Source organism: Suncus etruscus, chromosome 4 (genome assembly GCF_024139225.1).
Source record: "Suncus etruscus isolate mSunEtr1 chromosome 4, mSunEtr1.pri.cur, whole genome shotgun sequence".
Taxonomy (NCBI): Eukaryota; Metazoa; Chordata; class Mammalia; order Eulipotyphla; family Soricidae; genus Suncus; species Suncus etruscus.
Genome location: NC_064851.1, coordinates 19275622 through 19418662, shown reverse-complemented (window position 1 = coordinate 19418662; position 143041 = coordinate 19275622). Strand labels below are relative to the sequence as shown.

At 48.9% G+C, this 143041-nt stretch overlaps 1 protein-coding gene across 2 annotated transcripts; it reads left to right on the top strand.

Moving 5' to 3' along the window:
- The first annotated feature begins 21583 nt into the window (after window positions 1-21583).
- PAX7 (paired box 7) lies at window positions 21584-135959 on the top strand. 2 transcript variants are annotated; one of them, XM_049772043.1, is made up of 9 exons: window positions 21584-21668; window positions 24299-24534; window positions 25075-25204; window positions 26080-26208; window positions 86120-86319; window positions 95556-95721; window positions 97129-97331; window positions 126186-126432; window positions 135844-135959. In XM_049772043.1, the coding sequence occupies exons 1-9, from the start codon at window positions 21584-21586 to the stop codon at window positions 135957-135959; spliced, it is 1512 nt and encodes a 503-aa protein (XP_049628000.1). The 2 variants fall into 2 exon arrangements, with proteins under 2 accessions (XP_049628000.1, XP_049627999.1); XM_049772042.1 differs by having other exon boundaries at window positions 26074-26208.
- The last annotated feature ends 7082 nt before the right edge of the window (window positions 135960-143041 follow it).

Here is a 143041-nt window from a genome sequence, read left to right as displayed (position 1 = left end):
CCCATCCCCAACGAAGGCTTCCTCTACTCCTGTAGGACCCCCTGATGGAGAGGCACTCAACTAGCTTTCAGAAACTGTGATCACCTATAGGGTGGAACTTGCCCAGGGGTAGGTGGGACCAGCCTGAGCTCTACCTGATGTTCATCAGCATCCCAGCCCTGCCAACTAAAAGCCAATTTTCTTTCCCCAACAGGTTGTGGCCATAAAAAATAACTCAGGTGGAACCGGACCGGAGCTATAGCACAGAGGCCTTGCATGCGGCCAACACTGGATGGACCCCGGTTCGATTCCGGGTATCCCATATGCCCCCCTCCTCAAGTCTGCCAGGAGCGATTTCTGAGCGCAGAGTCAAGAGCAACACCTGAGCACCACCAGGTGTGACCCAAAACAAACAAACAAACAAAGTATCTTAAGGTATTGCTGACTGCTTTCTCAGGAACAACTTCGTAGCCCAGTTGAGAATAGGGCCTAGTTGAGATAGAAGTAGAAGGTGCAAAGGTCCCACTACCACTCTGAGGATGACTTTTGGCAAGGAGTTTTGATGCTCCAGAGCGGAGGCTCCTCATCTGGAAAACAGGAAAGGTTACTCATACTGGCAGGATTCCACAGGAAGTGCGAACCTAGCACCTGGCTGAGGGGCTTAATCAAAAGAATTAGTCACAGGAATGAAGGAACATATAGCGCTAACCAAAGAAGATGCTATGAGCACCTCTCTTGTTGTTAAAGGCCCAGGATACCAGTAACCATTCTAAGGTGTGCAGGACAGCACTCCTGAGAAAAAACCTCATGACAATGAAAGTTGTCTCTGAGATCTTGAGGAACTACCAAGTACATGACAGTGGACTTAGATTGAAAGCCCCCATCCATGGTGAAACTTTAAAGTGCTTTCCCTTTTCAACTTTTGACTACTAGGAGGTTTTTGACTTGAGTTTTATATATAATCCACCATCATTTCTCATCCTAGGCTTCTGATTCAACTCTTTCCTTATTCTTATCTTCAATTTCTCTGTTATTTCAGAACCTAGAGGAACATGTGCTAAACCCAAAACTATTTCCTATTAAAAAGTAATCTTATAAGGCATCACAGTGGTTGCACATTTGCCTTGCACGCTGCTGACCCAGGTTGAACTTGGGTTCGATCCCCAGCATCTCATATGGTCCCTTGAGCCAGAAGCTATTTCTGAGCACAGAGCCAGGAGTAACTCCTCTGAGTGTCACCAGGTGTGGCCCCCCAAAAAAAATATGTGATCTTAAACATTTTTTATGAATTTTCAGATTATTTTAATAATTCATTTCATCATCCTCTATACAGTCAAATAAAACATAACGGTAAAGAATCAAGCTGAATCAGGTAACTAAAGGAATGAATGAATGGGGAAGCTATGGATTTGATAAAGTGTCAGAGCCTAAGTGACTCATATTGATTTGCTTAGAGAAGAAATTGTCATCACTTTGATACATGGTCTGAGTTTGCTAATCGCTCCTCAAACAGCCCTTTTAAAAATGACACCAATTCCTTTTTAAAGGTGTGGAGGGCTAAAGAGACTGTATAGGAGTTATATGTGGCCTATATGTAGCCTATCCTGGTTTACTCCTTATTCTATATATGGTCCCCCAAGTACTGACAGAATCATGTTACCTGAACACAGAGACATAAGTAAGTCCTATGTATTATTCAGTGTGGCCCCCAAGCCTAATTAAGTAAAAGCTGAATGAGAAGGAAGAGGAGGAAGAAGACAAATAAAAATCCAACATTATACAAATATGGGAAGACGCAGCTAAGTATCCTCACCCAAGACCAATATAGTGAAGTTGTTTGGACTGGGGTACCCAGGTTGGTGATCAACCCCTTGGTTCCCCTCTGCCATTTTCCTGCCATAGCCTCCTTGCTGTGGCCTTTTCCACCTGCTCACCAAATGGCAAGGCCAGCCTCCAAACAGGCATCGGTTTCCCAAGAGTATATATGTGGAACCAGGCAGAGCTGTCAGGAAAAACTACTCAATCAGAAACATCTATGGAGGGGCTGGAACTATAGCACATTGCCTTGCACACAGCTAACCCAAAACAAACCCTGGTTCGATTCACAGAATCCCATATGGTACCTGATCCTGCCAGGAGCAATTTCTGAGTGCAGAGCCAGGAGTAACCCCTGAGCATCACCAAGTGTGACCCCCTCCAAAAAAATAAATAAATAAAATTACAAAAAAAGAAAAACCTATAGATCCCTGATTCAATTCTACTCCACAGAAGCCAAGAAAATATGGTGCTGAGCACAGAAGACCACACTAATCACTGGATGCAGTGCTCCCAAAATAGCAAGTATCCTAGTGGCTTTCTAGGATGGGGGTTAAAGGAAGAATGGGAAGGGCTGCTAATGGGATTGCTCTTGCCTTTGGAGTGATGAGAATGTTCTAGAACCAGAGAGTAGGGGTGTTTACACATGTTGTAAAAGCACCGACAGTCATTGCATAGTGCCAGGTGAATCGATTGACAGACAGATGGTCAGTAGTCCAATTTCCTCGCCCCCTCTCTCTCACTAAAGGATGGAAATTGAGAAGTTTTGACTACACCCAGTTATGCTCAGGGCTACTCCTAATTCTTATACTTAGGGATCACACTCCTGGTGGGACTCAAACCAGGGCTGGCCACATGCCAAACCAGCACCATAACCCCTGTACTATCTCTCTCAGTCCCAAATTTATTTTCAATGTCAATGTCAAAGGGAGGCCGGTCAGAACCAGTCTGACTTCTCCTAGAACAGGAGTGGATGAACATCTTTTTCTTTTTTTTTTCCATTCCCTCTAATATCAGAAAAATTGTTTGCACAATAAGCCAAGCCAAAAAAGAAGATGCCAAAGAAGAAGGAAACACATGAAATCCCCCACCCCTAGGACAGCTGACATCCTGCTGACATTGTGGAGAATCAACAGGTCAAAGAGGGGAGCCGATCGCTCTGTCAAAGAGTTATTTTGTCTACACAACACTGTGCAGCTGGTTCTAAGTTTGGGTTTTTGTTTTCTTTTCCCTCGCTTTGACTGGCTGCTTTAACTCGGTGAATAAGCAATTTGAGAATGACTGGGGAAAAATAATATTTTCCCTCAAGCCCAGGTTTCCAAATTGCCCAATTAATAGAAGAGGGAAAGTCCTTTCTTTGAAGGATCTGGCCTCAGGCATTTAGAGCCAAGTGATTTTTGGTCTCACTCCAAGCTATGGCTTCACTCTTCCATGGGGTGAAGAAGGGAGGTTTTTATACAACAGGTGTGCCATGGGCTCCTCGCTGCAGGATTTATCCTGAGGAGGGTGAAAACAACTCAGTGAAGTGGAGATCGGTTGGGAATGGCTGAAGGTTCACACCGTCTCCATACAATAATGGAGCACCATGTCTTGAGACACACACACACACACAACATGAAGCAATATTTCCATAGAGATTTGAATATAATAGCACTTGAACCTCCAGGATGATCACAAATGTAAACCCAGAGAAAATACTGACCACAGATATATAAAAACACAGGGAACAATTCCATGTAGACTCATACTTGTTTGTTTCTCTGTCCCTGGCAAAGATTATGTGCTGTGGGTCCAGAGGTATAGCACAGCAGGTAGGACATTTACCTTGCACGCAGCTGACCTGGGTTCCATACTTGACATTCGAAATGGTCCCCTAAGACCCCTAAGCTCAGAGCCAGGAATAACTCCTAAGCACCAATGTTCCCCCAAAAAAGAAAAAAAAAGAATGTGTTGTGTTTTTATAATGTAAAAACATTTTTCCCTCCATTTTCAGAGAATCCCAAGGATCACTCTTCTGTTTGGAATTACTTCCAACGTGCAAACAGTCTCAGCTCTGCGTCTCTGTGCCCCAGTTTCTGCCGTGGGATTGGGAAATTCAGATCATAGGCAGTTAAACGTTTTTGCTGAAGGTTGTCCCAGCCACTCCCAATGTAAGAAGAACTCAACTTCAGAGAAGCAAGTGATGGGTCTTCAGGGAAACAGCTTCACACACACACACACACACACACACACACACACACACACACACACACACACACACCGCCACCCACTTGCAAGAACACTTTTCTCCTGCCTCCCTTATTCCAGATTTCTGTCTCAGCACTTAAAGCATCCTTTCGATTTCAGCCCAACCAGTTCTGCAGAAATCCTCTCTGTTGTTCTCCACTACTGCCATTAACTGACCCTGTGTCCTTGGACAAGTCACTTGACTCTGTCACCAGGAAGAAAAGACCTTGGAGACATGAAAACATTTGTGTGCAGAATATCCAGTTTTCATTCCCAGCACCACTTGGTCCCCTAGTCTCTATCAGGAGTAACTCCCTAAACTTACAGCCCAGAGCAACCCCAGGGCACCATTAGGTATGACCCTAAACCCAAAATAAAAAGAAAACAAAAGAGACTTTTATGTGCTTAGGAGACTCACAAGAGCAGGTCCTCACTGTCCCCTTCATGCCTGAAGGTGTAACCTGGGTGCTGACTATTTAGAGGACTCATGATTCTGGATCACCTCATGGGGAAACTGAGGCCCACAGTCATATGCCGAGAAGGTTAGATCTAGGTCAAACCTAAATCCCAGGTACAGGGTTCTTTTAAACTGTTGCTCATTGGATGTCCACCCATGCCCCATATACCCAGGAGCTAGAGGAGCCATCCTAGGTCTTCTCTAGTAACTGTTTGCGAGAATGACTCACATCTGGATGCAATACTTAGAGGCAGTTGCTGTGTTTAAATGTTTCTCATTCATGTCTTCGTGTCACCTCTCATCACCTGTCCCAACAGGTGAGCATTGCTGTCCTTACATCAGAGAGGAGAAAAGGAAGGGACAGAAGGGTAAAAGAATTCACACAAGAACACACAGCCGAGGGTGCCAAAGAGACAGTACAGCAGGTAAGGAGCTTGCTTAGCAGTGAGTGAAGTCAGGTTTGATCCCTGTCACGAGTAATCCCTGAGTACAAAGTTATCATCAACCTTATGCACTGCTGGGTGTGGCCCCAAACCAAAAACAAAGAGGAGTACACAGCTGGGAGGTTGGGGGTAATAAAACACACATCTGCCAAGATGAAGATATCAGCTCCATCCTAGGTAACAAGGTTATCTTTTTTTTTTTTTCAGGCCACACCAGAGATGCTCAGAGGTTGGCTCTGCATTCTTGGCTCTACACTCAGGGGTTAATTCTGGCAGTACTCAGGGTACCATATGGGATACTGGGAATCATCCCCAACCCAGCTGCCAAGCAAAAAGCAAGTGCCCTACCTACTGAATTCTTTTTTTTTTTTTTTTGGTTTTTGGGCCACACCCGGCATTGCTCAGGGGTTACTCCTGGCTGTCTGCTCAGAAATAGCTCCTGGCAGGCACAGGGGACCATATGGGACACCGGGATTCGAACCAACCACCTTTGCTCCTGGATCAGCTGCTTGCAAGGCAAACACCGCTGTGCTATCTCTCCAGGCCCTACCTACTGTATTCTTGCTCCAGTCCACAAGGTACTTAACTTTTTAAAGGATTTCATTTATTTCAAAGAACCCACACTTTCATGTCTATCTCACAGCTTCAAGGCAAAAGAGTTGAAGTTTCTGAGGACCCCAAAAGCACTTTTGCTTTTCCAGTGAGTATATGCTAAATATCCACCTGCTGCCATTCACATCAGCCCCATCTCAGTCAACACCTTTATTTACTAACAGAGCTTTTAGGGAACAAGAACATGGACATCTATTCTTTCTCTGTGTCTGTCAGCATGCTCCTTTCTACAGTCTGGGATACACATCAGTCTTGAGTGTTCAAACATACTCTCTGTACAAGTCCGTGTACTTCTTCTTTTAAATGACTCAGGCCTAAGACACATTACCATGAACTTCTTAAGAACACCCCTACTCTGGGGGGCTTGATGTAATAGTATAACAGGTAGTATACTTGCTTGGCATGTAACCAACCTGAGTTCAATCCCTGGGGTCTGTGCCTTGAGCACTGTCAGGACTGATTCTTGAATGCAGAGCCAAAAGTAACCTTGAACATTGCTAGGTGTGGCCCCAAAACAAAACAAACAAAACATCCTGCTCTGGGAGCTGGAGAGATAGTACCGAAGGTAAGGTACTTGCCTTGCACACAGCCTATTCAGGTTCAATTTCCAGAACCCCATGTGGAACTCCAAGCCCCATCAAGAATGATCCTGGAGCCCAGAGCCAGGAATAAGGACTGAGCACTGCCAGGTGTATCCATCCCCTCCCAACATCCTCCCCAACCAAAACAAAAGGAATGCCCTGCTCTAGATAGTAACTGCAAAAACAAAGACAATGTCCAAGCTTAAATCACAGAGGATGTAATGCATATGCCCTCCCTATAATTAAATAGAGCTGCAAGAGCCCCAAAGTGGAAGTGACTTGCCCAAGGTCACACAGAGAATCCATTCTGGATCCCATGTGGAGCCCAGGCCCCCCATTTCACAGCCAGAGAGGTGCAGAAATCCAGGTCATTGTCTGAATGACAAGGATAAGAAGACCCCCTTCTCCATCCCTGAGGAGGACCAATTGGAGGGAATCTTCACAGACACAATTGCCACAAAAAGTTTTCAAAGCCTTTCCTAACCTAATATATGTAAAGAAATCTTTGGAGAGTCGTTCCCCATTAATCAGCTGTCAGCAGCATTCTGAGAGAGGCAAGGGGAGAGCAGAATTGAGGGGACTAACTCATTTCCCAGAGCCTGGCTTCAGGATTTCAAAAATGAGTTTAGCAGAGCCAGTCACTGTGGGGGCAGCTGAGAAAATGAGAAATGCCTCTAACACCCTCAACTACTCTAGACCTGCTCTGTGATCCCTCTGATTTAGAGGCTCTCACACGTGAAAGCAGGCGTCAGGATCACCTGGAAAGCTTGTTAAAACCCAGATGGCCGCCCCTGCCACCCCTTAGCGCCCTGATGAAGCAGGTCTGGCGTGGGGCCCGGAAGTTGCTTTTCCAACAAGCTCCCGGATGCTGTTGCTGCAGCTGGCCCACGGCTCTGAGTTTGACTCTATATAGCCCTAGAAACTCTGGAACCAATGAGAATCCAAATATAATGCTACTGGGTATTGAGGCAGTGTCCCAGAGAAAGGCCTGAAGCACAGACTGCATGTGGGAATCCAGAGTTGAGCCTCAATTCAATGCACATGCTCCCCTGAGCACAGCCTGGAATAGCCTCCAAAAACAACAACAGCAACACTCATTGAGGTACAGAATGACAGGACTATGTAGCTTTGAGTCAAACTCAGTGCCACACCCTAGCCCCAATTCTGTCAGAAACTTGCAGAGATTCTGGCTAGTTAGTTGCTGTTGCCATGAAACTGGCTCTTGACTGGCAAATTTATTGGTGTCCATCGGATAAGTGTGTTTTGGATGCTCCATTGTCAGTAAAGGTGACTTATAGCCCCAGTTCCCCATTCCCCAAGTGGAAAGAAAGGGAGAGATGAACAGAGGAGGACCCAAACAGTGACTGGGAGCAACCCACAAGTCTCATTTTGTTGCCTTGCTACTTGGTCAGGGGTGATAAGGTGTTAATGGGTATGAAGTCTGTTTTATTTAAATTATTATTACTATTATTTTTGGTTTTGGGGCCACAACCGGTGATGCTCAGGGTTACTCCTGAAATTGCTTCTGGCTTTGAGGGACCATATAGGACACGGAGGATCGAACCCAGGTTCGTCCTGGGTCAACCCTGTGCAAGGCAAACGCCCTACTACTGTACTATTGCTCCATTCCCTGCTATTATTATTATTATTATTGCTATTGCTATTGTTATGTTCATGTGGAAGCCTTCTTTCTTTTCAGATTTGGGGACCACATCTGGGGATTTTCAGGGAACCATGTGATTCTGGGAATGGAACCTGGGGCTCTCATAGGCATGGCATGTATTCCAGTCCTTTGAACCATCTCTCTAGTCCATAAATCATTCCTGGCTTGAGGGATGCTGGGGATCAAACCCACTTCTGTCCTGAGTCAACTGCAAATGCCCTGCCACTGTGCTACGACTCCTCAGCCAGGGATGTGACTCAGTGATATAACACATGCAATGAATTCTATCCTCAGCACCACCTATCCTCCTAAAATATTTATAATCCTTACCATAGGGTAATGCCTTAAAGGGATCAGAGAGATAGCACCACATGTATGGCCAACCCAGAAAGGACCCAGTTTGATTCCTGGCATCCCATATGGTCGCCCAACCTGCCAGGGGTGATTTCTGAGTGCAGAAACCAGGAGTGACCCCTGAGCGCTGCTGGGTGTGATCCAAAAACCAACCAACCAATCAATCAATCAATAAATATTTTTAGAAATTAGGAAAAAAGGGGGTCAGAAAGATAGCACAGTTGGTAAGGCTCTTGCCTTGCATGCAGCTGACAGGATTCTATCTTCAGCATTCCAGATGGTCTTCTTCTGAGCACTACCAGGAATTACTCCTGAGTGCAAAGCTTAGAAAAAGATGGGCCGGAGAGATAGCACAGTGGTAGGGCATTTGCCTTGCACACAACCAATTCAGGATGAACGGTGGTTGGAATCCCAGCATCACATATGGTCCCCTGTGCCTACCAGGAGCGATTTCTGAGCACAGAGCCAGAGTAACCCCTGAGCGCTGCCGGGTGTGACCCCCTCCCCAGAAAAAGAAAAAAAAAGAAGTTTAAAAAAGGTAAAAAGATGTGAGGCTGGAGAGATAGCACAGTGGTAGGGCGTTTGCCTTGCACATGGTCAACCCGGGACAGACCCCAGTTCAACTCCTGGCATCCCATATGGTCCCCGAGCCTGCTAGGGGCGATTTCTGAGCACAGAGCCAGGAGTAACACCTGAGTGCTGCCAGGTGTGGTCCCAAAACAAAACAAAACAAAACAGAAAGGTAAAAAAGATGAACATAAATATTTTCTATATTCTCACTCCTTTGGAAAATTATCATCATTTGCATATACTTTCTTCTGGAGTTGTTTTTCTATACACACACACACACACACACACACACACATACACATTGATGTAAGATCACACTGTTTTAGTGCTCTTTTTCTCTCAATGTTTCATGAATATTTTAAGGTCATTAAAAATCCTGAGAGGCCAGGGTAATAGTACAGCAAACAGGGCATTTACCTTGCACATAACTGACCCAAGTTTGATCTTGGCATCCCATATGGTCCCCCAAGCACCACCACCAGGAGAAATTCTAGAGTGCAGAATCATGAGTGACCCCGGAGCATCACCAGGTACGGCCCAAAAACAAACCAAAAAATTCTGAGGATATTGTGGTTTAGTTAGGAACACACAGCCTGGAGCCAGACTAGCTGAGCTCACATGGAAACTGGCCATTTACATGCTCTTCGGCAAGTACATGATGAAAATGCAGCCCATTTGTTTCACCAGTGCAATGGAGATGAAAGCAGAAGAGCCCATGCCAAACAGTTTGTGAGGAATGAGCTAATGCATGCAAGGCATTTAGGGTGAGTGTTAGCACAGAGCGAAAAACATTACCTTAACCAAGCACTCCTGCTATTAAGTCCCCTTGTATGGCTTCAAATCAATCCTTCACTGAGCTTCCATAATGCAATCATCAGCGTCATGTATTAAAGGGTGTCTCCACTCTTCTCAATTGTAAAAATTAAAAAAGTTCTGTGGTGGTAGAATGATAATACTTGCCTTGTATGTGGCCAACTTGGGTTTGATTCCTGGCTCTCCATATGTTCCCCGAATTCCACCCTGAGCACTGAGCCAAGAGTTAGTTCTAGGTACAGCTGAGAGTGACTCCTCCACAAAAGGAAATGTGTGTGTGTGTGTGTGTGTTTGTGTGTGATTGTACCTTCCTCTTTCTTCATAGCAAGGTAATAAGTTGCTAAAAGTACCAAGTGTTAGTCCAAGGAAAGTCCTAAAGTTCTCTCAAGCTCCTGAAATACATTGTCCTTCAGAAAGCAGGCACCAATGAACTTTACCACAAACCTGCCAGCTTCTAGACTATTCCAAGGTTTCTCCCACCTGCTTTCTTGGATGCGTCAGCACCACTCATTTGTTTCCATGTGCTTTCTAAGTTGTTGGATAAGATGGACCTTTTTCCTACCTCTGGCCTTCATGACTGCTTTCATTAGTTGCCTGTCTGGGTCCGGGGCCCAGCAGTTATTCATCATATTTCTTGATTTGCAAGAGCCCTTTAAATAGCAAAGCCTTTGTAACAGGAATGGTCTATGTTTTCTCCACTTTGTTGTTTACCTCTCAATTTCTCTTGCAGCCTTGTGTGTTGCCTTCTTCTCCTCACATTCCTTTGATAACCATCCCTGAATCCAGAGCTTCCTCTTCATCATCCTCGCCCACTTCTGCCAGCAGGGGTCCACTGAAGTATGTTGCAAGAACTGAGAGGAGTTGTCCTCTAACTTACTGCCTCTCCATAATGAAAAGTGGTCTATCAGGTCTTTCTAGAATTCTAAATGACCCTGAATCTGTTGGACTCCTACCCCTGCTGGCTAGAGAGGTCATAGGTCATCATGCTCCAATGACCCCCCAAAAAAGAGAGAACTGTTGGTGTCAGCCAACTGGTTTGGCTGACTGCTTCTCTGAATATCCCTGATAATTTTTATTGGAATGTAAGTTTTAACCCAAAATTATAAGAGAAAACATAATATTCCTTTGGGTCCACAGGGGCTGCCCAGCCTCAACCCTGCCCAGCCTGAGCCCTGCTCAGCGCCAAGCTTGATCTTCTGCACCACAGGGCCCCTAAGCACTGCTAGCAGGGACCCCAAAATACTAAGCCTAGAGTAATCACCCACAGTATATGTACACTGCAAAAACCGTATCTTTTAATGTAAATGCAAAGTAAAATTAAAATTTGTGTACCGGCTTCTGTGATTGCAATAACAAAAGACTATAAGTTTGATGATTGAAAACAGCAGAAATGCTTTGCCCCTTAGTTAGAGAGGTCAGGTAGACCTGCGCAAAATGGCACAGGGGTTCATAGGGAGAGTATAGTCCTTCCCCCAGTTTTCAGGGGCTGCTGAGCTAACAGCCACATCAATCAAATCTCCCTTAGCTTTTCTCTTAAAAGTCTGGGTCTGGAGGGGGTGGAGGGGCTGGATCTACAGCATAGTGGGTGAGACATTTGCAGACCCAGGATCAGTCCTCAGCATCCCATCTGGTTTCCCCGAACTTGCCAGGAATGATTTCGGAGCACAGAACCAGGAGTAGCCCCTGAGGGCTGCTGGGTGTGGCAAAAATAGAGAAAAAAAAGTTACATTGATGGAGTCACACTCCATTTTATATGATGATATGGTTTATTTAAAGAATCGAGAGTAATCTCATTTCAAGATTCTTACCATGGTCCCATCCACAAAGATCCTTTTTATTTTGTTTGGTTATTTGCAGTTTAGGCTTGGAGACCACACTCAGCAGTGCTCAGAGACAATTTCTGGCTCTGTGTTCAAGGATGGATCTTGAAGATGCTTAGAAAATTCTATATGGTGCGAGAACTTTGAAACTTTGAAAACATTTTACCACTGTACTTTCTTTCTGGCCTCAGATCCTTTTACATTTTTTTTCTTCATTGGTTTTTGTTCTGTTTGTTTGGGCACACCCAGTGATGCTCAGGGATTACTCCTGGCAGTATTGGAGGACCATGTGGGATTCCCTGAACTGAACCCAGGTAGGCAGCATGCAAGGCAAGCATCTTATCTACTGTACTATCTCTCCAGCCCCCTCTTTTTCATACTAAAATAACATTTACATATCCCACGAACTAAAACACTTTACCTTTATCATTTGAGATGTGATAACATGTAGAAATGATGTTACATACCAAGCTAGAGACATTGTTCAATGGCTGAGCACATATGCTTTGCATCCAAGAGGCCTAAGTTTAATTCCCAGTGCCTCATGGTCCCCCAAACACCACCTGGAGCACCTCCAAGTCCCTAAGCACCACTATGTATGACTCAAAATAAATAAAAGAAAATAAATGATACCTCCTGGAACTGTAGCAATAGTACAATGGTGCTTGCCTTGCATACAGCTGACCTAGTTTTAATCCCCAGTATCCCATAAGTCCCACTAGAAGTGATTTGAATGCAGAGCCAGTAGTGATCCCTGAGCACTTCTGAGTATGATCCCAAAACAAAACAAGAAAGGAAATGATATATACTGAATTTGTCATTTCTTTTTTTGTTTGTTTGTTTTTGGGTTTTTGGACCACCCCGGTAGCACCCAGGGATTACACCTGTCTCTATGCTCAGAAATTGCTCCTGGCAAGCTCAGGGGACCATATGGGATGCAGGGATCAAACCCACATCAGCCACGTGCAAGACAAATGTCCTACCCACTGTGCTATCACTCCAGTCCCAGAATGTGTCATTTCTTCTGAAAGGAAAGAAAGGGAATGATATGGAGGCAGAAAGAAGACATGTCAGGGTGTCAACTATGTGTGTGCTCACTATGATATAATATTTATGTGAAATATTTATATGTAGCTTCTTTACATTTGGGGGAGTATTTAGGCCATATCTAGGGGTACTCAGGAACTACTCCGGGTTTTATGCTTTTAAGTGACCCCTAGCAGTGCTCAGTGTGTGATGCTAAAGATTTGAACCAGGATCCAGTGATGACATGCCTCTGTACTATCTCTCTGGTCATGTTTTTGTTTTGCTTTTGCTTTTATGCTATTCCCAGTAGCTTTCAGAACTTACTCTGACTCTGTGTTCAGGGATCACTCCTGTCGAGGTTCAGAGAATCACACAGGGTGCTGAAAATTGAACCTAGGTTGCTGAATGCAAAATAAATGCCCTACTCATTATACTATGGCTATAGTTGCATCCAGTCATAAATACTTTACATTTCAAACCCCTGTCACCTACTAGCTGTGTGACTCTGAGAGATTCATTCCACATTTCTAATTTTTTCTCATCTGTAATATAAGATATCGGTACCTACTTCCTGGATATAAATACATATATATTTCATTATCTAATATATATAGAGAGAGATATAATATATATAAGATGGCTAGCCAGAGTCTGGCTCATCTCAAGAAGAATAAAATCACCAGTTTTAACCTATTTTTGTTGCATTTCTGAAAGTGCAAAAAAATGTCCTACAGCACACTCATGCATATACATACACCCACACACACCTAAACTTAATGGGTGAAAGAAATACGTTTTTCTGTTTCAAGCCCTGGTTTCTGAAACTCAACGGTGATGGTGGAGGTTAAGGGGGTGGGTGTGCAGGCCAGCTGAACATGACAATGGTAGAAGCCGGTGGTGGGGAGTCCCTTTTGTGAAGGCGTTTTGGACCTGCTCTAGCTGCTGCTATAGAGAATTAGATGGAATTCATTTTTATGATGAAGGAATTAATGGTTATGGAGAGAATCGGGTTCAGGTGGAAGACTTGAATCCAAAGAAGGGAATAAAACCTTGAAATTCAAATGAAAAATTATTATATAAGCATAAAGGAAACCTATTTTACACCTGTAAGACTAAATGTATAAATATGAACCAACTGCTCCCTCTGGGAAGCAGGGATTGTGCTCTTAATTCACCTAGACAAATACGCAGAGCCTATCCCGTCCACCTATCCATGTCAATGAAGTCCTGGGCCCACAGGGGGCTCCTGACTGCCCCCACTCCAGCTGGCCACCGCCTCTCACCAGCAGGCCCTTAAGGACAGAAAAGAGGTAAGTTCCTAAAGCCCTGACTCCCCAAATAAGATCTAAGACTCCCTCCCAGAACCACTGTTCCTGGTCCACACACTCCCGCACTATGGACAATCCCGGCAGGACATGAAATCCTGCCATCATCAGGTCATTCCAGCTTTATTAATTCGTTTACAGCCTGCCACAGGTTACTCTCTGCTCAGTGCTTACTGCAAAGAGGATGTCACTCATTTGACAAAAGAAACAGACAAAGGAAAGGGGAGCAAGAAGAGAGCTGAGCTTGGAGGCAAACAGGTCTGAGTTAAAATTTCATTCCAACCACCCAAGAGCTCTTTGACCTTGGACCAGCTTTTATTTGTCCTTGTCTCTCCCCCTGAGACTCAGGTGTCCCTTTGTAAAAAACAAAGAGGATGTCAGGCTGGAGCGATAGATAGTACAGGGTTTGTTGGGATTTGTTTTGCACACACTGACTCAGATTTTGTCCTCCACACCCTATATGGTCCCTTGAGCACCACTAGGAATAATTCCTGAGCACCAGGTTATTCCTGAGCCAGGAATAATGCCAGAGCACTACCAGGTGTGGCTCTTACACCACCACCACCCCCCAAAAAACACACCAATGATTGTGAATTCTACTACAGGGTAGCTTAGGGACTGAAGAGGCTATCTCTTAAATGCTGGACTGGGGTGAAGACATAAAAATAATGCAAGTAGTTCATATTGGAGCCCAAGGATAAAAAGAAACATGAGCATTCAACTTAGAGATTTTTGTTTTTTTCTGGTGAGATGGTTATTGTTCAAGGTTGCAATCCACAAACCATTAACCCAGCTGTGCTCAGGGATTATTCCTGGATTTACACTCTATGGGTCACTCCTGGTGATGCTTGAGGAACCATATGGGGTGCCAAGAATTGAACCCAGATTGGCCACTGCAAGGCAAATACCCCGTGATATGCAGCCTTCAGTTTAGCTCTTCATGGAGCTCTTTCTATTATTTTCTGAGCAGTGAGTTCAAGCCCGAGGACTGCAGAATAAATATAAAAGTTCCAGAAGCTAGCCAGAGAAACATGGAAATCAGGGCTCAGGTATGCCAATGTACCAGTATACCAGGTAACAGGCTAGGGGTTTCCCTTCCCTGAAACACCCAACTCCCATCTCTGACACTGTAGACAGTAAAGATGGGCCAGGTTGCAAGTTCTTTTAGGCATCTTCCCCACCCCACCTCTCTTATGAGCTTGTGGCATTAACTTTCCTTAGGAGCCCAGGGATAGAGAAACTCTTAGCAGGTACAGAAAGCACACCAAAGGTTCCATATCTCAAAATCACTGGCTCACAGATTCAAGCTCCAGTTTCCCAATCTTTTCCCAGGCCCAGCTACCCTGACAGTGCTAGAATAGTTCGTTCATTCAATCACTCACTCACTCACTCACTCATTTATTTATGCAAATAGTATTTTTTGAACATTCATGATGGTCATTAGATTACTATAATGGACACACTCTTGTAACTCCACACCCAGGAAGGGAAAGATTCCTCCACATTAAGGAGGTCTCCTATAGAGAAGGGGGTCTTCCCAAGAATAAAAGAAGAAGGAATAGGGAGGTTGGGGTAGAGGGGAAATCACAGGAATTCAATACCACCCCCTCATTTGACAACAAGTCCGTCAAAGGTGGGAACCAGGTAGTGTTTGATCTTTTTTGTCATCATTCCCATCCCACTTCTACCCCGACCCACCTCCCAAAATGGGGCATTTTTTTCCTTCGTGGAAAGGAAAGTATGCCTGTGCTTGTGGGCTTGCCTGGAACTAGTGCACAGTCTTGAGCTCTGGGCCAGGGGAGCCGCCACCCCTTTGATTTGTTTAATGAAAATGCTTTGCGGGTTCCATAGATGCTCACCATAGATAAGGTAATTGTTCAAGGGCGAAGTCCACAACCCATTAAAGCTGGACTCGTTGCAAATTGAACTTGGAGAAGTGATCTAAAGGGGCTGGAGAAAGCAGCCCAGCGCCAACTGACACTTGGTCTTTTGTTCAGACAGCGGGAAGATGGGGGGAGCCTTGCCTCTCAGGATTCTCCAAGGGTTCCAGGAAACAGAAATACTAGCTGCCTACACACCTCCACCTCCTCCTATCCATGGGCACATGCATGCCTATGTACACACAGACACACCCAGGCATACATAGTCTCTCAGCTTCATTGGTTTTTCCTCTACATGGGCCCCTACCCAGTCTCCTTCAACTATCACCCAGCCCCTTCAGTCCTCCAAAACCAGCTTGGAGGGACATTGTTCCTAGTCCCTCCTCTCCCGTTCCTGGGGAGGACATTTTGTCTTTCAAAAAAAGGGAAATCACATGGGCCAGAGAGATAGCACAGAGGTAAGGCATTTGCCTTACACACAGCTGATCCAGAATGGAGGTGGTTCGAATCCCAGCATCCCATACAATCCCCGTGGCTGCCAAGAGCGATTTTTGAGCACAGAGCCAGGAGTAACCCCTGAGCACCACCAGGTATGAGCCAAAACACACACGCGCGCGCGCGCGCACACACACACACACACACACACACACACACACACACACACACACACACACACACACGGGTTACTAGGCAGAGGAGGCTTTCTAGAGATATTCTCATTAAAGAAACAGTCCTCGAAGGCTTAGAAAACCATATGGGTGCCAGGGATTAAACCTAGATCTGCAGCATAGAAGGCAAGTGCCCTGCCCACTGTGATATATCTCTGGCCTCCCTGCTCCTTTTTAATTAGGTTTGGAAGTTAAGTTTGGGAACTTGAAAAAAGATTTCCATAAGCATCAGTGCCCTGGAAGTGGGTAGGCTAAGAGAAAGCTCAAGAGACTGAGAGCAGTACACGGTTACACATTTAGCCAGCACCACAGAGTGACCCCAATGTTTAATAGAAATAAAATAAAATAAGTCAGTGGTATCTCAGCCCTGAGCAAAGAGGTGGAGATGGGCAACAGATGTCAAAGAATCTGAGGGCAGCAGGACAGAAGTGAAGCAGGGGTGGAGAACCTAGAGATACCCCCATAGAGATAACCCCATGTGGCTCCAAAGAGTAGAGGGGTTATCCTGGGATCCACTGCCCAGGTGAGCCTTAGGGGTCCTCCCAGGGTTTTTTTCAGGAGATCAATGGAGGCCGGTATGTACCTCTAGAAACCATGGAAATGGAGGAGGAGGCAGAGGACCAGAGGCAGGGAATAAGAGTAAGAGAGGAACCCCTCAGGGACAGGAGATATCAGAAAAATAAGAGGGAAAGGAGGGAATGCAAACAGAAAGGAGAGAGAGATTGGCTGACAGAGACACAGAGAAAGCATGTATGAGAAAGAAACAGAGAAACAGACAGAATGCCTGGAAGAGAGAGAAAAGAGCAAGACAGAGAGACAGAGAGGGTGGGAGAGAGAAAGGAGGAGAGGAAAGCAGGGAAAGAGGCAGGGAGAGATGGAAAGATTAGAGTGAGGGGTTGGAGGTATTTTTCAGGCCAAGTCCAGCCCAACACACACAATGCTGGAACCAGGCAGCTAAAGCAGTGAATTGGGGGTTTTAGGAATTGATTAATGTCTGCTTGGGGAGTACATTTGGGCAAGCAGGTTAGCAAGAGGAGCTAAAAAGAGGGGAAGAATTTCTCTACACCCCCCACTGCTGCAGAGGCCCCATTTCCCAGGTGAACCCCCCCCCCCTTTCCGCTGCTGGATGTGAAATTGCCATTTCACCCCGCCACACTTCTTAATTGTTACAAAAATCATTTGTGAAATTGGTCTCCAACAGGCAAGAATGGCCATGCTCCTTTCAAGAGACACCCCCTCCTCCCACTCCACTGGCCCAGAAGGAGCCTATGGAATCCCCAAGCCCCAAAAGCCCACCTTGGGGCCTTTGATGCTGGGTTTTGGGGGGTGCCTGACCAGGGATCTCCCCACAACTGGACCAGCAGCTCACTCATTGCCCTCTGCAGGGCAGAATAGGACCATGGAGTTTAAGGGAGGCCCCCTGGAGGAATCCTGGGGCCCCAACCTATTTGCAGCAGCTGCTGGGCTTTGGGACCTTGAACTAAACCACCAGAGAAGTCGGTAAGGCTAGACCTTTCCCTTCTACCACAAGAATAAGTCCTTTTCAGCTGTCCAGGAAAACCCCCACTCAGGAACCTTCTGGAAACCTCTGCTGAAAGTGGATCCAATAGAAGCAGCCACTCAGACCTGGGCTTTTTTTGGGGGGGAGGGGGTCACACCCAGCTACACTCAGGGGTTACTTCTGGCTTTGTGTTCAGAAGATGCTCCTGGTAGGTCCCGGGGACCATATGGGATGCAGGGATTCGAACCACCTTCTGTCCTGTGTTGGCTGTGTGCAAGGCATTTGCCTTATCACTGTGCTCCCCAGACCTGGACTTTTTTTTTTTTTTTTAGCTTTTTGGATCACACCTGGCAATGTTCAGGGGCTACTCCTGGCTCTACGCTCAGAAATCACTCCCGACAGGCTCTGGGGACCATATGGGATGCTGGGATTTGAACCACAGTTCTTCTGCATTCTAAGCAAATGCCCTACCACTCTTCGGCCTCTCTCTAGACCTAAACTTTTATTTATTTATTTATTTATTTATTTTTGGTTTTTGGGCCACACCCGGCGGTGCTCAGGGGTTACTCCTCGCTGTCTGCTCAGAAATAGCTCCTGGCAGGCATGGGGGACCATATGGGACACCGGGATTCGAACCAACCACCTTTGGTCCTGGATCGGCTGCTTGCAAGGCGAACGCCGCTGTGCTATCTCTCCGGGCCCAGACCTAAACTTTTAAGCTCAGATTTGCTCAGAATGGTCCACAGATTCCACAGGCTTATACACTGCCGACCTTCCCTTGAACACCCTAATGGGGGGATGGGGGGGGTTCCCCCTCATGACTACAGAGAAGAGGGTATTCAAGCCTTCCCAGCAGGGGGAGATGAGTATGGAATGGGCACAGGACAGATTCCCTCCCCAGCTCTGTGACTGAATGTCTATTCTCTACCATCTGCATACATATGCATGGCTTTGCGTGCACGGAGGCCACTTCAGAAAGCCTTCCCAGGCCCTCCAGCAAGAAATGGCTAGAGCACCCCAGTCTAATTTCATCTTCCTCAGACACACACACACACACACACACACACAGTATGTATGTGACTTAAAACTTCCTCTCACAACCTCTTTTGATGGCCATAGCCATATGGGGTACACCTTCAAGGAAACCTTACCCCCCATAACTTCTGCAACTTGGCATCAATGATCTGGCCCGGATCCACTGCCAGGAATGCCCCCTTTCCACTGTAGAACAACATGGCCTACCCTCCTCAATTCTGGGGCCATAGGAAGGTTTAATGGCTTGGAGGGGGGGGCAACATTCCCAGAGTGCCTCCTCTTCAAGAACCTGAGGGGGCCTCAATGCTAGGCAATAGTGGAGAGAAAGGGGGCTCTATTTCACACTGAGAGGAGCAAAGGTCACAGGTGAGGAAGAGGGGAGGGGTAGGGGCACACTGAGGCCAGCTTGAGGAGAGCCCCCTAGGCCATGAGCAGGCTGACCCCAGCACTGAGAGGGGGTGGGCGGGGGGGCGGGCTGACAGGGTTGGGGGGAATTGGAGCTGGGGGTTTATTTTATTGTATTTGGCCTCCAGCTCTAGGCTGGAGACACTCTTTCCCCAGGGAGACAAAAGGCCTGCAGTCTTGGCGTCCTGCCCCGCTGGGAGGGCGTTTCGCCTCCAGAACTCAGGGGTCCCCAGGCAGGGTCTGGTGGTCACTCTGTCCTGCAGCAAAGAGCCAGGCTGCAGAATCTGTGATCACCTGCCCCTTCTGATCATGTAGGAGGAAAGCTTCCATCCTTAGGGACTTTGGGACAGGGCTGATGGGATCCCCTTGGGATTAAGATCTGGTATTCTGGGGCCAGAGGGATAGCATGGAGGCAGGGCGTTTGCCTTGCATGCTGAAGGGAGGTGGTTCAAATCCCGGCATCCCATATGGTCTCCCGAGCCTGCCAGGAGCGATTTCTGAGCTTAGAGCCAAGAGGAACCCCTGAGCACTGCTGGGTGTGTGGACTATCCCCTCCCCATCCATCCTGGTACTAAAGGTAGAAGACTTTTGGAAAGAGGGGTCTGGGTTGGGGCTTAGAGACCAACAGATAGGGAAGAGAGGACACAGGAAATAGGAGGGAATGGCAGGTCTCTAACCAGGGGCAGACCCTGCTTTAAAGCTCTGACATCTGTACTGGTGCCCTAGAGAAGCTGGAGGAGGCCAGATGAAGATGACACCAGCTGGGACATGATTTCCCTGAGAAAGTCATAAGCTCCTCACTTGAAGTTCCCATGGGCAGATATGTCAGGGTGAGAGGAGAGGCAGAGAAACAAAGAGAAAAATATGCAGAAAACTATACAAGAGATGTGTCTGACAATAGGTGCAGGGAAAAACTCACACTCTGGCCTAGGAAGCTGGGAAGAGGACGCCAGGGACTTCACAGGCACTGGAGGGCTGCATTCCCATAGAGCCCAATGGGGACTGAGGATGAGACCCATTCTTCAGAGGAAGACACTTGGACAAAGTTGGCCCCCTCTTCTTGTTCTGTTCCCCTTCCCCCCACCCCACCCCTAGCCTCTGCCCCCCTACATCTGCTTAAGCAGACAAGTCAAATTCTTCTCTCTCTCTCTCTCTCTCTCTCTCTCTCTCTCTCTCTCTCTCTCTCTCTCTCTCTCTCTCTCTCTCTCTCTCTCTCTCTCTCACACACACACACACACACACCACACAAACTTACAACGTTGTTGAACTCAGGATTAGAAAGGAGAAAAAAAAATATTTTTGTTGTTGGCGATTTCTTTTCCCTCTTGGTCCCGGGCTCCCTTCCGCCCTGGCCCTGTTCCCTTCTCATGAATAAAAGAAAAAGTCAGGACCTATCAGATCTCATAGGCTGCCTCCACATCTCCTCCTCCTCTTCCTCCTCCTCCTCCTCCTCCTCCTCCTCCCCCTCCTCTCAGCAGTGGAGCACTTTTCCACAACTTACCCAGCGGATCACTCACCCCCTCGCTCTCCCCGCTTCTCTTTCTCAACCCCATCATACCCCCCACCCCGTCGCTTCTCTTTGGCAGCCTCCAAAACGCACTTTCTTCCTCTCCAAATCCGAATCTGGGGTGGTGGTGGTGGTTGTGGTGGTGAAGGGGTGGGTTGTATGTATGTGTGTGTGTTGGGGGGGGGGGTGCCTGCCTGCGTGTCAAGGAGTAGATAGTGTAGTCAGAAGAGAAAACAGCGGGGAACAGCGGGGCACCGAGGGAGAGCGCGCCAGCGAGAGAGAGAGAGAGAGCGAGAGAAAGAGAGAGAGGGAGAGAGAGAGGGGGAGGGAATGAATAAATATATAAATAAATAAGCAAAAGAAATCCACTCGGCAGCTGGACGACTCGGGGCTCAGAAACTTTGGAGCTCGAGAGAGCCCGGCAGGAGGGTGTGCAATTGGAAGGGTAGTGGGGTCGGGGAGGCCCGCCTCTGTGCGCGCCTCTGTCTGCGCCTCGGTGGGACCCCAGCCCCGCACCTCCCTTCCCGGGTTTGCACAACTTGTGGCAGAGCCGGCGGGCGAGCGAGCGAAGCGAACTTGGGTTGAGCGTGTTTGTTTGTTTGTCTGAACTTCCCCGTCGCCACCTTCTCTCCTCCACTCACCAATACCAACCTCCAACCCACTCACCCCCCTGCCCAGCTCCGGGCCGCGTCGGACAGCAGGCGGGGTGGGGGGGGAGGTGGGGTAGGGGACGAAAGTGTGGAGGGGAGGAGGAAGAGGTTAAAAAAAAAAAGAAGAAGAAGAAGCAGAAGAAGCGGTGGGGGGAGGAAAAAAAAAGAAAGAGTTCGCAGCGGGGGTGCAGGGAGCCGACGCGAGCGCTCCGGGCCGAGTGCGGATCGGTCCCCAGGCGCGCGCGGCGCAGGCATGGCGGCGCTTCCAGGCACGGTCCCCAGGATGATGCGGCCGGCTCCGGGGCAGAACTACCCTCGCACAGGCTTCCCCCTGGAAGGTAAGCGTGCCCCGGGGAGTCTGGAACCCCAAGGTTCCCCGGAGCGGGTCTCCAAGGGGTGGCCGCGGCGCGCGTCTTTGGAAAGCTATCCGGGGTCCCCTTTGCGCGCAGGGCCAAGTGCGGACACCGCGACGCACCGCGCCGGGGAAGTTAGGGCGCATCGACCCTTGTCGGGTTGAGGTTTAGTTTTAGTTTTTTTTTTTTATTTTGGGGGGTCTGTTTTGTGCGGGTGCAGCTGTCCAGCTCGGGCATGCGACTTTGGCCCGTTGAGACATCCCGCACCCGAGAAATCGTTCCTTTCGGGTGCCAGTGAATTTCCATCCTTTCCTTGTTTTTGTTTGTTTGTTTGTTTGTTTGTTTTTACATACTTTTCTTTTTCTCCACCCGACCGCCTGCCTTCTTTCTCTAGCCTGTCAACTTTTCGAAGGCTCCTCCGGACTAACTACTCCGGTTCCTTTTTTTACAACCCGGGGCATGGTTCCTGCAAAAACCCCTTTTATTTCGAAGTGCCAAACCGCGGGCGAGGCTGACAAGAGCTAAACCAGGGAAGGCTAATATCGGGGTTCTCCTCCTCCAACGAGACCTCGCTCAGAAACTCACACTCTTCGGGTCTGCAAACGAATTCGAAATAGAAACGGTTTTTTTAATTTTCTCCCTTAAACTTTTTACTTGAGAGTTGGAGGCGCTTCCCAACTCTGGAAATCTCCCTGGAGAAGAACCTTCCAGACCTCGGGGGAGGCCCTAGTTATCCCGAAGAGAAGGGGAACGGTGTTAATTTTGTCATGGATCCTTCCTACCTCTCCAGTCACCCCCACGGCCGACTCCATTCCCGGTTGTGCAGAAAAGGCCGGAAAGCCGCCACCCCAAACTCTTGTCGTGCGTTTGGATTTTGTTTTCTTTGCAAACGTAGGGAAAGATCTTAGAACTGTCACCAGGGCTGTCACCCTGATGCTCTTGGGGATAGAAAGTCCAAGGTGTCATGCCATAGCCCTAGAGGTTTTTTTATTGTTTAAATATATATATATATATATATATATATATATATATATATATATATGATTTTTTAAATTACTCTTCTTGTTATTGTATGAGCCTCTAGTCGTGTGTGAGCAAACGGAAGGAGTCTGGGGATGGATGGACTGGCGGGCGGGCGGGTAGTGGCAGCTCCGGATTGGGGTGGGGGGAGGTGGTCCCTCTGGCAGCAAGACCAGCACGGGTCCCCCCGAATTAGAGGCAAGAAGAGCGGCTCCGTGTTCAAGTGCGCGCGAACAGCCACGCAGGCGGGAGAGCGCAGAAGCCCGGGGATTTGCCGTGGCACCGCGCTGGAGCGAATGCAAGTGAGACAGCGGCCGTGGATTAGAACAATATTTGCCCAACATGAGGGAGAATACTGAGAAGAGCCGAGTGCCGGTCGCTAAAGAGGCTCTTGAATATAAAGTTGGGCGCTCGAGAGCCCTCCAGCGCTAATGGCATATCCCGCCGAGGAGACCGAGTGACTCCGACTTGGCCACGCACGATTTCTGATTAAATCCGACAGTGGCTGCAGACACCCACTTTTACAAAGAGAGGTGGGGGGTGGACAGGGAGAGAGAGGGGAGAGGTGGTAGAAACCGCTCAGCCTCCTGAGCCTTCTCTCGCCTCCTCCCTTGCAATTATACTGTCTGCTCCCTCCACTCCCGGGCTGTGAAATTGTTCTAATCTGCCAGATCTCCGTAGCCGCCCAGTCCCCAAATTGGGGAGATCGAGGATGGATTAGTGCACCGGTGTCCCCCCAAGCTTCTGTGAGGAAATTGTGTAGACTTTGCATTAAGTCTTCCTAGGCTTTCTCCTCCTCCCCAGCACACCCCCAGGGGTGCCTGTCTTCAAGGTTCCCAGTGCCACCCCTGTCCGGGATTCAGCCATCTGCCAGCAACCCTCTCAGCCTCTTGGTAGAAGACCAAGCATCTCATTTCTCTCATTTCTCAGCTAAGCGGGTACTTTATTTAAGAGCGTGCCAACAATGGAGCAGGTCCCCCAAACCATCCCAAAACGAAATAAAAACTTGGGTAGGAGTTGGGAGCAAGGGCAATTGATCTGGGCACAGCTGGGTGCCCCCTCAAGAGACTGCGACCCAGGCATTAGGGTCCCCTGTCCTTCCAGAGCCCTGCCTTAACTGTTGAATTTCCCATGTATCCATGTATTTCCCTACTAAGCCAAGGCTGCACCTACTAGTAATCAAACCAGTGCTTCTAGTCCCATAATATGGAGCCATCTTCACCATTTCTCTCATGGGCCCTGCTGGATAGGCCACATCTTTTCACCCAGCCTGTGCCCCACATAGCATCCTGGGGACCTTTGGTCCCTAAGACCAATACCCTCACCCTTTGCTTTCTCACTTCTAACTTTCTTGCTTGCTTTCTTAGAAGGGTTCTGTCCCCAATACACACAGTGTGGCAAAACAAGGGGTATAAAACCTCTTGTCCTGGTCTCCTCTTTCCATTCCTCCAGCTGTGTCACACTTTCTCTCTGACCTCTCTAAACTTGGGGAACTCCAACCTCTACTTGTCAGCAGTCTCCGGGTTCAAACAAAGCTAGAATCGGGGTTGCCACCATCTCCATGCCCTCTCACCCACAGTTTCTTCCTTCTCTAGTGTCCACCCCACTGGGCCAAGGCAGAGTCAACCAGCTAGGGGGGGTTTTCATCAACGGACGACCCCTGCCTAATCACATCCGCCACAAGATCGTGGAGATGGCCCACCATGGTATCCGGCCCTGCGTCATCTCCCGCCAGCTTCGGGTCTCCCATGGTTGCGTCTCCAAGATTCTCTGCCGATACCAGGAGACGGGGTCTATCCGCCCAGGGGCCATCGGAGGCAGCAAGCCCAGAGTGAGTGTCTTTGCCTGAGAGCCTGCAAATAGCCTCCCCACAGTGGGAGTCCTACCCCCTTACTATGTCATGTCATTCAGTAACTCCATGTATGTATGTGTTCTATGGAAAGACTCCTCATCTCTGGATTCCTAATACAATTTAAATTGCTCAGAGATGGACATAATTGATGATGTCCAAGTTGCCCAGGACTTTGGGCCAGTGAGTTCATTCCTGAGCAATACACTAATATCTCATCACTATCCCAGACCAAGAGAAATCCTCTCTCATCCTTACCTGAAATAATGATGGGGTTTGGGCAGGGTGTCTAAGGAGGGTCTCTCTATGTTATTTATCACTCCCCTTCCCCTTTTGGCTTTCCGGGAAGCCAGGAAGATTTTGAATTTTAAGGATCAAGTCCTTCTTTGAAAGAGTGATGGGAAGGTATAAGGACCCATCCATCACTCCAGCTGGGCCAGCAACTACTACGAGGTTGGTATTAAAAGTATCTCCCTCCCCACCCCGTTTTCTACCCCTGCTCTTCCACCTCCACCTCTGAAGCAGGTGGCCACTCCGGATGTGGAGAAGAAGATCGAGGAGTATAAGAGAGAAAACCCGGGCATGTTCAGCTGGGAGATCCGAGACCGGCTGCTGAAGGACGGGCATTGCGACCGTAGCACCGTGCCCTCAGGTGAGAAGGCAACCACGCAGACCCGGCTGCCTGCCTGCAGCTCCCTGGATCCCCGTAGGGCTGCAGGTGGGAGGCAAAGGCCAGGGACCTTAAGAAAAGTTGACTAGAGAAAAAGCAGAAACTCGTGGGGAGTCAGGGTCCAGGAGAGAATCCAAAGCCGAAAATGGAAAGAAAAAAAGTTAGAGAGTAGGAAGAAAGGGAAGGAAGGAAGGAAGGAAGGAAGGAAGGAAGGAAGGAAGGAAGGAAGGAAGGAAGGAAGGAAGGAAGGAAGGAAGGAAGGAAGGAAGGAAGGAAGGAAGGAAGGAAGGAAGGAAGGAAGGAAGGAAGGAAGGAAGGAAGGAAGGAGCAAAAAGTTATCCTGTAAGGTCCAGTGATAAGGATTAAAGATATAGTGTCTAGAACTTTCTCAGAGATGTGACAGCCCTGTCCTAGTCTGGAGATCCCTGAGCCATGCTGTATGTATGTATCACACATGTATGTTCAGGTGGGTAAGGATCGGACAAACACCTGAGTTTGGGATAGCAACCTCAGCCTGGCTATGGTTACTGGGAGTTGTGTGTGTGAGTGTCTGGGTGTATGTGATAGTGGGAGACAGTGTGTTTTAGACTGGTCGGGGTGCATTCAGTGGGTGCCTGTACGAGTTTGCTGCCTGTCAGGTGTGTGCCAGGTCTACCAAACTGCAATGCTGCAGAATAGGTATAAATATTAAAAGCTGTATAGGTTTTATTGTTGTTTTGCAGCAGGAAGGAGTCCCAGGGCCCTGTGCAAGGGAGAAATGGACTTTTTGACCACCACCACCACCACCACCACCCCCCCCAATCTCCTGCCCCAACAACTTATACTCGCTCTTTTGCCTTTGAATTTCTGAGGTTTAGTGAGTTCGATTAGCCGCGTGCTCAGAATCAAGTTCGGGAAGAAAGAGGAGGACGATGAGGCTGACAAGAAGGAGGACGATGGGGAGAAGAAAGCCAAGCACAGCATTGACGGCATCCTGGGCGACAAAGGTAGGGTCTCTCGAGGCTTGCAGTGCCTGAGAGCATTTTCCCACAAACTGGTGCCTTGGCGGGGTATCGCTGCCCTGCAGTCTATCTAGAAGCTCGATCTGAAGGCTGACAGGAGAGTCGGCTGCTCCCAAACAGCCAAAAGTGGCTCAGACTGGGTCTGCCGAGAGTGCTTCTAGGTTGGCAACAGAGTCGGGGCTTAGGCCATCCCTGTGTACCTGCGGAGCCCCGTTACAGGTTAAGATACCAGGTACCTGACCGGTTCTAGGGAGGACTCCAGCGCACGCACGCGTCCTCCCAGGCTGGTGTTTTGGCTTCTGGTCTTCGTGTCTATCTATTATTTATAGGAAACTTGGGCAGGGGTGGGGGGCGGAGGGCGAAGAAGGAGGAGTCGGCCTGCGGCTCCCTAAATGAATTTGTTAACCAGATCCTCACACGCTCTCTAAACGGTCCCTTGAAACACCCGACTGACAGTTGACTGAACGCGGCAATCAATAAAAATTAGCGAGGCCCCCACTGCCTTGGTGGCTGAGTTCTCCGAGCCCAGCCTAGACTGTGCAGGGGGAGGGAGGGAGAGCAAAAAGGTGCACTATCCAGCTTATTTCCTATTCGGTGTGCCCAAGGGGGTGGGAATGAAGGGCAAGTCCCCCCCACCCCGTGCGTCTAAATGAAGGATCTTCTGGGGGGGGGGAAGATTAGGGTGTTAGGGTCTCCTCTTCACACTGAGGGAGGGACTGCTGCATGCCTGGAGTCTGGGTGCCTCTCTACGCTAAGTTGGGGCATCCCTTGAGCTTTCTCTTAGGGCAGCCCAGTTAGGGAAAGAGCGTGTCCTCGCAAGGCCTGCAAATAGCAGAAGGCAATGACCCTGGAAGGTCTTTTTTTTTTTTTTCCCCCGAGACTTTTAAGAGGAGGTGTTGAGAGGAATAGAAACAGAAGGGCCACCGTGGCCAGAGTTGGAACAGGGCCTCCACATTGACACCATTCAGGAGGGCAACGACAGTGGTCCCAGGATCTAAGCTTTGGGGAAAGTGCAGGCATGCCCCCAACCTGAAAATGTGCATGTCAGGGCAGGGTAGATTCCTGGTTTTTTCCTTCTCACGACTTCTCTTGGGTGCCTCTCTTCCCTGCCGGCCTTTGCAGTTTCTAACTCAAGTCCTTCTCTAGTGTTGAGCAGTCTCTCTCAACCTTGAAGATGAACTTCACAGACAAAGCCCGCTTCCAAAGACAACTCCCAGAAAGGCCCTACGTGCTCCCCGCCCCTCAAAAGTGGGCAGGGACAGCCCCTGACAACAGCAGCCCCAAGCTGGGGAAAGGGATGCCGCTTGACTTTCAGACCCCTGAAGAGGAGACTGCCCAGAACAAAAGGGGGCCGGGAAGAATAGAGGCCACAGTGCTTGGCACCCTGCAGTGCGGGGGCAGCCCCGGGCTGCGGTCTCCCACCCTTAGCAGCCTCGTAGCCTCTGGCTGGGCAGAGGCCCTCGGACCCCTGTAGGGAGACCCAGATCTGTTTCAGTTTGTATTGGCAAGGGACTTTGTGAGGGACTCCCTTTGGGGGCAGGGTACTGCAGGCTTTCGTCATCTTTTTGTCAATCCAGCATTTCAAATGTCTCTCAGCTTCTGAGAAGTAACTGAAAGGAAACTGGAGAGCTAGTTTTTGTTGGAGAGTTGAGGTGAGTGCGTTGTTGTAGGCTTTGTCCAATTCAGTGTAGGAGGGAGCAGCCAAGAAGCATTTCTTCTCAGAAAGAAAATAAAAATAGAAAGATAGATGGTGTGGCTTGGGCTTGTGTGTGTGTGTGTAGAGTGTTACTTTGAATCAGGGTAATTCTGGAGTTTCTGGATGCCAGTAGAAAATAAAAATGGAAAGATAGATGGTGTGGCTTGGGCGTGTGTGTGTGTGTGTGTGTGTGTGTGTGTGTGTGTGTGTGTGTGTGGAGAGTGTTACTTTGAATCAGGGTAATTCTGGAGTTTCTGGATGCCAGTCTGTCAACCTCAGTCAGCTACCAGATAGATTCGCTGGAGAGAGGTTTCCCCCAGAAGAGAACCAGAAAATCTCCAAGTCTCCACTGCTTAAAAGAGGAGCTCAGGGGTTTTTAGAGAAGTTGCAGAACTGAACTGAGATGAAAGCACGGGGACCCTGTAGCCAGGAAGCCCCTCATTTCTGAGTGAACGTGGGGGCACGATGGGCTGTGTGCTTGAAGTCTGCATCACTGCTTGGGTCTCTATGTGCCCACCCATGGATGGGCTTATAAAGTGGACGCCTGACGGGACCATGCTCTGCGTAAGGGCAACGATCTTAGTGCAGTTGTAGGTGGCAGCATAGGGACAGGAGGGCTGTCTTCTGTGCATGGACGGATGGGATCTGCCCTCCAAGTAGTGCCAGTCAGTGGGTACGTGGTCAGTTGATAAGAAGATATTGTGGTGAAACCTCCCAGCTGGGATTTCTCTCCCATGCCCCAGACATCCACTCCAGGGCCAAGTTAAAGGTGAAAAGAGCATTCAATCTCCCTCCCTCACAAGTTGGTCCAGTGGGGGAGAGGCAGAGATAACCTCCTGAGGTGGGAAGAACCTGGAGAGAGGATGTACACTCAAAAACTTGGTTTTGGCTTCTTGCTCTTGACAAATGCTTTCTCTGGGGGTTGCCCCTCTCATGGCAGGGAGCCACCGAAGAAGGGATTTAAGAGTTCTCCTCTTTAAGCGCTAAAGAGAGATCCCTCCCTGAGTCCGTTTTCCCCTATCGTCCGCTTGGCATTTAATAATGTTAAGACTTATTAGAGCTGGTAATGAAAACTGGGGCTGCTGAATGGGAAACTGTGTTGGAGAGGGGTGTAATAGCTTCCAGGCATGGTAAGAAACTATTTATCCGCAATCAGTCCTCACTCTCAGAGTTTGAAGCACAAACGTTAAGTTGAAGGGTTTTAAAGCAGATTAAATTGAGCTTTTATTTCTGTGCACTTTCATCTCTGAACAGCTCACTCCTGCTCCCCTTGGGCTGATATTCATGAGGCTGTTCATATTTTTTTTTTTTTGCTCTTATCCTTGTTAAGACTGAGTTATTAGGATTGTTGGTTGTGAGACTTCTCAGACCACTGCCGGTAGGGGCTGAGGTCATGCTCTGCTCATCTATAGGGAAATGGACAGTTTCCTGTGCTCACCAACTTGGACTCCTGCTCCTCCTGTCAGGATCAGGGGAGAGACAGGCTAGAGATCCAACTGGGAGAGGATTTGAGGGAAGACTCAAAAAGAAAAAGATTTTCCCAGCCTGAGTCCAGGGAGACTTTTGTGGGAAATCTCATAGGGGTTTGCAAAGCATCAAACCATTCCTGAGTGGGGGGAGGGCAGGGGACATGAAATAACATAAATAACATTAGTAATATTTATCAACAATAATTTCCAAGCCTAACTTCTAACAATGCACAAACTTAGGCTGGAACTGTCCAGATCAAACTCGGAGCAATATATCATTTCAGTTCATAGGATTAAAAAGCCCAGCAGGGTTACCATTACTATGAAATAAGGGGGAAAGTTACGCAAATAAAATGAAGGAAGAAAAAAACGTGTGTGTCGTGCATATATAAATATGCGTATGTATACCTGGATAGTGTAAAAAAAAATCCCTCAAAGGATTTACTTTCTCCTGTCTGAAAAACTGATGGGGGCTAATATGTTGTGTATATGATCTTTTCCTTCACATTTTTCCCCTTCGTTTATTTTTTACTGCAGCGAACTTACAGGTGTAGAGTGGGAAGTGACGGAGAAGGATGGGAAAGGAGGGGAGAGCCCGAAGTGTCGGTTTTAGACACTTGTAAAAGGAGGTGGAAAACAATTTAATTTGGCAGAGGCGATAGCTGCTAATGCGGTTTTCGGTCGTTTGCTACACTGGAGGAAGCTGTTTTGATTGTGTATACAAGAACCTGCCAAATTTAATTAGGCTCCGGGGGAGCGAATGAATAGGGGAAGGGGGGGGGCACAGCTCCCCTTAGCCCACACCATTTTTTCGGCTTCACACCTGGAAGGGACATTGTTCACCGGGAGAGGCGAGAAGGGGAAAGAGGGGAGGAGGGGGGCAGCGGGAGAGGAAAGGAGTGAAGAGGAGAGGGGCCGGTGGCAGAGGGAGAGGAAAGAGAGAGGGGACCCAGCTAGTCCATTTATCAAGAAACAATCTGCATTGATTTAAACCAATAAGTTCCCTCCTCTGTAAATGTGTGTTTAGAGAAAGGTAATTGACACTCCACCAAATCAAAGGATTACCCCGGGTTGGCAATCTAATCAAACAGAGTCCAGGCGGGATTTGAGGCTGTTCAGAGTGGGATCAGCTTCGCATAATGGGGGCTCGGAGGAAGCCAGGAGGGTGTCAAGCAATTCCCCAGCTTTAGGCTGCACCGGGTGGAGGATATTCCTAGAGACCAGAGGGAGGGTGGGAAGGGGGGGCGCCCAGGCTCCTCCAGCCTAGAAGTGGGGAGGGGGGGGACCGGCTGAGTAGATAGGGAGTGTAGAAGGCGGAACAGCCCAGCAGCGGAGGGGGCTCCTGGCAAGGGGGTGAGCCCACACCAGGCTGACACAACTTCCCCTTTCTTCCCTCTATCCAACACCCCCCCCCCCAACAGCCGGTGGAGAGAAAGAGGGGAGGAGGGACTGAGACTAACGAAGAACAACAAGGAGATAACTATTACAAAGGCAAACACTGGCGCTCGCACGCGGTAAATAAACAAAGTCGGCAAACTGTTTGCCAGATAAACTCGTGCCTAAATCGAGTGTGACGGGCAAGGAGAGAAGAGACAGAAGGAGATAAGGTTGGAGGGGGAATGAACGAGCATAATCTAATAGAAGACATTTAGAAAACAAACTTTAAACAAGGGAGAACAGGAGAGCGGCGGGTAATTATCCGCCCCAGAGAGCGGGGAAGCCGTCGGAGATGGAGGGGGGGGGGTCTGGGGGATATGGAGCCTCAGAAGAACCGAGTGTTGAGGGAAAGGAGGGCTTTGGGGGGCTTCTAAGGGAACCTGGAGAGGAGTTCCCGCCCGATGGGATGCCAGGGTGATACTGGGCAGCCTCCTTGAGTTTTCCCAGCTCTAGGTCCCCAAACGCCACATTTCTAAGTAGGGTGAGGTTACCCGCTGGGAGGGCTATGGATTTTGCATCTACTTGAGGGCAAGCACCGCTAGGCACAGGCTGTTTAGAAGCATTTGTCCTATTAAAAAAAAAAAAAAAAAAGACACGCATGCATGGCATAGCCAGTAAGGGAATTAGATATTTACCCGTTTGAATAAGCCTGGCTAAGAAGAAGAGAGAAGAGAGAGAGATTGAAAAGGAGAGACTGGGAGAAGACTTCAAACGAATTCATCATTTGGAATGGTGGAGGGGAGATTTACCAGACAGTATTGGGAAGTTATTTAGATATTAATAACATGTTTTCCCGAGGCACGACCAGGCAGCCATCTGCGCTGCTCTCCGAGCTATTTGGCTGGGTGAAATATGGGCATCTCAAATGTTGGAAAGAGATAACGCAATCAGGCTAACCCCGGTCCTAAGACTGCATCGCAGCGTTAAACCCGGATTAACCTACCCCCCATCCCCATCAGCCCCCCTCCCCCCTTCCCAGCTTTCCAAATTTTTCAGTGGAATTTACATGGAAGGATTTAAAAGCACATATAACAGTAGCCTGAAAGCAATAAGGTGATTATTGGGGGCTTTCAAAAATCTTTCCCAAAAATGAGAGTTGTCACACACTATATTCCATATAAATATTATTGTATATAGAACCATATTTTTACTTATATAAAGAGAAGGGTGAGCAAATAAGCTTTCCACTTAAGTGGGGGGTCTTTAGAGGGGCTACTGACCATTATCAGCAAAGTTGATGAGACTTTATTCAGTAATGGGCACATACGGATAGAAACATGAACTACTCAGGACCCCTGGCTCTGAAGGCTCACCGAACTCCATTGAATGCAGAAACTGTGCCTGGTGAGGAAAAGCTTCACTTTCTGCCTTTAAGAACACAGAAGAGAAACCCCCAAAGGGATTTTCCTCTGGGGACTTTGGGGCCTCGAAGGCCATGACTAAGGGGGGCAACATTCCAAGAATTCCAGAAAAATAGCTCTTCTCCCTCTCCCTCTGCCGACTAATGAGGTAATTAGGAAACACAGTTGGGGACGACAGGGATGGGGGACTAGAAAGTCGGGATCCCCTCCCTCACTTTTTGGCTGTGTCCTCCTTTCCCTCCTCTTTCCCCCTTCCCCCAACTCTGGCTGAAAGAGGAAAAGGTGGAAATGGGGTCATCGCTTTCTGACCTGCTCTGGTGCATTTGGCCCCGGCTGGGGTCGGGCAGGCGGAGGGGGGAAACTGGCCTTCCCAAATCGAATCAAGGCAGAACGGTGACCTAAAGGGGGAACTTCGCCATTAGCAGATAGATCTTTCCCAAACTTCAAACAGAATGGGGAAAGGAGGGAGGGTGGGGGTTGAAGCAGGGATGGAGAGTCAGGGGCTAAAGAGAGAGCTGAGATTGGGGAGTGGGGGTAAGAATAGAAGAGAGCAAAGGGAGGCTTGAGGAGGAAGAGAAGGGGTCGAGGGCAAAGGGGAGGCGGGGGCCAAAGGAAGGAGTGCAGCAACGGGGCCGGGGGGGGGGGGCCGGGGGGGTGGTTTGCCAAAGAGAACTGGAATGCACTTGGCGATCTAGTCCCCCGGGAGAGACAAAGCTTGAGGTGAGGCAGCTTGGGGAGATGAGAAGGGAGATATTGCTTGTGCCCGGGCCTGGCCTTCAAGCCCAGGATATTCTCTGGGCATCTTGAGCGCTGGTGCCTGGCCTTCAATGAAGGTGATATGGCGAGGGAGCACCTGGATAGGTTTGTGCCTATAAATTGGCTGCACTTTACCAAGCATGCTGGGCAGTTTTACGCACTTTTTTATCACTTGGTTGCCCACGGTCTTGAGAGTGCCTTGGTTCACCAAATGGATCATGCCCAAGGTATTAGGATGGACGGGGGTGGGGTGGGGAAAAAAAAAAAAAAAGCTCCCTGCCCAAGGAAAGGGGATGGAAGAGAGCAGGGGACAGGTGGGATGAAGAAGTCCACCAGGGAGGCGATGACCAGAGCGCTCGCGCACCAAAGCAGCAAACGCAGAGCTGGCGCGGGCAGAAGAGACTCTGGGAAACAGGACAAGGGGCCCCCGAGGGAGCCGGGGATCCGCAGCAAGAAAGACAAAGAGACGCGGAGTCCCGGAGCGCGGGAGAGGCCTGGGCGAGCATCGGGCGGAGAGCGCGCAAGAGCGGAGAGGGAGAGGAGCGCGCCAAGCCGGGCGGCGGGAGGCGGGCGGGCCACTGTCGCGCTTTTGATCCTCCGGCGGCTTCCCCTTATCAGAAGCGCTTTTCGGTGACACCGGCACAAAGGCAGTTCATCATATTACAGCGCGGCCCGACGACTCCCGGCCATCCCGCCGCTTAATTAGAGGCGAGCGGAGCGCGTCGGCCTGCGGAGGGGGCCCGGGCTCCAGAGCTCTCAGATCGGGGACCCCGGGTGAGGGACCGCCCGGCGCTCCTGGCTAGGCCAGAATAAGGGTGAACGAGTATCAGGGTGATGGAGAGCTATTATTCCGCGCATCGCTAAAGAAATAGGCCCATCGGGTGTTCACGTCGCCTTCTAACCTCCAGGTTCACAGTTTGGGTCCTTAGGCTTCAAACTCAGGCTGGAGGGTGATTTGGATTAAGGGTGCAAAGCCTGGACTATTCTGGGGGTCTGGTTCCCTGCGCGCTTCCCCTACACTCCTGCCCGGACTTCAGTTCCCTTCACCTAGGTTCTTCTTTCTCCCTTGAGAACCCCCAGACTTCCAAGGCTGGAAGGATTCTGGATAAGTTCCTCCTAGGGAACCCCAGAATCAAGGGTTCTGGTCTCCAGCCTGTCCTCCAACTCACTAACAGTGGAATCTTGGTTAAGTCTCTCTCTCAGTCTTTCTGACTCACTTTCTTCCCACAAATAAACAGAATTATTTGGACTGACACAAACATTCTTCTCCTTTGTGGGGGATCCTGGACCCCTCTGAGAATCCTATTAAACCCAGGAAACCCAGCCATGCGCATAAGTTTAAGATGGGGCATAATTTTGCTGGAGGGTTAAAAAAGAATCTCTGCGTTTCAAGAAACCACACTTCATTCAAAACTTCACATTTGCTGGGTGACCTTGTACTATGGAGGGAACTGCAGATCCCCAGATCAGAAATCCAGGATGAGAAGCCGGTCATGAGGCTAGGACTTCTCCCAGGTCTGGCCTGGGCTTCTTTAATTTCCAGACGACAGCACCCACCCACCCATCTCAGGGGTACTGGAAGGGGCCTTTTTCTGTTAGAGGGGAGGAAGGAGGAAGAAATCAAATGTTCCTCTGGGTTGAATTTCTTTATTCGTTCTATTAAAAAATGGTACCGAGCGCCAACTCTGTGTCAGGTGGTGTGTTTGGTCTGTGTCCTGGTCTGTACGGGACACGGTGGAGGCCCCTGTCTTCCTGGTGCTCTGAGCCTAGTAGTTGAGCCAGAAAATCAACGCGTGGGACAGACAGGCTGAGCCATCGCAGTGCCAGCGTGTGTGATTGCAGGAGCTGCAACCTGGATCCCTGTGTCCCCGCCTCCCCTCTCCTGGGCTCTCCCGGGGCGTCTGTGTGGATTCTGTTCGTGTGCAAGAGAACAAGAGGGATGTGTTTGGGGCAGGGGCTGAAGCTGGCGGACAGCCCCCATCCTGACCTCACAAGTCACCGTCAGGGCCTGGAAGTTCAGTGCAGTGGGGTGGAGGGAGAAGGGAGGGAGGAGCGACCCGCCGGTCACAGGGCTCCAAGCCTCTCCCAGCCTACGCAGCTTTCTTTGTCTGAGGACGAAAGCTCCGGAGATCAAAGAGGCCTAGGGACCGGACACAGAAAGAGGAGGGGCGCCTGGCTGAAAAAGTAGCTTGGAAAATTTTTTTTTTGCATTTCAGCCTCAAGTTTTCTGGGGTCCTTTCTGTGGGACCCTAGCATGTCCTGAAATCTTTGCATGAAATCTTCTCCCGTAGTCCTGACTTCCAGAATGGGTGACAGGTGGTGAGGGAATGAACCTAACCAGACAGCTGCAGATTCAAAGCTGTGGTCCTGAGGTGGTGGCAGAAAGAGGAGAGGAGTTCATTCGGGTGGAGAGAAAAGTGTGGGTATACGTGGGGTGTGCCTGGGTGATTGGTGTGGATGCTTTGTGTGGAACTTGTGGATCTGGGGTTCAAGCTTCCATTTCCCTACAACTTATTCTAGACATCTGCATGAGATCCTTCTGGGCTGCAGGGAACACGGTGGCAGATTGAAGTTAGTTTACAAAGCAATCACTGGGGATTGGCAGTGGTGAGGAACAGTCCTGAGAAACCTGCTGGAACTAGGGAGCTTTAATCGAGGACCACAGAAGCGCCTCTATCCCCATTGCCCACATATAAAACTTCCAGATCTAGCCAAGCACCGCCAGTCACCTCTCCGGGGAGTTCCCTTGTTCACAGCCCTTCCCGAACTCCCTTCCCAGCTGTTTTCCTCCCCTTTCGAATGTCTCAGTCTCACACTCATCCTAAAAGCCCCCACCCCAGGGAGTGGGAACCGTAGGTCAGATACCAAATGCCAAGGTGTGTGTGTCCGAGAGAGGAAGCAGATAAAGCAGGTAGACCCAGTCTAAACTCTTCCTCAAGGTTAATATGAGAAGAACCCGAATTATTAATTCTGAGCTGTATTGGGGAGGGGCCCCTAAGAAAGGGGCCTCTGGAACTTTCTTTAATAAATGCTGGAGATGATTTCTCTCTCTTCTCTCTCTCTCTCTCTCTCTCTCTCTCTCTCTCACACACACACACACACACACACACACACACACACACACAGACTCACACACACACACAGGACTCTAACTATATTGGGGGTGGGACTTCTGCTGGCTTGAATGGACCCAGAGGTTAGGGGATACATTGGAAGCTGGGTGCTGGGGATGACTGCTGTTCAACCCCCCTCCCAAAAAAAGAGCCCCATTCTCCCTTCCTGCCAGCATGGTGAGTTTGAAGCCCCAGAGTTCTGGGGTGAACCTAGCCCAGAGATTTGTGGCCAGCGGGAGCCAGGGCGCAGGAACTAGGGGCCTCGAGAAAATGGTATGGTCATCGGGTCCCCGGGCATGTCTCCCCCTCCTAGGCCGTCCCCTCCCGCTGGCCTGGGGGCGCAGTCACCGCTTGCAGTGGCCTCAATGGCCACTTTAGAAATACAAACAACTTTAGAAATAAAGTAACCAAACCCCGAAAAGGGCTTTGAAGGGGCGAATGCCTGGTGGCGCTTTACTATGGTGTGGGCCGAGGCCCCGGCCTAATCCCGCTTTCATTTCCACCGACGACCGCGGGGGGGAAGCGCTCCCGCCCCCGGGGCCCCTCAGGAGGCTGATTAGGCCACAAAGAGCCCCCATTATCCCGAGAAGAAAACCGGGGGACGGCGCGGGGAGAGGATGGGGGGAGCGGGTCCGCCCGCGCCTGGCTATTGACTTAGTGGATGAAGTCAAGAGGAGGCGCGCTGGGAGCCCGGGGGGAGGAGAGGGGAGTCGGAACAAAACGGCACAAAACCCCTCGACAAAACCCGACGACAAAACCCCAGCGCTGGGCTGGACCAGAGGAAGCCGGGTCTGAGGGGCCGAAGGGGCCTACTGCCTGCGCAGCGGCTGGTCAGCTGCCCCGCTGGGCTGGGGGGCCAGAGACCCAGCCAGCCGGGAGTCAGACTTGCTGGGGTGTGGAGGGAATGATGCTGCGGTATGGGCGACAGCATCGCTGTCCTGAAAATGATGGAGACTCCGGACAGACAATCCCTTCCTGCCTCTTGAACCTGAAAGGTTGGGTGCCTGGATGCAGCGGTCTGGTCACAGCAGTGACACACCTGCAGGCCTGGCATCTGAGGTCTCCCCAACCCCAGCCCACCTCGCAGAGACTCTTAAAGAAATATTGCATTGCATGCAGGGGGGGTTTGGCTGGGATGGAGAACACATAGGGGGTCCCGTGGCCTGAAAGATCTTGGGTACCTTTGAATGAGAGCCTTCATCTATTGAATGGACCCATGAAAGGCCCAGCAGAGCTGGTATCTTCACATAAAGCACCAAGCAGAGGCAGTTCTGATGGTCATTTGCTGTCCTATTCCTTCCAGAATTCATTCCTCCCATGTGCCTGGGAAAATAATAGGGACCCTGAAGCAGAAGGGCAGTGACTCTGGAACTGAGCAGACAGGTTGGGTGGAGGGTCATGGGGTGGGGATGGATGCTGAGCCTGGTTTTTGGGAAAAGTGTCCTTCCAGCTCAAAAAGGTTGAGTGGGGCTGTGGGTAGTCAAGAGAAGGAAGTAGAAGCCAACACAACCCTTTGGGGCTACCACAGACACTGGGGGGTGATGGAACCCACTTTCCTGGTATGTTCTGGTTCTTCCCAGTTTTAGGTGTGTTTGGGAGTATTGAGGAACACTGTTTAGTGATTTAAAGGATGGTGTAAAGGAGACAGGAATATTTTGATACCCACCAGATCCATCACTTTTCTAGTGCCTCCACCCCATTCAGGTGAATATAATGTGGAAGCACTTTGAAAGCATCTTGGCTCTAAATGCTCATGTGGTGGCTACTTTCTAGGGGTTGCATTGGGGTGATAACCCAAGATTCCAGATCATGGACCTCCCTCAGGCTGAGATAAGGAGTTGGGACTAATTCCAAGGACAGTGGGGAAGCAAGGAAGAGGTTTCCAAAGGGGAAGAGTGGACTGAGCGAGAAGGTACAGAGACCTTGCAAAGCAGCATAGAGTGAGAGCAGACTGGAGTTTGGGGGAGGAGGAGGCAAGTGCACCTAAAAGTCCTTTCCAGCCCCAGTTGGTGCTGGTGCTGGGAGACTCCTTAGACAACTTCTGGTCATTTTACAGAAGGGAAAGCTGAGACCAGCGGGCATACAAGAGTGACTGGGAAAAGGGAAACCTAATTCATCAGCCGCTATGCAAGAAAGGAAGAGAATAAGTATGGTCTTATTCTCTTGCTTCCTAGAATCTGGGAGGCAGGGTTGAGGACTTGGGGAATGGGACCGTTTGACAGCCAGCCCTCTACTGTTCTTTGCATTTAATGCAACTTGCATTTCACAAAGGGCAAATGGAGCAACAAGAGAAAAAAATAGGGGGAGGGCTCTCTTTCTTCGAGGCCCTTCAGTTGCTCCCCTTGCCCCATCAGGATCTCTCTCTTCATGAACCCTAGATCCTCATACCTGGAAGACTGACTCATGCAAATGCCCTGACTACCTCCTACCCCAGCATCCATTTTTTTTTTTTTTTTTTTTTTTTTTTTTTGGTTTTTGGGCCACACCCGTTTGATGCTCAGGGGTTACTCCTGGCTATGTGCTCAGAAATCGCCCCTGGCTTGGGGGGACCATATGGGACGCCGGGGGATCGAACCGCGGTCCTTCCTTGGCTAGCGCTTGCAAGGCAGACACCTTACCTCCAGCGCCACCTACCCGGCCCCCCCAGCATCCATTTTAAGACTACAGATTGGCCTACTGTGAAGAGTCCTTTTAATAGCCAGGGACAATCAAGCTTAGAGGAAAAGTGAATGCCATGTTGTGTCTTAGACTAGAGCATGAACAGCCCTTCTGGGGGGAATCTTCAGCATGAACTGTTCTGAAGCCCTGGAGGAACCACTTCATTTCTCTTGATACTTGCCCAGTGTACAATGGTGCCATCCTATTCTGGGTTTCTGATCAGATACCTCAAGGGAGACAGGGAAGCAGGCGGGGGCGGGGGGGGGTGTGCTTTATGCTTTCACCCCCCAGGCATTTACACCTCAGAGGCAGATAGCAGTTTCCCAGTTGATCTCAGAAACCTTGTGAGATTTGAGGCTGTGAGGGCTGGGAAGAGGAGGGACCCCCTCCTCTTCAGGCTACTGTGGGAGAAGCTCTTGTTTAGATCTGGACTCAGCCTGGGGCTGTGATTATTGGTCTTCAGAGATAAGCTGATAGTGCTTATCTAGTGACAAATGATTCCCCTTGCCTCTCTATTGGGAAGATTGGGGAACTTTCTCTCCTGGATGGGAGGTAGCAAGGCTCTTACAGGACACTCACACTCAGAATCTCCCATCCAGCTTGCTGCATGATGATAAAGTGGTCACCCTCACTATATTTCATTCTGGGACTGGCAAGGAGGTAGTTCATTCTTGGCATGGTCCCAGAAGGAACATTCTATACAAAGTGGGGAAGAGGGAGAGGTTTGTGGTACTTTAGCACTCTTGGGGGCATGAATGTTTGGATCCTTTCTCTACCAGGAGGGACATCTGAGAGGAGGGAATCTGTGGTGGGCCTCCCAGGTTATTCCCATGAGCACGCCAGTTACAAGCCTTTGATCTACTGCTGTACCCTTTTTTTTGTCAATGGAGCAACAAAGGCCAAAAGAGGGAAGGTGACTTGGTCCTTGTGGTCCAGCAAATTGAAAGCAGAGTCAGAAACAAGGGCTGTCTTGACACTGTTAAACAAGGTGTCAGAATTGAGACATTCTTTTTTGTTTGTTTGTTTGTTTGTTTTGTTTTTGGGCCACACCCAGTGACACTCAGGGGATACTCCTGGCTATGCAATCAGCAATTGCCCCTCGCTTGGGGGACCATATGGGACAATGGGGGATCAAACCGAGATCTGTCCTAGGTTAGCACATGCAAGGCAAACATCCTACTGTCTGCTCCATTGCTCTGGCACCGGCCATGGAATGAGACATTCTTTCAAGGTCACTTATACCTCTACCACTGTCTCCTGTCCCTTGGGATGGTTCTATCTTCCAGTGCACTGTTAGGGAACTGAGTGGGCAAATCCATGTCCTGACCTGCTGTCCTCAGCTCTTCTTGCCCACAACACCAGGGTGGCTTCCAGGTCACTCTTCTTTTTCTCTCTCTCTCTCTCTCTTTCTTTCTTTCTTTCTTTCTCTCTCTCTCTCTTTCTTTCTTTCTTTCTTTCTCTCTCTCTTTCTTTCTTTCTTTCTTTCCTTCTTTCTCTTTATATCTTTATTTCTTTATTTCCTTGTTTGTCTTCTTTCTTTCTTTCTTTCTTTCTTTCTTTCTTTCTTTCTTTCTTTCTTTCTTTCTTTCTTTCTTTCTTTCTTTCTTTCTTTCTTTCTTTCTTTCTTTCTTCTTTCTTTCTTCCTTCCTTCCTTCCTTCCTTCCTTCCTTCCTTCCTTCCTTCCTTCCTTCCTTCCTTCCTTCCTTCCTTCCTTCCTTCCTTCCTTCCTTCCTTCCTTCCTTCCTTTCTTTCTTTCTTTCTTTCTTTCTTTCTTTCTTTCTTTCTTTCTTTCTTTCTTTTTCTTCACTTGGAGGCAGGAGATTGCCAGAGATCAATCTTCAGATATTCACTTTCCTCTCAGCTTTGGGCTCTCCACCCTTCCTCTAAAGTCAGCCATTGCAGGAAAGCTGAGCAGTAGCTTAAATCCTCGAGATGGGGCGGCAAGTGTACTTGCAGCTGTGTTCCTGGAGCAAGTGGCTGTACCTCTCTGTATCTTCGTTTTCTCATCTACCACATGGGGAGAAAGATTCCAAAAGGAGCAAATGAATGATGAAGCTTGGAAGGGACCAGCATCTTAGAAATGTCTGATTAAAATAAAATAAAGGATCTGAATGGGTCTTTGGGGAGATAGGCCAGGAGTTAAGGTGCTTGCCTTGCACATGGCTGACTCCAGTTTGAATCCCGGTTCAGTGTATAGTTCTCCAAATAGCTACAGGAGTGATCTCTTAGCAAACAACCAGGAGTAGCTCCTCAGACTACCAAGTATGACCAAAGAGACCTGAACTTATTTTGTGTGGAATAGACAGTTTATAAAGGTGCCTCACATGAGAATTCCCTGGTCACATGTTTTGTTTTTATGATCTCTGAAGATATATAAATGTATTTTCTATATGGTCTTGAAAGATTAATAAATAATGTGTTTGTGAAACTTCAAACCAGAAAAAAATGTATATACAATAAACGTGTAGAATCCCTCTCTTTGTTGAGACTTTGAGGGAAGAGTTGTCTAGATTAGCCTAATTGTCTAATGAGAGAGAGAGAAAGAGAGAGAAGAGAAAGAGAGAGAGGGAGAGAGAGGGAGAGAGAGGGAGGGAGAGAGAAAGAGAGAGAGAGAGAGAGAGAGAGAGAGAGAGAGAGAGAGACTATATACCATTTTAAACCTGTAGTGGTTCCAGAACCTGCAAGTTAGGACTTATTCCAAAGGTTTGTTCTAGGCAGCAGGGGATATAGAGATTTTATGGTAATCATTGTGTCCATGAACTGAATTCCCAATTTCCTTGGGAAGGGTTCACTTGGGTTTTCCCAGATCTCCTGAGGTTCAGGATCCTCAAAAGGTTAAGCATTTCAGAGTTAAGAGATATGCAGGTAGGGGTCAGAGAGATAATACAGCTCTTGTGTAAGGCTCTTGTCTTGCACATGGTCAACTGGGGTTTAATCTCAAGCACCGCATATGGTGCCCTGAGCACTGCCCAGCATAATTTCTGAGCTCAGATCCAGGAGTAACCCTGAACACTGCCAGGTGTGGCCCCCAGACAAAAAAACAACAAAAAAGAGTTGCAGGTGTTTGTCCTGGAGGGGTGGGGCCCACAGAGGCTCCCTTCATTTCTCCCTCCTCCCCCTACCCTTCCTGCCTCTCTGTGCCTCTCCCTCCCTGGTGCACCTGCCAGGCTTCCGGCCTCCTTTGCTTCAAAGAAGCAGGCTGGGCTTTACCTGCCTTGCCTAGGAGAAAAGCAGCCTCATTTGAAAGGGAAGTGGCATTTCAGGCACTTAATTAGACCCAGGACAAGAATAGAGGCAGGCTCACAGGTCAGGCCACAGGGGATTGTTGGGGGATTAACACCCAGGTAAACCCATCAAGGCTTCTGGGCCCCTTAGCAGGAGGCAGCAAAAGAATCCCTGGCAGGCAGCAGGGAGCAGCAGAAAGGCTGGGCCAAAGGAGTAATCAGAAATCATGGACTCATATTCCCCAGAGGAAGCTGAGGGACTGGCTGGGGAAGGAGTGATGGTGTAGAGGGGAGACAGGAGGGCTACCTGCACCTGCAATGTCCATGATCTCTCACACCCCACTGATGTCCCTTGAAGGTGGGGTATTATTCTGACAACAGTGAGAGACTGAGACTACCGCCATGTATTGCACAAGGCCCCAGTTTCACCAATCTTAGAACCAACAGGAAGGGAAACATTGACCAAATCTACAGGTTGGAACATAGTAGAGAAGGTGGGAGGGGCTGGAAGAGAAGTCGTAATAGAAAATGAAGTCATAACAAAAATGGGATGGTGGCAGAGAGATATTACAACTGGTAGGAGGTTTGTCTTGCATGCATCTAATCTGGGTTCAGTCTCTGGCACTCTTTATGCAAGGGGTGATTGCTGATCAGGAGTAAGTCCTGTGCAACACTGGATGTGCCCCCCAAAACAGAAACAAATAAATAAAAATACAGAAAAAGAAAAATATTTGACTAGGAAGGACCTCTTAGATGGTCTGCCCCGAGGAGATGGTAGAGGTGAAATTGCCTCTGCAACAGGAATGACTGATTGGCAGTCAATTACTGAACATATACAGACAACTGCCCATTAAGATCTGACTGCCAATTGCTAAGTAAAGTGCTTTACAGGACTGAGCCCATGGGCTCTTCCCCAGCCTCTTGAAGATGTTTTTGCCAGGATATGTGTATAGACTCAGAAGCAAGGAGGTGCCTTGCTCCTTTGAGCACAGACTGGCAACTATGCCTCATTGGAGGCTTGTGCTCTGAGTACTTTAGTTGCTGCATTTCACCTAACACCCTTGACAGTGCTTCTTCTTCATTTGGTGTCTATTTTGCTGATAAAACAGAGCTCTGAATCACAGTCTGCCAGAGGCAAAGCCAATCAGAGAACCCAAGTCCACAAACTTCCTGCCTCAACTCACTGACTTTGGGGTAGACTTGTGGTTTGGGGGTATCCTCCCAGTGTTGGAGCCTATGTCCTAGCGGGTTACTTCTCCCGACTTTAGCATCAGGCACTTATCTTTAACTAAGACTCATAAAGAGTATCACAGTGCCTAAAATTAAAAAATTAAAAAATGTACAGGGGACTAGAGAGAAAGTACAACAGGCTTCTTGCCTTGCCCTCAGTCTACTAAGATTCAATATCCATTAATTCCATATGGCTCCCAAGCACTGCTGGGTGTGACCCAAATATCTCCCCACCCCCAAAAAGAAAAAAAAACATCTAAGTTGTGCCTTCTGTGGGGTGTCCTAAGTACATCTTTGTCTGGATGGTAGATCACCAGTTGAGAAATTTCATTGATCTTGGACATATATGGGATGGGAAGTGCTGAGATCTTTTTTAAGGCCATTCTTTCACTGCCTGTGCCAACCTGTGATGAACCCTATTTTGGGATCAATTAAGAGGTAGAATTGGTCATGATATGATGGAAGGCTTTGTCTCTGTTTTTTGGCACATGTCAATATGTTCTCATGATATGAAGAATAAGCATGGAGGGATTGGAGAGATATTACAGTGGGTAAGGCTGCCTTTAAGCAGTCAATCTGGGTTTGAGTCTGGCACCCTTTATGGTTCCCCTAAGTTCTGTGAGGAGTGGTCTCTGAGGAGGGTTACTCCTGGCTCTAGGCTCAGAAATTGCTCCTGGCAGGCTTGGGACCATATGGGATGCTGGGATTTGAACCACTGCCCTTCTGCATGAAAGGCAAACACCCGGGGCCGGGGCGGTGGCGCTAGAGGTAAGGTGCCTGCCTTGCCTGCGCTAGCCTTGGAAGGACCGAGGTTTGATCCCCCGGTGTCCCATATGGTTCCCTAAGCCAGGAGCAACTTCTGAGCTCATAGCCAGGAGTAACCCCTGAGCGTTACCGGGTGTGACCCAAAAACCAAAAAAAAAAAAAAAAAAAGAAAGGCAAACACCCTACCTCCATGCTATCTCTCCGGCTCCTAATATGTAGAATGTTTAAAGCAAGGAAAGTAACCCCTGAAGGGCCTATCATGGGAAAGTGTATGCTAAGGGATACTGTTGTGGTGGGGGTGGTGTAGCACCTTTCTCTAGCTGAGTCACCTCCTCTCTGTTCTCTGAGCATAGAACAAGCCATAGGAAAGCAATCTGATACCTTCTTTTGACCCCCCCCAACCCCCACCAACTCACCCCCTTCCTCATCCAAGGCCAAGGAAGGGTTTTTGGTGCCTCCTGAAAGTTCCTTTAGGCTGATGGCAGGGGTGGGGGTAAGGGGAAAGACCTAAGGACGTTGGGTGACTGGTAGGGTTTGATGTGCCAGGGTCCACTACACCTGGCTGGCATGCAACCCCTTGAATGAAAGAAAGCACATGAGGGAATGGTGAGTGAGTGCACAGCTACAGGCAACCCCTAGCAACCTCACAAACCTTCACAAGGTTTCCTGAGCCCATTTCACAGGTAAGGGAACTGAGGTTCCTCAGGTAAAGTCATTTGTTCAAGATCTCAGTATTAGAGGCAGTAAGTAAGAATCCAGGCCTCTGGGCCCAGAGAGATATCACAGTGGTGTTTGCCTTGCAAGCAGCCGATCCAGGACCTAAGGTGGTTGGTTCAAATCCTGGTGTCCCATATGTTCCCCCGTGCCTGCCAGGAGCTATTTCTGAGCAGACAGCCAGGAGTAACCTCTGAGCACCACCGGGTGTGGCCCAAAAAAAAAAACAAAACAAAACAAAAAAAAAAAGAGAATCCAGGTCTCTCTGGCTTTGAGACTAGGGCTCATGTCAGCCCCATGGGAGACTGGTAAGACCTGGAAGAGACCAGGGAACAAGCTTTGCCTTTTGCTTGTTTGTTTGTTTGTTTGTTTGTTTTTTGTCTTTGAGTCACACCTGGCAGTATTCAGGGGTTCCTCCTGGCTCTGCACTCAGAAATCACTCCTGGCAGGTCAGGAGACCATATGCCAGGATTTGAACCATTGCCAGTCTTGAGTTGGCTGGTGCAAGGCAAATGCCCTCCCTACTGCTGTGCTATCTCTTCAGCCCCAAGCTTTGCTTTTGATGAACTCACAAGGCTGATGGGATGACAGCTCTAAGGCCAGAAAGTCACATAAATTACTCTACTGGGGGGCATGACCATGAGGATTTTTAGCCACACCTGGCAATTCTCAGGAGTTTCTCCTATTGGTGCTCAGGGGTCAAATACAGTACTGGATATCAAACTAAGATTGCCTATGCACAAGGCAAGAACTTTAACTTTTATTTCATCATTTTCCTCTTCCTCTTCCCCCTCCTCCTTTTGTTTTGATTTTGAGCTATATCTAGTGGTACTCAGGGCTCACCCGTGGCTCTGCACTCAGAAATCATCCCAACAGGGCTTAGGAGACATTATGGAGCACTATAGATCAGACTCAGGTCAGTGGCATGCAAGACAAGTGCCCTACCTGCAGAACCGTCATGCCCCTTAACTCTTATTTCATCTGCAGTTGGTCAGCTTTCTGCAGATTCCTTTCTGACCCATTTCTTGACTGCATCAGTAAGGAATGCTATTTTAAATGAAGATGATAGGACTCCCTTCCAGCAGCCAGAAACCAGTCTCCATGGACGTCAGTTTCCACGGTCACAAACAACAGTTTCTGCTGGTCCCAGCCCGTGACTAGAAAGCTTAGAAATGCAGGTGGCGATCCCCTCCGCAGATGAAGCCACTTAATTACCACGCAATCAATATGCAAACAAGTGCCAAACTGGGTTTGAATCAAATTCCTCATTGGGGACCCAGTGGGGGAGGAGAATTCAGTAGAAAGGGGGCCCACCAGGGGTGGACTGGCAGGGAGCAGGGTTGCAGACTGAGGAGAGGGGGTTCGACTGAGATCCAGGCGCCCGAGGGTGGCTCAGAGCCTCTCAGAGCCCCTAGGGTCTGGCGTAAGGCCCAGCTCCCCTCTCTGGGATCTGGGGTCCTTGGCTTAAAGCTACAGTGGGCGGAGGGAGGGTTTCCAGGCTTGTCAGCTAAAGTCTGGCGGCCTCCACTAATTCATTTGACTCGGAAATCTCAACTTGACCAGAATCCCCCTCCCCTCTTTAAAACAAACTCATTAAACTTGTCAACACTCATTAGGCCTGTAAAACATTGAATTGCAGCCACTGGGGAGGTTTGGCTTGGAGAGGGGATGTGTGTGCATGTGTGTGTGTGTGTGTGTGTGTGTGTGTCTAAGAGCATGCACTCAAAGCTGGACCAGGTCCTGGGAGATATACTTTGCACCTCGGAGACTTGGCAGGGGCAGAAGTCAGATTTGTTTGTGCTTTGACTTCCTTCCTCCTGCATCTGCCTTTTATCACAGGCAGAATCCAAGCAGAGTGGAGACACCTCAAGCTGGACAGAGTTAGGCTGGAGTCAGAATCTGGCTGGTTGTCTTGGCTGAGGGATGCAGGCCCGTTCCTGACCCTCTCTCCCTCAGTTACCCATCTGTAGTATGGGTGTTTAAATAACAGGACCCATTATCTCCCTGGGTAGCTGGGAAAATAATGGACAGAAAACTTTGACCTCAGTACCTGGTTCTCTTCTAGTATTATAAGATTATTCACACTTATGTGGCTGCTTCATTTAGAACTCCAATGTTCAAAGTTGAGAAGTCTTAGAGTTTGGAACCTCAACTTCCTTTAAGTCATGCTATTTCCTCAAGTACAATGAGCTCCATAAAGCCGGAGAACAGGAGAAATGGCATGGACTGACAGAATGGTCCTGGCAGAGTATAGGGGTTCTTTCTCTTCTTTGTTCTTTTCTTTTTTTGGGGGGGGTGGGTCACACCTGGCAGCACTCAGGGGTTCCTCCTGGCTCTACGCTCAGAAATCACCCTTGGCAAGCACGGGGTACCATATGGGATGCCGGGAATTGAATCGAATCAGGTCCTTTCTGGGTTGGCCACATGCAAGGCAAATGCATGCCCCCCTTTGTTCCTCTCCTTACCTTGCACCTTGGATTAGGAGGTCCAGATCTCCTTTTGCAGAAGTACATGAGAAGTAGTCACGGAGGGGTCTCTCTCTCTCTCTTTCTCTCTCTCTTTCTCTCTCTCTCTCTTTCTTTCTCTCTCTCTCTCTCTCTCTCTCTCTCTCTCTCTCTCTCTCTCTCTCTCTCTCTCTCTCTCTCTCTCTCTCTCTCTCTCTCTCTCTCTTTGTTGAGAGGTGATACCTGGCTCTGAACTCAGGTATTCTACCTGGCAGTACTCAGGGGACCAAATGGGATGCTGGGGATCAAATCCAGGTTAGCTGCATGCAAGGCAAGCTCCTACTGCACTATTACTCCAGACCCCATGAAGGTACCTTCTTCCAGCCTAAAGTAGAACTGAGGGTGAGTATGGGCTGGGGAATGAAATTTCAACCTGTCCTATGAGGGTTTTTTTTTTTTTTTATGGTAGGAGAAATCTCTTAGAGGAAGTAAAACCACCTCTGTTCTCAGTGATTTTTCCAAACTCACCCAATGAGGGGTCAGCCTAGTGGCCCTGGACTAAGGGTGCCTCTGAACCCCACTTTTCTTCTCCCTATAAGCCCTCCTCTCAGAAACCCCTCCAGAGCTTTGCCTACCCCTTCCCTGGAGCAGACACCCTCTGGATGGAGGCAGACTTTAGTCCCCCAATGAATAGGGGTTTTGTCTGGGCTCTCTTGTTAGGATTTGTGGCTGGAGTTGAGATGTGTTCTTTTCCCTTTAAAGTGGGGTGGGTGTCTACAGGCTTCTCCCTTTCTCTTTCTCATTCCCCTCATTGAGAATGCCTCCTGAAAAAAAAAAAATCACGCCGGCCTTCTGTTATTTTTCTTCTCTCTCTGAAAATGAGAACATCAGCTATTGAAGCGAATTGATGAACTCTTCCCAAAAGTTTATTAAGGGAAGGTTAGACAAAGGCCCCAGGGCCCACAGGCAACTGAGCAGTCAGTCTATATACTGGGTCCTTTTGTCCCTCTGGGGCCGACGCATGAATACCTCTCAATGGCCCTCTTTAGAGTGACAAGATCAAGCCAGACAACGGCTTGTTAAAAGGAACTGTGAGCTGTTTCTCTTGCCCAGCCCAGCGCCGGCCCCCTCTTCCCTGCATTAATGTACATCTGCGGCAGGACGAATAATCGGCTGGAATTCTGTGGGTTTTGTGTGGGTTTTTCTTTTTTCCTAAATACACCCTTCCTCCTCCTCCTCCTTCTCTTCCTCCTCCTCCTCCTCTTCCCTGCCCCCACCTGCCCCTCCTCCCTGGACACTCCCCAGCCATATGTTGCTGAGCACACCCTGGCCCTGGTTGTGTCACTGATGGACCCCAAGGTGGGTGTATGTGGGGTGCTTTATTTAGTCTCGACTTCTTCCCATCTGTCCTCTTGTCCGGGAGTACCTCTCTGCAGCCCTTAGGGTGTCCCAGCACTGGGAAACTCAAGAGCTCCAGGGCTCATGTGAACTGTCCCCTTGGCTTCCCCTAGTGAAGATGGGAGAAATTTCAAAGGAGAAGTACCTTTCTCAGGGGTGTGGGGTGTAACTGCAGGAGGCCTTGCCCTGGTTTCACCTGCTGCTCTCAGGTTGGGGGTTGGAGGCCAAAGAAAAGCTTCATACCCCCTACCCCCATTTTCAGTTTTCAGACTGTGTCAGCTCAGAGAATATTGAGGGCAGTGCCCTGAGGGCTACAAGGTGGTAGAAGAAGAGGAGTGAGGACGCCTGGGGATAGAATGCTGGGACTAGGGGAATATTTTCAGGAGAGTTCACAGAAGGGCACTCTTCCATAATTCCTCCACCTGAGATGAGGTGCTTGTACATGCATGTTCTGAGGTGAAGGGGGTAAGACTGTGTACGTATGTGTGTCTGTTTGTGTGTGTATTCATATGGAGTGGGTGTGTCTATATGCTGCTGTGTGAATACACACCTGTAGTGTGCAGTATGTTGCATGGGCATATGTGCAACAAATGGAGTGTCCAATGTGTGATCTGTTGAGTTCTAGAGGGCTCAGTTCTGTGTTCCAGGCTTCTTTAAGTGTTCTGCATTTCCTTCTGTTTCCATCTCCTTTGCTTGCTCTTGCTCAGTACCATAAGATGCTTCCTACAGAGAAGATGCTCAATAAATGTTCCTCAATCTAGAGCTTTCTTGAGACACATAAGCAGTGAAAGGTATAGGATCTGCAAGAACTTTGCTGAGAGTTGGGGACCAACCTTCTCTCCAGACTCTCCTCTTTCTCTCTCTCTCCACCCCACACCCTTTTTGTTTTTGTTTTGCTTTTCTTTTTTGACTTTTGAGGCATATCTAGAATGCTCAGGGCTTGCTCTTGGTTCTGCACTCAAGGATCATTCCTGGTGATGTTCAGGGGACCATAGCTGGTGCCAAGAATTACACACTGGCTGGCAGAATACATAGCAAGTGCCCTACCTGTACTGTGCCTATTTCACAATTGTCTTAATTTAGAGCAACTTAATTCTAAGCAACCCAGATAAAGAAGTGCCTGTAACATAATGAATAGGAAAATGAACCTTCTGAGAGCTTCTCTCAATCTAGTCTATCTTTCGGGAGAGACTCCCACTCATTCATCCTTGTTGGGGCTAGCTCTGACAGAAAATGACAGATAGATCTTAAAAAAGATGGGGGTGATGGGATGGAAAAATCAACTTTACTCTCCCAAAGTGGAGAAAACGACCACCCTGGGTGGGGCTTACTAAAGAATGGGGAGATAGTTGTAGCCTCAGATACTTTCTGATTCTTTTTTTTTTTTTTTTTTTTTTGAAAAGAGGAGAATAGTTAGCCTTTTAATTTGGGGCCCTTTGCTCTAAATCCAGCTTCCATTCCTGTTGGGATGTCTAAGGTTTCCACTTTATTAGGTGGTCATAAGTAAAGCCCAAAATGCCAGAAACCCCCTCAGTCTCAGGTACTCTGGAATGGTTGGTCATTACACCATTCTGGGGCAGTGACATGTAGGCTTACCCCCCTATACCCAAAAGCATCAGTTGGGTGAGGAGCAGTGACTCAAGGTCCTGAGTTTACAAGGTGTTCCTTTGAGGAAATGTCTGGGCTTCTATACTGCTGTAGATGTAGTTGCACCTACACTGCTGTGGTCCCAAGTAGGGTTCATGCTTGCCCTTCTGAACCCCACCAGTAAGCTGCATTGAAGGAGGGGTCCCTCCTGATCTGGCAAGTAGAGCTTAGCCTTTTTTTTTCCTTAGCCAGCCTGTCTGGGCTCTGCCTCTTGTGGTCTGGGAATGCCTTGGCCAACTCCTCAGAGCCTATGAGAAAGATTTCACCCCAATCTCCACAGATGAACCCCCTCCTGCATACTTTTTCTTCTTCTTTTTCCAGGCTAAGGGCCAGTTAGGGATGAAAACGGGAAATCCAGATGCCCAGGGGGTGGAGAGAGAGGGGCTGAGAGAAGATGGAATCTTGCATCCTTCTCCTAGATTTGAACCACTGCTTTCCCTCCCTCCCCCCCAAGATAAGAGGTACCATTTCATGGATGATTCCAGCTGAACTTCCCCCAAGGAAGCACCATGACCCCTGACCCCTGTAATCTGTATTTAGCACGTTCAAAAGCTCCCACTAGCCCCAGAGAGCTGACCTGAGTTGAGGAAGGCAATGGGGCAGGCGGGGCTATAAACCTGAGTGAAAAAACAGAAGGTAGTTGGTTCCAAGGTGGAAAAAAAAAGATGAGGAGGGAGTGGGGGCACTTGGACTGAGAGGGGGACCTGTAACCAGAAGCTGGGAAGAGTAGAAAGGGGTCCCCCTCAGCCCCTCTGTTTTCTCACCTGTAAAATAGAGCTAAAACCAAAATGATTCTCTCCTGGACTTTGTCAAAATGCAGTGAGAAGATGTGGATTAAAGCGACTATGAGCCTGAAGCAGTGTAGGGACTCAACACTGCTAGTGAGAGAATAGAAGAGTGAAATATTAGGGGGAATGATTAAGGATTGTTTTGTTTGTTTGTTTCTTTGATTGATTGATTTTTGGGTCACACTTGGGAAGTGCTTAGAAGGTTACTCCTGGTTCTGTGCTCAGGTATTACTCCTGGCAGTGTTCTGGGATGCCAGGGATCCAATCTGGGTTGGCCATGTGCAAGGCATAATATAACCTACTCTCTGTGTTATAGCTCTGGCCCTCAGGGTGGTTTGTTGTTTGTTGTTTTTATTTTTGTTTGTTTGTTTTTTGTAGTGCTGGGGGAAGGGGGTTAAATCCAGGTCTCACACCTATGAGGCATTTTACCACAGCTCACAACTCAGGGGTTTTCCTCCTTCATTTGGGAGGCCTACATCCATACTGCTCAGGGCCTTACCTCAGGCTCTGTGCTCAGGACCACTCCTGGCAGTGCTTGGGAGATGATGGATGGTATGCCAAGAATTAAGCAGGGGTTGGCTGCATGCAAGGTAAATGCCTTACACTCTCTTGGGCTCCCCCCCCCCCCCACTAAACTGAGGTTTTAAATAGTTGGCATGCTGGGCTGGAGAGAAAACTGAATGAGTTGAACACATGCTTTGAAAGAGGTGGCCCTGGGTTTGATCCCCAGCATTGCATAGTCCTCTGATCGGAAATGACCCCCAGCACCGATCCAGAAATAACTCCAAGTACCACTGGATATGGTCTCCAAACCAAAAACAGTGTAGTGACACTCTTTCTGGCCTATCAAGAAATCATCCTATTTTAGGGTTCCCTATCTGATGGGATGACAGGTAAGCAAACTGACCCCTACACCCCACATACAATAACATGCAATAATCAAGGATCAGTGGAACAGCAGGGCGTAATTCAAGTTTTAAGATTCCTAAACTGGAAATAGATTTGATTCTTTTCCCAAATTCACATTTTCTGAACATTTTTTTTGTTCTTATTGGTTTGTTTTTGTTTTGGAGTCACATCTGGTGGTGCTCAGGGGTTACTCTTGGCTCTGAAATCAGAAATGACACCTGGCAAATTCGAGGGACCATTTGGGATGCCAGGGATTGAACCTGAGTAGGCTGCGTGGTAGGCAAACACTTTACCTGCTATACTTTCTGAACATTTTTTTTGCAGAAACTGATCTCTGCTCCACACCCTCAATGGCCATCCTGCCTGCAAGTGTCAGGTTAGATTTTAGCTCCCACTTCTTCTCTAGGGGATAGCTGAGAGAAGGGAAGTAGCCAATCCCAGTTCTGCTTCTAGATTCTGGGAATCCTGCCGGGCTTTGAGTTCTGGCACTTTCCTGTTGGTTGTCCAGAAGTTTTCTAAGTTTTCTCCTCAGTGACATTGGGAGAAAACCACTCTGTTCAATGTTGGAAAATGTGCCCAGTACTTCTGTAGAGCCTGGGTGCTGGATCTGTGGAGGCCTGGCTGGAGCCCCTGCTGGCCTCTGGCTCTCAGAGGCACTGGGGCTCTCGTGGCTGGGTTTGGCTTTGAAGCTTAGTGCCGCTCCTTATTACTGCAATTAATTACCCGGGACAATGGCGCATGGCTTGCCCTCTGCCCGCACCATGGAGGGGAAGATTCGGCAGCTGCCTGTTTGTTTATGGACATAGGAAGCTTTATTGGTTTTACACTTCAGCCTGTTTGGAAATCAAAGAAGCTCCAAGGAGGAGGTGGAGCCCATTGCCGGGGCTCCCAGAGCAGCAGCTTTGTTATTTACTGTTCAGCCCTCGCATCAGTCAGCACAGCCTGGGGTCACCTGCACAGCATCTCAAAGGCTGGTTTTGTGGCTGGACATGGCAGGACTAGCACTTCGCAAGGTACAAGGTGGACATGCAGGATGGACCTTGAAAGCAGCCTCTCCCTGAGTTGCTGACAAGCTGGGGAGGGCTGTTGTGGAGAGGCCAGGACAGGAGAGGAGGTCTTGGTGACTCAAAGCCTAAAGGGGGTGTTTCCAAACTGCTATCGTCTGACTTTCCTGGATCTGCCCAAAGGACTTATAGGTACTGAGTCCTGCCAAGTACCCACACAGTTCCAGTGACCCTGTCTAATGCCCCTGCAAGTACCCTACACAGAAACTCCCCACAGTATCATACTCAGTATCCTGCACAGTACCTACTTAATACCCTCACCCAGTGCCACACTCAGTAGCCTTCACAGTACCTGTATATAGTATTCTACACTGTATTTCTACCTAGTACTCCTTATAGTACCTCCACACAGTACCCCTACTCAGTACTCTCATAATACCCTTACTCAGTATTTCTCATAGTACCCTATCCAATACTCATGTACACATAGTATAGCCATAAATAGCCCCCTACATAGTACCCCTCATAGGACCCCTGCACAGTAACCCATAATCCCCCTCCCCACATAAACCACACAATATCTCTGCACAGTATTCTACCAGTATGCTCCAACGCTTGAGAAGCAGTGCTCAGTGGTGTAGTAGAGTCCAGTTGCCTTTATGAGCCATGAAGCCCTTCATTCCTTGGTCCCATCATTCAGTCATTTCCAGGAAAGAAGTGGTACCTTCAGGTCAAATGTCTGTCTGTATTAGGAAACAAAGTTGGAGCAGGTTGGCTATAAAAGAAAAAAGAAGACAACAAAGGAAGGACAGAGAAAGAAAGATGCTTGGCTTCTAGCATTCCAGAACATTTGGTTCCCTCTTTATTATAAAAGCAGCATCTTTTTAGCAAAGGAAGAGCAATAAAACTGTGGACCAATACAAAGGCAATGGCTGTCAGCTGCAAGTGTCACCACAGAGAGTATTTGCATACAAGGATCTTGCCCTGTTTCTCCAGGAGAGAAACAGCGGGTCACAGCATTGACTCGGATAGGAAGCAGTTCAGGCCTGGTTTTGGTTTCTTTGAGGTGGGGGTTAGAACCTACAACTGGCAGCGCTTGTGAACTGACTACACCTGGCTCTGTACTAGGAAGTTCATTCCCAATGGTGCTTGAGGGGCCATGGGAGGTAGAGATGGAAGTGGGCTTACTTAGGCACGTGGAAGGCAAGTGCCCTAACAAGACTTGTTTCCAGAGGCTGGTCCAGGGCACTGTTTCCCTACCTTCTTCTTCTGTACTGGGCTTTCTGGATGATATTATTGAATCCAGCTTTCTAGCAACTGAACAGGGATGTATCTGGGTCCCCAGATAAGATAAGCAGTGCTGACACTCTTGGGGCACACCAGGAGCCCCTGCCTGATCTTAAACTTGAAACTGACTGCAACTAGATTAGCAGAAATGGGTCCCTAGAGCCATGGATGGACGTCTATTTCCTCATAAGGAATAAGAAGAAAGGGTTATGGGAACAGCTTGCTTTCTGTCCACTAGCATTAAGAATGTAGGATAGGGGGGCCAATGAGGTGGCACTAGAGGTAAGGTGTCTGCCTTGCAAGTGCTAGCCAAGGAAAGGACCACAGTTCGGTCCCCCGGCGTCCCATGTGGTTCCCCAAGCTAGGGGCAATTTCTGAGCACGTAGCCAGGAGTAACCCCTGAGCATCAAACGAGTGTGGCCCCCCCCCCAAAAAAAAAAAGAATGTAGGATGGATGGGGCCAGAAAGATAGCACAGTGGTAGGACATTTGCCTTACACACAGCCGATTCAGGACTGATGGTGGTTTGAATCCCAGCATCCCATATGGTTCCCCTGTACCTCCCAGGAGTGATTTCTGAGTGCAGAGCCAGGAGTAACTCCTTAGCGCCTCTGGGTGTGACCCCAAAAATGAAAACAAAACAAAACAAAACAAGAATGTGGGATGGGGCAGGGAGATGGCTCAAAGGGCTGGCATGCATGCAGAGGCCCAGGTTTGGTCCTAAGCACTGCATGCTCTCTAAGCACCATCAAGAATGACCTTCGGGCACCAAGGCACTTCTGCTCTGGTTCCCTGGAAAGAAAGCAAACATAAGAAGTGGCTTCCCAGAGCTACAAGTCCCAATCAATCCAGGAATTGGAACTCCTAGGTGTCAGATCTTCCGTGGAGGTCAGGTTTGGGAGCTGAAAGCAGCTTCTCCAGGCCCAGTCCCTACTCGGATGTCAGTTCTGGAAGCATCTGGTCTGACCCTCTCACTTTCGCAGATGGAGAGGGCAGAGGCCCCAGAAAGGTTAAGTGACTTGCCCAGGGTCGCACAGCTAATTAGTGGGGGGCAGGGAGAGAGCCCAGTGTCTGAAAACTGATCCCTTCCTCTGCAGTGCAGTGACCTCGCTCCTGCCCGGCCCCTCCTCCATCCCAGCCCCAGCTGGGGCGTTCCCTTCCAGGCCCAGAGCTGGCCAGGAGCCCAAACAAATGGGGAGTCAGTGACCTGGCATGGGGGTGGGAGGTAGCTCTCCTTGGCTGCAGGAAAAGAGGCAACCCTGACAGGAGGGAACCCTGACAGTATCTATCTCCAGCTCCTCTAGACCTCTCAGGGACCTCAGTTTATAGCTGACAAAGCTCTTTCAGACGGGGGTCCTATTACTCTCAGAGAGACAGCCTGGTCAGTGCTGCTTTACATACGGGGAAACTAAACCCAAAGAGACACTTCAGTAACATGAAGTCAGCCTATGGGATGGAATATCAGGCCTAAAGGAGGGGACATTGGGGACCGAAAAGTCTCTGCCCATTTTTACAGATGAGGAAGGAGAGGATCCCAGGAGGGGTGGAGACCTGGAGTGCCCCCCACACATTCTCTTAACCACATGCTGGCCTCCTCAATTCAGAGAAGAACCTCAATTCAGGCGAACCAAGAGAGGACGTTCCCTTTCCCAGTGAACATGGCAATCCTTTTACGTAGTCCAGGTAGAGACACCGTCCTGCAGTTTTAATGCTGGGCAGGGCCAGGACTGAGCTCCAGGCCTACGAGTGAGCTGAAGAGACAGAATAGCAGGTAGGGCACTTGCCTTGCACATGGTTGACACAGGTTCAATCCCAGCACCCTTTAGGGTCCCCCAATCCCCACCAGAAGTGGTCTCTGAGTGCAGAGCCAGGAGCAAGTACTGAGCATAGATGGGGCATAGCCCCAAAATGAAGAGAGAGAGAAAGAGGGGCTGGAGAGATAGCATGAAGGTAAGGCCTTGCATGCCTTGCATGCAGGAGGATGATGGTTCTAATCCCAGCGTTCCATATGGTCCCCTGTGCCTGCCAGGGGCGATTTCTGAGCATAGAGCCAGGAGTAACCCCTGAGCGATGACAGGTGTGACCCCCTCTGAGAGAGAGAGAGAGAGAGAGAGAGAGAGAGAGAGAGAGAAAGAGAGAGAGAGAGAGATTTTCAATCCCCATTCCAAATCTGACTCTGCTCAATGTTCTTGTTTTTCGTTGTTTGTTGTTGTTTTTGGGCCACACCCAGAGATGCTCAGGGGTTACTCCTAACTATGTGCTCAGGAATCACTCCTGGCTCTGGGGACCATATGGGACACCGGGATCGAACTGAGGTCCGTCCTAGATCAGCTGCATGCAAGGCAAATGCCCTACTGCTGCACTATTGCTCTGGCCCTCTGCTAATCGGTCTTGATAAACCACTCCATCTCCTCAGTGTCATCACCTGTGGAATGAAGTTCCCTCATAAGTGGAGGGTGACAAGTTAGACTTGGTGGGGCCTGTATGCAGCCTAAGGGATCCTGTGTGCTATAAGTTCACACCAGAGGCTGAAGTTTCTGTCAAGGAAAGAGGTGCAGCAGATCCACCCACCCTTCTCCCCTTCCCTATGCTGCATGTCCCTAACAGCTCAGTCCCAAGCAAGACCAAGGAGCTCCATGGACACAGCAGGCTGGATGCTCTTCTAGCTGCACAAGTGGAGGCAGTCCTTACAGAAAGAAAGCTGGCAGTTTATACCACCTTTCCCAAGAGACAAGACATCCCCCATCTCCAGCCTTTTCAAAAGTTATTTCAAGTACTGGAGAGCTGGTACAGGGGTAGGGCTCTTGCCTTGCTTGTAGTCAATCCCAATTCGATCCTTAGTACCATCCTGAGCACCACCAGGAGCGTCCCAACCCTCTTCCCTCCTCCTAAAAGAGTTATTTCATTTGGAAGAGGAACCCCCTGTTCCGCAATCTGGGTTTGAAGGCCAGCTTGGAGCTTGGGTCATCCCTCATCTCCTGCATTATCTATGTTTGTTGAAGATCCTGAATGTTATGACCTCTTAGGACCTCATAGATCCTCTGGGGAAAGAATTCTGGGTATGTGTGTGTTTGATTGTGGGGTGTGGTGGCATTCTCTCTGCCTCAAGCCCCAGAAGGGCTGATGGCACAGGTGGACACACCTGCAAATGCTGTATTCTCTCTAAGAGTGACTTAGTAGCATCCACAGGGACTCTGCTGCCTGCCAGCCCATCACAGCCTCTCACCTGAGCAAACGCCATGCCAGCCAGTGACTGTGGGAAAGGCTTTGTGGTGGGGAAAAAGGTTGGTGGGGCCCCGAGGCAGTCATGAAAGGCATGCTGCCAATCGAGGAGCTCAGACACCTCCCCATTCATTCTCTGGCAGAATCCTCAGGGTTCTTCACCCAGGTGGTGCATGGCACTGGTCCACCTGAAGACAGACTTTGAAAGTCAATTATTTGAAATGGGGGAAGCCAAGGCCTCATGGGCCTCTTGGAGCAAACAAGGTTTTGGCAAGTTCAGAGAAAAGGAAATAGGATTGAATTTCTCCTATTCACCTGGGGGAAAATTCAGGTTGCTTGGTCAGTGGTGGGGGAGGCATCTGGGGCATCTGGGAGGCAGTGGGCTTGGGGCAGGTGATCTTTGGGGTCATCAATAAAGGCCCCTAAGGGGAGGAATGATAGCACAGTGGGTAGGGTGTTTGCCTTGCATGCAGCCAATTCGGGACCAACTAGGGTTCGATCTCTGGCATTCCATATAGCCCCCCCCCCCCGCCCCCAAGCCTGCTAGGAGTGATTTCTGAGTTCAGAAATAGTAACATAGTAGGTAGTACATGTGCCTTGAATACAGCCAACCTGGGTTCGATCCCAGACATTCCAAATGGTCCTCTAAACTTGCCAGAAGTAATTTCTGAGCACAAAGTCAGGTGTAGTTCCTGAGCTCTACTGGGTGTGGGTCATAAAGAAAAATGAAAATGGGCCCGGAGAGATAGCACAGCGGCATTTGCCTTGCAAGCAGCTGATCCAGGACCAAAGGTGGTTGGTTCGAATCCCGGTGTCCCATATGGTCCCCCGTGCCTGCCAGGAGCTATTTCTGAGCAGACAGCCAGGAGTAACCCCTGAGCACCGCTGGGTGTGGCCCAAAAACCAAAAACCAAAAACCAAAAAACAAAACAAAACAAAAGAAAAATGAAAACAAAAGAAAATCTCCTAAGACATGCTCCATCTTCCCATTGGTGCTGTGGTTCTTGGGATTTTGCCTGCTAAGGGTAGGAAGTTCTTTGCTCTCTCACTTTAGTCCTCTTGTTGCAGAGCAGAAAACACAGGACTTCAAGTGCTTGCCCCTGGTAAGCACTTGCTAGTGAGTGCTGGCTCCCCCATATGAGATGGGAGAGAGAATATTAACACCCACCTGGGTTCTTGGTCAAATAGGGAAATCCTACAAAAGGAAAGTATCAGGGGGTCTGTTCTAGAGTTGGGCCTCTTAACCTCATTAGAGAGTCATACACTAGAGGATTCCACACCCCCCCCCCCAACTCATCCCTGATTCACAGCAGCTCAGTCCAGGAAATCAGAATGGCACAGCACACCTGATCACAAGGAAGCGGAGGAGTTCTGGGGTTAGAATTGAGAAATGTGAATCTGGGGCTAACGAGAGAGAACAGCTAATAAAGGTACAGCCAAATCTACTTTGGTACCCGGCACACCAAGTAACTGTCAATTTGGGCCAGGGAGATAATACTGTAGTTAGGGCACTGGTCTTGTATGCAGAAGATCTGGGTTCAATTCCCAGCACTCCATATAATCCCTTGAGTCTGTCCAGGAGTGATCCCTGAGCAGAGAGTCAGAAGTAAGCCCTGAGTATAGTCAGATGTGGCCCTAAATTAAAAGGCAAAACACACACACACACACACACACATAAGAAAAAATAAATGTACACTTAGCATTCGCAACAAGTTAAAGTCCTGGGGATGGGAAAGTGGACTAGATGCAAGGGTGAGATTTACCTATGAGAATGGGGTAGATACAGGGGTGTGGGATCCACAGTTTAGACTCAGGAGCACCCATTTCCCTGTCAGCTTCATCAGGACACTGTACCTGGGTCAGCTCAGACAGTGCCAAGGCCCTAGTTCTTCTCTTCCCCAGCTGAAGCCAATGCAATACTCATCAGACGCTTGGTCTCCAGCTCTGCAATATCTGCACTTCTCCCTCAGCCACCTCTTCACTATCTGAAGGGAACTTTCACAGCCAATCCCAGGATTCCCAGAGCAATGAATCTCTCTCTCTCTCTCTCTCTCTCTCTCTCTCTCTCTCTCTCTCTCTCTCTCTCTCTCTCTCTCTCTCTCTCTCTCTCTCTCTCTCTCTCTCTTTTATTTTCGGGCCACACCCAACAATGCTCAGGAGTTACTCCTGGCTCTGCACTCAGAAATAGCTCCTGGCAGGTTCTGGGGACCTGGGTCAGGACAGCTCAGCCTCATGCAAGGCAAACACCCTAACTGCTGTGCTATCTTTCTGATCCCCAAATCTCTTTAAAAAAAAATGGAAGAGAGGAGTCACACCCAGCAGTGTTCAGGGCTTAGATCTGACTCCATGCTCAGGAGTCACTCCTGGCAGGGTTTGGGAGATGATATGAAGTATTCAGGATTAAATCTAGGCCATCTTCATTCAAGGCAAGCACCCTACCAGCTGTGCTATCGCTCTATCCCCTCGGTCTCTGGTCTCTTTGATTGCCCATGAAAGTAACACAGGGGAGCTTTAAAAAACTGTTTAAGCTGCATCCCAGACCATTGCATCAAATGAGGGGTTAATTGCTTTTCAAGTTCTCCGAAGGACTCAAGAGCCAGCAGGTTGAGAAGTCCTGGCTCAGAGTCAGAGCCTTTGGGAGGTACCAGCCCAAGGAGGCAGGGGCTGCCATGTCCTGAAGTTTCAGGAAGGGCAGAACCAACAGATGTGCAGGGAGCCCTGGAAACAAGTGCCTGCTCCCTGCTTAGTGCTCATTCAGTGCTAATTCAGAGCCTGTCTCCCAGGATTGGGTGCTAGGATTCTGCAGTGTTGGCATAAACTCTGCTCTGAGTCTGGGTGGATCCTGATGGGCCTGTCTCTCTAGGGGAGCGGGGGTGAGGTTGGGGGCCTGCCTTTGGCTCAGCATCGGGTGTGTCTGGAGGCCCCTTGGGAGGACCCTGTCGGGTTTTTGTTTAGACACATCTTAGGTAACCTTCAGCAAACAGTGACTCAGCCGCAGCCAGCCACAATGCCTGGATGCTTCCTCGGGTTTCTTCCTACAGCATGTTGGGGCCACTGAGATGTGTCAAGGGCCTGTGTCGGTTTTCCTTGGAGGCCCTGGAGTGGGATCAGGGGCTGTGAGGCACAAGGGCTCTCCTCTGCCTCCCCTTTCGCAGATTCTTGCCATGTCTGAGCTCCATTTGCCTCCTTGATGCTGAGGCTTAGAAAGGCAAATGGAACAGCCCAAAGACTCCCTATTTAAATCCCCCAATGCTATCTTCAAAGGCACGTATCTTTAAGGATAGGAAGTGATCCTGGCTGGACTCTCCACCTCAGACTGGAGATGGTAGCCCAACAGTTCATGCTGTGGTTTCCTGGCTGGCAAGGAAAGACCAGGAGGAAGAGAAGGTAGGACAGCTTTTTTTCCATTCCTTCAGGCCACGCCCTACAGTGTTCAGGGGTCCATGCGGACCTAGATCCACACAAACAGCCTGTGCTCCAGTGCTTGGTGCCAAGGCATCTTTAGTTTTTTGATTAGTTAGTTTAGGGGACCATGTGGCACCAGGGATGGAACCTTCGACTCCTACATGCAAAGAAAGTACTCACCAATTGAGCTCTTTCTCTGCTTTCTAAGGATGTTTAGAGCTTAAATGTTCTGAGTTAGCAGCTCCAGTGACCTCACTGCTTAGTCCATCCATAAACTCTTCAGTGGTGGTGGTGAGGATCTGGGGAGGCTTGCTGTCAATCACCTCTTCACCAGTTGTTGAGGATGCAGGTAGAAAAGATCTGTTTCCCAGCTGTGTGACCTCTGGCAAGTCATGGTCCCACTCAGGACTATTGAGGTATAAAATGAGTTGAGATTAAACAACGGCTGAGGTTGTTCCCATCTTACAACAGTGGACAGGACATTCTGGCTTCAGAAAGGAAAGCTCAGACCTTAGAGGCATAGCTCATGGCTATCCTGAACATGGCAGCTGAGTTGGCCCAGGCCCTGAATAAATGCCACCCAGTGGCTTCTCCCAGCCTGTCTTTCTACTGCAGAAATGCAATGCTAACAGCGGCCTTATTGTTGCAGTGCTGAAACGCCTGCCTTCACAGAGAGTCTGGTTGCTGGGAGCTGGTCAGTGGTTCCTAGATGGGTAACGATGCCCGGGAAGGTTGGCCCTGCACTCTAGAACCTTCAGCTGTAAAGTTGATGTTAAGAGCTTCTATCTAGAGAGTTCTGGCAAGAACTAAAGAAGAGGATAAGTGGCTGGCCAGGGTCCCAGACAAAAGACCCTAGTTTCATTTGGGTTGGTTTTGTTTATTTGGTTTATGGGAGGGCTTCACCTCGATGTGCTCAGAGTTTATTCTTTTTTTTGGGGGGGGGGGGGGAGGGCCACACCCGGCAGTGCTCAGGGGTTACTCCTGGCTGTCTGCTCAGAAATAGCTCCTGGCAGGCATGGGGGACCATATGGGACACCGGGATTCGAACCTATCACCTTTGGTCCTGTATCGGCTGCTTGCAAGGCAAACACCACTGTGCTATCTCTCCGGGCCCTCAGGGTTTATTCTTGACTCTGCACGCAGGAATCACTCCTGGCTCAGGTACTGCCCCTTATAAGAATTGAACCCTGATCAATTGAACCCTGCATGCCAGGCTAGTGCTTTATCCACTGTACTATCTCTCTAGCCCAAGCTGATTTTCACTTGGGTATAACTGAATCTCTCATTACCAGCCCTTTTTCTGGGCACAACAGCAAGAAAAACAGAGAAATGGGCATTGTCTCTGGGGCTTGTCGGTATTGTCTCCCAAAGGTGCCTAGGCCTGAGGACTGGCTTTACCCTCAGCCCAGCTCCAGATCAGACATGTTCTCCTGCTGGTCTCTTCCATCCTCTTACTTCCCCTGGAGCAGAAACTCTTATTAAACTCTAAATCAGGAAACTCTTTCTCAGAGCCCAGATCTGTCCTTCCTCAGGGCCAGCCTTCCCTCTGTCTCTCTGTCCAATGGTCACATGTGTCATGGACTGTGTGTGTGTGTGTGTGTGTGTGTGTGTGTGTGTGTGTGTGTGTGTGTGCAGGCTTTGTAGAGTGCGTGCCAGGCAGCCTGCAGGGGCTCGGGCTGTGCAGACACTAGGCCGGGCCTGAGGGGCAGCATCCACCTGGTACCACATGCCATGAGGCATCACTTAAGGGGATGTACCCTGAAATGCAGAGGCAGGCTGGGCTGGAGATGCCTTCAGAAATGGAAATGGGACCCATTTGTTTATGATTTACTCCCTGACACTTAACGGGAACCCGATGGGACCAATAAAGGCTCCCCACTCACCCAACTCCCACCTCAAAAGTGCTGGAGCTGCTCCAGTTCTCGGGAGGCAAATGCATTCTGGGGAGGGGGGGAAATCACGGAGTTCCCCTTGGCACGCCTCCCTACCTCCTGCCCACTTACTCCCTCAACTTTGCAAACAGTCCCCTCTGTTTTGAGCTTAGTGGGGGCTGCCAGCTTTTCCAAGCTGTGGGGCAGGAAGGCAGAGGGGGCTTTGCTTTCCAGGTAAAGAAGGGCCAAGGACTAGACTATTCTGGGTCCATGATAGGCCAAGAGAGGGGGCCAACGATGAAGGCAAAATCCGGTTTTCAATTTTCCTCAAGAGAAAAATGCGCAAGAGACAGAATAATTTTCCAGTGTGCAGGCCCTAAGTAAAACCTGCTTGAGACATTGCGGGTTATTAAAGAGGAGGAAAGAAAAGAAATGGTCAAATCGGTTTGCCTTTAGCAGAACTGTACAATGCACTCTTATTTCCAGGGGAATCTAATTAGAGGGCAGGCAGCCGAGCCTGTGAGGGATGAAAGCCGGAGGTTGGGGCTCCCAGGCCCCCTGGGCTTCATGGGAGGAGGGCTGGGCTAGTGGAAGATTGGTCTGCTGGGAGGCCATTCCCCGCCCCACACCGGAGCAATCTCTGCTGCCTTGGATTCGAATCCTGAGTTTTGACCCTGCCTTGGGATCTTTGAGTGGGGGGCTGAACAGTAGTGCCAGTTTCTTGGCTATAAATGGGAATCACAACAGGCCTCTGGAGTGTAGATGTTTATTTCTGTCCTGCCTCATCCAGTGTGCTGGATGCTCTTTATGCCCCAAAACCAACACCTTCCTTCTCTCCAGGCTGGCTATTAAAGCCCCTCCTTGCAGAGTCTCCCATCCCATCTGTTCCCTCTTTCACTGCAGACCCTCTGAATCTACCAAACTCTTGTTCACTCTCCATCTTGCCATCCCCCTATCACTTGGAGGAAATGGAAGATTTAGGAAGATAGGAGAGCACACCCAACTGTGCTCAGCAGGTATTCTTCCTAGTTCTAAACTCAGGGATTACTCCTGGCAGGATCGAGGATCATATGTGCTACCAGGGAACAAACCTGGGTCAGCCATGTGCAAGGCATGTACCCTCCCCCACTAAACTATATCTCTAGTTCTTGAAAGCTTCTTCATTTTTGTAATTTTTAATTTGGGGGGGGGGGGTTTGGGGACACACCCGGCGGTGCTCAGGGGTTACTCCTGGCTATCTGCTCAGAAATAGCTCCTGGCAGGCACGGGGGACCATATGGAAGACCAGGATTTGAACCAACCACCTTTGGTCCTGGATCGGCTGCTTGCAAGGCAAATGCCGCTGTGCTATCTCTCCAGGTCCAATTTTTAATTTTTTTAAGACTGTTTTTTTAGGGGCTGGAGCAATAGCACAGCAGGTAGGGTGTTTGCCTTGCATCCAACCAACTTGGATTCAATCCCCAACATCCTATCATATGATCCCTCGGACTGCCAGGAGTGATTTCTAAATTCAGAGCTGGGAGTAATCAACCCTTGAGAACTGCTGGGTGTGGCCCCCAAAAAACCAATCCCCCCCACTAAAAAGATGTTTTATTAAAGTGTCATATTTTAAAATATTATTACTGATAAGGTTTTATGAATGCAATGCTCCAACACCATTCCTTCCACCGGAAGAAAAGGAAATGCTCACTTCCCTTTCCTAGGAAGATTCTTTTAGTAAAAAATAAAATTTTGGGGTCATACACAATGATAATCAAGACTTTGCTTGCTCATGGGTTACTCCTAGAGGTGCTTAAAGACTATATGTAGATCTAGGGATGGAACTGGGTAGGCTATATGTAAGGCAAGTACTTTACCCATTCTACTATTTCTCTAGCCCCAAAGAGGAACTTTCATACAGATAAATGTAAAAGTACTTCAAAATCCCCAGGCTTGGGCCTGAGCGATAGCACAGGGTGAGGCATTTGCCTTATATGCAGCCAACACAGGACAGACCCCGGTTCGATTCCCAGCATCCATATGGTCCCTGAGCTTGCCAAGAGAGACTTCTAAGCATAGAGCCAGGAGTAACCCCTGAGCACCACTGGGTGTGACCCCCAAACCAAAAAAATAAATAAATAAAATCCCCAGGCTTATAAGCTCAGGAACACATAAGTACATATCCCCACAGACCTTGGCTGACACCATAGCATGTTCTTCCATGTCTTTTTCACAAAGTACATGTCTCAGCTTTCCAACTCCATCCATCCATACATACATACATACATACATACATACATACATACATACATACATACATACATTCTTCATCTCTGTAAAAGCTCTTCTCAAGGCAGTTCAAGCCAGATAATGCTGATCTTTTCTGCCTCTCCTCTCAGTAGTTTGCGTGATGCTGCAGGAAGGCTAGCAAAGGGGCAAAGAAGGACAGAGGAAGAAGCAGTGGCATATGAATGTTTTATTATTTCCAAGGTTTTTCAGTGTCTTCACTTAAAGACAGGGAGATGGAGTGGCAAAAGGGTCCCTCTTTGGGTTCCAGCTCCTGAGGTTTAAGTAGTAGCACAACCCCATGTAGCTGTGTGACCTTAAATGAGTCAGGATCCTTTTTGGAGGCTCATCCTTTGACTGCTATAGCATTAGTGTCTGCCAAGGTGGAGTATTTGGGGATGATGCCAGTGCTGTTTGCTTAGCAAAGCATATCTGGTATCAGGTAAGCACACCATTGTTCCATTTTTCCAGGAGAACCAGTCCTCATTTTAGGACCATTCCTTCTCAAAACCATCCTCTGTTTGGGTCACACCCAGCAGAGCTCAGGGGTTACTCCTGGCTCTATGCTCAGAAATCGCTCCTGGCAGGCTCGGGGGACTATATGGGATGCTGGGATTCGAACCACGCCTCTGCATGCAAGGCAAACACCCTACCTCCATGCTATCTCTACGGCCCCCCTTACTTCTCTTTAGGACAATATATTGTCCACTCTCTCTCCCAACTGTCTAGAAACATCTTGTTTCTAGAAGGTTCTGGAATAATCTTGTCCTATAGGAGCTAGTGTGTTTCCAGATCCCAACTACTCCCCGCTAGTAGGACATAACCAGTCTATGGCTACCCGCATTTGTGGAGCACAATATTATTTATTCTATCAAGATTCAACAAACTGGGCCCAGAGCCATAATTGGCCTGGGATGCAAGGTACAAATTTTATTTTTATTGATCCTCCCAATTTTTAAATCAAAAACACATCAAACTGAAAAATGTGTAAGCAGCAGGATCAAATTGGATTTTAACTCCTGTAAAAACTGGCTCCCTCCAGCCACCCATTCCCAAAGGTGTTGGACTCTTGCAATGAGATATTGCAATTCTGGGGGGTTGGGGGGGAGGATGAAGGTTCTCTGGGCCATAGGCTATTCTCTCAGTTCTCATTAAGACTCCAGATTTGCATTTGTTCTGCCTCTGAGTGCACCAAACATCTGGATGCAGATGGGGGATTCAGTGGAGGGCCTGTGTGTTGGTTTACAGAGTGGCGAGACTCAGACCTCTTGGATCTGTTCAGCTGGCTAGCTGGGGCTCTCAGCGTAGTACCAGGTGTCTGGCACTGCATAAATACATCTCTAATGAGATGGTGGTGGGAGAAGATCCTAACATACTTCCTAGTAATCACGTTGGCTGGAGAGCAAACTGTCTTAGGCATCTGTCAGGATATGGCAAGTTATTTATTTCATGCACAGATCTCTCCTCTTTAAGAGAAAGCAGTACAGGCACTCACTCATTCATTCAGCAAATTTGAATTAAACTCTTCCCCAAGGCCCTCCTCTGAGCATTGGGAAGCAAACAGAGACACATCTTCATCCCTCTGCAGCAGAAAGGTGGCCCCTCTGGCTTGTTCAGGCTTGGAGGCTGGCTCACCCGGGAGGCAAGTGGGATGTGATCCAGGATGGTAGGTTGTCCTAGGTCACTGTGCCCAGCCTGCCCTCTATAGCTATCTTCCCTCCTGATTGCTGAATACAAAAGGAAAGTTGGTAGGAAGGATCCAGTGGAGAGATGAGGGGTGGGCAAAGATGGGTGCAGAAGCTGAAATTGAGGGGGACACACAAGCATCCTGGCTGTGGTTTGCCAAAAATTTGTTTGTCACAGTCATGTGGCAGGGTGAAGGCACAGAGACCACAGGGCAGAAGGTTCCCCAGCATGCTTGCCCCTGGCTACGCCTCTTTAGTCTGATTTTTCCTTCCCATCCTCTCTCCCACTACCAAGTGAGAGAAAGATCCAGGGCTTGGAGCTTCAGGGCTGAAGGCTTGGCTTACTCCTTCAGTTGTTTCAAAGGATCTATACAAAGGGCTGCACTGGCTGTACTGTTTGTGGCCGCTATATTTTTGTTCTTCAGAATTTCTACTCAACAGCTTCATTGAGTGGCCACAGGACCTTTGAACTTAACTGAAAATGCAGCCATAGAAGTTCTGGGAAGTGGCTTGTTTTACTTAAAATGCCCCAGGGGTGGTTAGGATGTGGAATCTCTCCCCCTGGGTTGGATTAGAGGCTTGTCCACTTGACAAGAGCAAGTTTCCACTCTCTTTGAGCATGGGCCTGAGGTGAATGAGGAGTCATGCATATTGAGTTCCTGGCACTTAATAGATGCTCAATAAGCTGCTTGCTTTACTGTCATATTCGACTCAGACAAGCCATAAAAAGGAGCAAAGTGCCCAAGTATTGATGAGCTTTGAAAAATTAATCAAAGCCTGGAGAGATAGCACAGCGGTGTTTGCCTTGCAAGCAGCCGATCCAGGACCAAAGGTGGTTGGTTCGAATCCCGGTGTCCCATATGGTCCCCCGTGCCTGCCAGGAGCTATTTCTGAGCAGACAGCCAGGAGTAACCCCTGAGCACCGCCGGGTGTGGCCCAAAAACCAAAAAAAAAAAAGAAAAATTAATCAGCAACTTTGAGGGTTATAGCATCCCAGCATTTCTTTTAGAATTATGGACCCAGATAATATTTGTGCTCAATATTTTTAGTCCATCTCTTTAAAAAGTGGGGGTTGGGGGTGTAGATGGTGAAGAAACAGAAGCTAGAAACAGGGTACAGGCCTATGCCTGTACCTGGCCCAGGTAACACAGCATGTCAGCAGGTCACAATCTTCCTTCTCCCACTTCCTTCTGACCATATAGGCTACTGACTCTTTCAGCCCTCCGTCTTGGTACTACTGTATTTTACACCCTAACACTCCCCCCCCCCCCCATCCCAGCAAGATGGTTCCACAGGAGCTCTTTCGCAAAGTTATTTTAAAGCTGGACAGATTTTCAATCTGTCAGATTCATCCTCTGCCTCTATCAGCCTCTACACATGTTCAATGCCTCGGCCTCCTGCAGTTAAGTTAAAATGTGAAGAGGTAGCTGTAAGTGGGAGCCTTTCTTGGGCTTCATCTCCTTGTGCTGGTGTCTCTGGGAGCAGGGGTTTGAGTAGGGGTGGGGGCCAGAGAGACCCCCCAACCTTTACCTTTGCAGGTAAAGGTCCTGTTGGCACCCTAGCACTGGGACCTGGCTTTGAGCCTGTCTCTGCTCAGGACCTAGGTTTCCAGGACTGGGGCGTCCGCCTGACATAATACGTAACAGTAATTAAGAAATAAGCCGCCTTGCCCAGCTTCACAGCGATCATTTGGCTAAGTAACTACCATGGTCCAGTGCCTCAAAAATCACCATTAGAGTACGCTCCTTATGGCCATAAAATTTCTCGTTTTCTGCCTTTCATCAGTCTCCCCCTGCAATCTTCGCCTTGCTTTATTTATACATTCGTCCTCAAACAATGGCAATAAACTCTTTCCCAGAGTGTTGCAAATCAGAAATTTGTCCACATTTTTCCACCACCTTCCACTGTGGACCTGCTCTGCCTGGGAACGGGCTGGCCAGGCCAGCTGGAGAGGGCTGGGTTGCAGGAGATTGATGGGGGCACGACAGGATGGGGGTTGCTGGGGAGAGGGGGTGGGAGGGGACAGGCAGAGAATGGAGAATGCACCATGAAAGGCCTCTATGCCAAGCCTAGCGACCAACCATCCAGGCAGTGATGCAAGGAGTCCTGACTGGAGCAGAGGGAATGAAGGGAGGGGAAAAGGGGAGGAGAAGGAGGGGGAGGGGAAAGAGAGGGGATGGGAGGGAGAAGGATGGACAGGAGAGGGATGGGGAGGGGAGGCAGAAGGAAGAGCAGGAGGGTTCAGCTTTCTTCATCCCTGCCCAAAATGAAAGAAAGGTCCCCAGAATAGGAGAGAATTGGGTTTCCCCAATAACCAAATCAGAATGCTGAAACTATTTCTTCCTGTCCCTACTGGAGGCAGATGGCCTTAAAGGGTCCTGTAGCCCACACTGAGCCCCCATCTTACGAACCCAGTCCCTTCTGGAGCTCTGTGCCACCCAACCATGAATCCTGCATCTAGCAACAGCTGGGTGTTGCTAGGTGTCAGTCCTAGCAACAGTCCTACTGAGTGTCAGACTGTATGTGGTTCAGGAGGGGACAGAGTAAATCGGTGAGATACAGCCAAGGTGGTCCTGAGGGCCCATGGTGAACCCCAGTTTTCAGGGATGGGAAGAAGATGTTCAGAAGGGATCTTAGACTGGCTGGAGGTCATGTAGCCAGTTGGTCCTTAGCAATGTCAGGGGCAGACTTTAGGGTTCCTATGTGGAGCCATCCCATCTTTCCAGCCAGCTCACAGCCTCCCTGCACATCCTGCCCCTACTTCCCCCAGTACAGTAATCATTCCCACATCAGGCCCAAGTGCAGACGCTGGTTTGGGGGTTGGCCCTCTGCAGTGACTGCTGGCATTTTATTTATTTTTATTTGAGCGCCACATCTGGCTATACTCAGGGTTTCTACACTCAGGAATAACTACTGGTAGTGCTTGGATGACCATGTGGGATGTTGGAGATTGAGTCCAGTTTGGCTGCATGCAAGGCAAGTGCTCTACCCACTGTTATCACTCCAGCCCCCTATTGGCATTTGAATATGGACTTCCTGGAAGGGTAAAGATGGTACAGGAGTCATGCTGATGCTCTGAGGAGGGAAGTCCATGCCCAGCCTTTTGTTGCTCCGAAGAAAGATTAGCCACCATTTGAGAGACTCATGTCCATGGGGGATGCTCAGCTGGTTTCATTTCTTCATCTATTTATGGTGGAGATTATTTCCAGAGGCAAAAGGGGCCCTACCTGGGCCACTCCCAGTGTTGTTGGTGGGGCCCAGGGTGCCAAGGATAGAACCCAGGGCCTCAAATAGGCCTGACACCTGATCATCATTCTGGCCCCAGCTTGCTTTTCTAACCATGGCCTTGCTGGAGGATCAGCTTCTCACTGTAGGTCTCATCTGTGAAACTCTGAAGATTGCGGGTGCTCAAAAGTATCTGGGGTTTGTGCTCCCTGTGCTCCTCCATGGTGCTTTGGGACTTCAGGGAAGGTAGAAGAGGGGAAAAATGAAAAGTTGATGTGATGGAAGACTCCCAAGAGTAAAGAAATGAGCAAGGGGGCCGGGCGGTGGCGCTAAAGGTAAGGTGCCTGCCTTGCCTGCGCTAGCCTTGGACGGACCGTGGTTCGATCCCCCAGTGTCCCATATGGTCCCCCAAGCCAGGAGCAACTTCTGAGCACATAGCCAGGAGTAACCCCTGAGCGTTACCGGGTGTGGCCCAAAAACCAAAAACCAAAAAAAAAAAAAAAAAAAAAAGAAATGAGCAAGTCCTGGCCCAGAGAGGGAGCTAATGGACTTGGGAAAGTTGACATTGGTCTTGAACTGGAGTGAGCACTCAGTGTAACTAGGACAATCGGAGGTCCAGGAGCACTAACTGGGCTGGGGAAGGGGAGTTATACAGCCTTACAGCCCAGGGCAGAAGAGTAGAGAGGCTTTGACTGTTGGGAATATTTATGGTGTCTTTTCCCCAGCCTCAGCAGGACACAGGCAAGTTGGTAGTAGTCTGCAGGGAGCATGTATGGCCAGTGCCAGGAGGACCTGAGAGTCCTGGCTTACAAGGACTAAGAGGGGCCTCTGGCCCAGCCAGGTGTGGCCCTGGTGATTCTTGAGCATCAGCAGGCTTGAGCTTCAAACTCTTACCAGTGAGCCGAGCCTTTTAGGATATGGCCCTAGGCCCGTCACCCAATACCACTGGAGATCTCAATATTACAAAAATAAAGAGGAAAATGGAATGTCTGCTACCAGCTGCTTGAGTGGAACTATCTATCCCTCTGTCATTGAACTCATTGACCGTGTGAGGCCTTAGCACCCTCATCTATTTTTTTTTTTTTTTGGTTTTTGGGCCACACCCGGCGATGCTCAGGGGTTCCTCCTGGCTGTCTGCTCAGAAATAGCTCCTGGCAGGCACGGGGGACCATATGGGACACCGGGATTCGAACCAACCACCTTCGGTCCTGGATCGGCTGCTTGCAAGGCAAACGCCACTGTGCTATCTCTCCGGGCCCAGCACCCTCATCTATTAAGCAGACTGACAGTACTGTTCCAAAAGGAAAAGCATAGTGTAGTTCAGAACACGCCTAGACTGTTTTGAAGCTCATTCTCCCAAGACCAGTCCTACTGTAGCATAAGATTTCTTAAATAATTCTTGGTGATGGGTGTGGGGGTTATACCTGGTGGTGCTCAGGGCTTTGTGCTCAAAGATCATGCCTAACAGTGCTTAGGAGACCATATACAGTGCCAGGGATCAAACTAGGGTTTGGTTTGGTTTTTGGGTCACACCCAGCAGGGCTCAGGGGCTATTCCTGGTTCTATGCTCAGAAATCACCCCGGCAAACTCCTAAAGCCCTGTACTATATCTCTGGCCTGGATAGTAAAATTTTTCTCCTTTGTGACCTTTTTGACTGAGGAAAAACCTTGGCAGGAGTAGGGGAAGAGGTTAGGGAGGAAGAGGTTAGGCTACATAAAATAATGCCCAGTGCTCCTGGCTCTGTATTTAAGGATCAGTTGTAGCTGGACATAGTGGTTTCATATGTGATGTTGGGGATGAGACCTCAGCCAGCCGATGCAAAGGAGGTACCCTACCTGCTGTACTCTCTTGCCCTTGCCTGAGAGATTTTTGTTATTGGTTTTAGTTACATTTAGTACTCAGGGATCCCTTCTGACTCTATGCTCAGTGTGGCTGTGTGATTCTGGGGATCAAACATGGGTAAACCATGTACAAGGAAAATGACCTACCTGCTGCTCTCTCTCTGTCTCTGTCATTCTCCCTGCCTCTTTCTCTATGCCTCTCTGTCTCTGTCTCTCTGCCTCTCTGTCTCCCATTCTCTTTGTCTTTCTGTCTCTGTCTCTCTCTCTTGCTCTTGGCTAAGAACTATTTTTTAATTTTTGGACTACCCAGTAATACTCAAGGGTTACTCCTAGCTCTGTACTCAGGAATTACTCCCAGTGGTGCGTGTGGAACCTCCTCTCCCACCATAAGCTGTCGCTGCAGTCTGGTTTTAAGAAGTGAGGGTGTGGGAGGCTGATCTCAGTGCCCACTTTGGAGGTGCAGGGTCCCAGGCTTCCTAAGGTTGAGCTAGGCCAGAGGAGTGCTGGCTGCTGCCTTACCAGACAAGCTCTTGAGCCCTTTTCCATCCATCTTGACCTTTTTGGACAACTTTCCAGCTGATTGAAGCCCTTGCTTCCAGAACTCCAGCCTTATGGGCCTTGGGCAGGGGAGTGATGAAGAGTTCTTATAGGCTGACTTCTAAGGCATATGGCCCATTCACAGGCATTGTGGGGCACTGATGGGTGGCAGGTGCCTTTTCCTAGCCATGCGGGGCAGCTTCATCTGGCCACAGGGCCCCACCTGCTGCTGTTTCCCCTTGGCTGAGCTTGAGGCTCCACCCCAGGGTGCCCCCATCCCAATTCTTGAGAGTCCTTTGGGGCCTGCTAGCATATGTGTGCTTGCTGCACTCACCTTAGACCATGGCACCTTATCTATTTGAGCTCTTGGGCATCTGGAGGGCCTGCCCTGGGGAAGGGATGGGAGGTGAGGTATGTAGTATGACATAGCAGAGTGTATGCCAAGCCCCCAGACAGGAGAATAAAGGAATGACAAAGGAGATTTGTTCATTCATTTGTGCATGTATGCTTTCATTCCTTGTCTTTATGTTGGGGGCTGGGGCAGTGTGCTCTCTGCAGGATGTAGGGGTCTAACTCCTGTTATGGTCAGTCCTAACAATAACCATGGCTGACATATATTAAGCACTTGCTATGTACCTGAGCCTGCTGTAAACCTCAGCTTGTGGGGCCGGAGAGATAGCACAGCGGTAAATCGTTTGCCGGGGCGATTTCTGAGCATAGAACCAGGAATAGCCCCTGAGCCCTGCTGGGTGTGACCCAAAAACCAAACCAAACCAAACCAAACAAACAAACAACAACAACAACAAAAAAACTCAGCTTGCAATAGTCATTCTTTGTGTTGTCATCTCAGAGTCCTATTTAGTGATGTTTAGGGACTGCTGCTAGCTCAGTTTTCAAGATGAGGTGGCATTATACCCAGTGGTGTCCAGGAGATCATACGGTACTGGAACTGGGGCCTTCCAAATGCAGAGGTTATACTCAGCCCAAGAAATGCTGTCTCCAAACTACTCTGAGGTGGGGGTGATGGTCTCCTGTTTTCTTCATTTTGCAGCTAAGGACATGGCACGAGGGAATAAAATAGCTTTTCTGAAATAGGTTTCTTTCTTTTCTTTTTGGACATTGGTAAACTAGAAATCACCTAGAAAGTGATTGTTTTTTGTTGGGTTTTGTGTGTTTGTTGATCTTGGTTTTGTTGATATTTGCATAAGCACCTTAAAGGAACAGGTGAGGTGAGGAGGGGTTGCTTTGATTCCCAAAAGGGTAAGTGACACGCTGCTGAAAGTCCAGCAGTGGTTTAGGGGCTAAGCTGGTGTACCAGCTCCTCACCTTCCAGGATTCTATCTGAGTAAGCAGAAAGATGGGGGTATGGAAGCCACAGTCATTGGTCAGCTTGGTACCCACCACCCCTCCCTTGGAGCCTGCCCCTCCAAGGCAAGATCTTGATTATCTAGGCCCTCTCATTATTGTCCCCAGGTTGGAAAAAATGAAGCTCAGGCAATCATAACTCATCCTGTCCAGATAGGTTGTGGGGGCCAGACCCCGAATTCATACGGGGGCTCTTTTACTTTTTAGCACTTATCCCTACTCCACACTGGCTTCTGCTGTGCTTTTGGACAGAATACCACTGGTAAGCATCCTTGAAGATGTTGACTCAGTAAACACTTTTATTTTTGTTTGTTTTGTTTTGTTTTTGGGCCACACCTGGTGATGCTCAGGGGTTACTCCTGGCTATGCGCTCCGGTCCGTCCTTGACTAGCGCTGGCAAGGCAGACATCTTACTTCTAGCGCCACCATGCCAGCCCCTGTAAACACTTTTTTCTGGACCAATCCCAGCTCGGTTGAGGTTGGTCCTTGTATGGTTTAGTAGGGAATCAGTGGCCAAACCATCCAAACAGGAAGTGGGGGAGAGCTGCTGATTGTTTTTGAGGCTCTCTAGCTCAGTTGCCCCACTTTACCTCCCCTCACAGCTCCTTACCCTTCCTATGACCAAGACTCTGATGCTCACAGTTAAATGGAAGGGCCCTGGCTACAGTTTTCATAGTAGGTGGACCCTAGGACATCTTCCCAAAGGAGTGACCTTGACACTGATGTTTCTAGCACTCTTGAAAACCTTGCCATGCATGACTTGTGCGTGGTTGACAGTTCTGTGCAGAAGAAACTCTGATTTCATCCCCAAAACCCATGACTCTTGAGTGTTGAGCCACACAACCCCACAGTGCCTCTGCTGGGAGTACTACTTGCTTCTTCCTAGTGGTGCCCCTTCCTGCAAGGAATGTATAGAGACTGCCCTCTAGTGCCAGAAAAGAGCACCATGCAGGTATCCCAGAAGTGTATTGGTAGAGATTTCACCTATCAAAGAAGACCCACCTGCTTCTCCAGCCCCCTTACTCCCAGTGGCTATGAACAGGAATAGCCTGCTTGGGGCAGGGTCCCAAATCAGGGTCCAGCTATTCTAGAGTAGGAGGTCATGTGCAGAAAATAGAGAAGGTTAGTGTAAGAAATGGCTCCTTGCCATCCCTCCATCCTCCCCCTAGGCAGGGAGGACGTCCCAGAGCAGTTGTGGTCAGTGTCACCTCTAAATTTTTGGAGCAACTACCAGAACACATCTGGAGTGTGGGCAGTCTTGGTGAGCCCCAGCAAGGAGAGGAGAGTGGGGAGTACCTCAGAACAGGAGGAGGACTCCTTTAGGAAAGCGTCCTGCAAGGATGAGGCTTGGCTGAGTCGGAAAGAACAAGGATGAGTTAACAGTTCCTGTTTGCTGTCTTCACGATTTGCTCATGCAACAAATATCTAGGGTTTTGCTCTGGGCTGAGCGCTGGGCACTCAGCAGTGAGCAAAAGAGTGAGAACTGTTTAATGAGCAGAGAACATGCTTTCATATTGGAGTCCTTGGTTTGATCCTGGGTATTTCATGGTCTCTGAGCATTGTCAGGGAAGAAGGAGAAGGAGAAAAAGGAGGACGAGGAGGGGAAGGAGGAGGAGGAGATGAAGGAGAAGAAGAAGAAGAAAGAATACTGACCTTCAGGAAGCTTGTGGCAGCCAGAACTTTGAGTGGATGAAATGGAATATTTAGCAAATCTGGTTGTGATATATGCCACAGAAAATAAAATAGGCAAGGTTGGGGCCCTGTGCATACTTATGGGAACACACCAGTGGTGTTCAAAGACCATTCCTGGGTCTTTCATTAGGTTCTTTTTGTTTGTTTGTTTGTTTTTGTTTGTTTGTTTTTGTTTTTGTTTTTGGGCCATACCCTGCGGTGCTCAGGGGTTACTGGCTATCTGCTCAGAAATAGCTCCTGGCAGGCACGGGGGACTATATGGGACACCGGGATTCGAACCAACCACCTTTGGTCCTGGATCGGCTGCTTGCAAGGCAAACACCGCTGTGCTATCTCTCCGGGCCCAGGTTCTTTTTTTTTAGACCAGGATCTGAATCATTACCATGGCTGCTGCCGCATGAAGCCGAGTGTCGTACTGACACAAGTGTCATAAGCCGTTCTGTCCTGTTTACCTGGTCTAAATTTATATACTACATGCGACTAACAGCAACCAGGTGAGCTGTGCCTAAAAGCTCTGCTCACGGTGTCTTTTCTGTTTTATCAGGCCACCTGCTAAACTGCAAGAACTGGCTGGGCAAAGAGGGGCCTGGAGAGGGGCTTCAATAGACGGCACATGTTTAGGTCTGAGATAGCTGGAATCTAGGGAGAGCTGGAGAAGATGGAGTTTAGGCCAGTGCTGCAATGGGGTAGAAGGGTGGGTTCTGAATCTTCTAGGATTGGTGCAGGATGGGTGAAGCATGAAGGGAGAGAAGAAACATCCCAGGGAAGTGCCAGCTATTCTGTGTTCAGGGTGGTGGTACTAAGTTGAACCCCTACAAGAAGTTGGAGTACAAAAAGTGGGCAGACATGAGCGGACATTTCTGGGGAGGCATAAATGGGTCTGAGCCCAGCCTCTCTGTCCTATCTCCTATTGCCCAGATCCTAAGTGTGGTCTGACTCCCACAGACATGACTCTGCCTCACTTACCAGTCCTTGTTACAGCTGAGTGGTTTGCGTGGAGGGGCCGGGAGAGTGCATGCCATGGCCCCAGCTTGCCAGGCCCCCAACTGAGCTGTAAATGACTTTTCTATTTTCCGAGACCTGGGCCCAGACCTGTTTGGTATTCAGGGACTCCCAGCCCACATGAGCCAGCTCTCGGCTCTGCCCGAATTACTTGATTAAAACGCATATCAACTATTATGTGATTCGTTTCTCTGCCACAGCTTCAAGCCAGCCTATGTTAAACTATAATAAAGGCTGGGGTGGGAAGCAGGTGGCAGGGAATGAGGAGGATGTCTAAAGCAGGGGTGGGTGCTTCTGAGTTGTAGGGGGGTCTTCCAAAGAGCATGATCCCAAGCCTCAAGGCCACAGCTGGCTTCCCCAATGGGGGAGAACAAGGCTTTGGAGCTGGAACTACTCCCTCTGCCTTCTGGGCAGTGAGTGGGTCCTGGACCCATAATACCTTCTCATCTAGAGCTATTACCTCTGGCAAGCAAAAGCAGGGAAAGTTTGGAGCGCATGGAAGCGGGGAGAGAAGTGGCTTTGCTTTTTGCGATCAAACATAGAATTCTCCATCACTAAATAATTTACTAGGGAAGCCGGGAGCCCAGATCTCTGCTTTTCCTTCTCTACACCAGGGCTCCACAGAGCATTTGTGTGATGGGGCTAATCCTACCTACAATTCTCCAGGGTGATGGGGCCAGACAGTGTGGAAATGGTGGAAGGACATGCAAACCATAAAGTATTGTGCATGAGTAAAGCATGATGACAATTGCAGTCTAGGACAGTTCAAATTGAAAGCTGTTATCCTTCTGCCAAGCCCTGTTGCTTTCAGACTTTTTGAAGCACCTGCTATGTGCCAGGCGCTATCCTGACTGCAAAGACCCCCTCCAAGATTGTAGGACTAAGAGACCCCCTAAGTAGACAAGTTTGTCTCTGGATGAGAGTCACAAAGAGAGCCCCAGGAAGCCTTGCTGGTGGAGGCAACCCATGAACTGGATTCTGCGGGGTGAATAGGAGCGTGTCCAGGGGCTGAGAGATAGCACAACAGTAGAGTGCTTGCCTTGCATGCAGCTGAATAGGATGACAGACAATGGTTCAAATCCTGGCATTCTATATGGTCCCCCTGCCTGCCAGGAGCAAATTCTGAGTGCAAAGCCAGGAGTAACCCCTGAACACCTCTGGGTGTGATTCAAAAACAAAAACAAAAACAAACAAACAAACAAAAGGAGCATGTCCAGTAAAAGGGAAGAGCTGCTCCAAATAGTGGAAGCTGGGGCTCAAAGCCACAAAGATGTGAGATGTGGGGCAGCTTAGTTGGGTCCTGTTAGGGAGGCAAGTGTTGGCCATGAACCAGAGTTTTGGTAGGAATGTGAACCGAGGCAGGCCAGAGGTTGGGGAATTAATGGGAAAGGAATACTCTGGGCCTTTCCCAGGTAGAGCTTCCTGAATGTATGATGATGATGGTGGGGAGGAGGGCGGCTTGAGGCTGATGGAGAGAACAGGAGAGCAGCCCATCCATCTGCAATATCTCCCACCTCCACCAGACTGTCAGCTGGCCCCTGCCTGGGCAGAGTTCATGCCTGCCCATCCCCAGGTCTTGCTGACTAGTTACCTCTTGTTCCTTTTTCTTGCTTCTTTCTATCAGGCTTTCAGGGTACTTCCAAGCTACTTAGCTGTTCATTTCCTTTTTCTATATATATGGTTTTGGTTTTGGGGCCACACCCAGTGATGCTCAGGGGTTACTCCTGGGTAGGCACTCAAAAATCGCTCCTGGCTTGGGGACCATATGGGTCCCCAGGGATAGAACAACCAAGGTCAGTCCTGAGTCAACCATGTATAAGGCAAATTCCCTACCACCGAACTATCGATCTGGCTTCTATTTTTTTCCTTTATCTATATTTTTAAACTAAGAATCTTGCTTATTTTTTTTAAGTTTTGTATTGAATCTCCATGAATTACAAAGTTATAATTTTATTCATGATTGAAATTCAGACATACAATATTCTAACATCAATCCCATCACCAGCTTCCCTCCACACACACACACTAGTGTCCCTCCCACACCCCAAGTCTTTGTTTCTTGTGCCTGCCCTAGAATCAGGTTCAACTGGAAACTGCAACTTCACCCTCAGACTGAGACATTCCCAAGCTAAGACGATGACTTCTCCCTTGGACTGAGAGCATCCTTACATGGAACTTTGGTCAGCTCCTCTGTAAGGCTGGAGCCCTGCACTAGGAACTAGGTTTTCTATCCTTGAACAGATAGGAGCCAGGAACCCAGAGGAAGGGTCCCTCTCCAGACTGCTCTCTCTCCTCTCTTTCTCTTTGCTCTCTCCTCTCACTCCTCTCTCTCTGCTCTCTTTTATCTCTCTGTCTCTCTCTGTGTCTCTCTTTCTCTCTCTGTCTCTCTCTCTGTCTCTCTCTCTGTCTCTCTCTGTCTCTCTGTCTCTCTCTCTCTCTCTGTCTCTCTCTGTCTCTCTCTGTCTCTCTCTGTCTCTCTGTCTCTCTGTCTCTGTCTCTCTCTCTCTCTCTCTCTCTCTCTCTCTCTCTCTCTCTCTCTCTCTCTCTCTCTCTTAGCTAGCAGCCAAGTCTCCCGGGACCCTTCCATCACTTGGCCCTGAGAAGCAGAGAGCAGAGGCTGCAGCTGTCCGGAGACTGCTCCCCACCCCCACCCGCCCTGTTTAATGAATGCACACCCATGTCCACTCTGCCCTGTGTTATCCCTGGCCAGCCCGGCTTCCCCAAATGGCAATCAGCTTCCAGCACATGAAAAAACTCAGCCAGCGGTGCCTCTCCTTGCTGGAATCCAGATAATCCTGTTGATTAATCTAATTCTGAGTCTACAGAGTTCCCAGGTGGGATTACGGGGGTGGGGGGAGGAGGGTGCCTTTGGAGAAACTGAGGCACGGGCAGTGTGGGCATCTTGTTCTTTGTGTTGTCCCTCAGTCATGCTGCTTTGGTCCTTCCTGTGCCTTCTTCTTTTCTTTCTGTCATAGCAGCAGCAGCATCAATAATAATAATGGTCCATCCTGGACCCATAACATCATCCAAATTACTACTTTGCTGCAGTTTATTCTCAAAGCAATCCAGTGGAGCTCACAGGAATGTATCATGGTCTTCATCTTACCACTGAGTCATGAAGAACCAGAGAGGGCCACACAGCCCTTCTTTTGGGAGAAGCAGAACACCATCAGATGTCAGGGCTCCCATATTTACCTCCAAGAGTCCCCTAGGTCTCTTTTCTCTCATTCCAGGAATGAGCTCACCGATCATATACCTCCCTCCAGTTTCTGGAACTCTCTGGGCCTCATTTCTCCCTATTTGGGGGCCACATCTGGTGGTGCTCAGAGATTATACCTGGCTTTGTGCTCAGGAATCACTCCTAGAAGGCTCATAGGACTATATGGGATGCCAGGGATCAAACCTGGGTGAGCTATATACAAGACAACCCCCCCCACTTTGCTATCACTCCAGCCCCTCTTCCTATTTTTTGGGGGGGCCACACCCGGTGGTGCTCAGGGGTTACTCTTGGCTTTGCACTCAGAAATTGCTCATGCAGGCTCTGGAAACCATATGGGATGCCGGGATCGAACCCAGATCAGTCCCAGGTTGGCAAACAAATGGCCCACCTCTCCCTATTTGGGTGGGGGGGGGTTTGGGCCACACCAGGCAGCATCGTTCAGAGGTTACTCTTGGCTCTGTGCTCATAAATCACTCCTGGCAGGCACAGGGGACCATATGGGATGTTGGGATTCAAACCACCATCTCTCCAGGGTCGGCTGCTTGCAAAACAAACACACTACTGCTGTACTATCGCTCCAGCCCCAACCTCTCCCTTTTTTTTTTTTGTTTGTTTGTTTTTGGGCCACACCCGGCAGTGCTCAGGGGTCACTCCTGGCTGTCTGCTCAGAAGTAGCTCCTGGCAGGCACGGGGGACCATATGGGACACCGGGATTCGAACCAACCACCTTTGGTCCTGGAACAGCTGCTTGCAAGGCAAACGCCACTGTGCTATCTCTCCGGGCCCTATTTTTAAAAGAGTTGGTAGCCCCAGCTTCTTTAGCTCCTCAGAAGGCTGGCTAAGGGATGGCTGGCAGCATCCTGAAGTGGGGGGCTGCTCTCCAGCATGGGGCCAAGGGGCATAGCAGAGCTTTTCCAGGATCTGAAGTTAGACACATCCTGTTCTCTTCCAGCTCCCTGGTTCTCTTGCCTAGTGGAACAAGTCAGCTTAAAGAGTGTTGTTATGGGCCCGGAGAGATAGCACAGCAGTGTTTGCCTTGCAAGCAGCCAATCCAGGACCAAAGGTGGTTGGTTCGAATCCCGGTGTCCCATATGGTCCCCCGTGCCTGCCAGGAGCTATTTCTGAGCAGACAGCCAGAAGTAGCCCCTGAGCAACGCCGGATGTGGCCCTAAAACCAAAAAAAAAAAAAAAAAAAAAAAGAGTGTTGTTATGGCCAGTGGGTTGTTATGGCAACCGCCAACATCCTGGAGCATCCTCTCAGATGCTCCCAGATCTTCCAGCATCCATAACCTTTGGGCCTTGCTTTGCCTTCCCTGGTTTTGGCTTGGTTCAGGGGGTGTTCGTGGATCCATGCAGAATAAGGATGCAGAAGAAGGGACGGGGAGACAGATCTCACAATGAGTCTAGGACTTTGGCACTCATGGGAGGTCCAGGATAATAACCAGACCCTTAGGGAGCCCACATGAACCTTGAGTGAGCAAGACCCCCATCTCAGACAGAGCTCTGTCCCATCATCAGACACTTGCGTTCTGGATTTTGGTTACAGCCACAGCCTGTTCTTAATAGCTGACTGTATACAAAAGCTCCTTAACAAACTGAATTAGACTGTTCAGCTCAAAAATGAGATAAAATCCTGCCATTTGCAGCAACACGGGTGGCCCCAAAGGGCATTATGTTAAGTGAACTAAGTCAGATGGAGAAAGACAAATACCATACAATTTCACTCGTATGTGGAAAAAAAAAAAAAAACACAGAACTAATGAGCAAACAAAACAAAGCAACAGCAAACTTGTAGACAGGGGAACAAATGCCTGGTTGTCAGAAGGCCAGGAGGAGGGCAGCATGCTGGATATAAGGGGTCAGTGGAAGGGGCTTGGGGACCTTCATGAGACACCTTGATGTAGGAAGCTGTGCCCCTGTATCCTGTTACAAATTAATGCCTTTCAATAGGCTTTGTTTTGTTTTGTTTTGTTATGGGGCCACACCCTATGACACTCAGGGGTTACTCCTGGCTATGTGCTCAGAAATAGTTTCTGGGGGCCCGGAGAGATAGCACAGCGGCGTTTGCCTTGCAAGCAGCCGATCCAGGGCCAAAGGTGGTTGGTTTGAATCCCGGTGTCCCATGTGGTCTCCCGTGCCTGCCAGGAGCTATTTCTGAGCAGACAGCCAGGAGTTACCCCTGAGCACTGCCGGGTGTGACCCAAAAACTAAAAAAAAAAAAAAAAAAAAAAGAAATAGTTTCTGGCTTGGGGGACCATATGGGACAGTGGGGGATCGAACCATGTTCCGTCTTAGGTCAGCCACGTGCAAGACAAACACCTTACCACTGTGCCATCGCGCTGGCCCCCAAATAGGCATTTTTTTAAATGAAATTTCTTAGATGTAGAAAATGAGAGTCAGGAACCTCGTGTTGAAAATAGAAGCATAGAAAAAAGGGTACCCAACCTTAAGGTATCCTTCAGTTCTGTCTGGAAGGAGTGAAAGACCCATCCAGCTGATCCTAGCCTTGCAGCAGGGACACTGTAAATTTAAATGAAAATCAAACAAAAACCTTTGTGTTTTCTGCCTCTTGGCACCTTCCCTGGGCTCAGCTTCACATGTGAGTGGCTCCCCCACGTGGAATGAGGTGGACGGGTCTTGGCCTCTGCATGAGTGGTCGTGGGGACCTCAGAGCTCTAGCAAAAGGTGAGACTGGTTAGGCTGGGTTGGTCCAGAAACAGTTCCCCTCAGACTGGGGGTTTCTGTCTCCCCCCTCAGACTTGGTGTACCCTGTTCCTGGATCTCCCAGCTCTTATCTGGTGTTTGAGGTCCCCTTCCCTGCAATCTCCCCCCACCCCCAGGAGCCTGTCCTCTTACCTATCATACCTGCTTCCTCTGCTTATGCTCCTTTTGAGGGCAGGGAGGTGAGACAGTGAGTTTCTGGAAATGGGCCTCATTGTCTTTGGTCCTGAAACTCAGACATGCTGGGGAAGGTGCCCCAAAATGCCAACTGTGCCCCCTGCAGCCCTTCTCAGTGGCTGGAGCTGGGCAGCTTCATAGAGAGGGGATGGGGTGGGGGGGCCTGGATCCAACACAGGTCTCTGTGCCTTCAGGGATAATCAGGTGGGGTTTCCTTTGACTGGGTGCCGCTCTTGTGTGTTGTCACATACACTGATCTTCCGGGTGGCAGGAGTGAGGGACAGGGACAGTGAGGAGGACATTGCCTGAAGCTGGATGACTTTGCCCCTGGGCTGCCCTTTGAAGACAGGCCCTGGAGATGCTCCCACTCTGGGCATGCTAGTCTTTTCACCCTTCACTCACCATCTAGGCTTTCGGGGGGGAGCAGATGAAAGGGCTGAGCCCAGGTCTGTGTGTCTCCAAATATGCTGGAGGAACTGAGTAGAATAGGACTGATGGGAAAGCATATTCAGAGAGCTGTGTAGACAATTGCTGGGAACATTTTAGTTTTTCACGTGGCCCCTCTTCCAGTTCCATGCATGCTGTGCACTCTGTTCATTAGGACTCACACTGGCACCCGTGAATGCCCAGTTGGTGTTCTGGTGAGTGAAGGAATAAACGGATGCTGAGGCATATGAGAGATCTGTGAACATCAGTGATGGTGATGGGGCAGGGAGGCATGAAGGCAAAAAAGAAAAGACAAAGAAGGCTGAATTGGGGGCCAGGAAGATAACCTAACTACCAGCTTTTTCCTCCCCCCTCCCAGCTCCTTCCTCTGTGCTCCTCAAAGTTCCCCCAGAAAACACAAGCTCCAGAGTTTTGGCTAGGGGACTTCTCTGCTGGATCAGAGATGGGCATGAAGCACAGGATTGGTGAAGTCAAGGAGCCAGTTTGATTCCCAGAGTGTCTTTAGTCTCAGTTTCGGAGGAGCATGATCAAGCCCTTCCTGAAGCTCCTCCCCTCAGTCTGCAACTGGGACAGGAATTGATTCATAGTCCCAACTATGACTAGGCAACGAGGTGGCTCCAGCATCACGGGCTCTGTCTTCACAGGAAGTCCAAGCGTAGAAATTAGTGAGGATAACGGACATCATTAAGGAGGATAGAAATCAGTGGGAATGATGGGGTATGCCTGATCAGCACTGGATGCACAGACCTACACCCTTCCTCCTTTCGGTTCTTGCCCTCATCTTAGCAACATTTTCCCCAAACTTAGTTGTTATTGTTGGCATGGCCATCACTGTAAAAAAACGCCAAATGAGCAAAACCATATTATGTGATACCAATTGTAATGAGGTATTTTCACCTTGAGAGGTGCCTTTGGGCATGGGCCTGCAGTCTCATGTTGCACACAGGTTTTCCAAGGCAGACCACCATCGCCCACTGGATTGTACCAGCCTTCTTAAAACTGGCTTGTCAGACTATGTAATATGTGTGCACCTCTCTTTATAGTCCAGTTCTTCCTGTTTTGGAATCTGGTTTCAGGGATGTTGACAAATGTATATCTTCATGAAACCAGCTGAGTCCTATGTCACAGATACCTTTCTGTGTCTGTGGAAATGACCTTAGTGCCCAACAATTGTTTTGGGTTTTTTTTTGTTATTGTTGTTTTATGGGGGGGTTTGGATCACACTTGGCTGCTCTCAGGGGCTGCTCCTGGCTCTGAGCTCAGAAATTGCTTCTGCATGGATTGGGGGACTATATGGGATGTCAAGATTCGAATGACCATCTGTTCTGGGTCAGTTGCATGCAAGGCAAACTCCTTACTGCTATGCTATCTCTCCAGCCCCTGGTTTTGGTTTTTAAAGAATGGGTCAGCTATGTAAATATGTGCTGATGTTTCAAAATACTAAGAATATTGCTTCTTTATGACACAGCAATTTCACTTAGCAATGATCCAAAAAGATATCTACCCACCTATGTTCTTTGATGAACTTAATGCAGTAGCCAGGCTATAGAGAAACCTAAATATAGAACAGAATACTAGGGGCCGGGTAGGTGGCGCTGGAGGTAAGGTGTCTGCCTTGCAAGCGCTAGCCAAGGAAGGACCGCGGTTCGATCCCCCGGTGTCCCATATGGTCCCTCCAAGCCAGGGGCGATTTCTGAGCACATAGCCAGGAGTAACCCCTGAGCGTCAAACGGGTGTGGCCCAAAAACCAAAAAAAAAAAAAAAAAAAAAAAAAAGAACAGAATACTAGATAGAGAAGTTGTGATACACACATACATGCATGCACATACACATATATATCTTAATGGAATATTGTACACACAGTTGTAAGAAAGAATATTATGCATCTATAAGAAAGGCTATAAAATGCAGTTTGCTGTCAGTTGGATGGAATTGGAGGGCATTGTGCTGAATAAAATTAACCAGAGGGAGAAAGATAAGGATGAGATGATCTCACTCATCTGTGATACATAGGGAAAGCGAGCAGGGGAATAGGTAGTATTACTTGATAACTATCTTAGGTACTAGATTACAAACTAAAAATCCAGATTTTTCTGTGGGAGCAGTATATGAATAGGATATAACACACAGTCAAGAATAGGGGCAATCCGGACATTTTGGTGGTGGTGAAGTAACTGAGTACACCAAGACTATCAATGTTTATATGATAATAAATGTATTACCTTATCTAGAATATACTTTTTTTAATTAAGTGACAAAGAATGATTGTACCATAAAGCATTCTTACACTCTTCATGTTGATAGACCGTTGCTTTGGGAACATTCTTTTCCAATGCTTGAGAGGGACCTTGGTGTCTGAGCACAATAAGTCAGAAGGTTACCCACCATAAGACTAGATGAGTGGATAAAGAGTGGGGAGTGAAGTGGGACAGCAACAAAATGGAATACTATGCAGCTATTAGGAAAAATGAAGTCATGAAATTTTCTTATACATGGATGATATCTAGAGTGTTATGCTGAGCGAAATGAGTCAGAGGGAGAGGGATTGACATAGAATGATTGTACCCATTTATAAAATATAAAAGATAGTATGGTATTAAAATCCAGAGATTATCGAGAAGAGGGCCAGGAGGACTAGTCCATGGTAGGAAACTTGCCACAAAGAGTGGGGCAGTGCAATAGGGCAGAGGAGGGACAACTATGATAATGATAGTTAGAAATGATCGTTCTAGACAAGAACTGGGTGCTGAAAGGAGATAAAGTGATATACATGATACCCCTTCAGTAACAATATCTGCTTAAAGGGGGGGGGGGGAAAGTAAGAGTAAAAGAGAAAGAAAAAAGAGAAAAAATGATAAAGAGAGAGAGAATAAAAATAAAAATAAAAATGAAGGGAAACTGAGGATATTGGTGGCAGGAAATGTGTATTGGTGAAGGGTTTACCGTATAACTGAAACTCAATCACAAACAACTTTGTAACTGTGCATTTCAATAAATTAAATAATTTATTTTAAAATAAAAAATGTAGGGGCCAAGAAATAGCACAGTGCTAGGGCAGATGCCTTGCACGCAGCTGACCCAGGATGGATGGTGGTTCAAATCCCAGCATCCCATATGGTCCCTGGAGCCTGCTAGAAGCGATTTCTGAATGTAGAGCCAGGAGTAACCCCTGAGCGCAGCGGGGTGTGACCAAAAAAAGAAAAAACAAAAAAAAATTTAAAAATTTAAAAAATTAAAAATGTAAAAATAAATCGAAAAGAAGATGGACACAAAGTACCAGCAATCTCACCAGGCCCCCTCCCTCCCTTCTTCTTCCTATAGGGAATCGCCTGGATGAAGGCTCCGATGTGGAGTCGGAACCAGATCTCCCCCTGAAACGCAAGCAGCGCCGCAGCCGGACCACATTCACAGCAGAGCAGCTGGAAGAGCTGGAGAAGGCCTTTGAGCGGACTCACTACCCCGACATCTACACCCGCGAGGAGCTGGCACAGAGGACCAAGCTGACTGAAGCACGAGTCCAGGTGAGGAGATGTCCAGCGGGTGTATATGTGGAGTTCCAGACACCAAGTGGTGGTGACTAGGGACTGAATGCTTAGCAGCTTCTGGAATTATCACAGGAGGAGCCTTTGGGACAATGCCAATGACATGGCAGCAGTGTAGATGGCAACAAAGGTTGTTGCCAACTAACCGACCAAACTGTGAACCGCCCAGGGTGGGGTAGGGCAGGCAGAAATGCAGGGAGCCCTGTTGGATTGAATTCATCCTCCAGGCAACAAGAACTCCAGGGAGGGAGATAAGGTGAAGAAAAGGAAAAGAAGGGGAAAGTGACCCAGGGAAGGGCTCTGGTTGGGCCAGGCTGAGTTTTCAGGCGCTGACAGTTGTGATAAGCAGAGTTTTGGGGTCACCAGCTGAGTAGTAGAGGGTGGGGGAGGGAGAAGAGTCCATATTGGTCCTGACAAACAACTTCTGTGGGGGCCATACCTGGCCTGTCTTCTCCATGAGCAGGGTGGTGAGCCATGGTTTGAAGAAGGATCACCCAACATTGCTAGGATTCTTGCACATGGTCACAGAGCACTTTATAGCGTGGTTGCTCCTCCCTCAAAGTAGCAGGTCCACGGGGCTGGAGAGGTGGACAAGCAGTAGGGTGTTTGCCTTGCACGCGCTAACCCAGGACTGACCATCGTTAGATCCCCTTGTCCTATATGGTCCCCCAAGCCAGGAACGATTTCTGAGTGCATAGCCAGGAATAACCCCAAAGCATCACTGGGTGTGGCCCAATACAAACAAACAAACAAACGAAAAATAACAGGTCCAGAAGCACAAACTCAGAGAAATGTCATGTCCGGGAGGGAGCCCAGAACCAGGCAGGATTAAGCCTATGCTTGGAGAAGGCCAAAGTGCATCCCAAGTCTTTTCCATCCCAGAGAAGGAAGAAGTGAATGAATTCAGCCTGAGATTTGGAAGTCATCAGGAAGATCCTAGAAGCAAACTAGTATTTAAGTCTTGCTAGGTTCAGCAAGTTTCCCTCTGTCCTCCCCACCTCTGCCAAACCCTTGCCCCCAGAATGAGAGGCCCATGGCTGTCTTTGAGGGAGACCCCAAGGGGGACATGGGGGGTAGGGCCAGCAGCCAGCTCATCTCACTGCCTCCCCTCAGCTCCCAGGGTGATATCTGAGCCAACCCGCCAACCTCCCTCCTTCCTCTGATCCTCCGGCAGCTGTTCTGGGCACATTCCCGGGCGCTTTCTCATTCCCATGTCTGGCCCTCGAATGCTTCCCACCACCTTGAAGCCTCACCAGTGCTTGTAAAATTTCCTGGCTGTCAGGGCACTGCCTTTATTGGCCCAGGGGACCTAGAAACAGGTGCCATCTAAGGTCCAAAAAGGTGGGGGGAGGAAGGGGGAAACAGCCAGAGCCCAGACAAACCCAGAGCTGGGGGCCCAGGCAGACCTCCCTGTGTTAACTTCCCTGCCAGACTTAGGGCTCCCAAGCTCAAGCCTGAGTCTTCCCATTAGTCTGAGAACTTTCCCAGCAGAGGAGGGAACACATGTTCAGGCTGTTTTTTTTTTCCTCCTGTTTGTTTTGTTGTTACCCAGTGGCTTTCTCCTGGCTCTGTGCTTAGGGATAACAAGGGTAGCAGGGTTTGAGGACCATACAGTACGCCAAGGATCAAACCTGGGTCAGTCCATGCAAAACAAGTGCCTTATCCACTATACTATCTCTTCAGCTCTCAATATTGAGTTTTTTAAAGAAAGAACAAAAGTTAATCCCACCAAATTGATACAGGGTGCTGAAAAGAGAATTCAAAGTACTGAGTGTAGGGGCTGGAGTGATAATATAGCAGGCAGGGCATTTGCTTTGCACACAGTCAACCCAGGTTTGGTCCCTGGCATCCCATATGGCAGGGGTGGCGAATAAGTTAGACACAAAAAGCCAAAATTTTAAACTGTGGGAGTGAGAGAGCCACACCACGCAGTGACCTGCCAAAACAGACGAACACTCACATAAAAGCATATAATTTTAACAATAATATATTAAACACACACTGCATTTTGCCATTTTGAGTGAGGGTCAAAATCCTGCAGTGATGATGAGGGTGTGCTGCGTCCTCCACACCAAGAACTAAGGGCAAGATGTGACCCAACATGTGACACACGGGTCCCCCCCCTCGCTGGCCCGTGCAGTTGTTTCCGAGGGATGGGAGACTGGAGGACGCAGCCTAGGGGCAGAACTATGTGCTCGGAGATCTCTCTTTGGAGGTCCCTCCTCAGAAGCAGCAGAACAAAATCCAAACTTGACAAAGAGCCATAGTACACAAAATAACGATTAGAGGCAAAGAGCCGTATTCATTTTGGCCGGGAGTCGCATATGGCTCGAGAGCCGCGTGTTCGCCACCCCTGCCATATGGTCTCTTGAGCACCACCAGAAGTAATCACAGGAGCACCAGAGATAGAAATAAGCCCTGGTAAAGCTGGGTGGGGCCCTAAAACCAATAAAACACACCAAAAAAAAGGTAAAGCAAAGTGCTGAGTGTAGGCTTTGTATGCAGGAGGCCTGGGTTCAAGCCCTGACACTGCTTGGTCCCTGAGCACTACCAGGAGTGACTCCCGACCATTGCCAAACAAAAACTAATTGAGAATACTGAAACATTTGGTCAGTAGAGAAGAGGCAAACTTGATGAGAACCCAGAATGTGGTACCACTGTGTCCAAGCTAAAGATTTCTAAGGGTTCTCCTAGGACCCTGACTTGAGTCAGCTGTGTCAAAAGCTCAACTTCTTGTCCAGAGATTTGTTTGTTTGTTTGTTTGTTTTTGGGCCATACCTGAGGCACTCAGGGTTATTCTTGACTATGTGCTCAGAAATTGCTCCTGGCAGGCTCAGGAGATCATATTGGATGCCGGGGATTGAACTCAGGTCTGTCCCAGGTGGGTCATGTGCAAGGCAAATGCCCTGCCGCTGTGTTATCACTCTGGCCCCTTGTCCAGAGATTTAATATATTATCTGTGAATAGGGGTTCAGACTGAATAATCACTGAGTTCCCTTAAAGCTGGAAGGTTCTTGTTTGTTTGTTTGTTTGTTTGTTTTTGTTTTGGGATCACACCCGGCAGCTCTCAAGGGTTACTCCTGGCTCTGTGCTTAGAAATCGCTCCTGCCAGGCTTGAGGGGGACCATATGGGATGCTGGGGATCAACTTGGGTCTGTCCTGGGTTGATCTCATGCAAGTCAAAGACCCTTCCGCTGTGCTACCTCCCTGGCCCAAGCTGGAAGGTTCTTATTGGAACATCAGGCTGCCTCTAAAGCAGAGAGCCTTGCTAGCAGAAATGACCCAGGCAAAGCACCAGATACCTTGGATTAGAAAGGATAAAGGGCGGAGGATGGTGTATTGGGGGGTTCTACTAAGGCCCCCAAGGCCATTGAAAAATCATTGTTTATACTCTATGCTCCCTGCTCTTTTCCTCTGAGGGCCTCTACCCTATTCTGAGTTGGTGGCTTTGATCTAATGGCTCTGTACCAACTCCAAGTGTTGCATCTGAGTGATGCACAGAGTGGATACACAGCCAGACCCCACTTCTATAATTTACCCTCTCTGAGTAAGTTTCCTCATTTATGACATGGAGAAGTTAATAGTCTTTTTGAGGACAGGGATTCATGCATATAGTGTCTTAAAGTGTCCAACACCTAGAAAGGCCAAAAACTGGGAACCTTACCAACGTAGCACTATCTGTTATTGGTGGTTCCCACTCTCATAAACCTTGAAAGTCCAGGCTCATTTCCTGAGCACCTACTCTGTATCTAACCTGTATGCAGTAGAGAATCAAAGCTGGGAAAACACTGCTTTCCTGGAACTGATATTTGAATGAGTTGGGTAGCAAATGAGCATATGCCAGGTGGAGTCCGTTCTTGGCAGCCCTCCAGTGTTGCTCCCCATCAGGGATGCAGAAACCTCCCTTTGAGCCTTCATACCTGGGGACAGTACTTCTGACTCAGCTTGTGGAAAAGCAAGCCCCGTGAGGTCAGGCCTGGAGAGGGATTCTCTTCTCTGAATGGATCTTCCTTTTGTTTTATTTTGCTATGTGGCTAAACCTAGCAGTGCTTAGGGTTTACTCCTAGCATTGTGCTCTGAGGTCACTTCTGGTGGTGTTTAAGGGACCAGTGGTACTTGAGAGTAAGTCCAAGGCATATGCCTTACCTGCTTTACTCTCTCTTTGGGGGAAGAGGTTTTCCTTTTTTTTCCTTTTTTACATTTTTTTTTGTTTGTTTGTTTGTTTGTGGGCAGTGCCCAGGGCTTACTCCTGGCTATCTGTAAGCAGAGATCTCTCCTGGCATCTTCCTTTTTAAACAGAGCCCAGATGCATTGGACTGGAGGCAAACAAATATACTATTTTCCAAGTGCCAAGATACACTAGTCCATGTTTTTCCCTGGAAACAAAGGCCGTCCTAAATGAAACCCTATTTTGGAGGCAGTAGAGAGACTTTCTCGTTGTTTGTTTTCATTTTAGTTTTTGGGCCACACTGGGTGGTGCTTGTGTTATTCCTGGCTCTATGCCCAGAAATTACTCCTGGCAGCTTCCAGGACCATATGGGATGCTGGGCAAGAATCAAACCCAGGTTGGCCACATGCAAGGCAAACCTGCTGTGCTATCACTCTGGCCCCTTTTCTTTGGTTTAATTTATTGAAGACATTGGGTCACAGTCAGCAGTGCTCAGGAGCTACTTCTATTTTTGTGCTCAGGGGTTAATTTTGGCAGTGCTTGGGTGGCCATATGTGGTTCCAGGAACCAGCCCAGTGATAAGAACCACATATAATACTAGGAAACAAACTGGGGTCAACTGTTTGCAAGGCAAGTGCTTTATACCTTGTCCTGTCTCTCTGGAACCCTCCTAGGTACCCCCTTTTTTGTTTTGCTTTTTTGGGGCTCACATCCAGCAGTGCTCTGAACTTAACTTTCGGAATTATTCCTGGCAGTTCTCAAGGGACTATATGAAATGCTGGGGATCAAACCCTGATCAAGTGCAAGGCAAGAGCCTTACCTGCTGTACTATAGCTCTGGCCCTACCTCTCTATTTTTTTTAAATTTATGTTTTTGAGGTGCCATGATTTAGAGTACGAATGCTAGGTTCATGTGTACATTGTTACAACACCCACACCCCACCAAAGTGCCCATTTCCTTCCACCAATGTCTCAAAGGCCTCTCCCCAGATAACCTCAGTTCAGTATACCAAGTCTTCCATTCTGTTGCCTTTGGTTATTTGTTGCTCCCTTTATAATGTGTCTTTATTTCATTTTTTAGGTATTCTACTTTTAAGTCTTATTTGGGGAGGGGGACAAATTTCCCCTTTAGCCACCTAAACCAACCCCTTTAGCAGTAGTACTAGGGAACATAGGTGTGTGTCTGTGCCAGGCACACTGTGCCCAGTGCTCTGCTTTCATTATCTTTATGTTAATTAATCTTTATGTTAAGGGACCCTATAGGAAGTGGGTTCATATAATACATCTTCCCACTTTCCAGGGAACCACCTGCAACTGAGTTGAGGAAGTTATGCCCTAAAGACACAGTTAGTATGTGGCTGTTCTGGACTTAAACCACAGGCAGTTTGCACCCACTGCTAGCTAAGCGTCTCTCATCGAACTTCTGAGAGTTTTGGATCCATTAACAGCCTTTTTTTTGGGGGGGGGGCACACCCATTTGATGCTCAGGGGTTACTCCTGGCTAAGAGCTCAGAAATTGCCCCTGGCTTGGGGGGACCATAGGGGACGCCGGGGGATTGAACCACGGTCGTGATCTTTCCTTGGCTAGCACTTGCAAGGCAGACACTTTACCTCTAGCGCCACCTCATCAGCCCCCATTAACAGCCATCTTAGAGATCAGAGCTGGGGCTGGAGAGAGAGCACAGTGGTAGGGTGTTTACTTTACACACAGCCAACTCAGGATGGACCTGGGTTTGATCCCGAGCATTACATATATTGTCCCCTGAGCCTGCCAGGAGCGATTTCTGAGCACAGAGCCAGGAGTAACCCCTGAGCACCACTGGGTGTGGCCCAAAAACCAGAGCGAGAGTGAGAGATCAGAGCAGGATACAAACCCTGGCAGACAAGCTCCAGGGACTCTACTTGTAGGCATCATGTCACTTTATGAACAAGGAAGGTGCTATGTCTCTGACATGAAAGCAGTGCTGGGGAGATGGGACCAAGATGGAAGAGGAGGGGAGGGAATTGAAGCAAAAGGTGCAATCCTCCAGGCAGTCCCCCTAGATTCTTAGAGGTACAGTTGGAAGCACTTCCTTAAACCTCCTTTGAGCACCTGGATGTCACCTTGTCCGAGTTGATTATGCCAGAAAGCAGCACTTTTTGGTGTATCTGTTGTGCCCAGGCAGACGGCAGACAAGGGCTGTAAGTTCTTCAGCTCTCTAATTTTAATGTCTTGAGAGCACAGTACCAACAAAGTTTGTTATTTATTTATTTGTTTGTTTGTTTGTTTGTGGGATCACATATGGCAGTGCTCAGAGCATATTCTTTTTGTTTTGTTTTATTTGGGGGCCAACAAGGTGATACTCGGGGGTTACTTCTGGCTCTGTGCTCAGATGTAACTTCTGGCAAGATCAGGGGAAGGAAGGAGGAAGGGAGGGAGGGAGGGAGGGAAGGAGGAAGGAAGGAAGGAAAGAAGGAAGGAAAGAAGGAAGGAAAGAAGGAAGGAAGGAAGGAAGGAAGGAAGGAAGGAAGGAAGGAAGGAAGGAAGGAAGGAAGGAAGGAAGGAAGGAAGGAAGGAAGGAAGGAAGGAAGGAAGGGAGGGAGGAAGGAAGGGAGAGAGGGAGAGAGGGTGGGAGGGAAGGAGAGAGGGAGGGAGGGAGGGAAGGGACAAGGATGCCTCCAACTAGATTTTATTCTCTATTTGATAAAATGATTCCCCATGCCTAAGAGCCCACTAGTCAGAGGAGCATGTCCGAATATAAGCTATCTCCGGTATCTTCCTGATTTTTGCCATATTTTCTTTTTAAATATATTATTTATTTTTAAAAATATTGCATTGTATTTTTTTGGTAATGCTGGGGACCACTGGGAGTACACCAAGTTGCTCTAGGGAGAACGACATATATACAGGGGACTGAGGCTGGGACCTGGAACATACCAGGCATGTGTTTCAGCCCTTTGAACTATCTCCCATGTTTCTACAATCAGCATATTTTAAATTTAAAGTTGCACCACTTTCATAAAAGGAAGGCAATTGGAAACACATAGGAGGTGAAAGAGAACAAAAGGGTTAAAGTCTTGGGAGGAAGCACCTCTCCCCTTGTCAGAAGGGGAAAATGGGGGCCGGCGAGGTGGCGCTAGAGGTAAGGTGTCTGCCTTGCAAGCGCTAACCAAGGAAGGACTGCGGTTCGATCCCCCAGCGTCCCATATGGTCCCCCCAAGCCAGGGGCAATTTCTGAGTGCTTAGCCAGGAGTAACCCCTGAGCATCAAACGGGTGTGGCCCCAAAAACAAAAAAAAAGAAAAAAGAAGGGGAGAATGACTGAGTTGGGGTGGCTGTAGGCAACTCTAGCACCCAGCTCAACTCTTCTCTACCACCAGACCTGAAGCTGTAGTGGGCTGCTTCTAGCTTGGGTGATGTCTTTCCCTCCTGTCTGGGTGTCTTTCCTCTTCAGGGTGGCAGGAGAGGAGCTTAGCATTCAAGCAAAGGTGCTTCCCATTTCCCAGTAGGAGTTAGGAAGCAGAAATGTTCACTCCATGCCTGTTTAGAAGCAACTTGTATGTTGGTGGTATGTCACCTGGGATGTGGAGAATCTGGACTTTCATCTTTCTCTGGCTGGGTTTCACTCATTTCCTCTTTATGAAGTTTGAGCAGGCAGAGCCAGCTGATCTGGGTATCCAGCTTGAAAACCTAAAATCACTCCTCCTGGCATAAACCTTCCATTATTCATTCATCCATGGATCCATCACCCATCCACTTATCCTACTGTCCATCTAAACATCCACCTGTCCACCTATTTACCTATCCATCTATATATCCATCTGTCCATTCATCTACCTATCCATCCATCTACCTGTCTATCACCTATCCATCCATCTATTGATCCATCTATCCACCTATCCTGCCTTCCTTCCGTTCATTCATTTATCCATTTATTCACCCATCCATGTTTCATCCATCCATCTGTCCATTCACCCATCCATCTATCCATTGATCCTTCCATCCATCTTTCTATCCATCACCCAATCATCCATATGTTCATCCTACCCATTTATCCATTGATCCATCTATCCATTCATTAAAATACCTATTCAACCACCTACCAACCTACTTTTTCATTCACCTGTTCATCTGTTCATTTATCATTCATTCATATATATATATCTCCAACTGATATTTGCAATTACTTCTAAGATAGTTAGTACTGAATACAAGCCCTTGAGATATAGGTTTCAATAAAGTATTGCTGATGTTGGGTTGGAAGTCTCTCTAGAGAATGCCTCCTTACCTTTCATACCGTAATGAGAAAACTGAAACTGGAGCAGGTATTTCAGCTGAACCTAAAAACTAAGAAATCAGTGCATATAGTGGGCTCATATTAGAGGCAACAGCATGTACAAAACCAAGAGTTAGAAAAAAAAACTCCTTAGGGTCCGGAGAGATAGCACAGCGGTGTTTGCCTTGCAAGCAGCCGATCCAGGACCAAAGGTGGTTGGTTCAAATTCCGGTGTCCCATATCGTCCCCCGTGCCTGCCAGGAGCTATTTCTGAGAAATATTTCTGAGCAGACAGCCAGGAGTAACCCCTGAGCACTGCCGGGTGTGGCCCAAAAACAAACAAACAAAAAACTTCTTAGAGCTTTTACCGTCTCCCACACTCACTTCCTCTTTCTCAGGTCTATTTCAGAACTTGTTTCAAACCTGGCTATATGGTCCTGGAGAGTCTGACTGGTTTAAGTTGAAAACTTAGATCCACTACAAACTAGCTCTATGGCTTTGGAGAAGTTATTTGACTTCTGGCACTTTACTTTTACTTTCTATAAAATGGGAGCAGGAGGATAGGTCTGCATGTGATAGGAAGAGAGAGTCAGAGATGAGTTACTACTGAATCTTCCTTAATTTATGTCTGTGAGGGAAGTGGATATTGGAGGAACAGAGTAGGGTCTTGGTCTCTAAATCAAAAGCCAGTATTCATTCTGAGTGGGTGCTGGCCTAGGGACAGGTCTAAGTTCTGTTCACTTGCCACCAGCAGCCATGCTGAGAGCTCTCTGTCTTTACTCTAACCATGCAGGTTTGGTTCAGTAACCGCCGTGCCCGTTGGCGTAAGCAGGCAGGAGCCAACCAGCTGGCCGCATTCAACCACCTTCTGCCAGGGGGATTCCCTCCCACAGGCATGCCCACGCTGCCCCCCTACCAGCTACCAGACTCCACTTACCCCACCACCACCATCTCCCAAGGTGAGTCCCGGCACACTGTCTTGGCATCTCAGCCCCATACACTCACCATAACCCTTGACCCTCTACTAGCAGGCTGAGGTTCTTCTTGAACCAAGAAGGAATAATAAAGTATTTTGTTTTTAAGGAGCATTTGTCTGCTTTCACGTGGGTAGACTATTCAGACACAAAAATGAGGCCCTGCTCCTGGATTTGATACCTTCGCCATTGTGCCACAGAATACCTTGAAAAGGAAGAACATAGCAGCTTCCAAACACACAGTTGTTGTTGTTGTTGTTTTTTATTTTATTGAAAAAATTGTGATATGCAGAATCTTTCATAGTTGAATTTTAACTATACAATGAGTCAGGGCCCTTCCCACCACAAATATCAACCTCCCTCCATCAATGGACCAGAGTTCATCCTAGTCCACCACACTTAGCCCCCAGCTTGCCAGTGTAATAGGCCCCTTTGAGCTTAGATTGTTAAAGTTTAGGTCCCTTGATTCTATTATTGTTGACTTTGGCTTGGGTATTTAGTTCTGTCTTTATTTATTTCTCTGCCAATGCATTTGAGATCACTTGGCTCCCGGCCTCCAATTTTTCTTTATTATTTTCCTCTTAGTTTTATAGAAAAATGCAAGAATATGCAAACACATGGTTTCTTAATCAGTAAAGGCACATGAGCCTCCTGGTGTCTTGTTAGAAAATACAAGAGAAGGAGGGAAGAGCTTCCCATCCCCTCTGAATGCTGCCTCCCTCCCCACCTCTGTGCCCTCTCTCTCCTGTCTCTCTCTCTAGCCCATACATATTTGGAAGCCCCCTAAATAGTATTATGAAGCCCCAGTGCCCTCTTTGTCAAGGACTAGCAGGCTGAGATTCTCAAGGCCATGTGGAAGGTCAGGAAACCCTCCTTGTGATACTGGATAAGAAATAGAGATTGTCAACTGGAAGGTATCACAGAAGGGCAGGGCAGGAGGAATCACAGCTCACAGACGTGGAAATAGCAGTGCAGATCCTAGCTAGATCACTATCCTTGTTCCCTTTAGCAAATGTCAGACTCCATCCAGCTTTGATTTCTTTATCTGAAAAATGGGAATACTTTGGTGATGGTTTCAAAGGCTGTCAGGACAGCCTAAGAGAGATCGACAAAGTCCATAGAAAGATCTTGTTCTGTCCAGATAACGTTTGTTGTGCACCAACTGTGTGCCAAGCACTGAGCAATGGAAGCACTGATGTCTAGGCTTGTCTAGCAAGCATATTGGTTACTTGTAACTCCAGACAAGACAAGCCTTGATGCTCCCACAGAAGCCATCCCCACCAGCCTGAGGAGGTGGTAGTCTTTCCCTCCAAGGGATGGCCACTCTCCCCATACAACTGCTGGCTCTGATTGAGGCTCCTTGCTGAGACACTTCCTGGGGTCTCTCCACAGATGGAGGCAGCACAGTGCACCGGCCCCAGCCCCTGCCACCATCCACCATGCACCAGGGGGGCCTGGCTGCTGCTGCTGCTGCTGCAGACACTGGTTCTGCTTACGGAGCCCGCCACAGCTTCTCCAGCTACTCTGACAGCTTCATGAACCCGGCGGCACCCTCCAACCACATGAATCCCGTCAGCAACGGCCTGTCTCCTCAGGTATGTTGGCCTTGCTGGCCTGCAAGGGCTAAAAGGGTCCTGAGATCTAGTGCTCTGCCTTGGAGAAGGCAATATCACAAAGAATCCCCTGGACTCCAGGAAAGCATCAGTATTCTGTGACCTTTCACTCTACACTGAGTTGCTGCTTGAAACTGCAGATTTGGGGGGACCCAGTGGGTAGGTGCAAAGAAAATGGTTTCCATACTTCCTGTCTAATAATAGAGAATTATAGACCTGCTCCTGGATGATAGCCCCAGAATATCTGAAACCAGATTTGGGGGTCATCCCCAAAATGCAGCATCTCCATATAGTAGGGTGGGGGAAGCGTTGGCACTGTGGCTTGTTAAATGCATGCAATGGCCGGACTTGGTTCACCAGGAGGGACCAATGAGTGAAAGGCAGGCTATGTCTCATTGGTAGAAAGAATTGTAGCTGAGGTTCTAGATCAGGAAGTCAGCTCCCATTGGGTCTTGGAACGTTTTTACTGGTATGTGTCTGGTTGCCAGTTAAGTCCCTCATTACCTAAGGGTGTTCTTAGCAATTAGAGAACCTTCTTTAGGAGCAAAGTCAGAAAGAACATTGGGGCTGCTGGTGGTTGTTGATGGGTTTGGGGAATGGTTGTTGGTGATGCTGAAAGTTCCAGTGATTTTTTGAGGGAGCCATGAGGTCATTTTTTGTAGCTGAGATAGGCTCCCAGATTTTCCATGCAGAAAACAATCTAGTCACTGTCTTCTGATGAATGCGGAAGCCATGGTGATGAGCACACTTGAGCATGTGCCATGAGTATTGGGGGACGGCTTGAGTTCCAGCTCCTCAAGGTACTACTGTTAGTCATCTAAGCAGCTCTGAGCCTCAGTTTACCTCCTCTTAAAAGAAACATGATTAACTAGAACAATAATATAGTAGGTAAGGTACTTGCCTTACACAAGGTTCTGGCACCCCATAAAATCTGCTGTTCTTGTTAGAAGTGATCCCTAAGCTCAGAGCCAGGAATAAGCTCTGAGCAACACTGGATATGGTGCTCCCCAAAACCAATAAATAAATGAAGTTCAAAGGCATGTTACTAACCTTTAACTCAGGCATTCTCTGCTAACTAGTTTGGACATCCAGCACAGAGCTAGATCTCTGCCAGGACAATCTGATCAACATCATCAAAAACTTTACTGAAAGAAAACAGGGTTAAAGAAGGGGAAAGGTAGCAAGTTCTGGCTTCCGGTCACCAGCCATGTCTATCTACATATCTTCTTTTCAAAATAAAGTTTTATCAGCAGATGGTCAAGCCCATTCTTATACATATTCATGACTGTTTCAGCATGCAACTATAGATGGGCAGTTGAGACCGTATGGCACACAGAGCCTCAAATATTTGCTTTCTGGTCCTTACAGATAAAAGATTTGCCTACCCCTTGTTCTGCCCTGTTGCCACTGTTGTAATTATTTAACACTAATTACACTTGGATTTTAATGTTTGCTTGTAGATAAGATCCCTTCCCTGCCCTCTGTTTATTTTCTCATCCCTGAGATGGGGACACTTCTAGGTCACTGAGAATGGAGGGAAGGGACAGCCCAGGTCAGCCATGAGAAAACACAGGCAGAGCTCCTCCTGCCTGTGAGGCTCCCAAGGACCCTCACTTCAAGGGTGATGCAACCTTCCAGGCAGAGAATTTTCCCAGTGAGAGTTCATTGGCCTCTTTGGGGTTCAAGGTCCTAACCCCTGTCTCTTTCATGCCAAGGACTAACTAGCCGAGCTTATCCCACAGAGTCAGGAGTGAGGTACAGGCGCATCCGAGACTCGGTTGAGTCTGGGCAGGGCACAGACCCAGGTGTCCACCTTGTAAACATGGTCCAGGCCTGACTTTGGGGACCTCCACAGTTGGAGGAACATTATTTGGAAAGTCAAAGAGGGCTGTAGGGAAGAGTCAGGGCAGACTTCTTTAAGAATGGAGCACCCTGGGGCCGGAGATAGCTCAGCAGTGTTTGCCTTGCAAGCAGCCAAGGTGGTTGGCTCGAATCCCGGTGTCCCATATGGTCCCCTGTGCCTGCCAGGGGCTATTTCTGAACAGAATACCAGGAGTAACCCCTGAGCACCGCTGGGTGTGGCCCAAAAAACCAAAAAACAAACAAACAAAGAAAAAGAGTGGGGCACCCTATTGTGGGGAAGGGCACAGTGCAAGCCAGGACCGAAGATCAAGGTACCTATTTCCCTAACCTTTGGTCCTCCAGAGCAGTTTCCACATAGGCTGTGTCCCCCTACAGCAGCACTTTGTCCCTAGCATAGAAGGGACCCCTGGCTTCTGAAGCCAGAGCAAAGGAATTCCTAAGTGAGCTATGCCTATGCCTTGCTGTCTTGCAGCCTAGAAATGCAAGTTGGAGGAGGGAGACATGAGGAGAGATTGACCCACTATTCTTAGCAACCACCAAATCCCAGTTCTCTCCCCTCCTCTGCAAGACCCTCGGGGTCTTCCTTCCCATTCCTCCTCCAGACAGAGAGGCTGTAAGGGGTGATAGATGGGGTGAACTTCAGAGACTTGCCCCAAGACTCCCACCAAAGGTGTGAAGACAGATGAGGGTCTGACAGGGGCAGAGGAAGGGGCAGGAGGTGAACAGCTGCTGGGGAGAGGGGAGGGAATGTTCAGGGCAGACCAGAGGGCAGCTGTGTGCGTGCATAAGTATGTATACACATGTGCGTCTACATTGTATGTGCGTCTACATTGTATGTGTTCCTGTGTGTATATGTACACTAGTTTATGTGTCCTGAACATTCAGGGGTTAAGCTTCAAACACTTGGAGTGGAGAACAGGGCTATTTCTGTGTCTTGGGCAAAAGCCCCGCACTCTTGGTCAGTTCCCTTCTCTGCTCTAAACTATCTTTTTTCACCAAGTCGACTCTTTCCTTTGTTCTTAGGGGGAAAGGGAGTTGGATTCCTGAACACCCCCCTTTCTACAACAGGGAGAGAAAGCATAGGGGCCTCTCTAGGGGTCTTCCCACCAAGCCTAGAACCAGCACATGACCCTCCCCCAGAACTGCAGGGACCCACTGCTGTCACCCAGTAGCCTTGACCCCTGTCCTGGCAAGTCGAAGGGGATCACTGTTGTTGGGATGCAGTTGGGACAGTACAGCACATCTGCTCAGACCCCAGCAGAATCTCACTGCAGCTGGGGCCACCTCCCAGGTCTGATCCCATCCTGACCCTAGAGTGTGCAAGTGACATGGGTGCCAAGGAGCTTCAGGGACTCCAGGAGGAAGTCAGAAAGAAGCTCAGCAGAACATCAGAGACACATTGCTGTTGCTCACCTGTGCATGAGCAGCTCTAAGATGACAAGAGTGCAGGAGGGCTCCCTGAGGTACAATCTATCTAAAGGGCCACACCAGGATTCACTCTGCAGCCTGAGGTCTTCACCACCTTGCTGCCTTCCTGCCTCTCAGAAAGAGACAGCTCTGAGCAAACAAAAATCATCTGTTTCAGTAGGGGAAGGACCCAGCCTTGGGTGAGACTCCATCAGAGATGAGACAACCAAGGCCTGGAACCTTATAAGATGGATAGTGGGGTACTGAGTCATACAGGCAAGTCCATTGAGAGAGATGGAGAGGACCATAAGGCTTGCTCTGATCTAAAGAAGCAGGGTAACAGCAAAGAAATAATACACCAACCCAGTCAGGAAAGTCAAGGAATCAGTGACTTTTAAGAGTGGCTTCTTGTGGCTTCTTCCTCATGGTGTCTCCAAGCACCAAGACAAAACTGACTAAAGTCTTTACTTTTATTTATTTGTTTATTTATTTTGGGCCACACTTGGTGACACTCAGGGGTTACTCCTGGCTATGTGCTCAGAAATTGCTCCTGGCTTGAGAGACCATATGGGACACTGGGTGATCGAACTGCATTCTGTCCTAGGTTAGCACATGCAAGGCAAATACCCTACCACTTGAGCCACTACTCCAGCCTCATGACTTTTCTTTATTATACCAATACCCATCCACCAGGAGGGGAAAGGTCAAGAGGGAGACAAAAGTACCTATCTAGTGGGCTTTTACATATGAAAGGAAAAGATTTAAGGAAGGAGAAAGTTGGGGAACACCTTTCTTTGGGGTTGACAGCTGGGTGTCATCTTAGATCTGGGCAGACACCAAGGTTGCAGAACCCTGGTGAGTCCTCTGGCCACAGCATCTATGCTAGGGCTATTCCAATGGTGCTGCTGATCCTCCTGCTTCCCAGAGTGTCTCCCGCATTGTCCTTACTTCTGGTCCTCTTGGGAACAAATGTGAGGGAAACTGTAAACATGATTGACATAACTACAGCCCCCCACCCTAGCTAATAATTAATATTCTCTAAGTCTGCAGTAGTCACAGAACCACAGTTACAGTGAATGGAGCCTTTTAGTTCTTTTCTGCCTCCTAAAATTTCTCTTTTTTCCCATGGACATATTTCAGTGACATATCACATGGAGATCCCGTTTGCAGGAGTCAGCCATGATGGTGTTACATTCTGTACCTGATTTCACTCAATGGATCTGCCAGATCTGGAACTTTCATTTTATAGTTTGGGAAAGTGACTTGTACAAGACCATAAATCTTAGCTTGCTTCCTTCTTTCCTTTTCTTCCTTCCTTTTTTCTTTTCTTCCTTCCTTCCTTTCTTCCTTCCTATTCTTCCTCCCTTCCTTGCTTCTTTCTTTCCTTCTTTCCCTCCTTCCTTCCCTTCTTCCTTCCCTTTATTCAGTCCCTACTTCCTTCCCTCCTTATTTCCCTCCGTCCATTCCTCCCTCCTTCCATTGTCTATCTTTCCATTTATCTGTCCTCCCATCCATCCTCTTCCCTTCAACAAAATTTTTTTTGTCCCTAACAGATGCCAGGCATTGTGGTAGGTTCTGAAAGTTCACAAAATTAGGATGTGAAAGGTCTGATTCCAAGACCCAATATGGTACCCATTGTATTTGCTGTAGATGGTCCATGGAGGTTCCAAGACACAGAACAGATAATGGCACAGCAGGGAGAGTCTCCTCAAATGCCAACTTCTCCCTTCATTTTGATATTAATAGAATAAAGCTCAAGACTACTTTTATTTTTATTGTTTTTAAATAAGGTGTCCTAAAGGTCTTTGGCCATCTCTGGAAGCCTCCAAGAACATCAGTTTAACCTGGAGATTATGTCCACCAGCTGAGTACTTGTAGGACCCACATTCACAGAAGTGCTTTGCCTCTTAAAATCATTCAAGTCCCCAAATTATATTTGGGGGTACAAGCCAGAGAGGTTTAATAACTTGCTAAAAACCACAGAGCAGGTGAATAGAGGAGCTGACACCCAAGGCAAATACATATTTTTTTCTTGACCCTCAGCAAGATGAGATCAAGACACCCACTCTCAGGAACTGAGCTGGGCCCCTCATGCCCCACCTTCTTCCCGCACTTCCTCTCTCTACCCCCCCCTTTATTGGTGACACTGCGTTTATAATAAGCATTTAAAATGAGTCTTGCTGGACCAGGGACAAGGAAGGAGGAGGGAGTGGGAGATTTGTAGGCTGCAAGATGGGGAGGGGGACCATGGGTGTTAAATAGCCCAGAATTTTTAAAAAACTGATGCAAATCACTGGTAGGAGAGAAAATTATGTGCAATTACGTCCTGATATTGGAAGGTTTTGCCTAGCCCAGGCAACAAGATCTCATTAACAAGCAGAAAATAAGATTGAAATGGTGTGTAAAAGAGCTGAAAAATGAATTTGAATGCTGCGTTTGTCCACAATTACCCCCTCCTTCACACATATTTTATTGCAATTTTTTTATTATTCTTAATCTCTCCGTTCCTCAAAGCAGATTGGGGACATCCTGGCATTACCAGGGCGTCGGGAGGAGGTGTGGAGGATTTCCTTCTCCCCTGAAAGGAGACCCTTCTCTTGCACATTTTCCAAGGTTGGGTTTTGGAGGGATCAGAATTCATTTCTCCAGCTTAGCAGTTTGTCAGAACACCGGGTTTTAACCCTAGTGAAGTGTGCCTCTGTGCCCTACCCCGCCCTTTCTGTTTCTCCCTTTCCGGCGCCTCTTCTGCCCTCATCTTCGTCCTCCTTTCCTTCTCAGGGTCTCTCCCAGGCAATCCTTTTCCCAGAAAGCCTCTCCTGCAGGCCCCTCGAGTAAGAGGAAGCCTGGGAGAAAGAAACCAGGTTGGCTTTGCCACTTGTATTGGCACTCAGGTTTTGCCACTTAGTTGCTGTGAGGTCCTGGGGCTACTTGCATAAACTACAGCATCTAGAGAGTGGACACTGTGATGACCAAGGGAGAACTAGGGTGTCTGATATGCTGTAGGTGTTTAAAACACAGAACTTCTCCCCCAATCCCATACACACCCATCTGCATCCAGTCCTACTACCCCTCCCCTCCCATTTTTTCTGACTGTTTTCTTCTTCTCTCCTGTCCTCTCTGGTCTCTTTGATGGTTGGAAAATGCCAAAGTCAGTTTCTAACCCAGAGTCACGCACAGAGGCTATTCTGTTGCAACCAGCCTGGGCAAAAAGAGTAAAGGGTTGAAGAGTTCCCCCCCCCTTGAAGAACCCAGAAAGGCTGCCCCCCACCTTCCTTAGGCCCTGGGGAAACTTGGGCAGAGATGGAAGGAGTGACTGGCCCTGTGGAAGGACACGGCTCCTCATAGATTTTCCAGGATTAGGGAGCAGCCCTGTGAGTCACCAGCTCTCCACATACCCACTTTCCACCATGTCTAAGGAAGGCAGTTGGGGTTAGCTGGCAGAAAGTCTGTGGCTAGATTTCCTGGGACCTGAAACCAATGCCATCTGCAGGCCCTGCCCTCCCCCACCAGCCTTCTACTGGCTCTCTTGGGAGAATGAAACTCCCAAGACAGAAAAACTCTCCCCTTTCTCCCCAATCCCTTATCATGGACCTGTCCACTCAGCTCCTTGGCCTCATCCACCAGCTGCCCCTTCCCTTTACTTCAGGTCAGCCCCAGGCTCAGAGAATTGTGCAAGCAATACTCCCCCCACTCTCCACATTCTGTGCCCTCTTAGCCTCTGGGGCACACACCCTGCCAAGTCCCTACTCTCAGACTCAGCGCTGCCTTTGTCCACAGTTAACCTACCTCAGTGGGAAAAGCTGAGTTATTTCCCCCCCGGCAGCCCAGTGCCAAACAAAACCACCTGCTCGTGTCAATCAGGGGACAGCCTGCGGCCCACAGGGAGAGAGGCAGGACACTGCTTCATCTCCTGTGAAAACAGAGCCCGTTTTCCTCTCACTCCCTTTCCTGGGTGGAGGGAAACTAGGGGGCAGGGAAGTTGAAGATGTGTCCAGAGAGAAGTTTCCAGGCTGCTGTTGGGAGTCTCAGCCCACATCGACACATGGACCTGAGCCATGCATGGCTTCTGAGAACTTGAGGGTCTTTTCTATAATCTTGGGGGGTAGGGGGAAGTAAACAGAAGCTTCTGTCCTTTCTGAGAGGGTTGTTGAGTGGGCTCTGGGAAGGGGGCATCTTAAACCCAGAGCCTAGGCAGAGATGAGAGTGGCCAGTTACTACACCGAGTTTTTTTTTGTCTGCCTCCAAACATTAACAGCAGTATAGGTGCCACCATTGGAGGAGTGAGCAGATTTGACCCCTGCTGCTTCCCATAGCAGCCTAAAGATCCCTAAATACATGCGGAAGATTTTCCCTGTGCTGTTTGAGGTCAGCACTGTGGGCTCTCACAGGGTCGCAGACAGTGTAAAACCCAGTGCCGGATGATCATTTGTTCCACACACTGCAGTTGGCATGTAGCAGGACTAGTGAGTGCAGTCTGGGAAGCCCCAAGTTTGATTCCAGGCAACGGCATCCATGCTCACCAAGGATTGCAGAGAGCCGAGCATCTTTGCACTAGATTATCATTCCAGAGGAATCTTTTTGGATTCATTGACTTAGTCACCAGGTCGTGACATGATGTAGACAGGCTGATGTAGAGAAAAATACCCAACAGTCTCTGTCCTGCCCAAGTATATTTAGGGGTAGAGGAAGAGAAGTCGCAACCCCACCAGCCAAAAGTAACTAGAGAAACTGTGCGGACAGTTGTGGGTAGGTAGTTTGGAAATGGTGAAAGTTTGGAGGAAAGAAGTCATGTGCAGGGAAGGCTTTCTGGAGGAGTCTCAAGGGAATAGAATTGCTCAGGAGAGATTGGAGATGGGATAGGTACAGACCAGAAATCACAAAATAAAAATGATAAATAATAAAATATGGCCAAAATGTAAACCTGGTTCAATGCATACAACACAGACACAGAGGAGAAGTTGGCAGATGGAAGTTCAAATCCCTGGTTTCATACTTGTTGACTGTGTGTGCTCTCTGCCTTGACTTTCTCCTGCCATGGCAAATAGAGCTGAGAGTACTCCCCTCAAGGGTGACGGTAAGTCCGTGAGACTCTCAGCGTGTTACACCCAGCAACATTCCTGGTGTGTGGTCAAAGCTAGTTCATGGCACATCGTCCCTTTCCATAGTCTTAAAGAGAAACCAAGTGATGAAGTTCTGGTAGGTTTTTCTGCTAAGGCATCTTTTCTGGGACAAGTCCAATCAGGCTGGGTCTGTCGGTGGAAAGTTGGGAGGTCTAAGTTCCCTGTAGACTCTGCTTCTGACCTACTGTGAGAGCTTGGTAGAGTTCTCCCTGACCTGGTCCTCAGTTTCCCTATTTGGGGTCAAACTAAACCAACTGCTAGTCAGGTCCTTCCTGTTCTAGTTGATTCCTATGGTTCTTTGTATAGGCATCTGTGTGTGTGTGTGTGTGTGTGTGTGTGTGTGTGTGTGTGTGTGTGTGTGTGTGTGTGTGTGTGTGACAGCTGTTATATCTCTAGTAGGGAGCTTTCCCCCTCCTGCCTGCACTCCTCCCCTACTTCTCTTGGGGTCCCAGCCAGGGCTTGCTGGGCCTCCCAGCAGACAGCGGGTGGGGTGCGTTAGAGGGTCAGAGCCGCCTGGTTTGCTGAGAAAGAATGCAAATAGCGGATTTATCCTTCCTTCTGATTAGCACAGGCTGGGGGGTTGGGGGGGCAGATAGAGGGGAAGAAATGAGGGAGATTAGCAATTAATATGCCAACAGACTCAGAGTGGCTCAGGCTTGTCCCCGGGGTCTGTAGCAGGAGGAGGCCACTGCCGGCTGCTGGGAAGGCCAGGCAGCCGGACCTGGGAGGCCAGACACGAGCCCAGGTAGGAAAGGAGAGGTTGGTGCTGAGGGTTCTCAAGAAGCTGCCTTCTCCCTTCCTCTAAACCCTCCCTGCAGCCAGCCCTCACCCTTCGTGGCGGGTACTGTCCCCATACACCAACTCCCTTTACACATAGAACATAGCAACAGTGGCACTGGCTCCATCTGGGAGCCATATGGCCTGGTGCCATCTTGATACTGAGACTGTCATGTGGCTCATTTAATCTCTGAGGTTTCTATGGAAGGGGAGAACCTTGTTCTTTCGTGTCTTGTGGATGGGGGCACAGAGGCACCATGCAGGTTGATCCCTTGTCTAAAGGAAGCCGCTAACAGGTGGCAGGTCCTGACCTCAGGCTCTGATACAGCAGTGGCTCCCACTAAGTCAGTCTCTTTCCCTGTGTTTGGCATAAAACAGCCTTGAAAAGCAGGGCCTGTGTCCCCTTCGAGGCTCTCAAGCATAGCTCTGGTTATAACTATTCTTAGTACCCCAAGGAGCTGGAGAATGGGATCCATTCACTGGAGTCCCTAAACCTTAGCATGATCACTTCTGACCTGGCAGGTTTTTCTGTGCCTCAGCCTCCCCCTCCATAAAGCAGCAGCTATAACTGATGTATCTCTGGGCTGTATGGGAGGGTGACTTGTTTGAGTTTGCCTGCTGGGGCACAGTGCAGGCTACCTTTGCTGCACACCCTTGGCCTCATAGGTATTGGGGTTCAGGGCTAGCTTGGCCACCTTAGACCACCCAGACCACTAGCTGTGGATTTATGCCTCACCTTTCAGTTTCTTTGCTTCTGCTGCTCCCAGCTCAGCCTCAGGGGACAGGGTCCCTCTTTCCTTCCTCCCTTCACCATCCTTTTCTCCCAGTTCTCTCCCTGCTGCCTGTCTCCAGCTCTTAATAACCCACACACTCCCACACTTTATGCAGAGTGGGGATCCTGGGGGTAAAATGAACAGAGAAGCCTCTCTGTTTGAGAAGCTTGGAGGAGCATCTGATTCTGGGCCAGTGTCTCCAGGTATCACAGGGGACCTTTGGATTGTCTGGCCTGAGGGCATCCCTAATTCCTGGTAGCCTCAGTCTGTCACCCCTTCCACATTTGCCCTGTCTATTTGCTTCTGAGTGCCCACAGCCAGCACTATTACTTGGATTTAAGAACATCATTCTGCTAGCCAGCCCAGCTTGCTCCCTCTCCCACTCTGGTCCTACATCCAGAACTTTCTCTTTGGCCTCACACCTTTTCTCTGCTTCTCATTTTCTCCTTCTCTCAATTCCTCCCTCCTATCACCCTGTCCTCTGCCTCCACCCCTTTCCTCCCCTTTGCCCCATTTGTACTACAAACACACACACACACACACACACACACACACACACCTCTACATACACATCTGGACACTGGTCAGTTCCCATCCCATACACATCACACACACACACACACACACACACACACACACACACACACACACACACACACACACACACACACACACCCCTCTCCATACACATCTGGACACTGGTCAGTTCCCATCCCATCCCCAGCCTCCCCTCTCTGCCCAGACCCATTTCTGTCCCTCCTTGCCTCTCCCTCTTGCCTTCTCTCTTCTCTCCTTTCAAATCCTGCCCCCCCCCACTTACACCCCCTTAATCTCATTCCTCTCCACTCATTCCTGATTTCTTCTGCAAACACCTCTCCACCCTCCATCCTCCAACCCCGACGCCCTCCATTTCTCCACTCCAAATTCCTGGCATCTCTCGACCTTATTGGTAGCTGGGGGGAGGGCGGGGTTGAGCCAGGCTGCGGTGGGGGCCTCGCGGACCCTGGATGGGCACAGAGGTGCGTGGAAAGAGGGGGCTGGGACCGCGGATCCGCACACCCGCCCCTCCCTGCGCCGCACAGCCGCGCCTTTGATCCGTGGCCCGAGGCCGGCTGACAGTGGAAAATGCAGGGAGACAAAACCACTCAGTCAAAGTGATTCCCAACAACTGTCTCCCAGAGATAAGGACGCTTGGGCTCGGCGGCCTGCTTAATTCCTGCGGCACGGGCTGGGCTGGGCTGGGCTTGGGGGAACCTGGCAGCCCGCAGCCCCCTGATGCAGAGCCACCGCCCAGCACCCTGCGCTGTGCCAAGAGCCAAGGGGCAAAGGGACTTGGGCCTGCACCGCCCCTGTCCACATCCCAGGCTCTTCCCTAGGCCCTTTCCTCTCAGCACCTGCAGGGACCCTTGCACCCTTCCTTCCCTCCCTTCGCCTCTGAAGTCCCTTCCTCCCAGAAAAGCCTTTCTGGCCTTCCAGTCTGGGTGGTGGTGCACTTTCTCTTCTTTTTCTCTTTTTCCTTCCTTCCTTCCTTCCTTCCTTCCTTCCTTCCTTCCTTCCTTCCTTCCTTCCATTCTCTCTTTCCTTCCTTTCCTTCCTTCCTTCCTTCCTTCCTTCCTTCCTTCCTTCCTTCCTTCCTTCCTTTCTTTCTTTCTTTCTTTCTTTCTTTCTTTCTTTCTTCCTTTCTCTATTCTTTCTTTCTCTCTATCTTTCTGTATTTCTCTCTTTGTTTTTTCTCTCTTTCTGTCTCTCTCTTTTTCTTGCCAAAAAAAGTATTGCCTTTGAATTTCAACTTAACTTTCTTCATCTCTTTCCCTAAAGTAATGACCAAGTTGTCCGTGGTGGGCCTTGTCTCCATGGAAGGGACCGAATAAATGAGTATAGGCCTGTCTTCAAGGGTCAAGTAAGCCAAGAATTAGATGCCTGAGAGTTCGGTGTGTGTATGGTGGTGGTGATAGTATGCATGTGTGGGGTGGGGTGGAAGTGTGAGGGTCTGTTGCCTCTGGCACGATCTTACCAAGAGAAATAATTTCCTTAGGGCTGGCTGGCCTGGATTGGCTGCAGAAGCTACCTGGAAGCCCAGCTTTACTTTTCTATCCCTTTTCCTGGCATTTGGGCAGGGGCAACTTGGAGGTTCAGGAAGTGGCAGGAGGTCTGAGGCTTTTTCCCCAGCACTGTGGAAAATAGAAAGCACCCAGGTTTGGGTTGCCTGTTAACTATCTAGAGTGCCAGGAACTAGGATGTGACTAGCAGTAGACCAATTGCCTTGCCTGTGTGAGGCCTTGAATTTAATCCTTGTCATTGCCCTCCCCCAAATGTTCTTAACCCTACCCTAATAGGTTAATGAAGTTGGTCATGGGAGGAGGGCATCCATATTTTAAGAAAGGTGCCATGCAAGATAGCTGGATTAGCAGTTTCTCCTTGCAACCTTGAAGAGCACTTTGAGCATGGCCCCCATGCTGCACCTAGCTTCTTTAAAAGGGTCTGCTGAAACCAAAGAAAAGATCTGCATTGAACTCAAACCCTTCTCTAGCAATTGTCAAGCTCATAGGCACCTTAGAATGAGTTCCCCTCTCCTACGCCTCTTTGTGCAAGTGAAGATACAGCCTGGTTCTGCCTCTTCCCACAGGACTGGGTTGGGTGAGGTTGGGGGACAGCAAGTGGGGGAAGGGACTGTGTGAGGTGATGCCCAGGTATTTCAGTATATCCATGCACAACACTTCCACCCATTCCGGCCTCTGTTCTGAGTGGCATGCCATTTCCTGCTCCAAACCCTGGAGAATCTTTTCATGCATCATTCACTGGACAGGGACTGCTGCCAGACTCCTCTCCTTCCATCCTGCTGGTCATGGAGGGTGAAATGGGAGCCTAGAGAGGTCTGTTGGGGAGGGGCAATAGGGATCAAAAAGGCTCTGAAGACCACCCTCTCTCCAGACTAGGAGTTTGCCTTGCGGCGATGGAGGATTAAGGTCCCCTGAGTGTCTTATCATAAAGGGGACATATCCAGGTTGAAACTGAGACTCGATGCCCAGGGGCAGGAGTTCCTGAGCCGCCTCCCCCACTCCAGGCTCTCAGAGCATCTTTCCCTCTGCCCCTGGTGCTGACTCCAAATCCCACTCTAGCTCTGGCTTCCTCTCTATGTCTCTGGTGAAAAGCAGAGATGGGGTTTCTGTGCTGCTCTGGCCCCCAAAGCAGCTGGATTTCTGTGGTAGCTTCACTGCTTTCTATAGCAGTGACACAGACATCCCTGATTTATTCATAGCCTCTGTTGACTATTTGATCCTCACGAAGCCCTGGGGATATGGAATCATAGTACCCAGTTTTCTAGACTTGAGCTCCAGTAGGTATTAAGAAGCCATATCGGACACAGTTCAGGCCTAAGTTTGGTCCTCGCTGTCATGTGAGGCTGTAGAAAAGCAGAGGCTGGCAAAGCCCCTTGTGCCCCCCCCCCCCTCCTTCCAGGTCATCTCTGTGCTCCAACAGGCTTCCAGGGCTTCACTTGCACAGCAAAGTGTAAAAAGCAATTCTAAAACCATTTTGTCCTACCCTCTCTAAATATCCAGCTCTTTTGTTGTTGCTATTGTTGTTGTTTGGTTGGTTGGTTGGTTGATTTGGGCCACATTCTGCAGTGTTAAGGGGTTATTCTCTACTCTGCATTCAGAAATCATTCTTGGCAGGCTTGGGGACCATATAGGATGCCGGGAATCGAACCCAGGTCTGTCCCGAATCAGCCATGTACAAGGCAAATGCCCTACCACTGTGCTATTACTCCGGCCCCAATCCCCACCTTTCTGGTACTTGGAAGACACTCACAGTAGTTCTGAGATGCTACCTTGGACAAGAGAGGTAGAGGGGAGGAGGGAGGGAAGGAGGGAAGAGATTAGAAAAGAATCCATGTGGCAGAAGCAGGGCCATGGGGTGGTCTGTAGGGCATATCTACCTTGTGCTCTACTGGCAGAGTATCTGGGTTTCCATCTGGTCCACTCTTACTCTTCTTGTTGGGGATAGCCTAGAGGAAGTGGGTAGAGGGGCATGGATGTGGACAGACCCAACAATAGTCCTAGAGAGAGGTCAGGGCTGCCAGAGTTGGAGAGAGAGAGATAAGCAGATCTATGGACTGGCCTGGGAGAGGACAGAGATTGGGACAGAGCACACAGAGAGATGATAAGGAAGGATTGGGATTGGAGAGGGCACATGGAGAGATGGAGAGGAAGAACCAGAACAGAAGGGGAAAACAGCAGAGAGGACAGAAGCTGGGAGGGAAGAGGGCCTAAGTCAGAGATGTAGCCAGATACAGTTGGAGGTGATAAACTTAGGGAAATGGGCTGGTGATAGGGAGCAGAAACGTGTGGAAAGGCCCCAAACTGAAGGAGGGTGTATTGGGGTGGGGGTGGACAATAGCTTCTGAGAGGGATTGAAAGGAGACAGTGGGCATATCTGTCAGACCCTACCCACACAGCTGAGCTGTGCTTGGAGCTGGACAATAGCATGAGATCCCAATAGGTTCTGCCAGGTGCCGGTTTCTCTCTTCCCTCTCTTCCCAGCTGCAGAGCAAAGGACTGCCTGGGTTTGAACCCATGTTCTCCCACCCCACCCCAGCACTAGTCTCCTGATATGACTGAGGTTGTCTATGGGCCTTGTGCAAACTGGGGTGAGACATTAGTCCCAGAGGTCATGCTGACAGGTTCTTTCTTATGAATCATATCCTTTCCCAAGACCCAATCCCTCCTCTTGACAAGAGCATAGAAGTGTGGCAGCACAGACACTGAGCCTCTAGAGGCCCCACCAGGGTCCTCCCCTTATTAAGACCTTCTCTGGCCAGCAGGAGCAGAGACATCCCAGCTAACTGCCCCCAATCCTGCTTGGGTCTTGAGTTCGTTTGTGCTCAGTGTGCTGGATCTTACTCCCAGCATCCAAGCATCTGCAGTGTCCTGGGAGCCTGCTGAGAGGATTCCTCAGCCCTGGTGGCAGTCATTAAGGGATGGGTAAAGGGCATAAAGAGTAGCTAAGACACAGGGAGATGTTCTGGGTCATCAGGTATGATCAGAACAGGCTTCAGCAGAATGAATGGGAGGGGATCGCAGAAAGAGGAGATGAGGACCTGGATTGGAAAGGCAGGTTGAGTTCAGAGCATCCATTGTTGAACTAGAGTTAGCACAAGGTTTGGTAAGTCATTTTGGAACCATGGCTCTCCCTTGTGTGATCTTGAACTTACTTGACTGCTCTGCTCCCATTTCCTCTGCTAGGAGATCTCAGGAGAAAAATGAGTGAACACAGTGTTTACATACTAAACACTAAACATGGCAAAAGCATCAAAGCTCATAGGTAGGGTGAAGAGTGGTTGTGTACAAAGGTGTTATCAGCCAAGCTCCTGGAGATAGATGTGGTAATGGGAGTGGGGGACTTGGCTAACATTGAGGTGCCTGCAGTCCCGAATTGGGTATGGTCTCCTTTCTACTTCCTGTCCCACCTTGCCCAGCATCCTGCCCAAGTAACCCCCAGCACTGCCTTCACCACCCTCTGTGCCAGCCAGAAAGCTGCTATCTCCCCCCTCCATCTCTCCTGGGCCTGGGGACTAAAGAGAGACAGCATCTCTCCCTGGCTGTCCCCCAGCCTCTTGTTTGTTTGGCACGTCAGCGCCATGGGCACGTTTTTTGCTAATTTTGTGGCTGCCTTTATCAAATGGGGATTCACGGGCGCTTTATCCTCGATAAGTGGATTAGTCGGTGAGCTAAACAAGAAGGTGCGGGAAGCGGGGTTGCTCGGGAGAAAATATTTGTTTTGTGAAGAATGGAGCCTTCGTTCACTGCCCTGTGATGGGCTGTGAAGTTGCTGAAGGGTCCTCTGTGCCTCTCAGGGACAGGGGCATCGTAACTAAAGGCCACTCTCTACTATGTAAAAAGAAGGAAAGAGGGTACTGAGTCACAGGGGGAAAGGCCCCTGAGTTCATTTAGAGAGGGAAGAATGGGAACCTCTCTCATCAATTAAATCCAGACACTCTTGTATCTGGGTTTAAAGTGTGATTGTCACTTTCCTGAACAGAAGCTTCTCCTCCTTCTACCTGCAGGTGCCTTTTCTTTTCTTCTTTCCTTCCCTCCCTCATTTGCTTCCTCCATTCCTCCCTTCCTTCCTCCCTCTTCTTCTCTCTTCCCTTCCTTTCTTCCTTCCTTTTTCTCTCCCTCCATTTCTTCCTTCTGCCATATTTCTATTCCTTCCTTCCTTTCTTCCTCCTATTCCTTCCTTTCTTCCTCCTTGTATTGTCTTTCGAATGTATGCTGGTCTTGATTTTTTTTTTTTAATTTTGGGCCTATTCAGTAATGCCAAGGGCTTACTCTTGGCTCTGCACTCAGGAATTATTGCTTGTGGTGCTTGGAAGACCATGTGGGATGCTAGGGATTAAATTCAAGTCTTCTGCATACTGTACAAGGCTAGCACCCTACCAGCTGTACTATCTCTCTGGCCCCTTGTCTTGAATTCTTGAACTATATTTGTTGGTCATAATTAACAAGCATTGGTCAAATGGACTTCAAGGTTGCACCTTGTCTTTTTTTCTGACTTTGTGTGGCACCTAATGTTGTCATACAATGTCCTGGATATTAGAACTGAGTAGGAAGGCAAAAGTTATTAGACATTAGACCTGTGCAGTCAGAGTGGTAAAATCATAGAAAGAGGAGGACAGGAGAAGGACCAGAAGTGGGAATGTATGTGTTGAGGTCAAAGCAACCAGGAGGGTGGCCACAATCCATGGGTCTGGGATGGAGCAGAGAATCTGGCTTTCAGAGGCTTCTGCCTGCAGAGGCCAGGAGAGGAAGAAGATACTTATGAAGGGAAGAAAGAAAGAGTCTGCCAGGGTACAGGGTATGGGATCCAACTGTTCCTTTCCCTATGAGATGAGAACATGGAGGGGGCAAGTTGTTTTTCTTTTTTTGAGTGTTTTAGATGCCTGTCCAGGATCTTGAGGTCCCTACTCTGTGCTATAGCAGGAATGGGGCTTTGGGGGAGCAGCAGGGCAGAGACTCGAGAAGGAGAGAAAAGGCTGGTGCAGGGCATCCCGGGTCCCCAGCTGGTCCTTCACAGCGTCTGTCCTCCCCAAGCTGCCTCCAGCTGAGTGTGATTTTGCTATTTATTTACATGTAATTATTGCTATGAGGTGCAGATATTAACGCTGTCAAGAGCAATTTGCTCTGACATTTTTCACTCGCTCATGCCCCCGCCATTCTCAGCAGAGCCCTGGGTTCTCCCTGCTTGGGCCACTGCATGCAAGGTGGCCGGGCCGGAACCACCCAGCCGGCAAGGAGTGGCGTCCGCCAGCTCGCCCTGCTCCTCAGCAAGCTCATTAAGCTTCAAAATTGAATTCGGTTCTGGAGAGGGGTGCCTGGGCCCTGCTCCACTCGGCTTCAGCTGGCTTATGGCCTCCCTGCTTGGCTTTCTAGGAGAAAACTGGGCTGTGGGCTGTGGCAGAGGCTATGGTGAAGATGTGGAGGGTGACTGACAGAGAGTGAGATGGCGGGCAATACTCCACCAAGGGCTGGGCATGGCAGCTGAAACCCTCTGAATCCCATTACCTAGTTACCCTACAAGAAAACCAGCCAGCTCTAACTTTGGAGGTCATTAACACAATTGATGGCTGGACCCATTCCACCAAAATGTCTTTGTATGGTCCCACTCAAGTCTCTTAGCCTTTCTGCAAGTATAGGGCTTCTGAGAGGAATGTAAAGATACTGCACAGGTCATGCTGCAGGGCCTTGCAGTAGATGGTAGACGGAGAAACCACTTCATTTTATTTTTATTTTTATTTCCTTTCTTTATTATTTTTTGTAGACCACACCCAGTAATTCTCAGGGGTTACTCCTGACTCTATAATCAGGAATCACCCCCAGTAGTGCTTGGGGGACTCTAAGGGATCACACCATATAGAGATCCATCCTGAGTTGGCCATGTATAGGGCAAGTGGCCTACCTTCTGTACTAGAACAATGAGCTCATAGTGTTATACTTTCTGAGCCCAGAGCCCAGCCCACCATACTTAATATTGTTGTAACTCGAGCGCTTGAGTTTCCCAAAGCTTCTGTTTTCTTATCGGTAACATAGAACAGTTCATACCCATATTGCATTGATGCAAAATGATATGATACTGATGCTTTTATGGTCCTAATCTGAAAGCCTCAGTCATTAACGCTACCTAAAAGTGAGTTACCTAGCTGTTACTACAGCCGTAGCAAGGTGTGTGGATGGCTGTGTGTGTTCTAAACTCAGAAAGATGAAATATGAATGATTGTACTACCTGTGCATGGTAGGTGCTTGTCACCTAATCAGTGCTTAGTAGTGGGAGGTAGGATCATGGTACTCAGGAATGGAAGGTTACAATCATAGTAATATAATATAACATAATAGTTGAAGACTTGAATCCTCTTTTCTCTTGAGGAAAAAAACGGAGACACTTGCACTCTTGGTCACTGTTAATGACCGTTTTATAGACAAAGAAATAGAAAAACACTCATTCATTCTTTTATTCCACTACTGGGACTTTGCCCTTTGGAGGGGGCAAGCTGAGTTATCATGGCTTTGAGCCCTTAACACATTGTGATATGTGCCAGCTTGTCTGCCCAGGTACTAACGAGGCCTCCCTGCCACCACTCAGTCCCTGCCATTGCCAATCTGTGTCCTCATCTCCAGCAATTACCAAGAGGGGGAGTTGCCCCCCCCTTCCAGATCAAATGGGCTGGGGTGGGGGAGAGAGCAAGAGCACAGGCATCTCTATCTTCTTCCTCCATCCTGGGCTGGGACCTGAGTCAAAAAGAAACCCCCCCACCGCCCTCTGTCAGCCCCCCCCCCCACCTTCCCCTCTGCCCTCAGCTCAGCCAATTAGGACCCTGACACCTGGAGCCGCTGACAAACTGTTTCTGTCACTTGCTCTCTGTCTTTCATTAGGGCCGCAGAGGAGGGGGAGCGGCAGGGAGGGGGAGGAGATGGGATCTTTCATGCTTAGTAAGGCCAGATACATTAATTACAAAACGGCCATTTGCCGCGTGAAAGTGTGCTAATTAAATTTATGCAATCATTATCTTTAAATAGTCATATCTTTTCCAGCGATCGGTCCCTTCCTTCCCCAACCTCAGCCACGCTGCTCAGAGTCGCTCTAATCCCCAGTCAGCCATTATCACCTCATCAGAGAGGGCCTCTGACAGAGTCCCAGGAGCTCGTGGGCCTCTCCTGGAATGGATACCTTCAGACTTGGGCCAAAGCAGGGTCTGCTCAGGAAGAGGGAGACCAAAGCCTGCCTCTCTCTCCAATGCTTTTTTTTTTTTTTTTTTTTTTTTTTTTGGTTTTTGGGTCACACCTGGCAGTGCTCAGGGGTTATTCCTGGCTCCAGGCTCAGAAATTGCTCCTGGCAGGCACGGGGGACCATATGGGACGCCGGGATTCGAACAGATGACCGCCTGCATGAAAGGCAAACGCTTTACCTCCATGCTATCTCTCCGGCCCATCTCTCCAATGCTTTTGATCATCCTCCCCGCAATGCTTTTAGTCATTTCTAGATGCTTCCAGATATTTTGAAAGTTGTAGACCAAAGTTGTAAGACTCGAAATATGTGTGTGTGAGAGAGAGTGAGTGAGTGAGTGAGAGAGAGAGAGAAAGAGAGAGAGAGAGATTTAGACAATGAATAGAGGCCCATCATTCCATTTTAGATAGTGGTTTTAGTACAATTTCCCCTGAGATTTGTTGAGGGGTTGGTGGGTCTGCCACAAAACCTTTTCTTTCATTGAATCACTCTGTGACAGGCTGAGGATAAACATATTAGACCATTCATTCATTCATTTATTTGTGGATGAGTTTATTCACTTACTATCAGTTGTCTGCCTACTATGAGCCAGGCACTGGGAATAGAGGACAGAACCTTTGGCCACTCAAGCAGCTCCTAGCCAAGTTCAGGGTCCAGATCAGTCTGTGCCTAAGATAGAAGATTGGACCATTGTAGGGCTGAAAGTTTTCTCTGGGTGAGTGCAAACCCAAGACATCTAACCTTTGGGGCTCAGCTTGTTGAGGTCTCTCCCTCCACACAGTGAGAGGATCTTGGCAGAGTCCTAGGTATACCCCTTCTCTGCAGAGATTTTGTTCAGCTCCTCTTTTCTCCAATTCAACAGAGCATTTCTCTTGAGCCTTTGGGGTTCTGGTTTGTTAAAGTCCTGCATATAAGATAAAGTTACTTGATAGAGGTTGGGAGGAGTTTCACTCCATCCCTATCCTTAGCCAGAGACATAAGTCAACCCCAAATCTCCTGTGAGATCAGCTAGAGGGTCAGACAAGATACGTGTCCTCCCCCTAAAATGCATGCCCATATAAATGTGTAATCTTCATATACATAGTGCTCAAACATGCACAGAAATCACACAGGCATGCTGTAGGACATACACAAAATTCAGACGTGTACGCACAGTACTTGGGGGGTATATCACAAATACTTATATTTCTCTCATGTACACATATATTTTCTCTACCCCCGCCTCTCTCCCTCTCTACCTCTCATGACCAGACTTATCCATGACATATAAAGACCACAGCCAAGTGCAGGGCTCAGGTTTTGGATAGGAACTCAGAGGTCAAGGATTCTTCTCTCATAGTTACCAATCCCTAAAAAGATTCTGGGAAAGGAGGAGTCTCTACACTTCCTCCATTTTCCCATTAAAACATGGAGCTGAAGGTCTCACATGCGTCTGTCCCAGTTTTTCCCCTAGTAGCACTATTTTCCCATGAACACTGCCAGGAGTAACCCTAAACACAGAGTCAGGGATAGCTCCCAAGCACTGCAAAGTATGACCCAAAATTCAAAAGTAAAGAAGAAAGCAACCATGCTTGAGAGTGCAATTAGTTATGAATCTATATCAGGGAAATGCTTTGAAACATGTAAGGTGCTGAGTTAGTGCAGTTAAAACTATAGCAGCCGGGCTTAGTAAAATCAGAGGAAGACAGTGATAACAGAGGGGCTCAAGAGTCAAGGGTTAAAGGTTATTGTTATCCTCCCCCCACCCACTGTAGGCACCCCATCTCCTGCAAAGGGAGATGTAGATGGTGGGAGAGGCGGGGAAGAAAGGCCATAAGCAGAAAGATGGAAAGCAGAAGAGGGGAACAGGACACCCGCAGGAAATCTTGTTTGGAAGCTCAAAGTCAGCACCCGAAGCCCATTACTGCTGTCCACAGCGGGCAGGGAGAAGGGAGGGGGCCCAGATCCTCTTAGCGCAGAACCAAACGGGAGGGAGAGAGAGAAAATGGGCAGGGGGCTGCAGGGTGGGTGATTTCTCGCTAGTACTAATCCCAGCATGAAGCAGTGGGTGTTTGTGTGATGTGTGTCTGGGTGTCTGGGGGACATAGGAGGAAAGCACAGGAATGCTTGCGAGCAGACAACCAGGAGTGTGAGGACACAAAGGGCATGAGGGGAGAGTTTGTTTGCAATGTGGGTGTATGGTGGGGGTTGTTGATTCAGCGAGGTCCTCCTACTCCTTCTCCCCACTCTCAACCTGTCCCCATGGGCTCCAGGTCCAGGGCAAGTGCCAGATTATCCCCCCCCCCCCCTACAGTTCTTGGCCCCTGGAGAGTTCTTGGTGCTGGAACATTGCATTCTGCTCCCTGCTAGCTGCATCATGCCTTCTCTCCCCTTCACGAACTGTACCCTCACCTCTGTCCAAGACAAGGTGATGCCTGGATAAGAGAAGGGACCAGGGCTGGGGGTGGAGCTGGGTTTGCAGCTAAAAGCATTCTCGGTTCTCAGGTAAGGACTTGGGGATGCCTGTGGGCTCAGGACAGCCTGCACTGTTATCATGGGGGTGATGATGCTCTTCCAAGTGCAGACTGCTGCCCTGCTCCTAGAACCTCAGTTTCTCCATTTGTTCCCCAAAGGTCACCCCCAAGGTTCCTCCCAACTTTGTGCATCTCTGTTGTGCTTGCCAGTGAGTGTGAGCCTAGATGTGTATCTGGGGAGTCTATGAGAAGCAGAGACCAGGGATGTGGCTCAGCAGCAAGAGTTCTGATGGACATGGGGACACACATACACACACACCATGCAACTGAGAGGGTTTCCTGGGATTTGGGTGGAAACCTATTTGGTACTACAGCCAAGAGGTGTTGGCAACTTCTCTTTCTGGATCCTTGTGCCTTCCTTGGACATGGGATGGAAGCAGCTGCAAGGTGTGTTCTGAACACATCACAGATGTGCTACCAGGTCTCTGGGCCCTTTGTTGTCCCATTTCTAACTATGGAGCCAGATCAGGTCAGGGTGGAGTGACTGGACTCCTTCCCAGGGCAGACCCAACTTCTCCATGTGCTTTTGTGGATAAGGGGGAGAGGGTCTCCTGAGTTCTTGGCACTGCGTCTTCCTCCCACTGCCACAAGCACTCCTGGTATGCCAGCTCCATAGAGTAGAAGAGGGAAAAGACACAGCCCTTGCTTGGGAAGGGAAGGGAGCCCCTGAGTCTGCCTTCAGGCCATCCTTACTAACTTAGGCCAGGCTCTGTGGAATGCTTAAGTGGGAGGGGAGATCTTGCATGTCCCAAGAACAAAGCCTGCTCCTCCCACTTACTTGAGCATTCAAAGTTTTCCAGGCGGGGTGACACTTAGCTTCATACCCATTATACAGAGAAGAAAACCCAAAGCCCAGACTCAAAGAAGTGGTTGCAGGCTCATGGCAGAGCTTGGCGGTGAATGCAAATGTCCCCACCTTCAGGGCTAAAAATTAGCAAGTCCTTCAGAGTCCTCCCTGATGAGAAACACTGGGGCAAGTCCAGAAACACTGGAGTTGTGACTTGAGTGGACTTGACCAATCTGTATTGGGCCTGGTAAGGCCTGGCTACTTGGCTCCTGGCCCAACTTGAGGTCCCACATCCTTCCCCCACCGAGTGCTGCGTTTGCCCCCACCTGGCCGCCCACTCAGCCCTGCCACAGAGGCCGGCAGCACCCGATGACTGAGCGTCCCTCCTAATTGCAGCCTCGCTCCCAAAGCCACGTTCGGTTATCACAGAAGGTGCAGCTCTTGCAGCTCAGCCTCCTCAGCCCCAGGCCCTCAGGGCCAGCTCAGGCACGGAGGGAATTAATTACATTTCTCCCACCCCCTTCTTTTAAAGTCGGGGAGCTTGCTGGAGTGTCCCGGGGGAGGGGGCTGTGAGCAGAGGATGTGGAAGTGGGACTGGCACAGGGGCTACCACAGCCCCCATCTCCCCCACCAAAACCTGAAAGCCTCTCCCCCGCAGCGGAAGAGGGGGTGAGGCCAGGGCCCCTTATTGATTTAGGCTGGTGGAGGCTGGGACTGATTTAGAGCAGAGAGAGAGAGACAGAGAGACAGAGACACACACACAGAGAGAGAGAGAGAGAGAGAGAGAGAGAGAGAGAGAGAGAGAGAGAGAGAGAGAGAGAGAGAGAGAGAGAGAGAGAGAGAGAGAGAGACAGAGACAGAGAGACAGAGACAGAGAGACAGAGACACAGAGAGAGAGACAGAGAGAGAGAGGAAGAGAGAGAGAGAAGAAGAGAGAGAGGAAGAGAGAGAGAGGGAGGGAGGGGTTGGGGGCGGGCAGGGCCACTGCGGGTGTGGGGTGGGGGAGAGGAAGGGATGGCTGTCAGTCAGCCTGACGGACAGCCCAAGATTTGCCTTCAGATAAACCCTTACAGATGTGGAGGTCGGTATTGATTTTGAGTTAGTAACGGTAACATACCAAGAAGTAATACATTAGCGAAAGCAAGGTCACCGGGAAAGAAGTAAAACCCACCAGGGGAGAGGCCTAGGCATTCTTGAGGGGGGGAGATTACCGCATCAGACCAGGACTTCCTCAAGTTCAAAAGTTTGCAGGCCCTGGGCCTCAGCTGGGCCCCTTGCTAAGGGCAATTGCTTCCTGCTTCCACCAGCAAAGAAAGACTCCAGGGGTCCGGGGCCAGCAAAGCCCTGCACTAGGGTTGCTGCTGAAGGCCCCTCTCTCCATCCCCTCCAGCACAGACTGTTGTGAGAAAGAGCCCAGCAAGGTGTGTGTGTGTGTGTGTGTGTGTGTGTGTGTGTGTGTGTGTGTGTGTGTGTGTGTGTGTGTATGTGTGTGTGTGTGTGCCGCTCATTAGTTGATTGATCCTGGACCTGCCTTTTCCCCAGCCTTCCTCAGTTTCCCCATCTGCAGATAGGAAATGGAACAGCCCGTGGGCTTGCAAAGGCCGAACTCCTTTCTTCTCTCTCTGCAGTTGGGTTCTGCCTTATTTCTAAGATGTTGCTGTGCCGGGAAAGGGAGGAGAGAGAAGACCGAGGGGAACAGAACATCCTTTGATCACCCCCAAAGAAGCCTGCAGGGGCTAGAGGAATAAATGAGAGGTTCCTGTATATTCCCATTCATACTGATTGATCACAGATATGGGTTTGATTTTATGTTGCCAGGCAAATAACACTGAAAGAAATCCCCTTTCAGGAAAGCCTTAGACCTGAGCAGTTTCTGAGCTGAATGACACAGGGTTCAAGGCCCAGCAAACCCCTCAAAAGTGCCAGGCACCACACAGCCCCTCTGACAATGGTGCAGGAGGCCTTGGCTACTCCTGAGACTGTTACTCGACTCATTGACCTCTCACTGTTATCTGAACCTGCTGAATATGTTCCTACCTCAGGGTCTTTGCATAAGCTGATTCTGTAGCCGGAAAACTCATGTAATGTATCTTTCTAGCGCTATTGCTATTCTTTGTTTTTGTTTCTTATCTTTATTTATTAATCGATTGTTGATTGGTTTTTGGGCCACACCCAGCGGACACCCAGTGGCACTCAGGGGCTACTCCTGGCTCTGCATTCAGAAATTGCCTCCTGGCAAACTGGGGACCATATGGGTTGCAGGGAATTGAACCGTGTCCCTCCCATGGTTGGCAAGGCAAATGTCCTACTGCTGTGTTATCTCTCTGGCCCCTGTTTGTTTGATTGTTTGTTTATTTTTGGGTTTTGGGTCACACCCGGCAGCTTGGCTCTAGGCTCAGAAATCGCCCCCGGCAGGCTCAGGGGACTATATGGGATGCTGGGATTCGAACCACCATCCTTCTGCATGCATGGAAAACGTCTTACCCTCTCCAGCCCCTGTTTGTTTTTAAACCATATCTGGCAATGTGCAGGAGTGACTCCTGGCTCTGCACTCAGGATTCACTCCTGGTAGTGCTTCGGGGACCATCTGGGATACTGGGGATTGATCCCAGGTGCACCCCAGTCGCTCCAGTCCCAGGGCCATTATTTCGAATCTTTCAAGGTATCATGGATTTGGGGGAGGTCTTATTAGATGTTCCAACTACCTCTCTTATTCTTTACTCCCCCTGATAACATTTATCAGCATTAGTAGGTATATGATAAACCTATTCTCTTCTTGGTAGTTGGCCTCCTTCAAGAGACTGATGAACACCAGCAACTGTGTTCAATGAAGTATACCTGGGACTGGGTTCAGGATCTGCTAGTCAAAAAGGGCTCCATAAATCACCAGAAGTCGGCATGTATTCAACAGGGTTTTCTGGAGTCATGGTGTGCGGCAAGCTGTGTCAGCAGGATGACTGTATGTTTGGGTGAAACAGCCCTCACAAACATCAGAGTCCCTGTTGGCAGCCTGGCTTGGAATGATCCTCAAGGATGTGTTTGTTAATGATAAAATGGGTGAATGAAGGATGTCTTTAGAAGGACTAGAGAGGCAGATCAAAAGACTCGAGCACAGGCTTTGCATCCAAGAGGCTTGGGTTTGATCCCTGGCACTGCCTGGTCTCCTGAGCACTGCTGGGAATAATCATCAAGCACCATCCAGGAGTAGCCCTTGGGCATAGCCAGGTGTGGCCAACATCTCTCCCCCCCACACCTCTTTCCTGCCCACCATTATCCCCAAATGTCTTCAGGAAACCGCAGCAGCTGGTTTGGAATTGCTGGGAGGAAGGGGAGGGAGGAGACGGGCTGGCTGGAAGATTGGATGCCAAGGAGCCTGTGTCCTTTTCCCTGTGGTGGGGCATCCACAGGATGGTGGGGAGGGTCTCTCTAGGGCTCTGTCTGCAGGATGAGGATTAGAACCTACACATTTATTCATCCTTGCCCAGCCCTCGCCCCCATCTCCATGGGCTTCTGTGCTTAGTGTCTTGGTGATGTGTAGGAAGTCAGGCTCATACCAGGGGCTCCCCAGAGTTGGCCCTTCTTGTCCGTCATAGCTTTCTGTAGGAAGGGACCTACCTTGCTCCAAAATCCTTTGTCCTTTCTCCTAAAGGGAGACCAGGACTTGGAGGAAAGATGCTGGGAGATAGGAAATTTTATTTTAGATGGTGAGTCTAGGCTGGAAGGAATTGGAAAATAATTGGGTTTCTGGCCTGTTAGATCCCTGGTTTACTGTGACCATAGGGAAGTGAGCCCCACTGAGCCTGTGGGCCATTCTTACATACCACCCCTTTCTGGGGTCTTTCTGTTTTTTGGTTTTGGGGGCAACCAAGTAGTATTCAGGGCTCATGGATCACTCCTGATGGGCCATATGGGATGCCAGGATAGATCCCAGTTGATCAACTTAGGGGTCCTCTGGCTGCCACATCAGTCTTCTAAGTGGCCCCCTATCATCACAGGGTGTCCTCAAGTTTAAGAGATCTCAGTTCCCCAAGACAGCACTTTGGTCATAGCAATCCCCTCTTTGCTGCCACATGTTCACCTTCTGGTTCCAACAGAGAACCAGTCCCAGTGTCCCTGCCCTTGCACTGCAGCCCACACTGATGTCCCAGCAATTCAACCCCGAAGCTGCAGGGAGACCTGGTTCCCAACCAGCTCACTTCCTCTGTGTCTGGGAGGGCAAGGGCAAGGCAGAGAAAGGATCACCTCCAGGGCTGAGTGGTATCTATGGGGAGCCAGCCTTAGGGGTGCAGAACCCTATTATGTAGCTCTCACTAAAAGCTGCTAAGGGTGCCAACACTGCTGACCCCTCCAAAGGGTCCTATGCCTAAAACATACCCTTGAGTGTCAATCCTGATGGTATCAGTCAAGCGGGTTCAGCCCTGGACTCCATTCTAGACCAGTGAAGTCACAGCCATCCTTGAGATCAGCCTTACCATTACATACATGGGCACCCCAGACCTGCCCCAGGTCCTCTGCAGGAATGAGATTGGGTTAGTCATGGAATTTCATGTCAAGGAGGAGGAAGAAGGAGAAGAGTGAGAGTATCTAACAGCTCTGCTTCCTGAGTGCTTAGCATGTGTCCATCCTGGTAAATGACCACCTCACACTCTCTGTCACCCCAGGGTGAGGGATCATCATAATCCCCTTTTCCCAAAAGTGGAGGGGGTCCAATAGGCAAGGAAGGCCACAGCTTCACAGAAAGTGGAGGAGCTCAGTGCCTCTCCTTTCCAGAGGATGCCCCATCAATGCCTTTGGCCATGCTATAGTACCCCCCAGCAAGATCAAGTCAGAAGGGGACAGTGGGCTGAAGTACCAGTGCTTTGCAGATGAGAGTCCCAGCTTTGATCTTTGGCATCACCCAGTCTTATAAGCATTATGCTGGAAGTAGCCTCCAACCACTAGACATGTGGCCTAAAAAATATAAATAGGGTGGGTAGAGGATTTTAATGATACTGAGTTGGCAATAACTTTCGAGCTTCGATGCCCACTCAGTCCTCTCCTGAGAGGTCTCTGAAGAATCAGAGCACCTGCTAGGCATTGAAGCCTACTTTTTTAGCAGTGCCCTGGAAGGTTTTCATCAAGGCTGGCCCCTTGGCACTACCTCACAGAAGGGAAGAATTTCCTGAAGATCACAAGGTTTCCCAGGGCCTGCCTCTCCCTCCTCTTGCCTGAGTGGTCATGCTCTCACCCTGAGGGACAATGCTGCCCACACACATATAGTCCCATACTCTCTTGGATGGCTGGACCAACTGACCTGAGCTGCAGCTCTCACACACTCATCATTTCATATTTGGTCAGGCTGTTGTTAGCTGCCTCTTCCACCAAATCCAAACACTTCCTCTGTCCTAAGGGCTGGGATCCAGAGGTTCCTCAGAGGTTGTAGCTCTTCCTCCTCTGATGTCTGTTCTGAGGGAGACCTGGGGCCAGTGCTCATTAATTGAATAAGAGATAAGACCTCTTACTCTTAATCAAGAGATAAGAGAATAAGAACCAGGACTAGGGGGTCGGGTGGGGAGGAGGGAGATTTGGGACATTGGTGATGGGAATGTTGCACTGGTGATGGGTGGTGTTCTTTACATGACTGAAACCCAAACACAATCATGTATGTAATCAAGGTGTTTAAATAAAATAAAATAAAATAAATCGTAAAAAAAAAAAAAGAACCAGGACTAAGCTCGGTTTCTGAAGATAAGCCTTCTCTTGGGCATCCCAGTTGGCTGGCACTGATGGCAAGTCATCTGGGAACTGGCAAAATCAGGAAAGGTACTGGGAAGGGAGGCAGGGGCAATGGTTGAAAGCATTAGCTAGGTATATTCATGCTGGAGAGGCAAAGTTCAACACCCATAGCATGCATAACTCAGGACAAGGAGAGATGGGAGGGCAAGCAGGCAGGGATGTATGATGCCAATAGATGCTCTAACTTCTATTTGACAAGAGACCTGTACCAGTATGATGGAGAGGCACAATTCCCTGTTCAATGGGAGAAACATTAGCTATTCATGCATTCAACAAGAGTTGAGTGCAGAGATAGAGGATTGAACAAGGCCCTGAAACCTCCAGCTCGTACCGGGAGACCCTATGGGTCAGGACTTAGTAAGGAGAAAACAGCTACTCATGGTCTCTCCCACAGAGGCAGACACACTGGGCAGCGCTGAACATCTCCAGAAAGGCTGCCCAGGACTTGCCAGGCGTGGCCACGGGGCAGTGACTTGTGTTGGGGCTTTGCACCCTTGCCCTGCCCACAGCTTCCACTGGCACTAACTCTCTTTCCCCTGCAGGTGATGAGCATTCTCAGCAACCCCAGTGCTGTGCCACCGCAGCCGCAGGCCGACTTCTCCATCTCCCCGCTGCACAGCGGCCTGGACTCGGCCACCTCCATCTCAGCCAGCTGCAGCCAGCGGGCTGACTCCATCAAGCCGGGAGACAGCCTGCCCACCTCCCAGTCCTATTGCCCGCCCACCTACAGCACCACCGGCTACAGCGTGGACCCCGTGGCTGGCTACCAGTACAGCCAGTATGGCCAGAGTGAGTGTCCAGTGCCTCTCTCTCCCTGCTCTTCTCCAAGAGTTTCCTGTTGGAAGAGCCAAAATTTCATATTGGGTAGGGAGGTCCTTTGCACGGATAAAGATTTTGAGGTTCAACAGGAGGAAATGTTGCCTTCAGAGGATGCTGAACTAGTCCCCTGCATGTTTGATTGCCTCAAAGCTGGCATTGACCTGCAAGAAATATGTCAATCACCAATGTTATTTAAAATTCTCTAGAAGGGGGCCTGGAGTGATAGCTCGTTGGGGAGGGCATTTGCCTTGCTTGAGAGCTGAACCGGGTCTATCCCTGACATCCCACATGATCCCTTGAGCACCGTCTGGAATGAAGCCTGAGCGCAGAGCCAGGAGTAATCCTGTGTGGCACCGAAACAAACAAATAAACAAAAAACAAACAAAAAAATTCTCTAGCAGCAGGCTCTGGAGGCAGCTCAAGAGGCAGGAATACAGACTTTGCATGAAGGAAACCTGAGTTTGAACCCCTGAGCATTGCTGGGGATATTCCCCCAAGCACTGAGCCAATATAACCCCTAAGTACCAACAGAGGATTTCCTGGCTGATTCCCTCTGCCAGTTTTACCTCCCCCAGTTTTATTTTCTAGTAGCCACATTTTAATTTTTTGTTGTTGTTTGCTTTGGAGGGGGCACACTTGGCAGTGCTTAGGGTTTACCTCTGGCTTTGTGTTCAGGGATTATTCCTGGCAAGCTCAGGGGACCATCCATATGTGGTACCAGGGATAAAACTGGGGCTGTTCCTGTGCAAGGCAACCCCAGTGCCTCTGTGTTATCCTTTTGGCCCTAGAATCCAATTTTTTTTTTTTTTTTGGTTTTGGGTCACACCCAGCAGTGCTCAGGAGTTACTCCTGGCTCCATGCTCAGAAATCGCTCCCAGCAGGCACGGGGGACCATATGGGATGCCGGGATTTGAACCAATGACCTTCTGCATGAAAGGCAAACGCCTGGGCCAGAGAGATAGCATGGAGGTAAGGCATTTGCCTTTCATGCAGGAGGTCATCGGTTCAAATCCTGGCATCCCATATGGTCCCTCGTGCCTACCAGGAGCAATTTCTGAGCCTGGAGCCAGGAATGACCCCTGAGCACTGCCAGGTGTGACCCAAAATCCACATACACACACACAAAAAAAGAAAGGCAAACATCTTACCTCCATGCTATCTCTCTACCCTTAGAAGTCACTTTTTAAAGCATAAGAAGAAACATGTGGGATTATTTTTACTAAATATTAACCATTGTATTTAACCCAACATATTCAAAATGTGATTGTTTCAATAGAAAATCCATAGAAGGGGCTGGCGCAGTGGCGCTAGAGGTAAGGTGTCTGCCTTGCCAGTGCTAGCCTAGGATGGACCACGGTTCGATCCCTCGGCGTCCCATATGGTCCCCCAAGCCAGGAGTGACTTCTGAGCTTATAGCCAGGAGTAATCTCTGAGCATCACCGGGTATGGCCCAAAAACCAAAAAAAAAAAAAAAAAAAAAAAAAGGAAAATCCATAGAAACCTATTAATAAAATTTTTATAATCTTTTAATATATAATTGAAATCATCCCTTTTATTTTTATTTTTTTTAATTTAGTCACTAACTTATCATTTATTTACCAGCCCATTAAGTTTTCATTGGAGATAATTTGGTCTATATTGAAATCTCATAAAAATTTACAACTGATGTAATTGATTCCTACTTCACATTTATTTTAAATACACTGACTAGCCTTCCAGTTTCTAAACTCAATGGAATTTCAGGTTATTTTTTGTTTTTGTTTTAGGGGCTCATTTACGACTTGATGCTCAGGGCTCATTCCTGACTCAATGCTGAGAGGTCACTTCTGCTAGTGCCTGGGGACTACAAGTGGTGTCAGGGATCGAACCAGGGCCTGCCATGTATAAAACAAGTGCCTTAACTTCTATACTATCTCTCTGGGCCCAGATTTCAATTTTTTAAAATTTTCGTTGCCTACCATTAGCATGCTTCCACGTTTCAGTGGTCCATCCCCACTGGTAACTGGTGCTGCAGTGGGAGTGTGCCAAGGCCAGAAAACCTGCACCTTGCTGCTTATTGAGCCCCTCCCACCCCATACCATCAGCTTTTGTTTTCCTAAACTTTGAGCTTAGCTTAGATGCCCACTCCAGGTATCTACCCCAGTCTCCCTCTCCATAACTCTTTACTTGGAAATGGAGACAGCCCCTCTCACACCAAAGCTGCAGTAGGCAGGCCTGGCTTGTGCCTCCAGCTAGGCAGCCACAATCCAGTCCAGCATCAATCCAGCTGGGCAGCACAGGAACCTGGAGTCACTGGGCTCCCCTCCTGCCACACCTCCCAGTACAACCTCACCTGCTGGTGTCAAACTAATCAGAAGGGCGTGTGGCCAGAGGGCAAGACCTCTCAGCCCAAGGGCATCCTCTCCTGCCTGCTTCTGGGCTCTGGGCTGGCCTCCCTGATCCTTACTTCCTGCCCCCTCACTAACCTTCTCCTCCTCACACCGCGTGGCCTCCACGGCTAAATGAAGGCCAGCTGGGCTGGCCTCACTCTCCAGCTGTGTTATGACCCCATCCCTGGCTATGAGCGTGCTCACATGTGTGCGTATAAATGTGGACCCATGGGCTAGGCTACCTTTCACACATGTGTTGCATGTCAGCCCCATTTGTGGGCACGCCTCTCCTTGCGTGCAGGTATGTGTGTGACTGTGTGGTGGGCATGCTCATGTGTGTATTGTGCATATGATTCTTAGCATGAGGTGCCTGACATTGGTCATCTGAGTACATGTAGCTGTAACACATGCACATATATGTTAAATAGACATGTGGGGTACATGTGGCCAAGTGGGGGTCTGTGTGCTCACACCTGTCATCAAACAGATATGTAGGATGTGTGCACATGAACAAATGGGAACTCAGTGTCCCCAAGTGATGGAGCATAACTATAAGTGTGTTTTGGGTGTGCTTCATGCATACTGTGTGTGTGTGTGTGTGTGTGTGTGTGTGTGTGTGTGTGTGTAGATTTGTGTGCAGCATGTGGGCCTGAGCTGTGATCAATGGACACATGAGGTAGAGATTCTGTATACTCGCATATCTGAGAGTGGACGCACGTGCGACCCTGGAGTGTTTCCAGAGGGGCCCAGGGTGACCCTCTGCCCCAGTCCGTGTTCCCTAGTGTGGAGCAGGACACACATGCTCTTGATAAAGAATTTAGAGTAGATCCAGTGCCGGCCGGCAGCAGCCCGGGCCTGGGGCAGGCGTTAGTCACACCCAAAGCACCGTGCCCCACGCCAGGGGCGCCTGCCTAAGTCGGAAATAAAATTAACCCCAAAGTCAGCACAGGGGCAGCACAGGAGAGGGGGATCAAAAGAGAAAAGGCCCAGGAGGCGAGAAAGGAGTGTTTGTTTCCTGTTTGCTCAGGCAGACCGGCCAGAGACATTTCCTCCTTCTCCTGCCCACTCCAGAGCCACCATCCTCTCCTTTACTCTTCTTACTAGCCTCTATCACTTGACCCCTCTCCCCAGACTTCTGGCACAGCTTAGAACTCCTACTAGGCTTCCTTCTCCAGCACACTCCCAGGAGACCCCAGCACAGATCTCACCTTAGCCTCAGCCACCTAGGCCTTCACTGGAAGTAGGCAGGATCTTCTGTCACCCATTTGTGTGGGCAAGTTATCTGCAAAATGGAGTCTCATGGGTTAGATTCAAATCAGTTCAAGGTTTTTTTCTTGTCCCTTTGAGGTTCAGAGATAGCCCAGGACATATGTCCCATTGACTTTCTGTCCCTCCTACTGGAATTTGGAGGAGCACATCTATGACTGAGCTCCTGCAGTCCATGAACAAGAGTCAAAGATGTCTTCAGCCCCTTGGCTAGGCCCAAGCTCACCTATCATTGGATCACATCTGGCTTGTGTGTTGAGCTTAGCTGACCAGACATTGAGCAAAAGGCTTGTCCCTCATTTCATCAAAAACAAACAAACAAGGGGCCAGAGAGATAGCACAGTGGTATTTGCCTTGCAAGCAGGACCTAACATGGTTGGTTCGAATCCCAGTGACCCATATGGTCCCCCATGCCTGCTATTTCTGAGCAGATAGCCAGGAGTAACCCCTGAGTGCTGCCGGGTGTGGCCTCAAAACCAAAAACCAAAACCAAACAAACAAAAAATACCAACTCCCACCCAAGATAGATATTTATTGTCTAGATTATAGATACCGAAGCTGAGATTCAGAAGGGCTGGGACTGAGTCAGTGAATGACAGAATCTCTTTGAGCCAAGGCCCAGACCATCTGAAGATGCCTGGTAACACAATGCACCCCACCTGTGTGTGACCTCACGGTCACAGACACTCATGCACAGGGGCAGAGTTTCTTAACTTTTCACTGATCTGTGCATAAAAGGGATTAAATACAAAAAGGACAGAGAGCAAGAGAAATGGCGATTTGTTGAGTACCTGTGATGCCTTTTATCCTTGTGGCACCCAATAGATCCTTGCTGGGCACACGAAGAAGTGGGAGCCCATAGAATGGGTTTGCTGGAGATGCTCCAGTTTTGAGACCCCAGCTGCATACAACCCCAATCTGGCCCAAATCTGACCCCGCCTCCATTCCTGGCCCCGCCCCCTGGCCATCCTTTTTTCCTGCCCTCCTGGGATGACCAGTTAGCCAACTAGCCAGAGCAGGGAACAGGAGAGTTCAGTTCCTCTCTGTGGCCTCTGTCTTCCCAGGGACACTGTCATGCCTTCTTTTCCCTCTCTGTCTGTCTGTCTGTCTCTCCTTTCCCTGGAGGGGAAGGGCGGGCAGAAGGGACGGAGCCCAAGGCAGATTAATATGGCCCTGGTGTTCCCAGAGGCCAGGGCCGTACTAATGATGGGGCTGATAGAACGCAGAAGTGTGAAAAGAATTTTAATAGATCTGACAAGTCTAATAAGAATTTGTGTCTAGAAGGGTCCTCCTCTGGGGCTACAGGCTGACGAGACGCTGACGGCTGAGATTTGTTTACTGGTTGGCATCGCTGCTACAGCTCCTGCCAACTCCCGATTAATCTAATTTGAGATGTTGAGGGCCCAGGCACGGGTGCAAGGCAGAAGAGGGGAGACATGGAGAGACAGAAGGACAGGGAGGGCCAATGACAGAGACCATAGTGAGAAATACCATAGCCTTGCCCTGCTGGCCCAGGCTTGACCCCAGAGAGAGGTCAGCATGGCAGTTCTGTGGGTGTCCTGGAAGTGGGTCATGTTGTCAGAAAAGTTGGACTCCTTGGGGCTTCCTCACCTCCCTCCTTGACAGAGAGGACTAGGAATGCTTTGCCTGTGTGCGAGGCTGTGGCCAGCAACCAGGAGGGGCTCAAAGCGGAGACAGTGGGCAGAGATGCCAGCAGGACAGAATTAGGCTCCTTCTGTTCCTATGCTGTGTGTGACTCTGGGCACACAATCTTTAGGAGCCTCAATTTCCACCTTAGTAAAATGGGAATCCCCCAAATCTCAAGCCTTGGGGCTGCTGGAAGAATAGTTGGAGCTGCTGGCAGCCAGCAGTTTGTGCTAGATAAGGGGATCAAGTCGAGCCACCGTGAACATCTGGAGGTTCGCCGTTCCAGCCTACTCACAGGAAGAACCAGAAGGTTGGCATCAGTGCCTGGCAAGATGCAGAATGAGGGGGCCTGGGTCAGAAGAGCCTTTTATGACTTCAGAAATGTTGCCTGACTTGGATCCAGTAGCACAATTCCCGGCACTGCCTGAAGTAGACCCGGAAGCCTGTGCCGGAGTTGGGTTAGTCTGTGCCTCTGATAATTTAAAGTGCTCTACCCCTTCAAGGGGCTCACTGTATAGAAGGCAACTGGGGGGGGGTGGAGTTCATAGGGGTGCTTAAAAGCTGGCCTAAGGGGCCGGAGAGATAGCATGGAGTTAGGGCATTTGCCTTGCATGCAGAAGGACAGTGGTTCGAACCCCGGTGCCCTATGCCGTCCCCTGAGCCTACCAGGAGTGAGTTCTGAGCATAGAGCCAGGAGTAACCCCTCAGCGCTGCCAGATGTGACCCAAAAAAAAACAAAATAAATAAATAAATAAATAAGCTGGCCTAAGCAGTCTGGGGTTGCCGTCTGGCACTGTTGGCTTTTTCCAGCAAGAACATCTCCCAGGGTAGGGCATCTATTTTCTCTCTCTCAAATGGGAGGACATTCCCTGGAGACCCATAGAGCTGTGAGCATGAGAGAAGATCTTGCTGAAAGTCCTTGGAACAGGCATCAAGCAAGTTCTCAATCAAGGTCAGCCCTCCTTTTCCTGGCCTCTCTGACAGTGAGGCTTCCTCATGGAGCCAATGCTGAGTGCAGTTAAGAATGAAAGTGCGGGGGCCGGAGAGATAGCATGGAGGTAAGGCATTTGCCTTTCATGCAGAAGGTCATCGGTTCGAATCCCGGCGTCCCATATGGTCCCCTGTGCCTGCCAGGAGCAATTTCTGAGCACGGAGCCAGGAAAAACCCCTGAGCACTGCCGGGTGTGACCCAAAAACCACAAAAAAAAAAAAAAAGAATGAAAGTGCGGGCCCAGAGAGATAGCATAGCGGTGTTTGCCTTGCAAGCAGCCGATTCAGGACCAAAGGTGGTTGGTTCGAATCCCGGTGTCCCATATGGTCCCCCGTGCCTGCCAGGAGCTATTTCTGAGCAGACAGCCAGGAGTAACCCCTGAGCACTGCCAGGTGTGGCCCAAAAAACAAAAACAAAAACAAAAAAAAACCAAGAATCAAAGTGCGGGCCCAGAGAGATAGCATAGTGGTGTTTGCCATGCAAGCAGCCGATTCAGGACCAAAGGTGGTTGGTTCGAATCCCGGTGTCCCATATGGTCCCCTGTGCCTGCCAGGAGCTATTTCTGAGCAGACAGCCAGGTGTAACCCCTGAGCATCGCCGGGTGTGGCCCAAAAATAAAAAAAATAAAAAAAAAAAGAATGAAAGTGCAAGGGACCGGAGCAATAGAGCAGTGGTAGGGTGTTTGCCTTGCATGCGGCTGATCCAGGATGGACCTTGATTCAATCCCCAGCATCCCAAATGGTCCCCCAAGCCAGGAGTGATTTCTGAGCGCATAGCCAGGAGCAACCCCTGAGCATCACGGGGTATCCAAAAAAAAAGAAGTGCATGGGCTGGAGACACAGCACAATGGTAGGGGGTTTGTCTTGTCTTGCACGCAACCTACACAGGACAGACCCAGGTTCAATTCCCATATGGTCCCCCGAGCCTGCCAATTGTGATTTCTGAGCATAGAGCCAAGAGTAATCCCTGAGCACACTGGGTATGGCCCCAAAACAAAAACAAAAACAAAACAAAACAAAAATGGAAGTGTAGTTCTGATTCCATCTCCAGCACTGCATGGTCCTCTGAGCCCCTCTATATATAGTCCCCAAGCTGAGAGCACAAAACAATCCTTGAGCATTGCCAGGCATGGCCCCCATCTCCTCTCCTCCTAAACAGAGTTGCTCCAAGCGACAGAGATAGTGTAGCCAATGCTACAGGGTCCCCCCAAGACTAGAGATGGGAGCTTCTCCTACTTACCCACCAACCCCCGAAGTCAGGCCACCACTCCCTTGGCCCTTAGTCTTGGGAGTCCAGCTGGTTGGGTAACTGTAGACCCTGGGGTTCAGTCTGTAGAGCTAAGAAGTAGAGGGGCACCAGGGCCAGATATTCATAAAAGATCTCAGGGCAATACACATCCTTTAAGAAAGAATTTGCGTTCTTTCACTCTGTCCTCATGACAGTGGTAGAAGCTGCAGTTTGTTCTTTCCATTCCTTTTTCAGAGGAGACAGACCTGTAGTGGACTCGGCTGCCACAGCTGCATGAACTACAAATAGTTCTTTACTTCGTGTCCCTCTCCTAGGTCACATTTATTTAATAATCCCAGGTCTATTGGGACGATGTCTTGAGCCCTGGGCAGGTCTTGAGCATACTAAGCCCCTTTAATATGGTTTCTCAGGCACTGCTCAACTCAACCACTCCTCTTACCCTGTTTTTTTCTTTCAGAGAAAGACCTAAGACTTGGGTGGGTAAGTTGGGGCATCAGGCCTACACAGGAGTTCACAGCTGAAGGTTTAAAACTATCTGTGAATCCCCAGGGTTACAGTTACAGGCCTCCACAGCTCTGCTCTCTATCTTCTCCTGTTCCCCTTTACCTGCCCTCCACAGCTGGCCCCAATTCTGGAATCACCTGCTGCAGAAGGCAGGTGAGAAAGCATTAGCTCAGATTCCTCCTACAACTCTCAGTTTCCTCTCACCTCTGCATCCCTGCAGGGCTGCAGATGGGAAGGTGTGCATTGGCCACAACATAACAGCTAAAGAAATAACTTCTTGGAGTCTCAAGAGGACTTGGTAACATGCCAGTCAAAGCATTGGTCAGGCCAATTGCTGCAATTGCTCTGGCGAGCAGCTAGGACAATGAGTACAATGGATTTGGAATAGGAAAGCATACACTCAGTAGTTCTCTCATGCACATAATGCTCCTGTTTACCTGGCTGCAGTGGGGCTCACCTGTGCACAGCTGCTTATGCACATACAGACATTCTCATAGTGTTCTTCATGTCAGTAAATCCTGTTTACACACATGTGTGGTTTGCAGGTGCTCTCTGAGTGCCCATTATGAACTTTTTTGGGAGTCCTGTTTTCTCTCTTCATGCACAAGTATATACCCTCACAAACCCTTTTCTCTGGGTTATCAGAACTAAGAGGACTGAAGGTCTCAGCCACCTGCATGTCAGGGCCTGGATCTTTCTGCAGGAACAAGTAACATCCCTACCAAAGTCATTTTGGTTTTTGAGAAAGGGCTCTTAGACTATACAGGAGCTGGTTCAGAAAAGGATTCTACCCTCATTGATATCTATATCACAGGGAATTCACTAGATTTCCCCACTCTAAGGAGATTGAAAGGGTTTATTGGAAAGCAGAACTAATCTTTCGATTCAACTATATATTTATATGACTTCTGTCCTGCCTGAAGAACTCAGGATAAATTGGATAAATTATTGATGTTGTATAAATATTGATGACTGGTTGGGGAGAAGGTGAAAGAGCTTCATGAAACTGGATAAATGGACATATGGATGAATGGACATGGAGTGTACAGATAGATGAATAAAAAATGAGTGGATGAATGGGTGGGCAGATAGAGGGTGAATAAGTGATCTCATAGCTCTCATAACTGGATAAATGGATAAATTAATGGTTAGATGGTGGAATGGTTCATGCACACATGTGTGTCTGTGCATATGGATGCATAGCTGGAGAAGCAGTGAATTAGTAAATTGATAAATGATGGATAAATGGATGGACGATACATGACAGATAAATGGATGCCTGTGTTTGTATGAAAGAAACTAAAGAAGCTAAAAGAATCATGATTTCTAGGAGTTTCTCTTTTTTTTCTTTTCTAGCTGCTGTTGACTATCTGGCCAAAAATGTGAGCTTGTCCACACAGCGCCGCATGAAGCTTGGAGAACATTCTGCCGTGCTGGGACTCCTGCCTGTAGAAACTGGCCAGGCCTATTAGGACGTGGGCGGACTTGCCCCAGCCTGAGTCCCTGCCACCTTTCTGACCTGCGTCTCCCAGCCTCTACCCTCTCTCCATTTTGGAATCTCAGGAGGCTGAGGAAGGAGCCCATTCTCATCCTTGTAGCCAGCCTTCACCAGTGGTTAGGGACCTAGCATGCTCCCTGGAGCCTGCCCACTGTTCTCCCCCCCCCCCCCCAGCCAGCCTGCCATCCTTTTCCAGTCACAGCCTGTCTTGGTGTCTGTGTCCCTGAAAGCCCCAAGATCCAAGCTTACCTTCAACAGAGCACCCCAGCACTCAAAGGAGGATGCCATTTGGGATCTGGTTCCTGTGGGTGCCCCAGCATAGGTGTGGGGTGAAGCTGGCACAGCATGCCTAGCCCAGGGTTAGCACCACTGCCCTTTCCCCCTCTGGACACTGGGACTCTAGCAGAGAGGTGGCTTTTGGCCTGGTCTTGGCCTTGGCCTGGTCTTGGTCTTGGTCTTCTGAGGGAAGTTGTTCAGACATTGCAAGGATGTCAGGAAACCCTTACATACTTCTACTAGGTGTTGTGGAATTAAGCCCAGGCAGGGGACAAGGAAGATCAGAAAGAGGCTTCATTTGGGAGTGAACCTGTCAGTCTGAGTCTACAGAGGGGAATGACCCAATTAGGTCACCTGGGGCCACTGGATCTGTGTCAGAAACCCAAGGTTCCATGTGGCCTAGAACCAGGGAACCCAAGGTTCTCTCAACTCTCTCAGAGGGGAGTAGGAGGGGAACCAATTGGGAGGTCGTGTCAGTGAAGAATCCTAGGGCAGGTTCAGAGCAGGTTTTCTAGCTGCACTTCCTCTGTCTGTTACCAAAAGCCCAATACCACAAAATCACAACCCACAGAGGTTCCATTTCTTACCAAGCTCTCACCACCCCCTCCTCTGCATGCCCAATTTGGGGGTTAGGAGGGAAGGGACAATGTTCAAGAGTTCCTTTAAGGAGCTGCAACAAGAACTTTGGAGGAATATTCTAAGACCTGCATATTGCTTGCCCATAAACAAGATCACTGATTCCCTTTAGCATTCAGGGGCTGGGTTGGTAGTGCCTGTCTCACCCAGGGGATCATTCTTCAGTGCTGACTCACTTCCAGCCACAAGGCTAGACTGTCTCTTAACCCAGCACAGCTGGATAAGGGCAGATTTGGCTGTTGAGCCCCAACCTTGGGCAGAGAAGGTACCCCAAAGGCCCAAGGAAGAGAGGAAGGGAGTTTTTCTTGGCCATTTCAGTGGCTTCCTTGTGTTCCCTCCTCTCTAGATTGAAACCTTTGGGGAATGGTTCAAGCTATGCCTCTCTTGGACCCTTTCACCTCCTTAATAATTATATGCATCTTCACCATCACCATCATTATAACCTATGCTTGGATCGCTTTGGTCAAGAACTGCTGGTCAAAGGCTCTTATAAGGGAGACACAGCACTAAATCCACAAGGACTGGAATGAATTGCTTGCCACCAGCCAAGCACAGGAAACCACCTCTTTTCTCAACCCATGCCTCTTGCCCTCAGCCAACAAGATGTTTATGGAGGGAAGAGCTGTTGCTTTGGAAATCAAACTGAGCTCTTCCTGCTGGGGAGCTGAGATGATAAGAGGCCAGGACAATTTCCTACGTGGTGTCATCTCTGTGACAAATGCTCACCTGTTTCTCATCCTCAGACTTGGTAGTATCAAGGTTGTTCAAGACCACAACCAGGGTGGCTCAGAGATCTCTGGCTTAGAGGAACCTGTAAATAACTGAGGACATTCTGACATGTGGCTCATCAAGTTATCAAGTTCAGCCAAGGTTTCAACTGGAGCAGCCGCTGTAAGAGACTTTCCATTCTTCAAGCTCTGGACAGAGAGGAGTCCTAAATTACCCCCTGGCCACCCAGTTCCATGTGTCTGTAGTGACAGAAATCAGCAACTCCTTTTGATCTACCAATATTCTTCATCCACATTCCTTGAATGAATGATCCTTTCTTTCCCCCAAAGGTTTAATTCTAAAACTGTCTAAGTCTCTTTATACCCTAAATTAACCCAGGATCAGGGATCTCATGCAGGTGACATCAAAACTATACAAGTCCCCCACCAGAGGATGATTCCCCTCCTCAGATGACATTCCAATGCTAGGACCAATCCCAAATATTGTTCCCCTGTGGTTAAGACAAAACTAAACCAAACAATTTCTCATTATGTCTACCATCTTGGTAGACAATGGACTCACCCCATCAGGGGTCCCCACACTCCCAAGAAAGAGGTCCTGATCCCACCAGGTTGTCCTTAAAACCCTGTGTTCATATGTGTGGCCAACTCACTCTCAATAATTGTCTTGTGTTGGCAACTTGCAACTTCCCCTAAGAGATGATGTTGGATGAAAAGTACAAAGCCTCACACTCTTGAAGAGTGATTACAGTCCTAGAAAAAAGGCCTGAGTCCCCCAAAGCAGGCTAACCTAGAAATAATTCTCATTCATCCTGTAAATAGAGTTTTAGCAAAAATAAGAGACATTTTCTCCAACTCAACACAAGTAGCTGTTGATCTTTCCTATGGGTTGGGGGGGCCCTCTTCTGAGCTCATTGTACATTAGTTGGAAATGTGGTGATGTGCTGTTCGTTTATAGGAAGTTGACTTTTATATATATATATATATACATATATATATACTTAAAAAAAAGAAGGAAACCCCCTCCCCCACAGTGTGTATCGTGCTAGTGCCAGGGACCATCTGTAGGGGTATATCTACATACCGTGTGTTTCAATTTATACATTCCAGGCTCTCTTGGGTTCTTACATTTTTATTGCTTTGTCTTTTAATTTGGTATTTCTCTCTTGCTATGAAAAAAAGTGATGTATAAGAACCAAGCTATGCTTTTATACTCTTTTTTTTTTTTTTAACTTGATTTACCTTTGCCATTCTTTTGCCCGAGGAACATGAAGGAGAAGAGAAAATGGGGAAATGAAAGAGAAGACAGAAGAGAGGTTTTCTCAGAAGAAAAATTGAGAAGTTCAGATCCACAATCTGACTGTAGTTTGAGAATAGGGCAGGTTCTGGCTTGGACCTCTACACCCAAACTTACTGGTGGAACTGGCAAAGCATTTAGAGACTTGAATCCTAGAACTTAGTGAAACTCCTTGATTGTCCCCAAAGACATTCTCTGGGCTCTCTCCATGGGGCTGTGCTCCCCAAGTTGGCCCCAGAGTGTCCTAACCGGATGCTTTTTGTGGTCCACAGTTCTCTTCTGCAGAGGCACCAAACCAAGACCAAATGGGGAACACCATCTTGTTATGTTCAGAGACATCTGTGTAGTGCATTTTCCATTCACATAAACAAGGCCACTCCCCTCACTGGGAAATACCTACATAGCGCTCTAGATCATTCCTTCTTCTAGTAACTGCAACTTGGTTGCTTCTGTATTGATTCACAGCCATTTCTCCCCATATGGAAATGAGTGTGTGTGCGTGAGCGTGCGAGTGGCGTGTATGCATGAGGATGTGTGGTTAAATATAATGGCATCATAATTTATTCAGCTATATGGAGTAGTAGACTAGAAAGAGAAACTGGCATTTGCTTTAACTACCTGCTTGTAAGCGCTTCCTCTGTAACTCAGGCGTAACTGTTATACATTAAAGGAAATTAAAAGCATTTTCAAGGTTCTGTGTACTCAATTGATTATTATCATGGGTTTGCCCTAAGTGGGATGGAGGGGTGGCAACCCTTTGACCTAATTAGTGAGTTGGGGTCAGAAGTGCACTTATTTTATGTCCCACTGGGTCTCCCAGTGGGACAGTTGCACGACACTAGTGAATGCTTCATCAATATTTGATCCATAAAAAGGAAAGTTGCCCCTATAAACCTTTTCTGTGATGGAGTTTCAGTTATCTTCACCAAAGTTTTCCAATCAACTCTCTATCCATGAAATCTGGGAAAGGAGAGAGTGCCAGGATTCTTATTTATGGCCTGAGAAGTGGAGTCTGATACTAGTATTTTCTCTTTGGAGGGAGGGAGGTTTTGGGGTTAGTGGCCACAACCAGCTGTACTCACAAGCTACTTCTGGTTCTGTGTAGAGGGTCACTTCTGATAAACCATGCAGTGCAGGAATTAAACAGGATGCATGTAAAGCACATGCCTAAACCTTTGTGCTCTCTCTCCAACCCATGATACTGGGATTCTTGGGCAAGTGGTAGAGGAAGGTAGGTAGAGGAGGTAGAGGAAGTCAGTCAATCAAGAGAAATTCCAAAGGAAGTGAAGGAACAAAATTAGGGCTAGGGTGAGGGGACCGTCAACAGGGGTCTCAGTTTAAAGTCTTAACTGAAGCCTTTTTTGTTTTGTTTTGTTTTGTTTTTGTTTTTTGGGCCACACCCATTTGACGCTCAGGGGTTACTCCTGGCTATGTGCTCAGAAATCACCCCTGGCTTGGGGGGAACCATATGGGACACCGGGGGATCAAACCGAGGTCCGTCCTATGGTAGCGCTTGCAAGGCAGACACCTTACCTCTAGCGCCACCTTCCCGGCCCCTTAACTGAAGCCTTAGTCTAACCTTTTGGGTTGGGATTATGGTACATTGGATTCGCCTTAACTGAGATGACTTTTGTACCAAGTGTCAGCCATTTACTGACCTATGGCTATCCCTGGGGTGTGGTAGGATGGTAAAGGACATTTCTGCCTATTACTGCTGCTTCACTGCTCCTGAGAAAGAATCTGGAGCCTGAGTAGCAGCGTTCACCTCAATTTAGGCCAGAATTATTTCAGCTCTTTCCGCTCATGACCCCTGTTACCGAGAAATAGAACACGGGCTGCCAGAAACCCTCAGGTTTCTGAGGCATTTACTTTTGAATTAATTTTTGGACACTGTGTTCATAAAACTTTCTCTGTTGCCCAATGTTTCACCACCCCCACATTAAATTACACAAGCCCATATGGGGTCATGATCCACTCTTTAAGAAACTAGAAGTTAGGGGAGGACAGTTGCCCTGACCCAGAAGAGAGCATCTGGATACAGACAGGAACATCTACTCCTCATCTATCCTCCAGGCTATAACTCCAGAAAAACTTTTGTCACGGTGGGACTAAAAGGAGGATGATGGGAATCTTCCCATTGCTAAGATGTTCCTCCAGACCCAAGGCCATTCAGCATAGTCAAGTTCTATAAGGCAGGGCCTGGAGGATTATAGGATCTTCCAGAGACTAACACCCCAGCAGAGGACTGTTCCCATTTATTCCCCAACTCAGCCTGTAGTGTGAAGAGCTGTAGGGCCCATGGAAACCAGTCAGTTTCTTCCATATCCAAGCACTTATCACATTCTGTCTCATACTTGTCTGCCTGGGCCCCAAGCAGTCAGGCAAGTACCATTCCCTAAACCAGGTAGCTGTACAAGAACTCATCAAGTTTTACTCTTACCTCTGGGCATGACTCATGATGATGGGTCCTGGAACCATTTCCTGACACTCAGACCCTATTTCAAGACATTTCTTTTTTTTTTTTTTTTTTTTTTTTTGGTTTTTGGGCCACACCCTGTGACGCTCAGGGGTTACTCCTGGCTATGCGCTCAGAAGTTGCTCCTGGCTTCTTGGGGAACCATATGGGACGCCGGGGGATCGAACCGAGGTCCATCCTAGGTTAGCGCAGGCAAGGCAGGCACCTTACCTCCAGCACCACCGCCCGGCCCCTCAAGACATTTCTTAAAAGAACAGTCTACATCAGTGGTTTTCAGGCCTCACAGATGTCTTCAGACCAGTGGTAGAAAGCAGGTGAGTTTAGTGGCAGTAACTTATTCAGGGATATTTTCTGTGTCTTGGCAGTGGTCCACAATCAGGCACTTTAAACTTCTGGTTTCCATAAACTCTTAGGACCTTCCCAGTAATCATGACAATAAACTCAACTAATAGTTGGTCTTCAGAGAGTGCCTGGTGGCAGGAAAGTTACATTAAGTGTTACATTATTGAGTGTCCTAGACTACCAGACCAGACTTGCCCTACCTAGGGACCACCAGGAAACTCTATGAGCCCCAGTTAAGGGCTTCCCTAAGATCTCACCTAACAACTTTCTTTATGTCCCAGGGACAGCTGAAAGAGTCATCCCTCCTGGCACAGTACAGCCCAGGATTAAAAGAAAAAGAGGTTTCTAGGTCTGTTGATCTGGAAGAGATGAGGTAGGAACCAGTGGTTCAAGAGCTCTATGAAACTTAGCAGTTTATGTCCTGGGTCTCATGTCTCTTGCATGCCTTTGGCAGATGAGTTGAGCAGTGTTGATGAGTGAAGGAAATAAACTCCTAATATAAGAATCAGTGCAGGTCCTGAGCTGAGCAGGGGAACACAAGACAAGGATCAGCCTGTCTGAGTCTAGTATGGGTCTAATTCTGCTTGTTGCTTAGTTGAGTCTAGATAATCCCTATCAAAAGAAAAGCTCCGGGGCCGGGCGGTGGCGCTAGAGGTAAGGTGCCTGCCTTGCCTGCGCTAGCCTTGGACGGACCACGGTTTGATCCCCCGGCGTCCCATATGGTCCCCCAAGCCAGGAGCAACTTCTGAGCGCATAGCCAGGAGTAACCCCAGAGCGTTACCGGGTGTGGCCCAAAAACCAAAAAAAAAAAAAAAAGAAAAGCTCCACCCTCCTGCACTCCCAGAATTGCCATGGATTTACCCTGAACTATGATTCACTTTCCTGCTTCAAAGAAGGCAAAGAGTTGGAACTGGAACAATAATTCATTGAGTATGGCCCTTCCACAGAGCCAACCTGATTCCCAGCATCCTTATGTTCCCTAAGCACAGTGTAGGCCCAATACACACACATACACACACACACACACACACACACACACACACACACACACACAAAGTCAGGTGCCAGAGGGGAGCATGCTCCAAGCTCCATTTAGAAAGATTCGAAGTCACTAAAATCCTTAGTCTTAGGGGACCTATATAACAGTCAATACCCCATCCCCCAATCTAATAGAAGAGCTATACCTAGTTTGGGAGAGAATGCAATGGCCAGCAGGGCCCCCCCCCCACTTCAAATCTTGGTGACTCCCACATCCATTGTTGACTCTCTCCCAGTCACCTTCATCACTTCAGCCTAATAGA

Bases quoted from the DNA above. Each gene is read 5' to 3' on its own strand.
- PAX7 (XM_049772042.1), top strand. From the start codon at position 21,584: ATGGCGGCGCTTCCAGGCACGGTCCCCAGGATGATGCGGCCGGCTCCG. The intron at 25,205-26,073 runs GTGAGAAGGCAA...TGAATTTCTGAG, and splicing joins CCGTAGCACCGTGCCCTCAG to GTTTAGTGAGTTCGATTAGC. The intron at 126,433-135,843 runs GTGAGTGTCCAG...TTTCTTTTCTAG, and splicing joins GTACAGCCAGTATGGCCAGA to CTGCTGTTGACTATCTGGCC.